The sequence below is a fragment of the Archocentrus centrarchus genome, chromosome 1 (assembly GCF_007364275.1).
Source record: "Archocentrus centrarchus isolate MPI-CPG fArcCen1 chromosome 1, fArcCen1, whole genome shotgun sequence".
NCBI classification, from domain to species: domain Eukaryota; kingdom Metazoa; phylum Chordata; class Actinopteri; order Cichliformes; family Cichlidae; genus Archocentrus; species Archocentrus centrarchus.
This window is the reverse complement of record NC_044346.1, coordinates 32247646-32389259: the sequence shown is the minus strand read 5'-3', so window position 1 is coordinate 32389259 and position 141614 is coordinate 32247646. Positions and strand designations below refer to the sequence as shown.

The window sequence follows — 141614 nt, the reverse complement described above, 5'->3', positions numbered from 1 at the left end:
TGACATCAATTCTGTCACATAGGATCAAATCTGTCTGCTGTAGGGTAATGCAATTTAAATATCAAAAGGTTTTTCTACTAAATATATTTACTTCTAACATTTGAAATAATAAAAAGTGGATTACCTTGAATTCCATTTTCAATTCACACATTCACAAAGGTGAATTTCTTTCTTTGAAGTATTTCCTAAAAGGATGCTCACTGAACAAATTACGGTGAACAAATTACAGAAGGGTCTTCAATAGATTAATATATAAATTGATTATCTTTGACACTGAGTAGACCGCAGTGGTAGAGAGAGTGGTGTCCAGAGCGTGGGAGAAAGATCTGAACATTGTCCTTGCCCTGAAAAGCAAGGAAGCCACGCTTCTTTTATTCCTCCTCTCATCCTTGTTTTGCACTTTATCTCTTTTCATTTGCTTCGCTCTCCGTCTTATTTTCAATAGAGCACTTGGGGCCAAAGAGATGTCAGTGCTGTGGATACTAACACATGCATGCACACAAGGACACACCTGGGCATGAGAGCGCCAGCTGAAAGGAGACAAGTTCATCTAAAGGGCCTGGCTAACAGTAACACAGGAGGGGACAAGTCCCTTTGTGCCCCAGGTCTGCTGAGAAGCTTCTTACCACTCACTCTTCCTGAAGACAGACTCCCAAGGTGCAATTTGACAAGATGGTTTTTGTACACTCATTATTTGTGACCCCTTTTTTGTCTTTCATTTTCTTGTTTTACGGCTTTGTTTGTTTGTTTCTTTCAGCCCGGGGTAGAGTAGCCTTGGGTCTTTTGACGACAGCTGTGCTACCAAGCGCCACATAGAAACAACACAAGTTCAACACAATGACTGACAAGCGCTTTGTAGGAAAGGAGGCCCACAATGAATGTGTCCTTACTAAAGACTACCGGTTGGCCCAATAAAGAACAGAATATTAGAGGCAGCTTGGTTCAATTGTGTCAACTGCACTGGTGTAACCAATGTGAAAGAGTCTGGACAACTGCAAAGTCCATCAAGCAGGATGGCAAACTAAAAGTGTGAAGAGTTACCTAAAGACTGAGAAATGTGTACGTCTGATAGAGAGAGTAAAATATAATAAATGAAGAGAAAAAATTACAATATCAAAGAATCTAATAACATCCATGAGCATACACAAAATCTGTATCATTCTCTGTGGCACTCATAAACTCCCCCTTGGATCTTTACATTACTCAGAGACAAGTTTTTTTAAAAAAGAAAAGCTTCCAAAACATTCAAACATAGTTCATAAAGTTCATGCACCAAACTGTAAATACTCCAGGCAGAAGGAAGTATGTATAGGTTGGAGTGAGGTCAAGGTCTGCCAGGTCAAGCATGTGACTATGGCCCTGCAGTCCCTCTGCCCTCCCCCCATCCTACTCTCTTTAACCCCTGGGCCTCAGGAATGAACCAGGAGTGAACCAGGAGTGGCAAGGCAATTCTAAGAAACTTCCAGAAACTTCCAAAGCCCTTCACCCCCTCCACCTCGACGGTCTTAGCCTGTATCACCTCTGCAGCAGCTGGAGTGCCTCAGAGAGCTCTGCTGGCCCCTAAAGGGAGGGTTAGTTCCACAGTATATACACCTTTAACAATTCAAACACACTGAAGGATCCATAGTCTATACGCTGCAATGGGTAAACGATAATAAGAAAGTAAAGGAAAGTAAACATATCTAAATCACAAGAAGAACTATATGTCATGGTACAGAGGCTGGTTCCATTATTCTGAATTGGTTTAGAGTTTTGAAATTCATATGTGTTACAGTTCATGTTTATGATTTCTTTATCTATCCAGTATGATGTGAGTCTCGGTGTTGTAACTCACATCAAGTGTTCTGGTTTGTTTCTACTTTACAGTTATTCTAGTGTTGTGTTGAGTTTCAATTTTTGAATTGTGTTTCAGTTCATAGTTCTTTGTAGATGTTTTAGATCCACTGGTTGTTATTCATACCCACTGTGGATCGTATCTCTGTGTGTAGTATTTTGTCTTTTGAGTCCTTCCTGTTTTGTTTAGAAGTTTAGTTTTCATTTGTGTCTTGTGTTGCTTTAATTTCTGGTGCTGTCTTCCACTGATTTCCTGATTGTTCTCACCTGTGTTAACTGTGTTTAACTGTGTCTTATTTCACACCTGTCATCCTGTTGTCTAATCAGTCCTCTGTGTATATATAGTCCAGTCTTCCCTGTGTCCTTTCTCAAGACATTTGTTATGCTCCCCTGTTTTGATGCACATCCACACCTTAACACTATACATGTAAATAAGTTGGCATTTGCTAGGATTTTAGGAATCCTCAATTCCAACCTTGTTGTGAAAGAGTCATGTCAATATTAGAGGCCCGAGAGTTGTGTACCATGTTGGATCTGCTACAGGCACTGGTCGCAAGGTCAAAATGTGTGTTCCCCAACTGGTTGGCGAGTGGTTATCTGTATCTGTTAGAAGGGAAATGATCTCTCTTTCCAGTTTGGGCTGCACTTTTTTTAATTTCACTATTATAATGCAGCCTACAGGTGAACTGCAAGCAACCAAAGCAATCACAAGGAGGTTTTTGCCAACTGATCAGGGAATAGATTCAACTCATTGTCATTGTGTGCACAAGGCACACAATGAAATGTTCGTTCCAGATCACTCATCCAGAGATGAACATCTGCAGTCATGCACCGTTAGGCAATGTGGTTTAAGTGTCTTGCCCAAGGACACAACGCAGCGCAGGGACAGGGGCTTGAACCTGCAACCTTCCGGCTGCAAGATGAGCACCTATCCGCCGCGCCACTGCCACTACACATTCTTCCCGAGTGACCAGTGGCTGCCAGGGGGTCACTGACTGGTCTCTTGGTCTGTGTGACTGGGGCTTAAGCACTCAATTGTCCAGCAACTGCTGTGAATCTTCAGCAACTACTTACCAACCGGTCAGGGCATACGCAACTGGCGGTTAACAGATAGTCGTGAACCAGTCTCTAGCCCTGTGTGACTGAAGCTTTATTCACTTTACCCTACATTGTCATCATTATTGTCACACGTCCAAAATCTCAGACAAATTAACATCATGTGGTTAGCGATCGCATCATTGCAAAACTTTAATATGCCGGTTTACACAAAGCACATACTTCTTCATTTATTGACGCTGCCCTTTGTTAGTGGGTGGAAGCAATGAGATGTTGATCAGTGTAAATGTAATACCTGGTAGTATCAAGCTACTAAGGTTACAGGTTCATCTTCTTTCACAACCTTAACTTACACCCTTTGAAAAATCACTTATTCACCAAAAATGTGTGATTTTTGCAATTATATTGCGATAATAAATTCTGTCCCCTTTGCAGATTCCAAACTGCCAGGAATACTATTTTATTTTGTTGCATAAAAGCTTCTGTACAGCCAGATGACTAACCTTATATTTCCTCTAACTGCGGACTCTCAACCCTGAGATTTGGATTTCTAGGTCTTGTTTAAGATTGCTTCTTAGTTGTTGTGTTTTTTCTGTTTTGTGCTTTGGTTAGAATCATTGGGTTTGTTGGGTTCCTTATTTCAGTTTTTTTTGTTTTGTTTTGCCTTCTCAATGTTACCCATTATTGTAAAGTCTCAGTCTGTGATGTTCCCCTATTTAGTTATTTCCTGTTTTATTTTTGGTAGCCCTTGTCCTGTGTGTTTAGTGTTTAGTTTTACTTTCCCCAGTCTTGTTTCCTCAGCGAGTTTCAGCTGTGTTCCCGGGTGTGTCTTAGCTCCCTTATTACCTGGAGTGTATTTATTGTCTCAGTCTCCCTCTGTTCTTTGTTGCTTCCTCCATCATGTTCGTGTATTTCTGCGCTCAGTGTTTTCTAGTTTTCTTTTTCACTGCCCTGCAACTGTGTTTATTTTGTATTCTTGCAATAACAGCATTAAAGCTGCTTTTTTGAGTTCATTCCTGTCTCCTGAGTCCTGCATTTGGGTCCACACTCTGCCTGCCATACAGCCGTGCATGACATCCATATTCAAACAGAGCTGATATTTAAAAGGGCTGATAATTAAAATACAATGTAAAGATTATCTTGGTGTTTTCAGGAATAGGTAGAGTAATGCAGAGAGAGAAAAAAAAAATCACATTTTAGTTAAATACAATTCAGAATGCATAACTCAGATGATCCCTGTGATGAGTGACATAGTTTAGCAGCTATGAATTATGTATTTGTGGAGTTACTGTCCAGCTTTAACTGGCGCTGAAATATGGTGACATGATGAGGCCAGAGGGATGAACTTTGATTCTTTATTCACGCGACAGTAAACACGCGCTCTGCTGTATCCAGTTGCACACACAGCATACAGCCCACACACGCAGACAAACATGCAGGTGAAGTGAAAAGCACACAATTCAAGAGGGTATGGATAATTTGACCTTGTTCTACTGGCCATATAAATTCTGCCAGTAGCGTGGAAAACACACATGTATCTACACACAGATGTGATAAGCATGCACTAACCCAGGCATATGTATCATGCGCACCACCCATATACGTACATAGATGTAACTGAGCGTGGCACTCACAAACACACATGTAAACAGAAAGAGGTGTTTAACAGTGTCACTCTAAGCTCCATGCACAGAGATTCAAGGTTAGATCAGTCAGTATCTCGAATCTACTGCCCCTTCCTGCTCCATTTACCTCACCCTCTCCTCCATTCCAGTCACAGATGCTTTGGAATGAGACAACCCTGTAGTGTGCCAAAGGAAACCCATTCATGGATAGACCAACCACATACTGATACCATACAGTGCAGCTTTCATTGAAATAGTAATGACTCTTACATATGTATTTGTGTGTTCACTGTAAAGCAGTACAGACATTTATGGCACTGGGATATGAGTAACATGCAGTAAATATTTTAGGAATGCCAATATCTATCCTAAGACCCATATTTGATTTTGCACCATGAAACCAAAAGGGGCCACCCAATTATGGCCAGCGCTATATTCAACAAATTCTTTCCCCCCCTCACCCCTGTCCTTCTTTTTCACTGTGAGGTCAAAGTTTTCACCTTATCTGGAAGCCATCAGCAGTACCAGTCCCACCTCTGTGAGTCATTTAGTTGAAAATGTTGCACGTCGTTAAAATCCTTCTCTCTGGGTCTGAGAAGTAGGAAAAAGAAAGAAAAAAAAAAATTACACACGAGACATTTAAAGCAATACTTCACAAACGAGGTAATCCAGGTCTGTGCCAAGATTTTCCCTGCCAGTTACGGCACATATTGTCTAGCAGGCAGACTACAACTCAGATGTTGTGAAGGAGAAGGAGGAGGAGAAGGAGGGGGTTGATTCTGCTGTGATCCAGTTTACTATTTTGGCTGGGGCTTTCTTCTCGCTGTGTGGTCATGGGGAGATCGGCGGAGCCAGCAGGCACTGAGGACACTGGCTGGCCGCAGCCCGACACAGAGGCCACATGGTCATAGCAAGAAGGAGACAGAGGGAAGAGAGGGAGAGGTGCATGGAGAAAGGCGAGCGGAGCTATGGGGTGAGGAATGTGGGTTAGGTTATTCTGGTTTTTTCTTTTATGTTCTCACATTTGCTCATTCTCATCTCTTGTTCCTCTCCCATGCCATTCTCAAACACTTCCTCTTCAGTCTTGCACTTCAACTTTAGCCATCTCGGCCTAACTAAACTTCAACTTTATCCCTCCATCCATCCGTCTGTCCCTCTTTTCTCCCTTCCCCCCTTGCTCTCTATCTCTCTCTCTCCTCAGACAGACACAGCTACCCTCCTGGACGTTTCCTTTCTGCCGGCCTGCCCCAACAAAGGTGCTCAGTCATGTGAAACCTAATCTCCAGCCCTCCAAAACCTGACCCTTGACCCCTTCAGTCTTCACACAGCCAGTGGGGGAGGGGAGCCGAGGCAGGAAAGGGAGGCTTTTGGGAAAAGGTCACATTCCCAAAGACACTTTTGTGTACGCACGTGTGTGTCTCTGTGTGTCTGTGAGCGTGCAAGCACCCAATCCATTATGTGGTTTGTGTTCCTGAGTAAGCATGTGTGTTTGATTCTCTGTCTGCATACAAACATGCATGTGGGTAAATTTTCCTTTATACCCCTCTGTACTTAACTGCCTTTTAAATTTCCGTGTGTTCTATACATGTCTGTTGTATAGTAGATATAAGCATCTGCGTGCATAGTCACACTGTACATACATATGTGCATGTTTATGAGAAATCACTTTCAGCCCTGAAGCATTGCTGCCCATAGACAAAACACAGACTTTGTTTTCCAGCCAGGCCAGACCTGCAAGTCTTGTCTGGGCAGAGCTCTCTCCTTCAACCCTATAATGGCAATCCTCAGATCTTTGTGTATGTGTGAGTGTGTCTATGAAACACTGGGTATATGTGTGAGGCACTGGGTGTCAGCTGTCCTGGGTGATTAGTGCTTTTATATTGTTCCAAGGAGTCCGGACGAGGCCCCCTCTTCACTGCACCCCAGCACAGCTGCAGTCTGCTTCGCCATCTCTGCTCTTCAGCCTTCTCCTGTGCACCGACACTCGTGAGTTAGGCTCAACCCCCCCCCCCCCCAAAAAAAAAAGAAATAGCCTGAATCAGAGGCAGGAACTGGAACAACAGACACAGACAAAAATAAAGGATGACATAATGCAAATAATATATAGAATTAATTAAAGGAGGGTTAGGCAAAATAAAGAAGCATAATCCAGTTGATAGTTGACACAAAAAGGAAACAGAAGCAATAAAAGAAAAAAAATGGAGAGAGGCAGAAGAACGCAGAGAGCAGTGGGCAGGGAGAAGCAGCATATTGGGAGGATTACAGAGTCGATTCAGTGTGCCTGCTATTTGCTTGACAAGCTCTCCACAGCTATGCTGGGAGGCCTTTTTCAGCATTAAACACGTGTGAATGAGAAAGATTAATTATAGGAAAAGTAAACGAGGGAGGTAGTGATCTTTATCTTCACAGCAGTGTCTGTGGAGTGTTTTAATTAGTATAATAAACAAATATAGTTTTGCCTTCCAACCAAGAACCTTTGTATCCTTCTAAGATTAGTATATCACCTCTTTTTATTTTCTCCTACATTATTTTGCAAACAAAAAAAAAAAACACATTTCATGAACTAAACTAGTGTAAGAAGACTATACGGATGATTTTCAACACGACAAATGTAAATTTTAAGAGTTAAGGACATATGTCTCTGTAAGGAGGAGGAGGAAAGCAGGGGACTGTAGGCAAGAGTGTGCTATGGGAAAAGTATGTCTGCTATGCATGGGTTTATTGGTGGCAGGATTTGTGGACCAGAGCATTGTTGTACTCCTGACATTGAACTTGGGTGATCTTAGACTAGTGGGTGGGAGTAACCCCCCCCCCCCCCCCCCCCCCCCCCCCCCCCCCCGCTAAAGATTAGAAGTGTATGTATGTGCAAGAACACACACAGGGTTCCTCTCTCCCAACACCCACCCAACCAGCCTCACTTCCTTGCGACTCTGCTTTATCTCAACTGTCAACACCTGGCCTAAGCAGGAACCTCTCTCTATCTGTGAACTTTAATCTGGCCCTGCTAGGCAAACAGCACCAGGCTCGGACAAGAAAAGCGATTAGTCTGTCACATTGCCCTCCAGTGCTTCAGCGGGGTTAGGAGGAAACAGAGAAGGGAGTGGTCTGAAGAAAAAAAAGAAGATTTGGACATAGGCACATGTATAAAGAAAGATAAAGGATGATAAAAGTGAAGACCAGAGGCAGGCTAGGGGAAAAGTGTGGTGGGGAAACTTGGGGTGGGGGGGTGAATAGAAGTTTGCAGGAGATATAACACAGATCTTTAGCTGACCTGACAAGGCCACTGCCCACAGATATGATGGTGAACCTCCACCCTGATGTCTTGTGATCCAAGCTGAGCCATGCAATCATATCTGGGAACCATGGAATATATTAAAATGTTTATGTACTATTAATAGTCTTATACAGTATTGCAATTTCTCAGAGAGTGACCATACATATACCATGTTAAATAGTAAATAAAAGCACCAAATTCAAATATGTATGTAATACTTTTTATTATTTTTCAAGACAAAATGGCTGAGTGAAGAGAATAATGCAGACAACGGCTGAAAATATAGTGGCATCTCCATAACTGAAAAAAAAACCCAACAAATTCTGTAAGTCAAGCAAGAACTTGTAAATGTTGGTCAATGACCTTTGGTCATCATAAAAATTAAGCCATCACAATTCATCAGGAGAGAGAAAACTGAACTGATTTGTTTTGCAGTGACTGCTCTGAATGGAACATGCGTGTGTGTAGCCATAATAAATAATGTCAACCAATGCCAAAGGTCAACTTCAAGTTCAGGTCAGAACAAACAGCTTGAGAGTAAATACACAGGGTGAAATCAGACTGAAAACCTAAATGTACCTCAGTATCGGATAACATGTACCAAACTTTTCTTATGATTTCAGTTATTTATAATATGCCTTGCATATGAGATGTACCATATTTAAATTATAAAGCACCGTGGTTCTTTTGGCAATGAAAAAAATGTAGCAAAAAGAAAAAAAAAATCTTTCAGATTTATGTTGAATTGATTGCATATGACAAAATGTCTTTTCAAAAACAAACAAACAAACAAACAAAAAAAAACAAAACAGCTGGAATGTTTTTAGGTGGTACATGATCAAAGACAGTAAAAACTTTTCTACCAAGAAAACCCAACAATAGCTTGTATTACTGCATATAAAATGGCAGGAGAGAAAAATATATAAAACAAACTAAAAAGATATGTACAACCACCTGTTTTTACCTCAATGTGGTCACTCCAGCGGGACTGCCTGAAAAGGCCATCATATGACCTCTCACCCTTGGGGAACACCACATTTTATTTTTCAAAAACATACTTATTTTCAAGCATACAAATTATTCACACTATATTATCCTGCCAAATTAAGAAAATATACGGTGGCAGCTTGTTGGGATTTTTTTTTTTCACTACAGAAAAAGGGTACATTGAAACCTTTAAAGAGTACAGGCAAAACAGTTAAAAATACAGGCTCCAACATAAATACTATAAGTGCCTACACTAAGTGAACATTAATTTCAAATACCATTCTAAATACAGGAAAAAAGACCATAAATGTGTTTTGAACATAGGAGCTTACATGAGTGTGCAATTTCCTATGTATTTTAAGTTCTCTCTATATATTTATATATCATAAATCTTTCCCCAATGCAAATTTTTGTTCAACCTGAAGACTTGTGTATAGTAAAGGCAAAAACATGAGAGACATTACAGTTCATTACATAGTGATCAAGTCCTGGATGTCACCAGGACAGAAAAGAGAAACAATAAACAATTAAAAAAAAAATGAAAACAAAATTTAAATAATGTTCTCCCCAAAAGATATGGATGTGTTACTTTAAAAAAAAAATCAACAACACATTTTACTTATCTGTGTAAATCAAATTTGTAGATTTTTTTATTTTCTGTACTGAGCAGTATATTTCTATAGTTTGATGTATGAAGCAGGATATTTCTATGGCAGTTCCTGCATTAATACCTCCAAGAACCAAACTGATGTTTAGTTCCCAGAAGAAGACATGGCTGGCAACAATTTCTAGTTCAACTTTTTTTTTTTTTTTTTTTAATGCAAAGCAATGACACCACACTAATCTGTCAGCATAAGAGCTAGTTTTCCCTTGAGTGTCTGACTGTAAACTGGGAAAATTGAACAGTGCACGTAGGTAGTTCCAGATCTGAAATCCGGTACTCATTTTATACTCAACCGACTGTACCTCCGATTAGAGAGACAGATACAGAATCCAAGGCAGAGTGACAAGTGCTATATCATCAACAATGGCAGGGAGTGAAGACTAAAAAATATGGCTACTATGTTTAGGTCTAGACAAACTAAAAGAAAGCAAATTGTAAAAACATAAAACCTTATCTGCAAGGGACAGTTTGCTGATTTTTTTTTTTTTTCATATTCTTGTCCTTTAATTTAGATTCACATTTTGGATTTCAGTGTGAATTGTTAAAAACTGGTTTCAGATTGCTAAATAGTTTCTAAGATCTAATGTGAGAAATAACACTACAGGGACATAAACATTTGAATTGTAGAGACACCTGGTAAACCCACTCCCCACTCACTACCCTGAACATCATCCACCCTTATGCTCTTACACCCACCCAAACCTCACCCAAAAATCTGTCTGGCTTACAACAACTAAATCCCATACTGGGGTCTTCGAGTGGCTGTTGGCTATACTGCCCACCTGGCTGACACTGAAGAAATGTTACTCTGTGCTACTTACAAAAAAACCACTTGCAAACATTTAATTATCAAAGAAAAGAAACACTCGGGAAAATTAAGAGCTTTATGTTGGTTAAATGACTCGTCAGAGTACCCTCTGAATATGGTACACATGAACCAAAAAAAACATACTCACCTGGGCCAAAACTCTACACCAAACTCCTACTTCTTTTAGCATGTAACATGCCCGTAAACAGAATTGTAATCTTGCAACAAAAAAAGAAAAAGAAAAAAATCTACAGGAGGCAAGCAGATAAATGATTTATCAGAAATACACATAATCCTTTTTTTTGTTTTGTTTTGTTTTGTTTTTGTTGTTTTTTTGTTTCAGCTGGTTCTCTATGCTCCGCTAAATCAAAAAACACAAGGGTCGTACAGGTGCTTGATGCAAGGACCTGCTTATTTCACATGTGCACAAAACGTTGTGTAATCTTTTATAGCTGAAACTCCGAGCTTATAGCAAAAAGGAGGATTAACTAATGCAGGTAAAATATCCAAGGCACTCTTTGTTGTCATTTCACACCATATTGTTAATTTCATTGCTGTTTGTAAAAGAAATACTAAATGGCGCTAGTGCCCAGCATTTCATAGGCAGCCCAATTTATATATATATATATATATATATATATATATATATATATATATATATATATATATATATATATATATATATATATATATATATATATATAAATGTTGCATGGAAAATCTTTCACAAAGATCATTTTTTAAGTGTGACCCTGCTTGTCTTGATGTTTTGAGTATATGACACTGCCCACTATGTTTGAACTCAAAACTGTACATGATATGTAAAACAGTATGTACTGTATGCAGCATGGGTTTTCATAACTCATTTTTTATGTTGAAGAAATCAAAAGTATCAACAGCAACACATGTACAACCAAACCCACCAGCTGCGGACAATTTTCTCTCTAGGTAGCCAAAACACACAGAGCATGCTGTCCAGTTACAAAAAATACAAAACGTGTAAATTATTGCACAATAGAAAGGCTCAAAAAGTTTTAAGTGTGATGCAATAGTATTGCCCCAGTAATGGATCATGCATCTAGCTTCTTCCAGTCGGGATGAGAACAGGGCTGTACTGTGTACTGGTGTCTAACCCTGTTGTCCTTTCCCCTCACTTATCGGCTAGTTAGCCAGGGTTGCTTTTTAGCCAGGGGAGCTGAGAGAGAGCAACCAGCATGCTGCTCTTTACCTACTCAGTCTTAATGTCATTAGCCAGAGGGCGGTCGCTGTGCCACTTTTTCATGTGTTTCTCCAGAGTGCTGTATACACTGAAAGGCATGTGGCAGATTTCACATTTGTACACGTCCTTGCCCATCTGTCCATGGGTCTTCATGTGACGGGTGAGCTTTGAGCTCTGTGCACACGCATAGCTGCACAGCTCGCATTTGTAGGGCCGCTCTCCAGTGTGACTGCGTCGGTGCACTGTCAAGTTGCTGCAGTTCTTAAATACCTTGCCGCAAAATTCACAGGTGTCACTGCGGCGACCATCCTTTGAGCTCGGCCTGCCATTGCCGCTGCCACCGTGGGGAGTGCTGGCCCCACTGCCGGTGCCGCTCCGTACTGACGCGGCGCGTTCCCCATCCAGTTCACCGGGTGGAGTAGAGAAGCGCAAGCTGCCATTTTCTGAAGAGTGCTCAGATGAAGACGCAAAGGGTGATTGTCTGGAGTCCCCACCTGTGAAGCTAATGAAAGGGTCCTTGAGCTGCCGGGAGGCAGCGTAGCCAGCTAGCCATTGAGAGTAGACGTTCTCTGTGTTTGGGATTGTGGGTGTGGGGGGATCAAGGTCTTTCTCTACCTTGATGCGCTTGGACAGGGGACTGAGGGAACCAGGACTGACCCCTCCACCCAATAGCTTCCTGGACAGGCTGTCATTAGATAGAGGTCTCAAGCCATTGATGGTAGTACTGGTTCCATCATCTGCCCGGTCTGACTCCATGACTGAGGAGTCTTCATCATCAGGCTCCCTGGATAAGCTCCGGCGGTGTGGGTGTAGGGCCTCACTGTTCTGGTGGTGTCGGGCCCCTTCTAGCCTCAAGCTAAAACGATAGTCATTTCTTCCCTCTTCTTCTTCTCCAGGCTTTCTCTCAATTTCCTCCTCCTCCCCCTCCTCCTCTTCTTCTTCCTCCTCATCTTCCTCTTCTTCTTCCTCTTCCTCATCATCCTCATCTTCCTCCTCCTCCTCTCCATTTTCAGGCATAAGACCATTGTTCTCACTTTTGAACTTTGCCACCACTGACTTGAGTGCATCTGTGGCACTGCCCATCAGGTCACTCGTGCCAGGTTCAGGGGAGCTAGCAGTCGAAAGGCCATCATCTGACTTGGCATTAAGTACTGAAGACTTGGTCTGACAGTGAGTCTTCATGTGACGTTTTAGTTTGCTAGCCTGTGTGCAGGCATGGTTACAGAGGTGACACTTAAATGGCTTTTCCCCTGTGTGGCTACGCCGGTGAACGATAAGGTTGCTCTGGAACTTGAAGGTCTTCCCACAGAACTCACAAGATTTTGCCTTGAGAGGGGTGCTCGATTGGACTGCATTTGATACAGGATTAGGGGTGGAACGTGAGCCAGAAGGTGACTGAGAGGTGGAGAGGGGAGGTGTAGCTGAAAATGGGGGCTTAGAACCTGGCTGGAATGGCTGTAGCAGCCGTTGCATAGGGTTGGGTCTATTAGGGGAAAGAGGCGGCGAACCTCCAGTGGCATTGCCAGCCAGCTCACGTAGACGTCTAGAGAAGTCCATGCTCTGAGGGGCTTCTAATGGCACAGAGTTCAGCCTCATCACCCTATCAAAAGCACTGGGATGGTGTGTTGCCAAGGCTAAGTCATCAGGGCTGAGGTGATGCCGAGGTGGTGGGCTAAATAGCGGTGGTGTTCGGGGATAGCGGCCCTCACGAGGTGTAGACGCTGAATCCCGACCAGACCCAGAACCCGGCATTCTTAGGAGGCTGTAAGGACTGCCATCAGCCAAGTGGACAGCATGAAGAGGGGGCTGGGAGGAGTTACAGTCACCCCCCATTCCAGGAGCTGCAGCCACACGAGGGGTGAGGGGGCTGCCAGGCTCACTCTCCAGGTAAATGCGGAAGCCATGGGTGTTCTGGGCATGCTGGAGCAGGAACCAGGCACTGGTGAAAGGCTGTTTGCATGTGGTGCAGGTGTAACTGCTGGGCTCATCTTTATCTGAGAAAAAGGAACACACAGAGAGAAAATAAATATAAGTTCAAATTATGAAAGGTTGAGGTACATTTTTTAACCTCATAATTACATAATTGCAATTTTTTTTTTTAAAGTTTGACACTTAAATGATGAAAGTAAGGTTTTAAAATAGGTAACAAAATGTTGAATATAATCATCAAAAACCAGGAGAATGTAGTAGAATTTGGCAACAGCCTACATCATTTTTGAAGTATCCTCTGATATGTAACACATCTGTGATTACTTCTGACCAGATCTATTATAATTAGAAAGAGGTATTAAATAAAATTTAAAATTTAAAGAAATGAAATTTTGCAGTGGCACTGCAAAAGCACATGAAAATATCCTTAGTAAAATGGTTATTGCACAATATGACAGCTATAAAACGCAAAACTAAATGTGAATTTTGATTAAACACCGAAGATAAAACACAATTATAAGAGATAAGCCGTAAATACACAAATTACACAGTCAAGAAGGCATAGGAATATTTCAAACAATAATTGACTTTCAATAGCACTTGCACACTGACCTGAGATTTGCCTGACAATGCACGCCTAATCTCGTTAAAAACACTCATCGCCCCTCCAAAGCCTTGTTTACAGAATTAGCAGGGCTAAAGTGGGACATGTATCTGATGCTGCATATTAACACTGAATACAAATAAGAGGTCACATGTTAATAAATTGTACCAGCGTTTATCACAAAAAAACACATTCACAGCAAAAAAGAAGCGAAGAGGAAAATTGGTTATGTGTGTTTGTGTGTGGGTTGGGAGGCGCCTATGAAAATGCATTTCATGCATTACTTTTCTATTTCTGATATTTCATGCTTTATGGATTTATTTAAATCCTCTCAGGTGAATAGAAAAGGAGAAGAAGGAGAAAGAAGAAGTGAGAGATATGCAAAATAAGAAGCATCCGCCACTTGCAAATGTGCTGCCTCTTTCATCTTTTGGGTTTCTTATCCTTTCTTCTCCTTTTTCTTCTTTCACTCGAGGGCATTTTTCTGAAGTCATTTGCCAACACTGAACCCAAACCATGGCCATACTGTGTTAGAAGAGGGAAAACAAGGGAGCGGGAAAGAGGATGATAGGCCATGTGTGTCTGATTGAAACTATGGGTGATCCCTAAGATGGTGGACGGACAGTCTTGCATGTTTTAAGCCTTCTATTGCTGAGACAAAGGGGTGAAAGGGGGCAGAAAAATATGGTGACAGTCTAGAAAAAAAGTGGGATGTGGTGGATGAGCAACATAGGGAACAGACTGGTGGTTTTTTTGGTTTGTTTCTCTATCTTATGTGTCCAGAGTCAATGTGGCCCCCTCCGAACAATCTCACTTAAAGACCAGAACACAGCTAAAATGTGCACCCAATCAAACCTCCACACAAACCTTTTTCTCTTGACTGAAAAGAGTTGGAAGGGGGTATACTGGTAAATTATGGATCATTACAATCTGCAAAAATTACAGTTAATTGCTGCCACCTGCAAGGGGCTTTGACCCACTATGGAATTTTTCCATCATAAAAAAGCCATTTGCCCATACACATTTTTTTCTCCCTCTCTCATAAGCACAAATAAAATGTGCCCATTACATTGACTGTGCTATATGTATGTTGCCTTACGTGTGTGTGTGTTTTATAGCTTTAAGTAGAAAGCCCCGTGTCACTTGTAAAACAGTTGCAATAACCTGGCCTCTCCCATTCACTTTGCTTTGATTCAGTGTACCCGCTTCCTCATCCCTGTCTTAATGTGTGAGCACAGACTATATGTGCAGGAGGGGGGGGGAAACAGATTTTTTTTTTTTTCTGTTGTTGCGAAGGGCAAGAAAGAAGAGAGGGGCTGGCTAGAATGTCGTCCTCTTCTGCAAGACACATCCATGTTTGTAGAGGAAAGTAAGCACTAAACAATCGTGGAAGTGGAGGAAGGAGGTAGGGGGAAAGGAAGGGAGCAAAGGAGGAAGAGAATTGTGGCGTGAAGGAGACATTCCTAATGACAACCCACCATATTTCTGAAGGACACCAAGAGCCACAACACAGCACTTCAAAGCCAGTAGTCAATTCATTTTCTTATGCATCAAAACCAGCATGTCTTGTGCTATGCAATCACTAGTCCATCTATAGACATTTGACAAACTGTGTTCATGCCACAAGCAGTGATGATAATTGTTATTCCCATCCAGGCAGTGGACACATTGATGGACATCAACAAGCCAGACCAACACATGCCCAGATTTACAACAATGGCAAAGAAGATATCTAAATAAGCCCACTATTGTCCTTAATAGCTGTCCTCAAAGGGATAGAAGGACAGCTTTTCAAAAGGATAAAAGACATTCTGACGAGGCGTTTGATGGCCTTGAAGGTTTTTTTTTTTTTTTTTTCCCAGCTTGTATGGAGCAGCACAGAACTGTGCGAGGGAGGAAGGATGATCTTATAAACGAGTCTGTCCTCTAATAGAATAAAGGAGAGTTCCCCCTCACTTTCTCTGTCTGTTTCTCTTCTTCTAGTAACTTTAAGTCTGTGCTGAGTTAGGGCTGGAGAGCAGGAGAGCAATAGAGCTGGAGCTAATGCTGAATCTCCACGTCCCTTTGAAATAGGATCAGCAGAGAGGAGAAACCACACTGACAACCCCTTAGCTGCCATTTCATGGCAGGGGCTGAAAGAGGAGACTGTGAAGGAAAGAGGAGACAGGAAGAATATAGAAGAAGTGAGAAAGGGCAGGTGGTTTGGGAGCAAAGATTTAGAAGAATGACAGAGAAAAGAGAAATAGAAAGTAGAGGATGGACAGTCAAAGGAATTGAATACGGGGGTTAACAATTTTTGCAAAGCCATTTCGATGCATTGCAACACAAAGCAGTGGGAAGCTATTATAGTGATATTAATGGACATTGCACTGATATCAGGGAGAGATGATTTGATCTAGGGCTCATGCAAGGAGTACTAGGCCAACTGCTGCAAGGGTGGAAGAGAAATTATGATTACTCAAACAGCAGATAAGGTAGCCTCACAGCATACGCGCAAAGCCATCCTTGACAACCAGGCAAAGCCGTACACAGTCCATACACTGTGCATATTGCTCTATTGTTAATGGCCCAACCCCCATACCTAGTGTTGTTCACACTCTCTCAACAATTTGCACTTACACAGAGAATAGCCATACCACCCTGTTCCACTTTATCACATCAACCACAAACAAATAAATAAACAGATGCCAAGACAACCCATTGACCAAGTGCTGGAAAGTTATAGATGCACTGACAAAAAAAAAAAACGTCAGCAGCTTTCTCTTCCTAACTTACCACCCACAGACGCACTGTTTACAACTTTTTAGTCATACTATAAAAAGTTAGACTTAGCATGGCCTCCATTTTTTTTTTTTTTTTTTGTCCTTGACCGATGGTGGGCTAAGGCTGTCCTGGTGTGACCACGCAGCTTTCACTGATATTGGTCATTTAGCTAATGGAGGAATGAGCTAAAAGGATTAGCTCGCTTGCCTTACAAAGGAAGAAGCCACAGAGACAGAAGACATGGGGGACACAGTATGTCACTGCCATTTCCCAAAGTTATCAGTTGCTATGACTCGAGAGAGCACTCACACACACCTGGAAAGTGATTATGCTAATAGAAGGTCTTTGCCAATTTTCATAAGTGTTTATAGATGTTGGAGTGAGTGCCTTGGGAAGATGGAGGGTTGTCAATACAGTGCCTCTTAAAAGTGCCTCAGCCGTAACTCCTGTTAATGTGATTACTACTCTGTTTATGTCATTAGGGTACTTGCAGTCAGGGACTGGACAGGGGTGAAGGGTGAAGCAGGAGAGGAGAAGTTGAGAAAAAAGATGGGGGAGTGGCAGAAACTCACAATAGAGGCCTTCTTTAGTGTACTGCTTTTTCTACATTCGTTCTCTTGCACACAACAGTTAACTGGAGAATTATACATTTTCAGCAGCAGCTTCAAAGACTAAGAGAAGGATTTTTCATGTGTCTCATACATGTTATTTATTTTTTTTTTTTTTATGAAACCTGATAGAGCAAACGAGCTGGCCTTGACCTTCTTTCTTACTTGCATGTATCAATCTGTTTGTCTGTACTTCTCTGCCACAGTCACATACACCCAGCTCTTTGTCCGGGCCAGGCTCGTTGTGATGTGCTAAGCCACTGGCCATAGACAAAAGGCTTGTTTGACAAACACTTGTTCGTGAGACAAAGCTGAATGCAGGAAATGCAGTTTACTAAACAGAAAACCAGCCAACACTGGCTGGTGTTAGAGTCACACATTACACAGTTGGGAGAAGCTGATCACTAGACACTACATAAAGCACAAATGGTGAGAAAGTGAAAAGGAAACATAGAAAGAGGCAGTGAGGGGGGAAAAAAAATAATGGAGAGCAAAAACAGCAAAGGATGGGGAAAGACAGAGGTAGACTAGGAGAAGAAAAGCAGCTGGCATGAGCAAGACAGGGGAGGGAGAGCAGATCTCCAGATAAAGATGCATGGTGGTCTTTGAAGGGCTGTGCCAGTATAAAGTAAGCCGCTGGCTGTAGCTTTGTTCCCAATCAGACTTTTACACTTCTTACCTTTCCTTTCTCCTCATGAAAAGTGATAAGCGCAACAGTAGGAGTTTTTTCTGAGCCACTAAGAAACCATTATGGACAGATGGCACCCACACAGGGGTCAATGAATGCATGGACCATACACAGTAGACAAATGTGTGTGTGTGTGTGTGTGTGTGCTCTCATATAATTTTGTTTCTCATTTTGCATGCAAGTACCTTTTTTAATCAGCATGCACACTCATTGTTGGGGAGAATTACCACATGGCTGTTTCCCTGTTGTATCCATGCATTCGTGTCTGTGTATTTGTATTCAACACATTTTTGCCAGAATAATTTTTAAAATTAGCATCACCCTACACTGTTTCCCTGCATAACCTTAGTCCTTTTGATCTTTTCTCGGTTGAACTGTGTTTGAACTGATCATCCATCTACCCGTCCATCCATCTCTCTCTCCATCTATCATTCTCTCCATCCATTCATCCACTCCATCTAAGCGCAGCTGGACAGCTTCGTGCTTGGGTGCGGCTTGGGTCCGGCAGACCTTATAATAGGCAGGGCAAGCCGTGTCTCTGATGCAGATCATTATTTGCTCTCTGCTTACCAGTGACAGTGGGAGGCCACGCACTATTGTTTCTCATCCTAGCTCTAATAGTACAGTGAAAAGACCTCTGGGCTTCTAAGCTTAACCAGTCTAATTAAATGGACCATCGCTTATGTAAGCATCCACAGAGATTATTTATTGAGTTGGGATCTGTTTCACAGGATCAAACCACCGTCAACAAAAGCCAATGCTCAGTGGAGAAGGTATTAAATAGAGGACGTGAATCAAAGAAACTGCAAACTGCCAAGTGTCAGTTTAAGCACACATATCCAGGTACATAAGAAGACTTAATCAAGCAGGAGTATTTTTGGACTCGGGCAATATCCCAGATGGGTGAGAAGTCTCTGAGCACTTCAGAGGGGAAACGTAAAAAGTGTTCTGTCAAAGAAAAGATATGTCTCAATAAACGGCAGCTTAGGGGGAGGAGAGCAGAATAAAATAGGCTAATGAAGACCATAACACAATATATTAGAAGCCAGTGGAATACAAAAGATTACAATAAAATTCATGAACATTTTTTGGGTTATACAACCTTCAACATCAGATGAGTGCATCTGTGTCTTTTCTTACAAGCATCATCTGTGTTTCAAGTGCAATGACAAGATAGCCTTCGTATAACATGAGGCCAGCAGCCTGGGCTTTACTATCTCTGCATAGCTCAGCTTATGACAGGCTGCTATCCCTGCAGAAAGGATGGAGGGGGACCATGGAGGTCGACTAGCTGCACATTTCTGCATAAATCTCTAGATAGATAGCATCAGGAGAAGAGAAACAGGGGAAGGAGGCAGGCAAGCAGCAAAGGATGATAAGGCCCCCGGGGCAGGGCATTCGACACTGTCAAAACTGTTTCGTCTCCGGCTATTGGATGAGTGGAGCGCGTTATGAGCCTGCATACCATTTGCCAGGACGAGATTCGGCTTCACCGGAGCATACAGGGCCCTGTATCTGACCCCCACCCCCACCCCCAACAGACACACACACATATCTCCTCACTTGTCTGTGAAGACATGTAGAGAGATGGACAAAACATCACAAACACCACATGGAAGGACTGTGGAGATCTGATGTATGCATACAGAAGTCACGTTACAGAAGAGCAAGTGCAGACTTGAAAAATATTCTTATTTTATGCTTCCTTTCTTCTACTTTAAATTCACATATATCACAAAGAACAAGTCTGTTCTGCTTGTGTCTTTATGTACTTCATTTATTCCACAAATAATATTTTATTTGCTCTCTGAAAGGAGCACAGTCTAAGCTAGGCTGCAACACCCTTGTGCAATTTATGAACTAGCAATTTCTTGCTTAAAGACAGTTAAGCAGTCCCTATCTCTTCTTGTACGCTTGCATGATACAGATATTAGCATCATCTAAAGCTTAAAAAACAAGATGCTCTCACACCATAAGCATAAAAAAAAGACATTCTATCAATATAATGTTGGCACTTATGGTATTTTGTCCTCCATCTATTCCCGTAGTACTGTAATAAGGACCAGGTTAAGTGAAATGTGTGGCATAAGGGTTAAAAAAAGGCAGCATGAGGCAAAATCGGCATTCAGTACAGTGCGCACTCTACATGGACTTGCACAAACAGCCAAACATAAATAATAAATTAAAAGTTGGGGTAAAACACAAAGCAGATGAAAAATGAAAATGAAGTTGGCCTAAAAGTGAAGACAGAGAGAGAAAGTGAGCGCAGGACCAAAAAAAGAAAGGTTTAAGAAGAAAAGCAGGTAAAGGGGTTTAAAGACTTTGTCTAGTCTACAGGCACAGACCTGTAGTCGGGGTATCTCTGGACATCCAAACAGATAGATACAACTTCACACACTGCAACACACATACACACACAGTGTGTCTGTCTGGACTGAGTAAACACTTAAGCCTGTCTGAGGTTAGAGTCATTCCCTTTTTGTCCCTCATGCAGCCTGCATGCTCTTTCATTTTTCCTCCTTCCATCACGCTATTTTCTTAACACGCTCTGATGACAGCACTGAAAGAGGTCAAAGCAGGTCTTTCTTTCACAATCTCACACACACACACACACACACACACACTAACCCACCCTTAGCTTCTTCCTTACCCCTTTCGATACTTCTCTTGGCTATTACTTTTGTAAGATGCATGCAAATATTTTCTCTAAATCCTCCTTTTCTTAAGCTCAAAGGGACTCTTCACTTATAAACACCTGTGTCACGGGTTTTTTGGCACTCAGTTACTGTTACTTCCAGAGAAAATGAGACACAAATGAGACAAATAAAGACACTCGCACTCACACTTATCTGTTTGTGGATATCACTGAAGGAGATATTTGTTTGAGGACCTTTGAGGTGGTTTCAAGCATCAGATACACTTAGATCAATGGTATTATATATACCAATGCTACATATTCTTTGCCTCATGCTAAAGTGGGCAGCTCACAAAGTTTACCTAATGTTGACCTGAGTTGTTTGTTCATAAACATGCTCACAGTAGCCCCAGAAGCTCTCAGGCATGGGCTATCATTTAGATATCAGTGAACAAAGGCTGTTTTAAACATGCAGTTATTTTTCACCCTGTCCTACCACCTCAGGGTGAGAGGACCAGGGCATGTGAGCTTGGGCCAAGCATAGCAGCTCGTTATGCATAGGAGCCTCAAGGCATTGTGGAGGGACATGGCACTTTAAAACAAGAGGGCCAGTGTGTTGGAGTGTCCCGTGGCCTGGAGCTGTGGAGGCTGAGGGTTTAACACGCGTCCCATCTGGTGTGTGTGACTGTGCACACGGTGGTCGAGTGGTTAAGGAAGCATCAATAGCCAGACTCTTTAGATCGAGGGGTGTCTCGGGGTCAGATCTAGCTCACAAATCCATTTTCCTTAGAAAAAGCAACAGTGGAAGTTAGAGAGCGATTTGATCTTTTTTTTTTTTTTTTTTTTATCTTGGCACAAAACATCTTTATTTTACCAAGAAGAGTACACTGGAATTGAAGCTTAGGACATGAAGTTCTCTGATCCTGTAATAAGGACACAGCCCCTAACAGTGAGACCTCAGTGCCCCAACCAACCACCATCCATTCTTCCAAGCCTCCATTCCCCATTACATTATTAATTCATCAAGGAGAAAACTGTGTTGGGCCATTGCTCAGCCCAGGCGCTTTCCAAATCTTGATTAAAATTGCAAAATGGCCTCCTGTTCAGCCCTAATTCAGCCCCTTCCGACAGAAGCAGGGAGAGACATAGCAGAGCAAAGAAGTGGTCAGATATCCAAAGTGACCTACATATATTTCTTTTTGAACTGCTCAGCTGGATGCTAGAACTTTACAGGACTACTGTCTTTGTAGTCATTACATCTTTATTTGTGCCCAGTTACCATGTTATTACCAAGCTGTAACAAAGTGCTACTGCGGTTTGATGCCAAAAAGGATCATAGCTTTTGTCACATGTCATTTTTGGGCTAATGCCTTAAAAGGAGTTGACAAATCAATGAGTTGAAGTTTGATTGCACATTATGTTGCAGATTTTTATTTTTTTTTTCTCTGTGACACAAGACTCTACTGTACTTGCAAGAGGAAAGACTTTAGGGTTAGTGAAGGCTGAAGGCATTCAGTTCATATACGTATGTAAAGTTTACTATCAATAACAGCCTGTAAGATGGATGGGCCACATGCTTGGCGAGAACAGGCCACGCTTCACGCAATTCTTCATCTCTGAGTCTTGCTTTACCAGATTCCTGCCTACTAATTGAAGACATGTGGTCTGATCAGCCACTATAGCGAAGATTGGAAGATAATGGCCCAAACAGTAGAGAATGGGACCTAGTATAGATCAGAAAGCCAACACCCACAATCAATATTTCTATTATCCAGCAGAAGGCAAAATCTGCATCTATATCAGTGATACCTTTAATTTTGTTGCAGTGTGTGTGCTGGTGAAAGAATGTTTAACACAGGTACCTGTTTTTTGTTTTGTTTTGTTTTGGTTTGGTTTTTTTTCAGCTCTTTTCAGTTACGTGCATACTCACACCATAATATGGATCTTTCTGCATATTCTCCCCGGAGGTGTGTCAGATCCTCGCTTAGGTCTAAGCTGTAGTGAGCGTGATATTAATTAAGGTAGCCAACCTGTAGGTTCCTTTGTGCCCAGCTGTAAAGCATAAATCAGGCTTTTAACAAGGCTAGGGCCCTAAGATCTCAAACCGTGCTGGAATGTTACCTGTACAGCCATGCCAAAAATCTGTCTGGGTCTAGGGCTCCTATAGATTGCTATGTTTATAAGGGGGGGCTATAGCAACCTACCCTGGGGATGGAAAGAGAGCGGGCAAAGCAGAGGAGAAAAAAAAAAAAAGGAGGGTAGCTAAAGAAGGGCAAGAACTATTCCTATTGGGTCACTGGGTTTAAGTTGGTGGGCAAGCGTGCATGCATATGTGCGATATGATGCTGATGTACAAAACATTAATTCACTATTTTTGTAAATGTTGCATAAAACCAAAAGGTAACTGAGGTAAAATAATAGAAGCCAGACCGAGATTATAAGAAAGAGGATGGCAGTAATAAATCAGCAAACGTGCAACCATCTTTCCCTTCAGACACAGCAAAAGATGTGTTACAAAAGTGCCAGAATGAGCTTTTAGACCTCAAAAACAGTTGATGAGCAGGACATGTGAAGAAACCCCATGTCCTTTTAGTGACAGAGGGATTTATTTACAGACAGCTGCAGAACAGGACACATGCATGTATAGACGGACTGGCTGGCAGGCTGGTTAAGTCCACCTCCAAGTCATTATTTCTGCACAGAAAGGGTCAGTGAGCTGAGATATTCCTCAACAGGCAGTGGCAAGACATATTCACACACACACACTTAAAGGAAATAGACAGCATAATGCAAATATACACATCTAGGCTCATTTAAACACATTACACAGTGTGTATACTTGCTGTATACACACTGTGTAGAAGCAATGCAATAAACTGTACTTTTAGTTTATTTTCAAATGTATTAAATGGTACAACAGCACCTTGCAGTGCAATGCCTGCAGTGGAAGAATTGCTTATAAATGACATATAAATTAGTGAATGTGGAAATGAAGAAATTTAAATTTGTGGCTGATCAGGGGATGGGCAGAACTAGTTCCTCAGGCTGCACTCTGCAGCACCACCTGAGATTTGTGGGCCAGATATTTGTGCCATTGCTCCTCTGTAGACTATGAAACTTAATTTAGAGAAGTTACTACTTGAGTAGCATCACCACGCAGCTAAAATTTTACTATGCTGATGCAAACTTCAACTCCAACTCATTTTTTAAAAGGTCTTCCTTCTACAGCTTCCTTCTTCTTCTTCTACACCTTTTTTTTCTCATGCCACTCATGCAATCATAGCCCCAGCATGAATGTAACTCCACTCCCTTCAAACATGAACTCAGATTCTCAAGATCTGCCCTGCCACTTTGAGAGATCGTGACAACCCCTGACTGACAGAAGGGTCAGAAGGTCATTGACCCCAGCAGACTGACTGTGTTGCATTCTGAGAAATAAACTTTGTTTGAAGAAGGTTAACCTGCATAGATCCTATATGCTTATTCCATATATGTCCAGCTGATATGGTGTAGCCCCACAGAAAGGAGGCCAAAGTGCCTGAGAATGCTTCGCAGATGACCCAACAGCTATCTCATGTACCTTTGACACTGCTGTACAGATATATAGACATAAAAAGATATGTTTGCTCATAAAACACATGCCCTTTATTGCTCTCCCCTACTTTCATCACCTCTACAATACATGGAGGGGTAGCTGATGAAAAGAGGAATTAAGGGTAATGAAAGAACAAGGATATTATCTGGAGAGGAAGGGGTGTAGCTGAAGGGTGTCAGGAATGGCATAAAAAGCTGCGAAGAAGAGAAAAATGGAAAAACAAAAGAGTGGTGGACAGCTTTACACGGCAGCACCCCATTCTAGATTACATTAGTGGCAGCTGCTTCCTTTGTGTGGTTTTATGGCCTGGCCCCAAGAAAAAGCTGCTAAAATTTCATTTAATCTGCAGCACAAACTCAAGTGTCTGTCAGCCACTCAAACAAGGGGTCCTAAAAGCACCACGCTCTCATATAACTCCAGCAAAATAACGCTAATAATATCTCTCTCCGTAGCCATACAGGCAGACATTTTGTGTAACCAAAGAGGGCTTGCGTGTGCTGCCGGTGCATGGGAAACTGGCCCACTCTTTCAGTCCAGGGGCAGGCCTTTAATGGTGGGTGAGGGAGCCAGCCAACATCCTCCTTCGCCCCCCCCTTTATCTTCACCTCCTGTTCATCCTTCCAAAGTCATTAGCTTATGTTAATCACTTAAACTACCAAGAGTGACCCCCAATTTCATTTATACTTAACAGCTTTCATACTCAACAGCAGATGATGACACAGCTGCTACAACTGATTCAGTAAGGTAAAATAACTGTATAGCCAAGGCTATATTTTGTGTTTATTTATATTTACTTCTCTACATATAGTTTGCGATAATAAGAATCTAAAAATCTTTTTTTTTTGCTTGTTTTTTAACTTAGCAAAGATACCTAATATTTTTTTTCAATAGCTGCATGATGTAAGAAGTACAGCTGTGAAATAACTGTTGCCAAAAGTTGTCCAAAGTCTAAAATGATCAGAACCACACGTAAATGACTTATGAAGAATAAACTAATAAAAAAAAAAGAACAAAATATGAAATGCCAGCATTATCTATATTTCAGTTATCTCAATATCCTGTTCCAAAAGATCCAGAAACCAAATATTTTATTAGCTTTGTTTGCCAGATGCGAGTCTGGAGCTTTGACGGCATGCTAACTGACAGACTGCAGCAGCACAGGCAGCGGTTAGGGGCAGCTTCCTTCCTGAGCTTTGGGATCACAAAGCGACATGTCCACATGTACTGTATATATTGGCATGTGACACCACTGCTTTAGTTTAACGCAAAAAAAAAAGAGAGCAAATGACGAGGAGGTGCTTCTGGGATAAAAAAAAAAAGATGGTTGAAGAGAACTAGAGAGATTGGAGAGAAAATGTAACGGAGAGGATAAAAGAAAATATGAAAGCACCAAGCAGAGACAGAAAAAGACTGAGTGAGTTATAACAGCCCGTCTGGTCAAGATCTCCTCTCCATCTGTTTAAATGAGGTGGATCACAGTCTCACTTGCACATTGCTCATCCACTTAGGTTTGGCTTAGGCTTAAGAGACTGGCACCACTGTGTGATGATAATAACAATAAAGTATGGCCTCCACATAAATGGAATCACTGTAGTTGTCAACCTTTCTCCTTGTTTTACTGAACAGGCAGGTGTGTGGGTTTTTTTTTCATCATCATCTGATGCACTTCTTAGAATTACTGTAATGCCTAGCATGCTTTTTGCTCTTGGTTAAGTTTGACTGAGTTAGTGGCAACTTTTCAAAGTAAGAATTTTTTTGAGTGTGTGGATCCTTTAAGTTTTGCAATATGGTGTTAGTGCTACTTCTAGTTATACTATACGAATTAGTAACTCTGTGGGTATCAAAGCAAATGGTATCAAATAACTTTATACTTTGGTACTTTGGTAAATTTCTGTGAAATGTACTTTTTTCCTTCCTTGCCCAGATTTGAGGAAATGATCGATATTTTTCTCATAAATGTGCAGTAAACATGGCAGGTTAGCTTTCTTTAGCATCAAAGGCTAGAAAGAAAGAAAACAGTAAGTAAAAGTAAAATAATTCACCTACTAACACCAGTAAAGGCTACCGATTTATGGTTTTTATCTTGGTCAATTTAAAAAATTTTTATTGCAAAATTTTATGTGTAATTATTTAACTGTCAAGTGCAATCACCAGTAATAGCAGGACTTTCATCATCTTTAAACTGAACCAAGGTGATTACAGTTGCATTTATCTTCTCATCTGAGATTCTGCAAAAAAGGCTCTAAAATATATTTCCTAAAATATTCAACTATTCCTTTAATCCCATGCTTCCTCTACCGAGACTGGTCAGTCAATCAAAGTGACATTAAGCAGCAAGTTGTGTGCTCAAGACTGTTTGCTGAATTTAACATTATTTGCTTAGCCAAGACTAAAAAAACACTTTGAAACCAATGAGAGCAATTTAATACATACACTGACTTTAAAAATATGCTAATGGACATTCAACCTTCCTTTTTCAATTTAAAACAGTATTTACCAAAAGAAAAAAAGAGAGAGAAAAAAAAGAATAAAAGCAAAAGCTACACAAACACAAATGAGTGATAATGAAGACATAGCAAGCTGTAGGAGGGGAGGCGGAAGAGATGGGCAAGGGCAAATTAACCTTTTTAATTGGAGAGTGGTAGCCCTCTTTGGACCCTGCAGTTGGATCCAGAGTGCTGACAGATGATGAGAGGGAAATGGCAGGCCTATTACAGGCAATCTGGCCCTGCAACTTGGCAGACCAATGCAGTACCAGAGCCTGGGGAGAACAGGGCATGTCCAGCATAGAAAGCACTGCCAGACCGCTCACCAGCAGAGAAGGACTTGTCTCAATAAAGTTATAAATAGGGAATGGTTATCTTGGCACTTTGAACTGCGGGGCAAAAGGTTGTCATAAGGGAATCTAGTTTCCTTTCTGATAACAAAATGCTACCTGGTCAAGAAAGAGGAGAAGGGCTTTGCTTTAATGAAAGAGAGAGAGAACCAGTCTGACAGGTCTGAGAGAAGAGAAGGGCCAGAGACAGAGGTGTGTGTGTGTGTGTGTGTGTGTGTGTGTGTGTGTGTGTGTGTTTTGCGGGGGGGGGGGGGGGGGGGGGGGGGGGGCACACTAAAAAATTCACACACCATATAAGTTCACCTGACTTTGTGCTCATGCACACACATTTTCAAACCCACTCCTTCTGTCCTGTGTTCACATAGGAGGCAGATGCAAGAGAAAAACATCAGAGAGGATAACTTCCTGACTGTCTGTGTGTCTGGATGTGAGAGCCATGTTTATGTCTGGGGATACAAGGAAAACAAACATCAAGGTCAGATAAACTGGAGTCTGTTCAAGCAATAGATAGCCCCTTCTTAACAGGGCTGAAGGCCTGTTTTAACATACACTCCCAGGGGGACACCAGGATTTAGACAGAACCCTTAGTCAGGATTTAATTTTAAATATCTGGACCCTTGCACCATTAGTTATTTAGCAAGCTGAATACTTTTTACTTGACATATGACAGACACTTGTAGGTTGATAGCATGATGCCAAAGTGCTCCAAATCTCATCTGAAATAAGAGCTTCTTTCCATGTACAGTACCAGTCATAAGTTTGGACACACTCCCGGTAAGTACCGACTGGTACTGGATAGCATGCATGAAAATGTCATGTTGTTCTCTACACAACATGTCTCTACACACACTGTCTCGCTGTCCAGCAGACGGTCAAAATAAACATAATCCTGACGCCTAGTCTTTAATGCTGACCCCATTAGCGAGATGCCAGTGGACATCTCTAGGTCATCACCATTAAGAATGATCAATCTTTGTCTCTGTACTTCCATCCCTTCCTTTTGTCACTTTGTCAATCCATCCCTCAGTCCATGTTATCTGTTTTTTCTCTCTTTTTTTGTCCATCTATCTTGAGTTATGTATGTTAATGCATTTAGAAAAAGACACAACATGGCATGCCATGCATAGCCATCCAAAGGACGCATTAAAGTCCACAGTCTCACAGTCTCTGCATGTCTGTATGTATGCTTACCCAAGTTATGCCCATCTCTCAGCATCTGCTTGCATTTCATGCACACAAGGACTCACTTACAAATTTCTCCATCACTGTCTTTGTGTATGTCTGTGCCCATAAAGACACACACACACACACACACACACACACACACACACACACACACACACACACACGCACACACACACACACACACACACACACACACACCAGACACATGGCCGAAGAGAGCAGACTACCATCTGGGAGTAGTGGCCGGCTTTGTCTGAGAGGGTGAAAGCGCCAACAAGACTCTCCTTTAACATGCACACACACACACGCGTGCACACACACACACACACACACGCACATAAACCAAACACGCAACCCTTGCAACAGCCCCCATTACCCTCCCCATCCAACTGCTCTAAGTGTGAGAGCTCTTCTCATACAATCTGCACATATACATATGCAAATTTGCAGGGGGCATTATAAAAACAGCCATCATCTCTCTCTCTCTCTCTCTCTCTCACACACACACACACACACACACACCACACACACACACACACACACACACACACACACACACACACACACACAAAAGCAAGATATTTTTTGGCCTCTGCACCAAAGTAGCCACACAAGATTTTTGGAGAAAAAAAAAACATATTTCTAAGAAATAGAGCAATAGCTTGAAGGCTCAAAGTAAATGGGGAAACTAAAAAGAAGAACCTTATTTATAAATAACAAACTAATGTGGGCATGTGTGAAATACATGCAAATAGGATTGCACACATTTACATGTAGACAATTAAATACATACACATGCAGACATGCAAACATACATTATCCACATCTTTCCTCCAGCGTGCATGTGATGGATACATATAATCGCATCTGTCTAATTGTCCTTATAGTAAAACATCACACTTGTCTATTTTTAGAACCTAGCCCTGGTTCAGTACAAATGTGAAGCTGTTTATAAAATCATCATGCATTTATATTCATAAACTGTTTCCAAACTTCAAAAAAAAAAAAACTAATCAAATAAATTACAGAAATTAAGATGTTTGATACAAGACGAATCAAGTTCTGTTTTGCTGCTGTTGAGCTTTAAAGATTTTTTCTGGTGTCCATTTGTCATAATCAAATAGGATCAGGCGCTGAGCGAGAACAGAGGAAGAGAGCGAAAGAAAGTCAGGTATCAGGGAAAAAAAAAAAAAAAGAAGCAGACACCTGCAAGGCTAGCTGAAAAGGTGACACCTAATCCACTCCTTTTCTTACATAAACATCCCCATGTCTTTACAACCAACCTTTCACACAAGTATCACACCTTTTAAAAATTTCTCACCTCAGCAGTACACGCTTCTGCTTGAGTCATAACCCCACTTTTCACTTATAATTATGAGCATGTGCCCGGCCAAAAAAATGTCAACATCTTGTCAATCAAGGAAGCAATTTTATTAAAAACATAAATGCTGTTTTCTAAAAGAAAGGAGGCAGATAAAGTGACAAACTCTTGGTCCCTGGAATTTCTTAGATGTTCCCGATGTGACAGAGCCTTCTGATCTGCCACGTCGAGGGAGGGTTTTTGTGTGAGCTGAGAACATTTGAAGTAGAATAGCGAACAGCTTGCTCTCAAAACTCAAGGGACACATCCGAGTCATAATTAGGAGAGAAGTTGTGTCCATATTTTTTACCGCTCACAGACACAAACACATTCAGCAACGCCGACACATACAGTACATGAAATATGGCTGCAACTGACACAGGCAGTTTTTCGCCCACACGGCACAACAGTCCATTATGTGCATTTTCCACATCAAATTCTTTCCCCCAGTTTTCACCAATCTCGTGTTTGCTGTAATGTTTTCAGTACACAATAGCAGCAGTGGTGTTAAGCTAATGTTGCCCCATCAAGAGGAGAGCACCAACAACAACCAAACACTTTTCTCTCCTCTTCCCACCCTGTTTACGACCGGATCCATTCGTGTCTCACTTTGTTCCCACGCTCCCTCACTTCTTTTTTCTCTCCTCTGCATTGTCCTGTGCCCTCAGGTTAGAGGTTCTCTCTGTTTCTTCCACTAAAACCTGGAAAACAGAGGAGGAGGATGAGAATAGAGAGAAGAGGAGGGCTGAGCAACAAGGCCTGTTCGTCTGCCTTCTTCGGCCTGGCTGACTAACCGGTCTGAACTGGTTCTGACATAGGTGAACTAGAGAAGTGTCCTGTTTCGCCTCTGGACAAAAAGAACCATGGTGGCATTCCATGGACAGTCAGCAGGTACCAGGAAAGTATACATCTGCCTATGTGTGTGTGAATATTTGTGTGTGTGTGTGTGTGTGTGTGTGTGTGTGTGTGTGTGTGTGTGTGTGTGTGGGTGTGTGTGCGCACGCCTGTCTCCCAAGACCTTTGAGGCCTGGATCATTGCCAAGTTCATCTGTTAATGGACAGCTACTAGGAGAAAGACCCCCCCCCCCCGACCCCTCCCCCCCGCCTCCCTCCTCTCTGTCTCTCCAGCAGCCGTGCCTGCTCACGACACCCCCCACCCCCACCCCCTTAACCACCCCAACCCCCATCCAGGCCTGTTCAGATACTGGCCAGCCCGCAATCTCCCTCTTCCTCCACTCCCCTTCTTCGTTCCCCTGAAAGCTATATCATTCTCTTTCTCCCTCTCCTCCTCACTGCCCCCCAATACTATGTGTGTCTCCTATTCAAGATAAACAGAGAGCTTCAAGTTCAGGGGACACCCTGGGACCCTTTAACAAAGCCATCTATCATGCTGTCTGCCTGAGCCTCCTTTGGACATACTGGGCTTTGCTGCTGCTCCTGCTGCTGCTATGTCTCTCTCTCAGTCTGTGCATGTGCACGAGAGTGTGAAAGCCCATACGCTGGATATAGACCATACAGGCAGCCTGTTAACTCTAACTAGCAACTTGCGCTAGCTGATCCAGATCTGGATAATTTGTGTAATGTGTTTCTGGCCCCTCCACAATCACAGCAAAGACAAACTGACAGCCCGCTCACCCACCCATCCAAAATTAGACAAACTCCCAATAAAAGGCATGCCACAGAGTGCACACATGTAAGCCACTTTCTCAGCACACCTTGGAGATAGACATTGCTGACCTCTCTCTGATTCCCCTCAAGTCAAACTGTGGGACGATTAACCAAACTGTCAACAGCTTAATAGTCTGGGAATAAGAGACTGACAGTAGGCCTCGAAGCTCTGTGTAAACACTATGGAGATTATGAATGGTACATGAGAGAGGGAGAAGGGAGAGCGAAGAAGAATCATAACCGAATGGGAGAATCCCTGTTCACACAAGCAATATTTTATGGATCAAAATATCTGGGTGGTCTGTCATACATAAAAATGCAGTAATATGACTTTTCCATTTTGAAATTGTATTCCGTGGATTATTTTTTTGGGTTGCAACAATTTTGGAACAGCAGCAAGGAGGTAAGTTATGTCAAATAAGAAGATAAGGTCATAATTGGTTTAATTAACTTTTTTCCTTTTTTTGACTTTATGTTTAGTAAATCCACCCGTACTGGGCTACAAAGAAGGTTTATAATTTTTAGAGTATGCCACATAAAGTGTTCAGCCGCTACAGTGCTGATGAGGAATGTGTTAGGAATATTTTTTCAACTTAGGATGCATATATTTATTTTTTATTTTATTTTATTCTTACTATCAAGCTACCGTGACCAGAGCTGGCTAATTAACTCTTGCCACAATTTCACTCCAGACATTCACATCCTGGTCACAGAAACACTCCTGCCTCTCTTACTCCCTCTCTTACACCTCTTTTTGTTTTTTTTCCTCATTTATTTTTCCAACAAACAGCCACAGCAGAGGCCCCAAAAGCCCAGCAGCTGCTGTCCTCTTCAGCCTTCAAGAGAGGTGGACTGGCCTGCAGGTTTTAGAGCGCTAAATTATCCATTAGATGTTATCAAGTTGTAGCAGGCTGATGCCATTCTGCTAGGAACCATCAATCTTTCATGAGTCCCAGACACAACGTGCATTGGGATGCACTACCAGAATCTCTTCACTCCCAATACAGCACCCTCCCTATCCAACTCTGCAAACTGCACGCAAACGTGGATACGTACACATAGTAAAGTTGACATCCACACACACAGTCAACAAATACACATGCTGACATAAATGCAGTCAGGTACACACTCTTGCAGAAACAAGCTGGACAGAGCTTGCTTAGGGAACATTCAGTTCTTACGTATTTTTTGCCCCCTTCTAGCTCACCCCACTTTTCCCCCCGAAACAACAATTTGAGCCAAGCCTCAAAATTTACGCTGCCTAAACTGTGTTTCACCACCCCTCACACTAGGTTCCGTTGCACACTCTTCCTTTATTTTCTCATCTCTCTTTCTCTCCCCTCCCTCTTCTTCTTGCTGTGGCCTGGCAAGCAGGCAGGGCAGACATGTTCAGAATGTGCTCCAGTAATGGGCTAATCAAAAATGCAAAACAATTGGCAATTACCGTGCAGGGCCCTAATGGTCATTAGAATTTACAACAAGGTAATGAACTGAGAGTCAGCTCAGTCCATGCATATTCATAAAGCAATCAGGCCTTTGAAGATTAAAGAAGCGCTTCAAATTTAAATGAGGGCGCCAGCATGTTATCAGTGAGATTCAGCCTGCAAAAGTAAAGGGTGCCTGGGACAGGAGTGTGCATTTATGAGTGTGTGTACATGTATGTGTCTGCGCGGAATGATGGCTGGGGGTCAGTTTGGTGTGGGGGTTGGAGTGGAGGTGGAAGTATGTGTGTGCACGCATGCATCTGTGCATAAGTGATCAGCTTGTGTGCATCACTCTCATTTGTGTGCAAGCTTGTGCTTGTATGCTTGTGTGCAAAGCAAACTACAGCACACCTATACCAGCTTATAGCCTAAATTTAAATCTAATGACTAAATCAAGATGCTGTAAAAAATGAATGAATCTTCTGAATGTTTCAAAGATTTGAATCTAAGATTAAATGTACAGTTAATTTGAGCTATTAGGAGGCAATGAGTTTTTGAGCAACCCCCAAGGAATAAAGCAAGAATAAAGGTGGTGAGTTTTCACAAGTGCAGCATCAGACAGAGGGGCCCTCTGTCCTTTATCTTGTGGTTGAGATAAGGTGGGTGAAACAGAGTTATCCACGACCACCAGCCCATATTCAAATGTACAGACAGATGCGCACACGCCCACAGACACACAATTCTGACAGGTCAGTACTGTCACTGAAACCTGTAGTGGGCCAGACAGTAGAGGAAGAAACACTAGATAGTGACCAGGATCAATGGGATCAGACTAACACAGTGTCCTTCTCCCATGGCCTCAGTATTATCACCTTGAGTTGGAGAAAGACAAAGCAACCATCCAGCAGCACCACAGCCTTAAATACTACAGTCACAATAGGAATATCAAAGGTTGAGATGACATTCTGAATAGTGATACAAGTTGTGATAGTGTGTTACAAACTCTTAGAGATACAAAATAACAAAATCTAGTTCAGTTTCAGTTCAAGACTTACAGGATTATGAAAAAGGGGGATTTTTTTTTTTTTTTTTTGAAGAAAGCATTAAAGGGAAAATTACCTTGTCAAATCTACTCCCATTCTCACCTCAAACTAACCTGCCTACTTCCTAAAATACTACTTCTCTTCTCTGTGATCTGATCTGCCACTTCCTGAGTAACAGCTGTATCAAAGACACTTTTTCTTTTCTGTTTCTGTTCTGTCTAAAAATAAAGTCATTAACCTGCAGGTGGTGATGCCGGCAGCTGGCATGACAGGCCCTGATGCTGTCAGATGACCTCTGACCCTGTGATGTGACTCTCTGCCACAGAATTGACAGGGCAGCAGCAGGACATGCTTATTTCCGAGGATACTTTTTTATCCAGCATGATGTGGCTGTGGACAAACAAGAATGTTTCTGTTGTATAGCTTTGTTTGACAGTGGGTAAAGAGGATGGATGGAGGCAGTGTATGTGTGAGTGTTTATGTCTGTCTCACTCTGCAGCCAAATCTGTGAGAGTGAGAATGAGCTCTAGAGTGGATGTTGGAAGGCTTTAAGAGGTGCAGACACACTAATGTAGCCAAAACTTTCAGTTTCCAGTCCCCCAAGACAAACTACTGGAGCAATGTGTGGAGAGAGGCTATGATTGAGAGAGGGAGAGAAAGAGATAGGGACAGAGAGGAAAGGGTAAGCAGAAGAGAGTGGGAGGGACAGAGGGGAGGGGGCTAAAATAAGGATCATATGTTTCTGACAGTTCTCATCAGCTCACGACACATCATGGGGCCTCTGCCATAACGCATTTATTACAGACAAAACACAGGTTCACAGGAGGGGGTTTACACTATATGTGTGCACTGTAGCGTATGTGTGCATCTTTAAAGGAGGCGTGTGCATTGTTGTGTTCATAGAACAGGTGTGTGTACATCTGTGGGTGTGTGCACGCATTTGCGGGAGCTCAGTTTTGTATGTGTGTGTCTGCCTGTGTGTGTCTGTCTTTGTGTCTGTGTGTGCATGTGCATATTTCAACTAGCCTCCACCTGAATGGCCTGAGGCTGTGATGCCGGAGTTGTTAGAAGACAAACAGTGACACAGGAAGCCCAAGTCAGGAGCCCCTGAGGACAGCACGCGTGCGCGCGCACACACACACACACACACACACAAACGCACGCACACACACACACACACTCACTGTACTGCATGCCTACCCTAAACTTCACACACTTCCACTGTCAGTCATAGCCACCACCTCACCATACGTTTTACCTCCTAAACCCACAAAACAGGCACACCTCCTCCAACTCCCGCTTAGACACACACATTTAGGCCCAGCCTGTCCCTCAGGCCCACTGCTGTGTGCCAAGTCTGGCCTGGCATAGTCCTCAGAGGGGTGTCCTCAGGCAAGGCTTGCCAAGTCAAAGACTCTTTCATGTTCAGCCTGCACGCCCAGGGTAGTAAAGCTTTAACAAACAGCAAGACACACACACACTTTTACACACACACGCGGAAACCTATAAACATTTTAAGTGGTCAAAATCACACTTAGACACACATAAATGAACACATTTACACATACATTAGTTTAACAGCATCCGCACTCAAGATGTAAACATTCACTAGACCCCCAGTCCTTGAATACAGCCAGAACCCCTAACATTTAAACCAACAACAAAGGCTGACGAATTTCCACTGACAACATTTGTGGGTGTTCAGAGCTTGGCTTCAGCATACAAAAATGTCCTCCATGAAAAATTCATCCTAAAAACCATTCCTGTTCACCTTCATTAAAACTTAGTGGAACTCACTGCCAAAAATAGGACTGATTTTATCACAGCCCAAAGCGACTGTAAGATCAAATTAGAGTCGCTTTTTTACAGACAATGGGGTCCTTATGTTAAAATATTAGCTGGTGTCCAATCACTGCAGCACTGCACATCTGCGCCTTTTCAGTATCAATTAAAGTGATCACCCAAACAAAGGCACCGGATGCAAACTTGCACAGTGACCCATATGTTTGCTGACTCACATACACACTGGACACAGGAAAAGATTTTGCTACCAAGGAGCCTCTCACCCACCACCACCACCACTAATGCACACTCTCCACACACTGCCCTGCCCAGCCCCCCCCAAGTTTTGCTTGACAGACACCCAGTGTGTGTATATGTATGTGCTTGGGGAAGGAGGGGATATTGGAGAAAGGTGGCACAATGCCAATATGGAGCCTGCTAAATACCTTTGTCTCCACAACACACAGGGAGAAACAGGACAGACAAGCCGCTGCAAGAAAACAGCCACAGAAAGGTGTTGCAAGAAATGCTTCTCTGTTGTTTGAATGTTTTCTTCCTCATAGAAGAAAAGGGTGAAAGGTGGCTGCCATAATTGACTCAGTATCGATTCAGAGTCCAGGTTACAATGGAGGCAGGGCGCTGGAAAGAAGCTGAAGTGTGAGATGGTGGTCGATTTCCACGGTTGCAGTGGCCTCATTAAAACACGTGACTACACTGGTGAGAATTCAAAAGGGTGCTAATGCTGGGATGGATAAATAGAGGGCAGAACAATGTAGTAATAATGCCTCAAAAAAAAAATGTGTTACCAAATTCATGCAATCTAGTGAAGACAAAGAATTTGGAAAAATACTATTTATTCTAAATAGGTCAAGAAGAAGACAATATACAATGTGATTGTGTAGCTAATGTAGGAGGACCAGACAGTAATTTATTTATTGTGCTATTAACAATTGCATTTAGACCACAAAATAATCAGTGTAAATAAAAACTTTGAATCCACTTTACCGGTTTGCCTCTTTAAGTCTAATTTTATGCTGTGAAATAAAAGTAGCTTTACACACTGTAATCACATTTGCTTGAGAAGCCATCATCTGCTCTTTTCTGGGCCATCCATGGTCTGTAGACAAGCTACGATGTCTGTATGCATATCTTTAATTGTTTATCATGCAAATGACGGCACGCAGGCTGCTCTGCCCTCGCCTAACAGCTCAGAGCTCCAGACTGCAGACCCTAACCCCAGCTGCAGTCATAAGACTCCCAGACGGCCTCAGCTGTCCTGTAGACAGAGGCTGAGGGGCACAGCTTCATCTCGAGCTCTGGGTCTATTACGTACTGCCCCTCACTCCTCAGCCCTCACCCTTCCCATTTCCCCCACCTACAAGTTCAACCATCCGGAGTGTCAGCTCCCTTTAGTCTAGCAGCTTCTTTCGTTAACCTAGCTAGAGCCCTTGCCTTCACAAACTGTTGTCCATATGGAAATCCACCTGTGTCAAATGATATTTCAGGAACGGGGTGGAAATTGGAAGAGTCACTTTCATATGAATGATGCAGAGGAGCAGGATGCAGTGAAATCTTTAAGGGTGTAATTTATAATACACTCCCCTGGAATGGACTGGACTTGAGGCGTGTGTAGGAACAGTATATATTGAGATGCCTCAGCTCAGTGTCAGCCTCTAACTGAGCAGGGTAAGAAAACATGGCAGCTAGCATATGGAATAAGGGGTGGCGCGCTGGCACTGCCAGTCTGGATCCATCAATCTTGAACGAAGAAAAAAAAAAAGAGGTGGGAGGAGGCTGTCTTATATGACTAATATGATGTCCTGCACACAGTCGGCAATTTCTGTTCAGCCCCAATAAGTCTTTTGCAGGTTTAAACTTTTTTATCTGTGATGTTGACCTCAGATATTACAACAAGCTAATAACGAAATCAGGTGAGGTGTCACAACGTGATGCAATCTTGCACCACATGCAGCCAATTTAATCTATTCATTAGTAACACACGGCAATCCTGAGTGTTAAACAATAACCAAAGAAATGAATCCTATAAATAAAGTTCTTCACACAGTGTTAGTGACCTTATGATATCATATGAACTCCACTGCACGATGATCCAAGTGAGCAAAAAAAAAAAAAACATGTTCAGACTGCTGACAAGGCCAAGAGGCATGTCAGAAGAATGTGTGTTTTTTTTAAGCATGTGCACATCCATCCTAGTATGTGTGCAAGATTTTCAGGAAACCGCACACTAACGAACAGTGGTTATTCTATATGGCAGAGGGCTAAATAATTGACAACAAATAACAGTAGCCCTTTACAATGCCATCTGCAAAGCTGAAGCACTGACTGATACAGCACAGTGGTGCTCATTATTGAAAACTACCCTCTATGCATTCAGCCTGAATTGGCTTCAAATTCAATCACAACTGCCCAGGCAATCAGCACAGTCTGGCACATGCTATCGGATCTGTTAAAGGAAATGAATAAACATCAAAATGGGCTGGTCAAAATCAAACTCCACTCTATAAAACCAGTCATAAGGGACCTATGCTTGTTTGCACAGCAACTCATGTTTTCACAACAGCCTCATTTAGCCCCCATGGACAACCAACAAACCAACTAGCTGCCTTAAGAAGTCCTTAATTACTCAAATCAAGAAAAACACTGACAATTAGTGGCTGTAGTGTTCCTCAAATAAACAGTTCTTCCTTGACAGATCAGCATAATTACATTCTTTTCTATCTCTTTAATTTTAGAATCACAGTGAGCTTCAGCAGGCGCATATTTGAGGGTACAAGAGATATGGCAGTGTAATAAGCCAGGCTGGGATCGAGATACATCTCTCGCGACCACATGAGAGAGAATGTGAAGTCCACAGGATCTGAGCACATCTGTGATGCAGCAACAAACCAAAAGAAATTGATCTCTTCTTTCTCGCTGGCGCTCTCTCATAATCTGTTTCTTTGTCTATCTCTGTGTGTCTTTTTCACTGTCTGCAAATGTTTCCTTTTATCAAAATCCTTTTCAGGATTATTAATCTTTATGTGTATTCGTGACTCTACTGAGGGAAATTCACAACTCCTAAATGTAGCAGCAGATATTTCACAGTCAGGTTATGCTGATTGGACACATCCCGACTACTGGAAGTGAAATCTCAGAGAGCATTTGTTCTCCTCTGTGGTAAACTGTGTATGAACCTTAGAAAGTGTGACCCTCACCACACACCCTAGAATTTAAAGACTTAATTCACGCTTGAGTGCAAATTTCTCCTGTTCATCTGTTTACTCTTGCATGGCAGCCATGTTAAGCTTTCAGTGTGTTTACCTGTGATATTCTCCTGCTTAGGGATTATTCCTTGCAACGGCGCAGATAAACAATCCTCATCCTGTGGCGACACCTGAACAGCCACCTCGACAGGTTGACGCACCTTCCTTGGGTGCTGATGTTGGGTCCGCGAGTGCGATGAGGATGTGGAAAGAGGAGAAGCGAGCGGGGAGGATGGTGGCCTGTCCAGAGGTTTCTCCACACAGAGGCTACCGTGGCACTGCCTCCGTTTATGTTCAATGAAAAGCAGGATGTCAGCCAGGGGGAAGCGAGAGTGGCACTGGCCGCAGGTCAGCAGGTCCTGGTCCCCTTTTAGGGGCTCACCCTGAGCCACTCTCAGGCTGGGGGAGTCCTGAGAGTCTTCTTCTGGTAAAACACCTGACAGCGGCTCAGCTGGATGAGGAAAAGAAGAGAGAGGCTTGTGACATACAGTGAAGCGAGGATCAATATTCGTGTGAAGGTGTAAACAGCTGTGTCGGGACAGTCAATGGAAATGGAGTCTTACACTCTTATTATATATTCTTTTAAAGGAATAAGGCTGGGTAATAAATGTGCAAACCAGATTTTTAGAAAAGAAGAGAGAAAGGAAGAAAGAGCACACCGACTGCTTCGATAAGGACTGACATGTTCAGCTTGCAGGCAGCAGTCAAACGATTAAGTTGCTTGACCCTCTTTATTGTGCTGCCAATCTCGCTTTTTTAATGAACCTAACACCTCTGAGAATCAAAAAATAGATTCTAATTTGAGTTCAAGATGATTGGACCCCATTTCGTTAAAAGTGCTGGGATCTCGTGAACCAAGGTTAGACATTTGAGGGGTTGGATGTGGAGTAGGTCCCTGAAGTACCGACAGAGAGAGAGAGAGAGAAAGAGAAAGAGAAAAGGAGAGAGAGAGAGAGAGAGAGAGAGAGGGAGCATTTTAAAAGAAGTCATCTAGCCATATGGTAAACGACACTGAGCGCCCCGACTGGGATATTGAGATAAGATGTGATGAATTCTTGCCGCCGGTTCAAACTTTAATTCTGTATCAGGTCAGATGAGAAGGTGGTGAGGGACTATGCAAGATAGGCCCTGTTACTTATATGTTCAGCTGCATTAAAGATGAGGGAATTCATCCCTATTTTACTGGACCTTATCTTAACCAGCTTATGCTGCGGACACAGGCGAGGTGTATGAGGTTGGGTTAGGTGGAAAGATTTTCTTCAAATCAAATAATTTCATTCTGATGTCAAGCAAGAGTGACGTGAATAACTTTGAAAACTAAAATATAATCTTTCTTACTGATATGTCATCATGCTACAATTTTAAGTAGTTTAGGCCAGTGTTTCCCACTGGGTTACAGCAGCAGGTCTCTGCCACTATGAGAGAAATCATTAGGTCTTTTCACTTTTTAGTGTATTATGACTCTGTAATACCAGCAGAGCATTCATTTCATTCCACAGTCACACCCTGAAAATCGCCAAAAGGATTATTTTCATTTTAATTTAAATCCAAAAATTAAAAGAAAGTAAATATGCAACTATTCTTTTGCAACATGGCAGCTGACAGTTAGCCCTAAAACAAGACTTTCAGTGTTTTTGTGCAGTCTTGTTTATTTTGTAATAATGTGTGTGTGTGTGTGTGGGGGGGGGGGGGGGGGGGGGGGGGGATTATATTACAAAGTAAATGAAACTGATCTGGGTCACAACCAAAACTAGAATTTACACTGGTTTTCTTTTTCTTTCTTTTTTTTTAAAAAAGCAAATGTGGATTTTTGGAATCTTTCTTCATAATTTAGTCTGCAGCTATTTCTGAATCATCTTTTAATACGAGGAATCGTTGACTTTTATTAGAAAAAAATATAAGTAAATCAAAGGAACATGAACTAAATAATAACTTATTGCTGCTGAACCGATCCTGTGCATGAGTTTGGTCAAGCAGGACAGGGATAAAGTGGATCAAGTTCAAGTTCATGAGTGGCCTGTAGGACTACAATCAAATTGCGCCCCCCACTGGCAACCCTTCTGACAACTATCCGACAAATGATAGAAGAAATGTTGTGAGAGCATGATTGGTTTCAACCGCAACGGGAACAGCATGCAGAAATATATTTAGTACAAGAATAAAGACAAAAGAAACACACAGCCTCTTAATTCCCACCTTTAACTTACACTTGAACAGCCTGTCTACATCTGGAGACGTCTCCGCGTTAACTGACGCGCGAAAAGAGTGGATTGATTAGGCATTACATTGATAAAGCTCTTATCCAACGAATGGAGCGAAATAATTCTCCGGCAAACAAAAAAAATGTCTCGGCAGTGCGAAGAACGTGTCATTCAATCAAAATCAATGTCCTGCAGTTTTACATACACGCGCGTAAAACGACTGTCCTGCTTTTCTCTCCCGTGCTCCTAAAACAGGATCGCGCACGGAGGTTTATGCGTATCTGTGCAACATACATGCGTTAATGACACTGCCACAAACAAATGAATATACCGCGTTTAAACGCCAGTGGAGTGAAATTTGTTGCAAATAAACTGTACTCCTTGTAGGTAACGCACACGAGGTCTCTGCGCTTCGGACAAGTGTGAATGTAAACACCACTTCCCTGTGTCCAAACCAACTCGGACCTCTGTAAATACATTTTTACAATGAAAAAGGACCTAGGCTGTAGTATTGGAATGGTTTCAAAAGCTACACATGGAAACTTAAGTGAATGGCAGCAGCTGTAAGCCTGTGCTGCTTTCATATAGGCAAAGGTCTCTGGCCATAAAGCTCGTGCATGCCCTTTAATGGCGAAAGAAACCTTGAAGGCTGTGTTATACAACACGTTAACCGACACAAGTTGAGGTTGCCCTGTCACGCTGTCCAAAAACTTCCTACAGCAGACCTCATAATGATTTTAAAGATAACCTGTAGTCTTGGATATGTTTGCGTTTTGTAATTTCACTCAGGACAGCGGTGGGTACGGACGTGAACGTATCCTACTTATTAAAAGAAAGTTGCCATGTACAAAAAAAGGTGGGTCACCGAGAGGGAAAGCCAGTGAAATTAAGTCAAAATGCAATATATCTCCACTTACGCGAAAACTCCCGTTTGCTCAAGTGCTGGGGTTTGCCCTGCTTGCGGCGAGACATGTTGGTTTAGTGACGGATTTTCAGCTGAGTTCACATTGGGAAATCCGTTCCTACAAGGTAAACTCCAAATGAAATATCTTCATTGATGCGTCTGACATCCAACAAGGAAAAAAAGCAACGAGCTGCTGATCATACACGGGGTGAGGCGTAGTGCGGTGCGGGCTGTGCGGAGCTCTTCATGACTTTTTTTTTTGCAAAGAGAGAGTGATGGGGGTATGGTGAAGCCCCCTGCGCTGCAAGTTCAAGTGCGGACGTGACGTTCCTGCGAACTTGAACGTCAGGCGCTGGACGAACTGAGACATACAAAACATGGGCAGGGCGAAGCCGGCCAGTGGGAGGGGGACAGGCCATAATAAAAACCAATGGACACTCATTATGGACTACCTATAGAAGAGAGGAAAAAAAGGGAGACCCCGAAGACACCAATGGACGAAGGGGATCAAGGGGGCTGGGCTAAGAAAGAGAGTGAGACAGAGAGAGAGGGAGAGAGTGAGAGAGGAGAGAGACTGTTTTACAAAAGAAGCAGCAAAAAGCGCATGAACCAAAGAGCATATGTAGCAGGGATGTAGTCGTGGATAAACCAAGCTCTTGCACTCCCGTTTATCAGTTTTTTCAAGCTAATATGAATATGCAGTCTTTATGCAAATTTACAGCGCAGACTGGAGATCTCATTACGTTCTGACATGAAGACTGAATAAAGTGTTCTTTTTTTTTTTTAATTAAGCGTACTTAAATTAATTTAAATCGTATCCCCTGTCAGGATTAATCTGATTAATCTTTATTTGTTGTCGTTATTTTTTATTTTATTATTATTTTTTTTATTTTATTTTTTTTGCTTTCTTTTAGGAACCACTCCGGAAGTGCTGAAACACTGGGTACTCTCCCCGAGGCTTTTGGTTGACTTTTGGATAGGTTAACGAAACCTTTAGTCAAAAGAAAGTGAAATTAGATATTAATAGTCATATATAATATGCTTAATAATATATATATATATATAATTCTAAATAGTAATATATTATTTATAATGTAGCCCACTTATATTAATAATTTAGCAAATAAAATTGTTTGAAAGTGGACATGTAGAAAAAAGACGAAAGGAATAATGAGGAAAAACAAATTAGAATTAGAATGTCTGACTGAATGCTTTGATTTAATTTGATGTGATATTGGTAAATCGTGCTTAAAGCCCTCTTGTCTGGGTGAGGAACCTGAGTCTGTATTCCAAAACTGAAGGGAAACGGGGATTTAACTTGTCATCTTAATGTTTTCACCCAGATGGTCTAATTTATGTTACAGACAAGCAACATTTTCGTACAGCATTCTAAAACACTTCACACAAAAGACTAAAATAATTAACTGCATGCTTCACTGAACACTATAACACACCAATAAAACCTACTAAGTCTGAATTTAATTGTCATTTCAAGTGTTGTTTATTAGAGTATTTATACATATGGCATATTCATAAGATTGAAGCCAGTGTGGGATTTTTTTTTTTTAAATAATCACTTGCAACCAGCAATGTTATTGTTGAAACTTTGAAGGCAAAAGAACAAAAAAAAACAAAACATTTTTTGAACAGTTTTGATCACGTTGCATTTTCGTGGCATTGTTTGATTTTGTTTTCTTTCTTTAGCTACAAAATCATGCAATTAAACTGACGGATAATTTAAAATGTCATATTTGGATTAATGTGTGCAGTCAAGGGTGCTTGACTTTAAACGAAAGGCTGGTCATTTTTCAGTAATGGAACCTATAGGGGGCATATCTAACTAAAACAAATTATGTCAAGTGGATCGGAGTGGCCTAGTGGACAGATTTATATACTCCCTAACCTAGCTTCCATAAATTGTCATGCTGTTACAGAAGTGGTCAAAAGAGACTCGATTTTTTTTTTCTTGCATGGTTTCATGATAAACTAGAGTTTACCAGATCCAGATTAGGCACATAAAAGCCCTCCTCTAATTTAACACAAATAAGAGGCAATAACCAACAATCAGAAGCCATACTTTAAACAAACGGTTCACTTTTATTTTCTTGGTTGCAGGTTAACCTCAAAATCAGGCTCAACAACTGAATTTATGCCCGCATCCAAATCACAGCTCAATACTTTGGCGCCATCTAGTGGTTCAACTCGAGACTGCTTTTAAAAGCAAAATCTTAGCCAATGTATCCTAAGATAATTATACAGAGCTGCTAAACTAGTGCATAAACTAAAACTTAGTGCTAAAATACTAACATAAGTCTGCTACATAATAATGTTAAAGGCATAAATGCAAATAAAATCTAAATCTATAATTTTTGTACATTTTCTGTATTCCATTTCACACTATTGTACAATGATATTCAGCATTTTCAAGTTTACTATTATCATTTATATGAATATTGAACACAATTATTGAGTCACTGTCCAAAATCTATGATCCATCATCTACCTAATTTGGGCCACTCATGGTGAGCCGTCCACAGTATTACATAACCTCATCTTTTCCTATACGAGCGCACTGCGCCACCTTGAGGCCAAGACACGGCAGTGTTGAAGGAGCTGGGCTGGGCAACGGGATTGCAGGAGCAGCAGCATCGCTGTTCATAACCTTCTGCTCATCGGATGCTGTTTGCCCCTAGAGCACCTGGTGAGAGAATTTTTTTTTTTTGCCCTTGTTTTATTTCCCTAACAGGACTGCTCTGGTGCCTTTGGTTGCTTTCTCTGGTATAAGGATGGAGACAGTGAAATGAGCTTCGCTGTTTGTGCGACAGACCTATACGTCGCCCATAACGGTCGAGATCGTGGGACATCAGCAGGCAGCATCCTAAACATGATTTGGTTGGCTTTAAAACACGTGATAACTGATATCTGTCTAATTTAGCCCGTGTTTGGCTCAAAAGGTGCGCATAAAGGGATGTGCTGAACGTGACAGATTAATGCACGCTTCAGATGACATGTCGCTAATAAACGTTAGACTCATTATAGCCAATCTTGTATTTATACTACAATCTGTGTAATATTTGGATAACATTAGATTAATATTACTGTATGTAATTCACTGGGATATGGTATCATTCCTAAATGGCTCCACGATGAACGCTGGACTGAGACATGGCCTAACTGGGCTAATTTTCAGGCTCAGTCATTGGCTGACTGTAACCCATCAGCTGCTGCCGCTTGCAGGCTCAGTTGATGTGTGGTCATTTGCAGAGGATATTCATATCAGAGAGTGGGTGAAGCCGTGTGTGATCAAGCGTCTAAAGAGGAAATCTGGGCCACTAGGAGCCATCCTACTGCGAGATGGACCACGTAGTTCTCCGTGGGGAGACCGGAGGCTGTCAAGTCCCACTGGGATTGCGTTGACGTAGAAAAAGGAGCCTCAGATATGACAAAGTATGCGTAATTAAATCCTACTAATTCGCCTATGACTCCCTCAGAGCGTGAGTCAGCAGGCCTGCGTGCTAATGATGCAGGGAGAGGACCGGGTGTTTGTGTCAGTGAAAAGAGCTGTTGTGCTGTTTTGTGTGCATGGGAATCCTGACAACTGCATGGAAATCATATGAGAGAATCATGGGGAGGAGAGAAGTGGATTTTCTATTGCTGTCTTTATTTTCTCTGTTTCGCTGACTTCCTGCCTTTCTGTGGGTGTGTGTGCCTGTGTTCTGTGTGGCTCAGACGTTCTGGATGTGATTGAATTAACTGTCATAATACACGTACCATCATCTCTTTCTTTCTAGACATGCCACCCTCACCTCCACTCACTTTTTGCACAGTATCCGACTCTTCTTCTCCCTTTTTCAGTGGTGTGGGCTGTGAAACTGATGACAGGACAATCCTGCTGAGCAATTCACTTTGGGAGTTTAGAAGAATGCCTAAAATACTGTAAGCTGCTCCTTTGGACTTAAAGTTTTTTGTTTTGTTTTTTTTAATTCCGTACGTGGACTGATAAGCATGTCATGTCCTCGGGTGATAACCAAAATAACTACTGCACATATGATACACAAGCACACACACAAGTAATTGTGCTTGTTGTAATTATAAGAAACAGCATGCCTCACCCACTCTTGATAACAATGTAAGAGTATATTATTTCATTGATCTACATACATTTTTAATGGCCTCATTAATAGATTTATAACCATAAACTGCAGTCTGACACTGTTCTTGTTTTCAGCAGGATGCATTAAGGGTCACAAGTGAACTTGTCAGGCAGAGATGAGTCTGACTTCCTGGTTCCTGGTAAGCGGTGGGGGGACACGTCACCGTCTCCCCAGGGAGATGATCTTTGTAGGGAGGGACGACTGTGAGCTTATGCTGCAGGTACAGTACTGTAACTCCACCATACACGATCTGAGCTGTCATCCTTCCTCTGGCTGGATTACTATCTGATGCACTGAGATTAGTGAGGATTACAGTGATTGACTGGATTTTGTATGGTTTAGTCCCGTAGCGTGGACAAACAGCACGCTGTCATCAACTATGAGCCGAGTACAGACGAACATAAAGTTAAGGACCTGGGCAGCTTAAATGGGGTGAGTGCATTTTTTATGTCTATATATCTTGAAGGGGCCCCCTGGCTGTTTTCTTATTAAACTCTATATCAAACATTTCCCAGAATGCATACGTATTCTGGGAAATGTTTGATATGTGACTAAAGATTTGGTACAAAATTTGGCACTTGCTTTGCAGCACTCTGCGTTATAGACACACAGCATCATTTTGTTGCACAAGCACTACTAAGATTTCAGGAGATTGAACTTAAAATAGTAGATGATCTCGGTTTTGAACAAAGTCTTTCCTAACCACACTGTTTTTATATTTGTTCACAGACATTTATCAACGATGTCAGAATACAGGAGCAAATCTATGTCACACTGAAAATTGATGACAAATTGAGGTTTGGATATGATATCCTTTGAATATGTTCCTGTGTTATCCTTCAAACCCAGTGACGCACAGCACGAGGTCAGTGAACATGGGCAGCACTGTAACTTTATCTGTTCTTGAATAGCCTGTGCATGCTCATTGCACTCTGCCTACTGCATAATAGATAAGGCTATCAGTGCAGGATTCTCATCGCTGCGAAGGGCTCGTCATCTTTTACCTTAACTTGTCTCACATACCAACCTGTTCACTGTTGTTCGAGGAGAGCTGCATATTCCTGAGGAGGCCCTAAAGGTTAGATGGCATGCTGTGCAATGAAAAAATATTTGCTAAGGTTCACATGTTTGCAGACAGTGTAAATAGTTTTGTTTAAAACAGGACAGGCAGAAACATCTTGTACTTTTTTCATCAGTTAGCAGAAATATCTTAGCGAATAAATCAAAGAGTTTTGCTGAACTGAGCAAAATGACTTTTTGAGATTGATGAATCTGCTGTTTCATCACCGAAAACTGCCCAGGTAGCTGCAAAAAAGTACAGATTTCAAGAAAGTACAGAATGTATGTGTAATTCTATGATATCACTGAGATTAAAAACAAAGAAAAAGTATACACTTTTTTTGATGCTCTGAAACAGAATCTACACCAACTATATGCATTCATTACTTTGATGGTATTGTGTAATCTGTGTCTTTCTTAACTCCTCTTGCTGCTATTATCTCATGTGTCAGCATGAGAAGTTTAGCAGCCAACTTCAGCTGAACCAGAAGAAACTTCCAGAGGCAGAATCATCCAAATCGCAGGTGAAACAATCTGAGGCAGCAGCAGCGCAGGTGTGTGAGGGAGCCGCCGCCAAGCCGAGTGAGGCCAGCAGGTCAGAGGAGAAGACAGCAGGTAATTGGACAGTTGACTGACAAGCATTCCTGGCCAGTTGAGGCCTGTTCCCTCTTTATTTCATGGCAAATTAAACCAATAAAACACAGTTAATTCCAAATGCTGAACTTGCATTTGGTAGCCACTGACTGGATTGCTCAATATGAGGTCCAAAACGATATAGATGTAAAATCTTTAGGAATGTCCAAATCAACAATCTGGTACATTCCTAAAACAAAGGAATGCAGCAGTCCGCTCAGCAACACCAAAAGGCCCGAAAGACCACAAAAAAACAGCTAAAGTTGATGATCACAGAATTCTTTCCATGTTTGAGAAAAATTCCTTCACCTCTAGCCAAGTCAAGAGTACTCTCGTGGAGGTAGGCGTGTCATTGTCAAAACCATCAAGAGACACCTTAATGAATGTAAATGCAGAGGGCTTTTACCACAAGGTGCAAACTGGCTAACTCAAGAACAGTGCACTGTTTGATTTAAAATCCATTGTGGGTGGCAAAATGACAAAAATTGCGCTAATACCGAAATCCTTAAGGGTGGCAAATGACAGGCAGTAACACTTGGGGTGTTGCATTTAACTGACCTTTAACTCAAGCCCAAAAAGTGGCCCTAAGCTGTGATAAATGAAGGTGCACATTCCTATATTTGTACTGGTTTTGCCAGGGGATGTCACAGTGTTGCACAGGGGTACCCCCCTGTATGGTCAGCCCGCCTGGTGGGGAGATGGAGACACTGAAGACCAGCATCCAGGAAAGCCTGAGGACAAGAATTTAGACCGGAAGCGAGAAAAAACTGAATCAGGTAGCAACCAATATTGCTCATTATCAGTTTTTGTTTGTTTTACTTTTTATATTATATATTTTGTAAACTTTGTGGTGCCAAATAGCTATCTTTGTATTAATTGTGACAGACACTAAGAAAAGTGCAGAGATCCCAAAGTGTACTCTGCAAACAGCCTCCAATCAGGAGCCTAGCTACTTTGAGATTCCAACAAAAGATGATCCCTCAGCAAGTAAAGTGAGTGGTGAAGCCATCTCACGAGAACAAGAGGCTGTTGCTTCTGCTGCTGCAGAGCCTGTCCATGGCCATGCCTCCTTCACCATTGAATTTGACCCAGGGGCTTCGGGTAAAGTAACTGTCAAAGATCGAGTTCCAAAGGTAGGACCAGAGACCAGGCCACGCCCTAAAAGGGCTGTCGGGGAGGAGCTGAGTCCTCTTCAGACAGCCATGGTTGCAGCAGAAGTCAAAGTTGCTGACTGGCTGGCCCAGAATGAGCTGCCATTGGCTCTGAAAGAGACTGTTGCAGAGGATGATGGGGAAAGTGTGAAGAGCGATGTGCCTGTACACCTGCGTAGTCTCAAAGGTGTGTGTATATGATATATAGTTTGGTACAGTATACAGTTACATGCAATATTTAGTTTATTACTGTTATATTACGTTTTGATCTGTTACATCTTTCTCCTCGCCACAAATTCCAGGCAGTAAACATGAGGATGGCACTCAGAGTGATTCAGAGAATGCACTAGGCGAACAGCGCAGGGCTGCAGCACTAGAAGAGCGTTCATGGGGACTTTGGGGTAGCGCAGGGATGAAGATCAGAGAGGGCCGTGCAAACGTGCCAGAGGGTCTCTTTGCAGAGGAAGACAGTCCTGCACGTCGTCGCAAACCTTCAATTTCCAAAGTAACAGAGAGGCGACGCGGCTCAGCACCCCATCAGCAAAGTGGGCGTGAGGAGTGCTATCATCATGGAGATGATTATAGTGATAGAGGGACTTATACCATTGAGCTGGAGAATGGAGATCATGAAGAAGAAGAGGCTAGGAAGCTGATTGACAAGGTAAAGAAGGGGAAATCATACCTCTTTTTTTATAGTATATCATTAATCTTCTGATCATATTATGTTTTCTTACTTGCGCGTTATGTGTTAGGTGTTTGGTGTAGATCAGGACTCTGGGTGTGTGTCCAGGATGGGGAGTGTTGACCAAAGAGAGAAACTCACCTCCCAGAGGTCTGGCACTGGAGACAGAGGAAAACCTGGACGCATAGAGACAGAGGTGCGAGAACCACTCTTCTAAATTATAGTCAGTGAGCTGTCCAGTAAACAACTAAAACTAAAAAGAACTAAATGACATGTTTTTGTTTTATTTCCACATTGACTTGTTCAGGTCTTGTCTGAGGAATTGATGGTGGGTGGTCCTCGCTGGGTGTCGCAGTGGGCTACTCTAGCTGCCAGCCACATTAGGACTGACCCTGAAGGGTCAGGAGGCGAAAGCCACGTCATGGTCACAGAGGACAGAGGTATTTGGTTTAGATTTACTCACTCTCAAAGAAGGATTCCTTCAACCATAAAATGTTATGGACATTAGAGCTGTTAAAAAAAATGTGGCACACAGTGTTATGAGAATGTGTTTCTTTTTTTAAAGATTCAGGTACACACTGGCTATTTCAGCTTTTTGTTCATACAAAATTTTACTGTGTAACCTTTTGCTGAACAAAGTCCACTGTGGCCATAAGAGACGGTCACAATTGTGGATAAATGGTAAAACAAATTGTAAAAGTAGCATAATAGAGAAGTCTCACAACCTATTCTGTATTCAATTACACAGTTACACAGCAGTATTATGCTTCTTTTTTTCTGTAATAAATACCGTATACTATTTCAAAGGTGGATGCTTATATTTACAATTCAAAGAGTTATCCACAGGAGGTACAAGCTCACGTTTCAGACTGCTCTAAACATTCTGTTTCAGTTTTTAGCTCATCCGGTCCAAGAACCAATGAGCTCACGCCGTGGTGAGGCGTCCGTCGTTCATTTGTGCGTCAGTCTGTCCACAATTCACAAGAATGCTACTCCTCCGAGAGTATTATAGTCAGACTTTAGTGAAACTTGCACATCATGATTATCTGATGTGTCTCCACCCAAACTGTGACCAAGGTCACTTTAGTCATTTTACAGGCACTTTTCATGTGTTCACATATTTCCACATTTCACGTGTTTGCTTTTAGCCATGGTTGCTACTGACCACGTAGTCATAATGATCCTGAACTCAGACACTTTCGTTTGGTGGTTAACGATTAATTTGTCCTTGGTATGACTGTTTGCAAGTCTACGTGACTTCTTAATGGATTTTAATTCTCAGTAGTTTTTGCCATACAGCCAACCAATGACAAGAAAACTTATCACTTTTTTTCTGTACTTTCTACTCTTGGGTCTGTGGACAACAAATAGAGTGGCCATCTTGGGCACATGCCTCTGGCTCTGACTCAGCAACTCCAAAGTCCTGCAGTTTAAACCTATTTGCATGGGACAGAAACTCAGAAGAAAGTTTGTGGTCTTCTTAAAGGGAAGGGAGCTAAAACAGCATGAGTCAGAAAAAGGATGAACTGCTGGGCTTCACTAAGGCCCAGCATAAGATAAATAAGGATTATTTTGAACTGTGAATCATGCAAAGCTACTCTAGTAGAGTCTGAGAATTGAAAATTATAGAGCTGTAAATGAGCAGAATAGGCCTCCTTTGGTTTAGCTAACAGAGCTATCAAGCTGCTGATCATATTATGCTCAGTAGTGGAGCAACAAACCCCACAAGCAACTTTTCCTATCTGAGAGATTTATTTCTATTTATTTCACTAATATAGTAACATGCTGTGGTATTAAAGTTTAAGACAACAAATGTTGGCTATTAGCAAAATAGAGTCATGTGACCACAGTGGCACCTGAAGCATAGGCTTCACATTAAAACATTAAAATAGTTCAAAATTTTACATGTGTAACACAAAACTGTTTTATAAACAAAGTACATCCTTTTTGGCAGCCACCATCTGCTAGACAAGTTTTTTGATCTGTTAGTTTTTTTTCTCTCACACTATCTGAATTTTATTTATTAGTGTTTTGTTGCCTCAAGCTTCAAAAGTTATTGAACAAATTTATCATATCAACCACCATGTGTATTACACATTTTAATAAAATATATTCTCTCTTTTCAGCTGATATAAGTGAATCCAGCCACTCAACCTCCTTTGCCTCCACTGGGTACACGGAGCGCAAGAGGAGAACCCTACCCCAACTTCCTGGCGAGGATCTCAGCCTAGGAAGAAGGACCCCAGGCTCAGGCCTCCGTACAGATATGGGGGAAAAACAGGACACAGAGCTACAGGAGAAAGAAAACCAGGAGGAAAAGCTGAGCAGGGGAAAGACTCGACCTGGTCAGTGCACAGGAGGTGTGGGCAATCACAGTGGCAGCCCAAGTCGCTCCTCACCAGCCAAGTCGCAGGATAGTGGTGGTGGGAGATCGAGTCAGTCGGGTGTGTTGACAAAGCTCCCCCCTCGTCCACTGACCAGCGGGGAGAAGAGAATGGAGGAGGTACGGAGGAGGAAAAAGGAAGAGGAGAAAGCCAAGGAAAGTAGTGGGAAACCACTGTTGAGGCAGGAGAGCTTTACTGTGGAGAAACCAAGCTCCAATGTCCCAATAGAGCTCATACCACGTATTGATGCGCTCACAGGTAGAACTCAAGCTAGAGAGACTGGCATGGACAGCATCACACTGCAGAAAGATTCAGAGGCTGTGGCAGCCTTTCTAGAAACCACTGTATCAGACCAAGGTGATCCCCCAAGTCAGTCCATTGAAGGCTCCATGTCACCAGAGTCAGATGTTGACACGACAAGCACAGTAAGCCAGGCTGAGGGAGCAAGGAAAGTAGTCCAGAAACGCAGAACCCTAGCAGGACAGCAGAAAGAGAGAACTGTAGTGTGCTCATCTGCCAAGGGTCCCACTGGTGGCAGGGAGACCCAGGACAAGAGGGTCAAGAATAGAACATCTGGTCCTTCACAGACCAACCGTCCCTGGACTTCCCTGGATCTCACTGATGATGATGTCAACTCCAACTCCCTCCTATCAGACTCACAGCCCACCTCCACGAAAGACTCCAAAAGCTCACATGCTAGAGCCCAGGCAGGGAGCACAACTGTAGGGACCAGCACCAAGTCTAGCCGGGCTAAGGTCACTCAGGCTCCTGCCTCCTCTGCCACCAGTAAAGCCACCAGTGTTCCCAAGCCCAGGCCCACCAGGGCATCCTTGTTGCGGCGAGCCCGTTTGGGGGATTCCTCAGACACTGAGCCTGCTGATCTAGACCGGATGTCTGTGGCCTCCGAGGCCTCCACTGCTAGCTCCACATCCAAGACAGGCATGGCAAAAAGGGGTATGTCCAGGATAGAGGCTCTGGCACAGCCAAGGAGGCCAAGGGTGGGCTCCCCGTCTGCCCAGAGTGACTCAGAGGCCACTGTAACAAGAAGTAGAGGTCTTGGAACCCGCAGTGCTGCAGGTGATTATGGCATCAGGCAAGGATTGAGAGGGTGCAATGTGACTTCAGTGTCTGGACCCAGAGCCAGAGCTAACAGTGCCTCCAAGCTGCCTGACAAGAGTAAAGGAACCTCATCACATGCCACACCTGCATGTAAGTGTGTAAGACTGTCACATTCTGGTCTTTTCATGTTCCCATTGATGCTTTCACTGCCAAAAAATTGTACAGTTACCTGTGATTATCTAATTAAAGAACCAGCCCTTTGTTAAAATTGAACACTTAATTCATAAGAAATCATCTGGCATTTTAAGCTTCATCTAAGCTTCAATACCATTCTTTCCACAGCTGGGACTCGGTGGCGCCGTGTACCCGTGGAGTATGCGTCCACCTCAGAGGATGAGTATGGTTCAAATCGTCACATATCCAAGCAGGGTCACACACGGCTATTCCCGTCTACTCGAGTAGCCCAGCTTGGAGGTTCAGCTCCAGCAACCCCTAATCCTGCAGGCCTGACTGCCCTGAAGCAGCACTCTAGGGAGCAGGATGAATATATGAGAGACTGGACGGCACACAGCGAGGAAATAGCCAGGTACGTAGGTGACAAGTATTCCAGTGCATTTTGAGAGCATGAATGAGTCAGATAGCGCTATTCAAACACACTTCTCCTTCTTTAGGGTACATGCCTGTTATTGCTTCTTTTTCTTCGGTTCGGGGTTGCAGTTCTTTTTATTGATTTTTTTTTTTTAAGCTGTTATTTAAATTTTGTTAAATAAGTATCACCAAATAATAAAAAGAACTAATATTATACTGGCGTTTGTCCAACAGGATTAGCCAAGATCTAGCAAAAGACCTGGCCATGCTGGCCAGAGAGATTCATGATGTGGCAGGGGAGATTGACTCAGTCAGCCCTGCAGCCACTGATCCTGGAGCTCTGGTATAGTTGTTGAATTTTAAACTAATTATAGCATACAAACAATTTATTAATTTAATGACACCCATATTAACCCTGTTCTTAATAAAATAGAGATTATTAAGAAGTCAGATTACATAACATGGACAGAAAGAAGGATCTGATGAAATAACATCTATTTTCTATGCATTTTATTTCTGTTTCAGTTGGAGGAGCGAGTGTTTGATGACAGTTTGGACCTGGGTGGCCCCTCCACAGAGCACAGTAGCATTCTGGGAACCAATGGGCAGTCTGTGGAGCTTCGACCTCGTGGATCTGGTGGACAGAGTTCCCGGTCCATCCGCCGACAGACATGGAATAGAGATGATGTGAGTCCTTGCTTCAATTTTAAATATAACTTACTCCTTATTATATGGCCTTTTATGTACCATACTGCTATTGCAGAGTTTGGATTTGATATGATTTTCTCTATTTTAAATATGGGTTAGGGTGAAACTCTATAAACCAGCATACACAACAAGTTTAGACTTATACTGAAAAGTCTGAAAATGTATAGCAAAGCTTTCATCTCAGACTGTGCCACTATTTGTCACTAGAGGGCGCTCCATACATTTCATTCATCCCTTAACAGACAAACCTAAACCTAAAGCCATGGAACAAGCTAATAAATTATATCTGCATCATGAATGGTCTAAATGTAGCAATAGTACAGGTTGTTAGCATCGTACCATGTAAATGAACCCCTTGAAGTGGTGTTATTTTTATCTTTCAGGCGGTCCTAGACAGTTTACTGCTAGCTTCTGTGACTCAGCTGTCAACCAGGATACGCAAATCTGTTGACAGAACAACCTGCAAAATAAGGTGAGCATTGTAGTATTACACTAAACCACACATTTGTTCACGTGTTATTGTAGTTATTTATTTGATCTACCCATTAAAGAGGTACTGCATGATACAAAGATTGTCTCTGTGTATTCAGATTCTTGTCAGTTTTTTGTTGTAAATAGGACACCTGGCACTATTTGAATGGCACATCACACAGGTTTATTCTGCTACCCAGATGCATATTTTTCTCATTAGAATGACAATTCAAAGGTCTTTTTAACTCCTACAATTTGCAGATGGCATCTGAATGAAATCTCTTAAGCAGCAATTTATGCTTTTAACGAAACTTATATTGAGCATGTTTTATGTATTTCACTTTTATCTTATTTTTGTAACAACCTGGCCTCCAGGATCCTCTTCAAGGATAAAGAACGAAAATGGGAAGAGATTGAGACCAAACTGCAAGCAGAGCATGACTCCTTACTGCTCAAGAGCTCAAACAAGGTGATGAATCTGCTGAGGTCTTGTGAGGCAGACAAGACTGTGATATTTATAACCAAACAGGCAGGACTGTTCTAGAAATGAAAATATTAGTCTAGCATTTGTTCTCTCATTCAGTCCAGTGCTGGTCCACACTGATATACACTGTATTGTCAAAAGCATTCACTCACCCATCCAAATCATTGAATTCAGGTGTTCCAATCACTTCCATGGACACAGGTGTATAAAACCAAGCACCCAGGCATGCAGACTGCTTCTACAAACATTAGTGAAAGAATGGGTCGCTCTCAGGACCTCAGTGAATTCCAGCGTGGTACTGTAATAGGATGCCACCTGTGCAACAAGTCCAGTCATGGAATTTCCTCAGTACTAAATATTCCACTGTCGACTGTTAGTGGCATTATAACAAAGTGGAAGTGAATAGGAATGACAGCAACTCAGCCAAGTAGTGGTAGGCCATACAAAATGACTGGGGTCAGTGGACGTTGAGGCACATAGTGTGCAGAGGTCACCAGCTTTCAGCAGAGCCATAGAGAGCTTCTTGGAATGGTTTTTCATGGTCGAGCAGCTGCATCCAAGCCTTACATCACCAAGTGCAATCCAAAGCGTCAGATGTAGTGGTGTAAATCACGCTGCCGCTGGATTCTAGAGCAGTGGAGACGTGTTCTCTGGAGTGATGAATCACACTTCTCTGTCTGGCAATCTGATGGAAGAGTCTGGGTTTGGTGGTTCCCAGGAGAACGGTACTTGTCTGACTGCATTGTGCCAATTGTGCCAAGTGTAACGTTTGGTGGAGGGGGATTATGGTGAGGGCTTGTTTTTCAGGAGTTGAGCTCGGCCCCGTTTCATGCTTCCAACTTTGTGGGAACAGTTTGGGGATGGCCCCTTCCTGTTCCAATATGACTGCGCACGAGTGCACAAAGCAGGTCCATAAAGAAGTGGATGAGTGTGTTTGGTGTGGAAGAACTTGACTGGCCTGCACAGAGTCCTAACCTCAACCTGAGAGAACACCTTTAGGATGAATTAGACGTCAGTGTCTGACCTCACAAATGCACTTCTGGAAGAATGGTAAAAAATTCCCATAAACACTCCTAAACCTTGTGGAAAAGCCTTCCCAGAAAAATTGAAGCTGTTACAGCTGCAAAGGGTGGGCTGATATCATATTAAACACTATGGATTAAGAAGGAAACGTTACTCAAGTTTGTATGGGTGCGAAGACAGACGAGCGAATACTTTTGGCAATATAGTGTATTTTAAATGAACGGATTGCAATGGAGGAAAAAAAAAACTGCCAGTTTGTAATAAGTTTGTGATCTGAATCATCTTGATTTTATATGGACAGTAATGTACTGAACATTTTGACTCAATAGATCGCTGACTGCAAACTCTTGTTAAACACATTTACGTAGGCATAAATTTTGCAAGTTCAATGTGATTGTTAACTGTGAAGGTACTTGGTACCGTCATAAAACAGTGGATTTTTATCCAATCATCACAGTATTTACTTTTAGCCATTATTTTTGGCACAGTTTAATTCAACCAAATTTCAAATTGAAAGACAATGTACTATGTCCACAGTAATGAAGTATTTTCCATAAATATACATTTATATTATTAATCATTTAGCCTTTTGTTGGATTGAATTAATTCAATGGTGTATCAAATCCAGTCCTTCCCTACCATTTTCTGATTACTTACTCCAAGCAATCATAGTGAGTGCTCACTTGGAGAATCAAATCAAAGATGCCTCAGTTCTGCATATGCCCTTTAGATTAATGTGCAAATGCTAATTTTAGTATGTAGCCACCAAATGTGGTTATTTTATTTAAAAAAAAATACTTATAAGCTCACCTCCACGTACCTCTGCCTCTCTTCGGGGCAGGATCATAAATTCTGGCTTGATATTCTGGCCTCGTGTGAACCCCAGAAAAGACATGTGTGTATCCAGGACACGAGTTGCAGGGCTCGTAAAGCATTACTGAATGTAAAGGGCTCAGCTCCAAACTTTTTCCTGAAGCAGTGAAAAGATTAATTGACTTGATTTTTTTTTTGGTGTAGGTGCATTCACTTAATCAGTTTGCTTTCTTAACAGGAAGTTTCAACCATCATTCAAGATCTGAAGAGGGTTGAAAGACAACTGATAGGTATGGTTCTTCCTATGCTTCTCTTTAGCTTTCAGAACAACAGCTTTAAAAAAGATCATCCAAGCATGAAATATTGTATTGCTGCCTGTATTCTGTAGTGTTACGGCAGTTTAGTAACACTATGGGAAGAGTTATGTTATATTAAGCAGGACTGTTTTTGTCTGCTCCAAACTGACAGTGATTGACATGATGGTAGACCCAGATGGTACTCTGGATGCTCTGTCCAGTCTGGGCTTGACCAGTCCTCTGGCTGACCAGAAGATCAGCTTGGGGGCTCAGCAGAGGGCATCACTGTTACAAACTGAAGCAGCAGCTTCTTCAAATGCACTCTCCGCCTCCAGGCCTGAAGTACTGTCCACTGAACCCACTGGGACCTCAGACCATGCAGAGGTGTCAGAAGGAGATCCAGGGCTACCGCAGAGCTCTAATTCCTACAACTGACACTCAACAGGGGAATAATTCATAATGCATTCTATATATTGGACATATCCTAAACCCTCAAAACAGACCCTGGTGTGAGTTTTTTTTTTTGAGATAAGATGAGGAGCCGGAGTGATGCCTTTTATATGGAAAAGTCTATCTGTTCTGTCAGGCAAGCTAAATTATGCTAGGACTCTAAAAGTCCAATGCTGTCAGAGGGAAGCTCTTGAGATGACAGCTCTATTATATGAAAACATTACACTACTAATTGCTAGGCTAACAAAAAAGCTTTGACATATACAGTAACCCATCTGTGTTTCTGTGTTGCAGCTCATTCTCATTATCCATCATCCTTTAAAACACTTGAAAAAAAAAATGACAGATGTGACGTTAAAGCTAAACTTACCAAATTCTCTTTTAATTATTTGACTGTTTTTGGCTTTAAATCAGCAAAAAAAGGACTAACCTTTACCTTGCATTCTTTGCAAGTGACACAAAAACCTGTCGAACCCAAACTGGAAAGGTGCAATAGTGTCAAAAAAAGGAGCCGAATTTAAAAGTGTTCTTCTATCCTGCCATAGAATTATTTATCAAATTATATATTTTTGTCCTGTTTGCAAAAGCAATGCCGAAGGTAGCCTCAGTAATGATTTTCCACCAGAAATGGCCTCAGTGCCTATTTGCTGGGAAAAGAACTGGGTGTGTGTATGATGTACCTGTGTCTTATTATACAGTAGTTAAGTTTAAAACTTACATCCATGCCTATTTTCCTGTGCTGATGAAAGATAGACCCAGTGTGTTAATGGAATCTATGAAATCAAATGTAGCTCCCAAAGTAAGATTTTTCCTCTTCCTAAATGTATTTTGTCACAAGTGCCCTGGATCAAACAATCATCACAGTCTGAGATAATAGCGAGTGCAATGTATGTGAAATGGTGAGGAGGTAAAATTTGTTTGTTTTCACATTTCTAAGCTGATATATGTTGCTATTATTCTCTGAGGGACCAGGATATAATGCACCCTAATGCCACTCCTTTATCATGTTTATGTTTTCGACCAAAAGCATGGTTTCGAGCCAGCTGTCTATAGACAAACGGTTTTATCAAACTACTTTCTGATTGCAAACTAAATGTGTTTGAACCAGCATAGACAGGGACTACCTCCAGGTCCTGCTTTGTGTTGCTGAACGATCCACCGTGTAATGACTGGGTAGGTTTTTCCGATGTCTTGCCTCATACCAATGTTTACATATGAATGTATCCTGATCAGAACTGTTGAATAAGGTTTTAGCCAAAAACAACTTTAATAAAGATGAATAATTGCATCTTCAATTTTGTTTGAGCATTTGAAGAATTTTCGTTTGGATGTTTTGTATGATTCTTTTTTCTTTGTATTGATGTTAGGTTTCAATGTCAACCTTGCAATATATGTGTTTTACTCATTTCCAATAAAATGCATGATAATCATGAGCTTTTAATCTTTTTTTTTTTTTTTTTACATTAATTCAAACTTTATTGCACATTTTTGATATAGCGGACAGTTTCCACTTTATGATAGTTCATACTTGTTTTTGTCAGCTTTTCTTGTACATCACAGATTCAACAGTTGTTACAGATATAACTCAATGTTGTGTATAAGGCTCTTAAAAGTGGCTGGGTGGTGAGCCAACACAAAATAGCATGGATTCAGTGACTGGGCCTAACTTCAGACTCTATCGGGTAAACTAGGGAGGATAAAAAAATGACTAAATGTTACGTAAGTTGGGTGCTGACAACCAAAGGTTTCTGCAGGGGCCTGGGTTTAAGTCCAGCCCCAGATCATTTCTTGCATGTTATTTATTGTGTCATTCTCCACTGCTTACTCACTAGCTCTGAGCTGGAATAGGCTCCAGGACATATCACAACCCTCAAATGGGTAAGTGGAAGAAAATGGGTGGAGGACAAAAAGGTGGTTGAGTTTAAATCCAGTATTTCTGCAGTATTTCTATGTTTGACATTGTATTAAAAAAAAAATTCAAAACTTGATTAATAATTGTTGGCTCAGCTTTGAGTTCAAAACTTATTTGTCTAACTTAAGTAATACTAATTACTTAATTACATTTAAGTTCCCATTTCTTGCCCTTCATCACCTCACAATCTCTTCTGTGCTCCCATCCTTCCACCACAACCTGCCCAATCTCCCACCCCGTCTGGCTTCACTCTCACTCACTGTAGAGGAAAGTACACACGACAAATTAGGTTTTAGAGGCCTCACTGCTGGAGTTGCTGCACTACTAATTGTATGTCTCTAGATATTCTGCTCCACTTCCTTAATCCTTTAAAGCTGTGTCAGGGTTTTTCTCCCTTGCGAACAACTTTCACCGCAACTGCTGGTGCACATCAGGGCTTCTGCAGGTGTTCCCCTACTGTAAGTGCTAACAGTGTGGCTAAATTGTTCCCTCTTACTTTCATTAAGTTCAGGTTCCCTGTGGGCTTTAACACCCTCACACTGCATTTATTGCATATAAATAACATATTCATAACACTAGCTTTTTTCTTTTTAGCTCTGAGGTGTCTGTCTGGCACTTCTTAAAATTAAAAGTTATTTTTAAACATATAAAACCTTGAAATTATTTATTAGGTCATGCAAAACTTACATGCTATGCACTATAGACTAGTTTCATTTCAAGTGCCACTGACAATAGCAATCCCATTGCCTCGGCATGAGTAAGATGTAGGATGTTACACTGTGCCTGTTTAGGCTGCTTGAGTCATTTACATATTCTGCAGTTCCACACTGATGAACAATCATCAATGTGGAACTGCACTGAGAGGAGAACAACAGGAGAAGAGGGGGAAAAAAAGGCTTTGTCAGCAAAGTGGATGTTCGATCAACAGCAGGGTGGTAGCGAATGCAGAAATGGTGCTCAAAGAGAGAATTTAGACAGGTTAAATGTAATTATTACTGATTAACACATTGCATTTTATATGTTTAAACTGGGAAAAATGTGGATACAGTTTTATGGAGGATAAGCACACAACTCCTTGTCTCTGAGAAAATAGCCCTTATCTCTGTTGCTCTATGCTCAATTAACACTTTCCTGATGAGTCTCAGTCACTGGACTTGTCCATTATGATCCTCATTAGTTTTCACAAGAATGATGTTCTAGGATTGGCCTGCCTTCTGATTTACAAGACACCAACATTGGTGGCCAAAATGCTACCAATGTCAGTGGCCAATGTTAAGGCTGCAAAAACATCTGGCTCACATCAAGATAGCCACCTCCTAAAGTCTTTTGTTACTTGAGGTTGCAGGGCAAACCATGCTATCTGATTAGATTCATTTAATCTGTGTAACACCATACTGGACTTGAATCTGCTGGTATGTGGTATTCACACCTTCCAAATTTACTGGGCTCTGGGATCAAACATACTCAAGTAATATATACCTACAGACAAATCAGAATCAGAATCAGAATCAGAAGGTTTTATTGCCATATGGGTGAACAGGTTCACAGCATTAGGAAATTGCTGCGGTACTTCGTGCTTACATAAAAAACAACTATAAGACAATGTTACAAACATACAAATTACAAATATACAGAGATATTAGAACTATAACTATAACACAATATTACAAAATATACAGTGCAGAGAATAATTAAAAAATAAAAGAATGTAAACTATAGTCCAGTAATATGTACATCAGTGCAAACGGACAGGTGCATAAACATAGGGTTCATCAGCGTTTGTGGAGGGTAGTGGTAACAGTCTTAGGGTTATTGTTCATGAGTCCAACAGCAGAGGGGAAGAAACTGTTCTTATGGCGGGAGGTTCTGGTCCGTATGGACCGTAGCCTCCTGCCTGAGGGGAGAGGGTCAAAAAGTCTGTGCCCAGGGTGAGAGTGGTCGGCTGTGATCCGACCTGCACGCCCCAGTGTCCTGGAGGTGTACAGGTCCTGGAGAGATGGGAGGTTACAGCCAATCACCTTCTCAGCAGAGTGCACAATGCGCTGCAGTCTCTGTTTGTCCCTAGTGGTGGCTCCAGCGTACCACACAGTGATGGAGGAGGTGAGGATGGACTCAATGATGGCAGTATAGAACTGCACCATGGTCCTTACTGGCAAGTTGAATTTCTTCAACTGCCGCAGGAAGTACATCCTCTGCTGGGCCTGTTTGCCATGCTAGTTTCAACCTGGCTGATATTATAATCATCATGTCAGTGTTAAAAATCATCTAACTAACTTTCAGTTTAAAGAAAAAACATTAAACTTATTTCCCAACTTATTTTTTAAAAACAATTGGAGCTATCAATTTGAAATAACCTATACGGTAATGAATTTAAAAGATTACTGTGGTACTACGAACACAGTAGGCACAGGGTTACTTGTGTTGTGAAGTAGGTCAAGGCCAAGTCAGTTTTTCTTTTTACACCAGCAACCTTTTTGTATTCACAACGTAAACTGCAGTGGCAATAAAAATCTTTGTGTGTGTATGTGTGCTCCCCTGGCATATGTTCCTGCGCAAAAGGTTTCTTAAGGTGAGGTTAGGATGCCTTAGGACATTCTGTCTCTGCCAGTATCAGTATCCGTATGTGAGGTGCAAATGGCAGAAATTAGATTTCATACAAATGTGTGTATGTGAAAGAGTGTGTACGGGTCTTCATGTATCACAGTCAACTCACACTTCTCAATCAGATTAGTCTCCTTCACTTGCTTTCTGTCTTGTCCAGTACAGCCATGCAGCTGCTCTTATTGCACCTCCGCCCTGTTCATAAGCCGACAGAAGCCTATGTCTGCCCCTCCCATCATGCCTAGGAGACTGTACTACAACCGTACACAGACACACAAAGACACACCCTCCCCAGTTGGTGGGGAGAATGAGGAGACATTGGTGCTCGGGCTATAAACAGTCAGGGAACAAACTGTAGCTCAGACACCACAGAGAGCAAAATTGGCTGATTCAGCTTCTGAAAGATAGATTGAAAAAAAGGGGGGAAGACAGGAGTGACAGCATCTCTGTGTGTACTTAACTGTAAGTCTCTGTGTGTGTGCTTATGTGTGTGAGTGTGCATGTACTTCAGAGCATCCCTGCACCCCAGCAGACAGCAGCAGCAGCGGGTCATCAATGGAACTGTCAGATGATCCAAGGTCAAGGGAGCAGGACGAGGCTCCCCCAGTACTACTGCCCTGTGTGCCCCAACTGAAAAGCAGCAGCTACAGCGCTGTCCAGCAGCAGGGCTACTCTGCATCCATCTTCCTGCGACGCAAAGAAAAGCTGGAACAGGTGAGCAAGAATCTCTCAAACATCGGTGAAGGGGGTGAAGTTGAATCTTGGTAATTTATTAAAAAAACTAAATTGTATTTGTAAACATTCAGCAAATGAAATGGGAAACTAACAACAATGATTAGGATACTAGGATTTTGTATTCTGGAAATCTAGGACCATGCATTCACATGAATATAGTAATTCTGTAGAACCAGCTAGAAGAAAAAAAGACTTCAGCAACTGTCAAACATGCAATGAGGCACTGTGTGTTCAGAGGACATTTCACTCCATCCTGTGGAAATCCACTCACTTTGCAATCCTGTGGTGCATCTACTTCAACACTGGAGCATGCAGCTGAGGTCTGTTGCCTCCAATGAAAATTAATTACCATTTTCATTACTGCTACAAACCAGTCAAAGGCACATAAACTCAAAAAGGACAAATGTACAGGATACTTCTGTGTTACCTACCAGTGGAATCACTTTATTTAAAGATAAAAAACAACAACATTGGCTGTGGAATCATATTTTTTTGCTTTAACTAAATCAGGATAGGGTGGCACAGTACAGTGGTTAGCACTGTCACGTCACAGCAAGAAGGTTGCTGGTTTGAACCTTCCAGCCAACAGGGGCCTTTCTGTGTGAAGTGAGCATCTACTCCCTTTGCCTTCATGGATTATCTGTGGTACTAAATGATGATGAGCCTGATGTCATTAGTTTTGGAATCATACTGACAAATATAAACACTGTGAACATATGATGTTGGGCTGTCAGAAACTGTGACAGGCATTTCCACATTTAGCTGCAGCTGTAAAGCAGAGATTTAGAGTCTTTCAGGTTCTTTGGACATTCTGCGCATTTATTTTTGTTATCAATAGATCAGTAACCCATGTACTGCCTGCAACAAACGAGATTCAAGCTTCAGTTCACACTGATGAAATCATGTGATGAAAGATGAGGTTCAAATGAGGAATTAACCCAAAAAAATGAAAATGCAAGTTATGCACTGGCCACAATACACCTGTGTGGATCATAAGACTGAGTTTTAAGAATAGAATTTTTTTTTCTTCTTCTTCTTCTTCTTCTAGCTCCCTTTAGGAGTCACCACAGCAGGTCATCTGCCTCCATCTCATCCTATCCCACCAACCTCCTACATGTCCTACTTCACCTTCCACAAACTTCCTCTGTGGTCTTCCTCTTTTCCCCTGCCTGATAGTTTCATATCAACATCCTTTGCCCAATATATTAACTATCCCTCTCTTGCACATGTCCAAACCATCTCAGCTTTGCCTCTCTTATTTTCTCTCCAAACTGCTGAACCTGAGCTGACATACTGATTTCTAATTCTGTCCATCCTGGTCATTGCCTACAAAAATCTTAACAGCTTCAACTCAACTGCCAGCTTGGTGGCTAGGATTAAGAATTATCCTTTCCATTTGCCAGGACCTTTCAATCTAATACGTATCTCTGACCATTTTATGTGGTAGCATTTTTCACAGAATTCTAGGCAATAAGCAAAGGAAAACCTCTCTAGTGATTCTGGCTCATTTTAAAGCCTTGCACCATTAATCACTGTACAAAACCTGCTCCAATTGTGGATGCAAGAATTTAAATTCTAAACTTTCAGACATGATTTAGATCCAATTAGGCCAAATAGATCTTCAGCAGCCAGTTAATATACTTAAAACACTGTGCAGGATTGTTGAAGGTGTGCATTTTCTGAGTGTTTTATTATCATTCAAGGAAATATGCTTAATGTACTTTCCCTTATTTGTTTAAATTGTTTATAAGCAGCAGAATTGTATAAACACATTTTTCTGTACATCTCAAGTCCCTATTGCTGCAAACTGGCCATAACAGCATAACTACATAGTGAAATACTGTCACTGAAATAGAAAACAATTACATCAAAGAGAAATATCAAGGAAAAGTAGGCAATCCAATTTTTATTCTCATAGTAAAGAAGTTAAAAGATATACTCTGCGAGGTTCTTAAATCATCATAATTTGTCATACCTAGTACTATTCCACATTAAGCACTGAGTGGCTCTTAAATATGAAGACTATTAATTTGTGTTGGAGGACTGTGCTGTACATTATGAAAATTATGTCCTGTATAGGGAATCAGGAAAGGAAGAAGTGTAAAGTTTGCTGTGACCTCAGAGGCCTCCTGCAGACAGCATTTCTTCAAAAGAGATTAACTGAAGCATATTAACTAATTAACTCCTAATAAACAGACGGGTACACATTCAGTACATTAATAATCAAAGTTGCATTACTGCATTGCCTTCATTTTGTTAATTGTTTATGCCAACAGTTTGCTGGAATGACTGCTAAGTTAATCTAGTAAACCCGGTGCTCTACTGTGGACAGACAATTATTGATAGTGCGAGACAACCTAACAGGATCATTTTTCATTTCTGGATCCCTATCTGCACACCATCCACAGTCCCTTTGGCATGTGGCCCAGCTGTCTCCCGTGGCGCTGTGCCCAGTCAGTTTTCACTCAGCACATCACCCTGACTATGATGTTAGAAAATGCCATGTCCTATTCACTGATGGAAAACCTGCTGTTGAGCTTTTGGTGTGAAGGTGAAACACCTATGCACTGAAGTGTTCTTCACAGGCACTCACTGGGGTGTGTTGTGATGGTAGTGAAGGTCACCTTAATTAATGTGACGCTTGTAAAAGGTGGCAAAATGTCATATTCAGTAATTATAAATGTAAACCTCAAAGGACAGTACAGGCTGCCTGTTAAAAAGGCGTAAAATATTTTTAAATTGTGTGTAAAAAGCAAATGCTGTAAATACATAGTGAAATATAATCACTGAAATGTTGTTGAAATGTGTAATCCCAATATATAGAGGGCGAAAGCATAAGAAGAAAATCAAGATCCAGTTCCTGATTTGTAATATAGAAGCAATAAAGCTAGTTGAACCATTTATACCCCAAGTTTCTTTCACCATTATCATTTTTCATACACAAACATACATTAAGCCTTTACTGCTGTAGAATCATTATACACTGCTCAAAAAATTAAATGATAATAATTCTTTGAAAACACATCAGCTCTCAATGGGGAAAAATCATGCTGGATATCTATACTGATATGGACTGGGTGATGTGTTAGGAATGAAAGGATGGCACATTGTTTGATGGAAATGAAAATGATCAATCTACAGAGGGCTGAATTCAAAGACACCCTTAAAATCAAAGTGAAAAAAAAAGGCTAGTCCATTTTTCTGAAATTTCATTGCAGCAAATCAAAATGGTACTCAGATGTTTCTAAGGCCCCCACGTGCTTGTAATCATGCCTGATAATGTCGGGGCATGCTCCTAATGAGTTGACGGATGTCCTCCCAGATCTGGATGAGGTCATCACTGAGCCCCTGGACAGTCTGGGGTGCAACCTGGTGGCATCAGAGGGATCCAAACATAATGTCCCAGAGGTGCTCTATTGGTTTTAGGTCAAGTGAGTGTGGGGCCAGTCAATGGTATCAATTCCTTCATCCTCCAGGAACTGCCTGCATATTCTTGCCACATGAAGCCAGGCACTGTCATGCACCAGGAGGAACCCAGGATCCACTGCACCAGCAAAGGGTCTGACAATGGGTCTAAGGATTTCTTCCCAGTACCTAATAGCAGTCAGGGCGCAGTTGCCTAGCCTGTAGAGGTCCGTGCATACCTGCATGGATATGCCTTTCCAGACCATCACTGACCCACCACCAAAGCAGTCATGCTGAATGATATTACAGGCACCATAACATTTTCCACCGCTCCTCCAGATCACATGTGCTCAGGGTGAACCTGTGAAAAGCAGCTGAAACTGATTAACAACTCCCTCTGCTACTTAACCGACCAGATCAATATCCCAGAAATGTAACTGATTTGATGCTTCAATCTTATTACAAAGTGTCCCTTTTTTTGAGCAGTGTATTTTGATTTTGTGTGTTTAGTCTGAGAGTGTGTTGCAGTGTGCCTCTTAAAGATGAAAACTAGTACTCACTTTCTGTTGGAGAACAGTGCTGTTCATTATCTAATAGTGATGTCCTGTACAGGGGGGGTCAAACGTGGATAAACTGTAAAGGCTGCTGTGACCAATGAACCCCTCTACATAAAGAACTGCTCTAAAAGGGTTCATATCACAGTGGTATAGATGCAGGGAATCTTCTAAAGCTGTTCAAGAAACAAGAAAAAAAAATTACTGGTAGGTATTTCATGCATTAGTATTCAAAGCTGCAGCACTGAAATAACTGTGCTGTTGGTAAATTGTTTATGTCAACAGTTTTCTGTCATGACTGCCAGTGAGTCTCTGTTGTTGAGCTATAAATTGTCCTTTGTGGTTCTGTCTGAGCTCGTGATGGTCAGGAACACTGTAAAAATCCACTTTGGTATGTCACTTTGTTTCTTTCCTGGTTTGAAAGTATGTTTGTTTGACCCCACATGTGCAGCTTTAGGAACGTTCACCTCTCCCGGGAAGTGACTCAAATACTTTTGTTGACCTCATCTCTCTCTTTTTTTTCTCTCTGTCTCTCTCACAAAGGCAGTGTGACGTGCAGAGGGCACCTATCCTAGACAGACACAGCAGTTTTTCCTGTTAAGCTTTTGCTCCAGTAGTACAAGATCTGGGCTCCATAGGTCTTTTTAGTCAAAGTTCACACACACACACACACACGTTTTTGGGGATTAATACGTTTGAAACTTTGAAGAAAGAGTTTATTGATTAGTATTTAAGAAAGACAAATTAAAATACTGCCTTGTTCTCAGGACCTTTTAAAATGTGTAATTTAATGCAGCAGCTGAATGCATCAAAGGGTTTGTTCCATGAGGCTGTAGGAATAGCTGCTGACAATTTTCTACAGCCCAATAAGAAAGAGAGTCTGAAGTCTCTAAATTGCTTGTTTTGAAGGGTTTGTTTTTGATAAACAGTCCACAAAGCTTTAAAATGCTGCCAATGTCTGGATTTCTTGCTGCGTGCAACCTACAGAATTTGTTGATAAATGCTACCTAAGGAAATATTGTATCTTACTGTATCAGTAGTGCAATTGATTGACCTGTCTCACCCAGTCATTCTTATTCATTTGCTCACAGCCATGCACAGATGCCTGTCTTTCAGCCTCAGTGCCCAAGACAGGCAGTGTGGCAAAGAGCCCTCCAGCCCACATCTTCTCTACGGCTTCGCTAAATGCTAATGTTTTTGTGCCAAGAATGTAACTAACCTACATCCATAACTACTGAGCTGAGACAACTGCATCTGCTCATTAGCACAGCTGAGATACAGCTGAGGCTGATGGAAATGTTGTGAGTTTTGCATGTACTTGGTCATCAATTAACCAATATCTTAATTAAAATTTATACCTGATGATGGCGCTGCATGAAATATTCAGCCAGTCACTGAAGTTATTACAGTTCATCCTGAAGGAAACATACAGTAGCCACCTCTCCAAAATTTCAAGGATTTTTTTTCTGATTAAACTGTTGGTATGTTAAACTTAAAACTACAAATATAAAAAAAAACATCTTTAAAGTTTACTTTAATACAGTAGTGCATCCTGCTGTTTCTCATATTAGCTCTCATCCCCATATATTGTTGAGCTCATGAACAGCAGCAGCTTACCTGCAGTTGGCAGCATATGTTGTTTTTGCCATTAGCCATATATTCATCTGTGAGGGACGAGTTGGGGGACAAATAAAAAGAAGGGAAAAAACAGTTTCCATCTTTCCCACTGAAGCCCTTCTGTGCAATAATAAGAGGAAAGCTTTAAGCTATGTTGGAACTGAAACAGTGATTTACAGTGATTTAAACAAAGTGAGGATTAAAGCAGACAGTTACACCACCTTCCATTTATATCAGTTATTAATGGGAGCTGTAGGCCTTTTGTAAATAGCTCTAGATTTTTTGACTGTGTGTGTGTGTGTGTGTGTGTGTGTGTGTGTGTGTGTGTGTGTGTGTAGATTGCAGGCATGTCTGACCTACTGAGTTCAGAGTGATTTGGGGAGTTTTGCTGCAGCTGTCAGCACGTTTACTAATGGCACGTTTCAGCATCGCACCCTCTAAGCAAAGACCAACTGCTTTCTGCCAGATGAGTTTTGTTCACTTGGCAGATAAAAGACGGAAATACAGATAGAAATGGATGGAGAGAGAGAGAGAGAGAGCGTAGGGTGTGTGTGTGTCGGGAGGGAGGGGGGGGCTCAAAGCTACTGTACGGCTCTTTATTGGCCATTTTGAACAAGAGGGGGTTGGTCTTTCCTCTTCTCTCTCACCACTTCCACTGTGAAGCAGGGAGTGAGCAGCACACACAGTTCACACACAAGCACACACATACACACATACACACACACAATCAGATGCTAGAAGAACCATGTTAGGACACGTAACAGACCAGAAGCTGATGCTCACACACACATTCTTTCAGAACAGTGAGGAACCTGCAAGATGAAGACAAGAACCAAGAGTGGAGACATTAGATCTGGACAGGCTGAGGGTTGGGTGGGACAGACAGGCAAAGACGTGTGACTGAGCTGCTGTTTCCCACCTTGTAGTTTGAGGGAATGCTGCTCTCATGGCAGGACCAACCACAGAGGAGCCCATAAAGGTGATGTTTTCAGCTCTTTCTGTATTTAACAATTAACATTAGTCTTTCTTTGTCTATGTGTGGATTGTAATGCATGTTGATTTTAGGCTTTTTTCTATAGGGTCCTTTACATTACTGTTTCAGGAGCTGACTGATTTAACTGAATCATTAAATTAATTTCATTTATCTCTTTAAACTGACTTTAAACTAAAAGCTCATATGTCTGTAAGAATTTTAAGGCTTTCTTTAAAATGTTTTTAATTATACAAGTTTATTTTTTCATATAAATAAATCTATAATTTAGTCCTTAAATGATGGAAAACAGTGAATAAAATGTCCATCCAAGTTTCTCAGAGCCCGGAGGTCTTGTTCTCTGCGAAATCCATTGCAGTGGCTACAAAAGACATTTGATTTAAAATCATTTTAATAAGAGAATATTAATGTTTAAGAGCTGGAAATTTAGGTTGTTTTTTTTTTTAATTTATTAACATGTTAGATTTTCAGCATTATAAAGATTGCTGTAAATGTTGTAACAAAAATTATAAAAAGTAAGAAAATAGCTTAATAAATTACTGAAACTAATTTCCAAAACCCAATGAAATTTCTCCCAGTTGCGTGTTTTCAGAAGCTGTAACCAGTAACCAAATATTTGCTTGATGAATAATAATTTTATCAATTATCAGAATTCTTGGCTTTTATGTGTAGAGATTCACTTCTTGTCATGTTAGGTTATTTTTTTCATGTGTGTACTAAATGTGCTGTTGTCCTTTTACAGTGAAGGAAATATTGTATCATAGAGCATCAGCGGCTCCTGTAAGTGACTGTCTCACGCTATCAGTCCTGTTCATTTTCTCTGCAGCCATGTGCAAATCCACAAGTTAACCATGGTCCTCGGTTATGCTAAATGTAACGAAGAGCTCAGTGATCTCAGAGGACAACAGAGGAGTGTAAGGTGCATTTCGCTAGCACCTGTCTTTCAGCCTCATTGCCTGAGGCAGTGAGCGAGGAAGAGTCGACAAACATCCTGCTTTTCATGTTTTTGTTGTTTGTTTTTTTCCATGTTTTGGTGCTGAATTGTGTTTTTACTTTTTTTTAAAAAATAATCACGTCACAAATGTTTTAGTTATTTTTCTAAGGAAAAAAAAAAATTGCCTGCTTATGCTACCAAACTTATCAGTGGACTGCAATTCATTTGACTGTTAGAATGCAACAAAAGAGAATATGTAATGTGATGTTGACAGCTCACAAGCTAACAAAGCCAAACAGGGCAGAGAATGAGATGGTGAAAATGTGCAGTCGTAAGCGAAACAGAAATGCTTAAGTGCACTTTTAAAACTGTGAAAATCAAGACTCCTCAGGCTGGATCAAGGCTCCAGTATTACTACCTCTGGTCACACTTAAGGACTGTCACTCTACTGACATTATATTACAACCCCTATAGACATATACTGCGCACTTGCACACAGATATTGCCTGCAATATTGCTTAACATAAATGTAACATTGGCTGCCACCCGGCACAGAGCTCATGAAACCCCTTTTCAGATGGGAGTTACATGGACAGCAAAGTAGGAGGTATGGAAGAAGCAAAAACTTGCACTTTCCAATATACCTAGTCAGGCTTTGGTGTGTATCAATTTGTCGTCAGCTGGAGTATGTTCCACTTCACTTGTCCTGCTCTGTGGAATAAAGTGGGATTGTTGAAGCTGGGGGATTTTTTTGCTTCACAGCGTTCAAGTCTGAAGCAGACTGGGTGACAAAGCAAGGGTTTAGGCTGTCAAACAAAGACCTAGTTGTTGTATTAATTATAAATCCTCACATTGCATTAGTGTTGATTATTATTAATGATAATGTTAATGATAGTGTCAATTAATGATTAATTTCTCTTAACTGCTTTGCCTTAACTGCAATGCACAAATGGAAAAAACAAACAAGCAAACAGAAAAGTTGCAGCAACTTTGTTCAAAAAAAACTCCCAAAATAAAATTTCATGTCTGACATTTGTTAGTGTGGTGTGTTTTTCTAACTCGCCTTCCAGACGCAGCAGAAGTGCATTGCCATCGTTGCCCTTGTTTGCTGCCTTGCTGTGCTGGCAGCGCTGATCTTCTCATCAGTGGACATTTGGGGTGACGATGAAGATGGAATTACAGAGGAAAACTGCAGCAAAAACTGCCGGTATGGTATTTTGCAAGATTAAAGGAAATTATAGGGGTTGCATTCAGTCATAGCTCCATTCTCTAGAAACTCACCATTATCTGCTACATAGTCTTAATCAAGACTTACTCACACTATTTCATTAATTAATTTGGGTAGAGATTTCTGGTGCGATCTTGTTCCTTGCTGTTTATTGTTAAAGTTTAGAGCCATGATGGGATCCATACAAAAAATAATACTCTACTGATTACACAAGAGTTTACATGCAGGGCCCATATATTTTCCCTGTGTAAAGGCTTTCCTTGTGTTCCTCTTTAAAGCTCAAGACATTGACATAATGTTTCTTTCAGCATCATACTTGTGGAGAACATTCCAGACGACCTGTCCTTCCCCATGGATGGCAGACCCCACCTACCTCTCTCTGCTGGTTTTCACACACTGTTGGACCAGGCAAAGCACTCAGTTGAGGTGGTGTCATCTGTCTGGGACTTAAACTCCTGGGACCTAGAGACAATCCCAAACAGTACCAAACAGGTACAAAATCATGTCAGATGGGCTCGCAGAACAATGAACCAATTGCATTTCCCATGTGTTCTGTAAGAGCAAATGCAATTATTTTATCTAGTAAATCTGTACATTGCCTTTTAATTAGGTTAGTCCTGCTATGAAGTGAGAATTGCCCTTTTAAGAGAAATGCAGAACCATTGCTCAGATGCGGCGCTACAGTAATACAGAACATCATTTTCTTCCTCAGGGTCAGCTTTTGTTCCAGAGACTGCTCAGGCTAAAATCTCGTGGGGTTAAGCTGAAGATTGCCAACAGTCTGACAAACTCAGCTGAACTGAAGACCTTGGCAGCACACAGTGAGTGACTGTCACATTGTTATTTCACAAAGACAATTTGTTGTGTCACTGTGGCAAACAGCAACGGAGATTTATATTTCTAAAAACAAATCACCTACCAACACCATAGAGTTTATAACAAGATTCTCAGCATCCGGGACAGGTTGGGATTTTTTGAGCATCCTGTTTTAGGACAGCAGCACCACACTGTAGGTATTGCATGAAACTTCAATGACTTGCCTCGAGGAAAACAGATGCATTTACAGCATGCAGCACCACCCAGGAGCTCCACCACCATATGCATCTGCCATACTTCACAATCGAGGTAAAAAAAAAAAAAAAAAAACTTGAATGGATGTGAAAATGTACAGTCAGGTTTCCTCAAAGTCAAAGACGTTGCCTTTCAGACTGCCAGCCTGAGCTACCCCCCCCACGTCTGTCAGACAGTACAAGGCCAGCTGTCGGATTTACACAATTTTCTCCATCTCACTCTTTTAAATTTTTTGTTCTCTCCCTTTTCTGTCTGTTTCTGTCCCTCACACTGTCCAGATGCAGAGGTTCGTTTTGTTAACATGACAGCTTTTACCAGAGGAGGACTGCATTCCTCATTCTGGATAGTAGATCGGAAGCACATTTACATCGGGAGCGCTGATATGGACTGGAGGTCACTCTCCAAGGTAACAGCAAACATCAACGTGAATGTGCAGAGGGAAAAAAAAGGGACTGAGGATGAATACGCTTCACTGGTCTGTTGTGGTCAGGTTGACTGCAGCTTTTGGTATTTTTTAAATAAAAGCATACAATATAAATTCATTAAATTAATGTCTTTGCATTAAAAATGGAAAAGTAACACATAGTGTAGATTAGCCACACTTTACTCTTGCACTTCTTTATGCAGATATTTCAGCACTCCCAACAGAAATCAGGAATGATTTAAGGTTGCTGTCTGTAATGGTTAGAAAGACAAGTAGCATTTCACTTTTCATTTAGCATGTAATTCATAATAGTGCAGGAACCAGAAAACATTAGCATACCGTAACCTAAAGTGATTACCTGGCACTTTGGATGTTTCAGCAGTGGCTAAAGGTATAAGGTATACTGAATGAGCGTAAGCAAACCAAGGAACCAGAAGGAATGAAGGAAGGGTCCACATACATGGATGTGTGTAGAATGTGTGTTGCAAGCTGGACAAGTCTGTCTGAAATTTACCCTTCGTGATAAAATGAAACCTCTATCTTCTTGTTTCTGGGGCGCACATTAAAATAGAAAAAAATAAACAAACACAAAACAAAACAAAGTTTCTGCCATCTAGTTAATGACCGGGCAAGAATATATTTAGAACAACTGTCTCTTCTTCTCCTTTCATTTTGTTGTTTTTTAATGCACATTAGCATCTCTGTGGACTGCAGTGTCAGTCTGCTTGACTGCCAATTGGTGAATTACTTTGATTAGACTGGAATAATAGTTTATTTCCTTATAGATGAATTTCTATGAAATTTGTTGTATATCCATACTGACATCCAGGATTCAAATTTTACATTTGTCTAAATACCTTTAAAATTTGTAATATTGTCTATTAGTACATTTTGCTCTTCATTCTTATCTTATTTAATCTGAAAATTAATATAAGATCATTTATTCTCACAGATTTGTAGTATTCTTACCCCGAAGTCAGCCCCTTTCACTTCTTTTATGTCTTCTATAAATTGCACAGGGCACACTCAATGCTTTAACTTTTCTGCTGCATCACCTCTTCCTACTTCTTTCTCACATACCACAGAGGAAAGAACTGGGGGTGGTGATGTATAACTGCAGCTGTCTGGCTCTGGACCTCCACCGAGTCTTTTCATTTTACTGGCAGCTCTACAAAAGGGACTACATCCCCTCCATCTGGTCAAAGAGAGTAAATGCTCTGTACGGGATGAACGATGCCCTGGAGCTACAACTTAACTCTGCGCCTGCCACTGCTTACGTGTCTGTGAGTAACAGTTTTGTTATGTTACAGTATTTAGTGCACGCATAAATCTACGCAAAATCCCCAAAATAACTGCACCAAAAAGTACAAAATATATGTCTAATAAATTTTTGAGTGGCTCATATTCCTCTTGAGGCACCAATTCCCTGCCTCTGGTCTTGTAACGAATGCCTATATAAGATTTTCATTACATACTAATAACAGGCACAGACAGCAAATGATCAGTCATCTTAATAACACACTGAATACCATCTTGAGCCTGAATATCTTAGTATGTTAGGCTAATTTGATAGTAATGAATCTTTTTGGTCTCTAAGCGACAAGACACTTATATACATTTAGGACATTTATCATCTTACAGGAAACTGAAGGAGCCGCACTGTCGAAGCCTGCTGGCAACTCTAACTTGATCTTTTGCCCCCTTATTCCAGTAATGATAAATGGATGTGAAAATGTGCTTTGTTGTTTTCTTGCCTTTTGTTTGTTGAAATGTTACACTGAAGCATATATACTCATTTTTCAGTGTTGCTGAATTGAAACAAACACACATTTGACCTGTCAGTTTTTTTTGTGATCTTTGCCTAATTTGGGGAGCAAACTTGCCTTTCCTTTCTGTAGACCTCTCCCGAACTCTTCTGCGCCAAAGATCGCACCAGAGATGTAGATGCCATCTACGAAGTCATACAGAGTGCAAAGACGTTTATCTTCATATCAGTGACAGACTACCTCCCTCTGGTGAAAAGGACTTTCAGAGGAACCTCAGTCACAAGGTGTGTGTGTGTGTGTGTGTGTGTGTGTGTGTGTGTGTGTGTGTGTGTGTGTGTGTGTGTGTGTGTGTGTGTGTGTGTGTGTGTGTGTGTGCCTTGACATTCAAATCCTTGTTTTTATTGCTGTATTTATGAGGTGAGCTTTCACGTGTATACTGCATCTGTGCATCTGTAACAGAGGGCAAAATCCATGATAAATTGTCCAAGAAATGAAAAAATATAATATCTCCTGATTATAGTCATTTGAAATTGTGGATATCTATGTGCATCTGTGTCTTTAGACTAAAAAGCATTATCCATAATAATAACACTAGCTGGATTCTTAGGTATTGGTCATCTATTGATGAGGTGATCAGAGAAGCTGTGGTAGTAAGAGGAGTCAAAGTTCGTCTGCTCATTAGCTTCTGGAAGAGAACTCATCCCCTCACCTTTAATTTTGTGACCTCGCTCAAGTCACTCTGCATTCAGCTTTACAATTGTTCCCTGGAAGTGGTAAGTGAATAACTTACACCTGTAGTTTAGTAACCACAGTGAACTCAGTGGACATATATATTTTTTAATCATACTGCACTTATTTTTATTGTTTTTATTGTACTTCTTTATACATGCATTTATTAAATCTTTTTTTTTCACAGAGGTTTTTTATTCACAAGGAGCAAAAGGATGACATTCAGCTTGGACTCAACCACAACAAGTACATGGTGACTGACAATGCTGTCTACATTGGTAAGCAATACATAACAGTGCATTTGACTTTTTATTGCAGCACAGGTTTTCAAAGTATCTTTACATGTCTTGTTTTTATTCTGACAACAAAAGCATACATACACTCACCAGCCACTTCATTAGGCACACCTTGCTGGTACTGGTTGGACTTTCTTTTGCCTTCGGAACTGTTTTAAATCTTTGTAGCACCGATTCAACAAGGTGCTAGAAACTTTCCTCAAAGTCCATATTGGCACGATAGCATCACACAGTTGCTGAAGATTTGTCAGATGCACATCCATGATGTGAATCTCCCGTTCCTGCACATCTGAAAGGTGCTGTACTGGATTGAGATCTTTTGACAGTAGAGGCCACTTGAGTACAGTGAACTCATTGTCATGTTCAAAAAACCAGTTTGAGATTATCTGAGTTGAGTGTTTGGAAAAGGGAAACCATAGTCAGCATAATGAGAAATGTATTTATAGTCATTTGCTTGCCAAGAGTTACATAATAAGATTGTTACCACTTTCCTTTTTGTTGTTAGTTATAGCCAGGAGGCATTTAGCTTAGCATAGCTTGGCACGAAGATTGAAAGGGGGCAACTAGCCTGCCGGTCCAAAGGGAAATAAAAGCTCATGTTACCGTGTTTGTTTACTCAGTACAAAAATAAAACAGTGGGAAAACAATAGGCCACAGTTTTATTGGCTTTGATTCACTGGGATCAGTGAATCATAATATCATCATAAACTTGCAGCGGCATGAACACCAAAGAAAAATGTCTGTGACAGATGTATTGATAGACAGGACAAGTGCAATATGGGAGAGAAATAAAGAGTTTGTGTTGCGTTCTTTCAGTCACAACCACAAACGGTCTCATACACGGCCGGGTCATCCCTTGCTGGCCAGCTTGCAGGTCAGAGTTATGGGAAGTCAAGTCATCACAGACATGTTTGTGAGCAAGTCACTGTTCATGTCCAAGAAACAGTCCAGGAGAGAACTTTTCTTTTAACCAAGATTGCTAAATTAAACAAGCAGTGCTATATTTAATTCATCCAAAGACACACAAGAACCAAGCGGTATAAACACTTGCACACACATATGAAGATTCAAGATACACCAATGGATCTAAAGCTTTAATAACTGTTACAGGAACTATCTGACATTGCTTTCTTTGTTGCCCACAGGGAACCATGACTGGGTTGGCAGTGATTTTGTCTTTAATGCAGGAGTTGGATTAGTGGTCAAAATGACAGATAGCACTGAAGACAGAGAAATGACAATCCTGGAGCAAGTCAAAGCTGTTTTTGAAAGGGACTGGAGGTCAAGCTACGCCAAGAGCCTGCATGGAAGCAAAGATCAACAGGGAAAATATGGAAACCTGCAAGAGGGAAGCAAAATATATGGAAGCTGAGGATAAACATGAATGGAACGACACTGTATATTTATAAGAATAAAATGTCTTTCCCCAGTATGTCTTAAAGCCTTATAAGCCTGAATATGCTAGAATTTACAAATATGTACACAAATAAGAATGTAGACCTACTCTATATGACTTGCCAAAGTATTGCTTTGACTCGGTTGCAATGTACCATAATAATGTCTGTTTAACTGCTGACTGTTATATAAGCATGTAGTACTGCATGCATACCAAAAGCAATATTCCAGTACAAACTATATACTATGACAAGCAATATGACAAAAACAATATTCTCTGTATGTAAAATTTGTATGCACCTAATCCCATCAAACCCCCCAAAACAGTTTGCATTGATGGACATTTTTTGTTGATAGTTCTACACTGTATTATTAAGCTTTTTTATGCTACAGTTTATTGGCTGCAACTGTAAACAGGTAAATTCCAAGAATGAAACGTAACGGCTTAAGCAGGAGTTTTATTCTATCATGTCACGAAAATTTTCTGTCTTTATAAGACAGCTTTTTCCTTGTTGGCATTGTGTTTATTTCAGTTTGTTGGTAAATACAGAGCAGCCAAAATGTTTAGTTGTACAAATTTGTATTGCTGACAAAAGAAAGCCGCAACAGCTACAATAGTAAAACATTTAAAGGCATGTGTTGCCTTATCCTTAATTTGCTCTTTTCTTTTTATCTGAGCCACCAATAAGATGCAAGTTAATTGCTCAAAAGCCTGCAGACAAAAATATGTTTACTGTAAATGAAGACAGAAGTCTTGAATCACAGCACTGGTTCAAATTGTATGAATTAAATAAAAGACTTCTGTCATGGCCGGGGAGGAAACGGACGAGGAAGGACAAACATGCAGGACTCCGGAGATGGGCATAACTTAAAGGCATTTATTAAAGTAGGGAAAAACAATACAAAAACCGTTCAGAAGGGAGACGAAGGGGAACCACAGGGAGCACAGGAACACACGGGCACACAACATCAACGACGCGACAAGAAACAAATGGAAACTGAAGGCTTAAATACACACTGGGTAATCAGGGCAAGAGGAAACAGCAGGGAACAACAGGTGAGACAAATGAAACTAATTACACAGGGGAAGCAAAGCTGAACACAAAGCACAGGAAAACCAGACTGTCAAAATAAACAGGAAGTGACAAACCAAGGAACATACTGACTAAACACGGGGAACAGGCACAGACTCAGGACAGAGACGCAGACATATCACAACACTAGGAAACACAAGACAAACATACTGGGAGGAGAAGCTCAGGAAATAAACTAAACACAAAACGCTGGGCAAACGGCCCAGGACGTGACAGTACCCCCCCCTTAAAGGCCGGCTCCCGACGGCCAAAACCAGAAAACAAAACCAGACAAGGGCGGGAGGCGGGGGACCAGGAGGGAGGGCCCGAAACAAAAACAAAGACAGGGAGCAAAACAGAAATCACAGGGCGTGAACAAAACAAATCAAACCCGTACAGGAAGAAAACAAAAACACAGGACCAGAACAAAAGGCGACGGCACAAGGCCGGAGACAGTCCAACAGGGGGCATCAAAATGAGGCAGAGCAGAGGCAACACAGTCCAAACAAGAACAAAACACGGGGACGAGAAGCAAAAAAAACAACCGGATGAAACAAAAAGCGACGGCACAAGGCCGGAGAGCTCCAATGTCCAAAACAGGGGGTCGAAACAAGGAACAGTCCAGGAGCTATGACAAAACAAAAAACAGCAGGGGAAAAAACAGTCCACAGTTCAGGGGAGTCAGTGGGAAATCCAAAAACAAAAAACACACAGTTCCGGAGGCCGCAGAGGCCAAGGGGCCACAAAGCAAAATCCCAACGAGGGAGGCCGACCGCGCTCCCAGCGGCGGCGGCGACGAGGACGAGAAGGAATCACTGGAGGCCGACCGCGCTCCCAGCGGCGGCGGCGACGAGGACGAGAAGGAATCACTGGAGGCCGACCGCGCTCCCAGCGGCGGCGGCGACGACGAGGGGGAGTCACTGGAGGCCGACCGCGCTCCCAGCGGCGGCGGCGACGACGAGGAGGAGTCACTGGAGGCCGACCGCGCTCCCAGCGGCGGCGGCGACGGGGAGCAGGCACCGGAGGCTGACCGTGCTTCCAGCGGCGGCGGCGGAGACGCGGAGAAGACACTGGAGGCCGACCGCGCGGCATGCGGCGGCGACGAGGAGGGGTCACTGGAGGCCGACCGCGCTCCCAGCGGTGGCGGCGACGAGGAGGGGTCACTGGAGGCCGACCGCGGGGCATGCGGCGGCGGAGAAGGGCGACCCCGGGCTCTGGTGGGGAACCCTCGGGTGACGTGGAGCGCTCGGACTGAGCAGAGACCCCCACCGGCTCGGACTGAGCGGGACCCCCTGGCTCGGAGCGCTCGGACTGAGCGGAGACCCCCATCGGCTCGGACTGAGCGGGACCCTGGGGCGCGGAGCGCTCGGACTGAGCGGAGACCCCCATCGGCTCGGACTGAGCGGGACCGTCTGGCGCGGAGTGCTCGGACTGAGCGGAGACCCCCATCGGCTCGGACTGAGCGGGACCCTCTGGCGCGGAGCGCTCGGACTGAGCGGAGACCCCCATCGGCTCGGACTGAGCGGGACCCTCTGGCGCGGAGCGCTCGGACTGAGCGGAGACCCCCATCGGCTCGGACTGAGCGGGACCCTCTGGCGCGGAGCGCTCGGACTGAGCGGGACCCTCTGGCGCGGAGCGCTCGGACTGAGCGGGACCCCCTGGCTCGGACTGAGCGGAGACCCCCATCGGCTCGGACTGAGCGGGACCCTCTGGCGCGGAGCGCTCGGACTGAGCGGAGACCCCCATCGGCTCGGACTGAGCGGGGCCCTCTGGCGCGGAGCGCTCGGACTGAGCGGAGACCCCCATCGGCTCGGAATGAGCGGAGACCCCCATCGGCTTGGAGTGAGCTGAGCCCATGGGCTGAACGGGGCCTACATAGTGAGGCACCGGATGCGTAGGCTGGGACCGCGGAACAGGGCACACTGCTGCTTTATTGAGCAGCAGGGGCTGCTCGAGGAATAGCCGAGGTGCAGGGGACTGCGTGGAAGCAGGCCGGGAGACGACTGGCTGCGTGGAAGCAGGCCGGGAGACGACTGGCTGCGTGGAAGCAGGCCGGGAGACGACTGGCTGCGTGGAAGCAGGCCGGGAGACGACTGGCTGCGTGGAAGCAGGCCGGGAGACGACTGGCTGCGTGGAAGCAGGCCGGGAGACGACTGGCTGCGTGGAAGCAGGCCGGGAGACGACTGGCTGCGTGGAAGCAGGCCGGGAGACGACTGGCTGCGTGGAAGCAGGCCGGGAGCCAGAGAGAGCGGGCTGCGAGCGAGAGAGATCTGGCTGCGTGGAAACAGACCGAGAGCTAGGGAGATCTGGCTGCGTGGAAACAGACCGAGAGCTAGCTGACACTGGGGCCTGAGAGGGAGCTGACACTACTGGAGCTACAGAAGGAGCAGGAGCTGAGGGAACTGGGACCAAAACCGAAGGAACTAAGACAGGGGCTGAGGGAACTGACTGAGAGGGCACTGAAACAGCTGACACTGGGGACCGAGGAAGAGTTACTGGAGCTGACTGAAGGCGAGGGAGAGCGACTGGAGCTAGAGCTGACTGAGACCCTGCTGCTGCAGCTAACACAGAAAACCGATGCGAAGGCTTGGACCTGGCTGCCCCCACCCGCGGAACAGGTACGGGTGCAGAGGTCAGCCCGTCCGTGGCTGCCCCCACCCGCGGAACAGGTACGGGTGCAGAGGTCAGCCCGTCCGTGGCTGCCCCCACCCGCGGAACAGGTACGGGTGCAGAGGTCAGCCCGTCCGTGGCTGCCCCCACCCGCGGAACAGGTACGGGTGCAGGGGAAGCTGGAGCTAAGGGAGCTGGAGCAGGGTGAGCAGAGGGAGCTGGAGCTAACTGAGGGGTCTGGGACTGCGACTGAGGGGGAGCTGGAGCTACAGCTGACTGGGAACACTGCGACTGAGGGGGAGCTGGAGCTACAGCTGACTGGGAACACTGCGACTGAGGGGGAGCTGGAGCTACAGCTGACTGGGAACACTGCGACTGAGGGGGAGCTGGAGCTACAGCTGACTGGGAACACTGCGACTGAGGGGGAGCTGGAGCTACAGCTGACTGGGAACACTGGGAAGAAGCTAAGGGAACTGACAGGAGTGGCTGAGAGGCTGCAGCAGTGGTCTGTGGTGCTGGCTGTAGGTGAAGGGTGGTGATTACAAAGTCTTTCACTAACCCGTGCAAGGAGTCCAACAGCCAAGGGAAACTGGCAATCAGGTCTTGAAGCCTGGTGGTGATGGCTTCCTGTTCCTCCTTACACGGGTCAGATAACAAGTCCAAGCATAATCGGTCCACTCTTCGGATCAGAATTTTCCTGCTCTCCTCTGAGAGGGAGGAAGCAGCAGAGTACATGACGGGCTGAAGTTGCTCTTTCTGCTGCTGAGAGCCAAACTTCCACCCCACGGAAGCAGGCTGAAGACTCGCCTGTGCAGACGGCTGGGATAGCCGTGGCGTTATACCACGCGGCGCCGGAAAAAACTCCTCCCGCAGCTGCCGGGAAACCCTCCTCCTCCCTTGCTGCTCCGTCTGTGAGAGGGAAGAGGGGCGAGCGAACGGAGAGGCAGGTGAGGGAGCGGCCGGCGCCAAAAACAGTCCGCCCATGCGGCAGACCTGCGGTTTAGGCAGGGGCGGTTTAGGCAGGGGCGGTGAGCGGCGTCGCCGGGGACCATTCAAAAAAGCTGGTCCCCCCAGCGCCAGGCGAGTGCCGTTGTAGCGGCCGGAGCTTGCAGGGTCTTTACTATGGTCGCGTCGTTCTGTCATGGCCGGGGAGGAAACGGACGAGGAAGGACAAACATGCAGGACTCCGGAGATGGGCATAACTTAAAGGCATTTATTAAAGTAGGGAAAAATAATACAAAAACCGTTCAGAAGGGAGACGAAGGGGAACCACAGGGAGCACAGGAACACACGGGCACACAACATCAACGACGCGACAAGGAACAAATGGAAACTGAAGGCTTAAATACACACTGGGTAATCAGGGCAAGAGGAAACAGCAGGGAACAACAGGTGAGACAAATGAAACTAATTACACAGGGGAAGCAAAGCTGAACACAAAGCACAGGAAAACCAGACTGTCAAAATAAACAGGAAGTGACAAACCAAGGAACATACTGACTAAACACGGGGAACAGGCACAGACTCAGGACAGAGACGCAGACATATCACAACACTAGGAAACACAAGACAAACATACTGGGAGGAGAAGCTCAGGAAATAAACTAAACACAAAACGCTGGGCAAACGGCCCAGGACGTGACAACTTCAGAGTTTAATTCAATTCAATTCAAGAGAAAACCCAACAATCAACATCATGACACACACACACACACACACACACACACACACACACACACACACACACACACACACACACTCACTGCTGTCACTGATCTGGAATCAGTATTTAGAGCGTCACACTAAGCTGTGGCCAAAGCTTAGGGAACACACACATATGCACACACAAATGCTGTGTGTAGGCAGTGTAGATGATTGTGATCATGGCTGTTTAAAGAGGCCTGCCATTTGGTTTCAGCTGTGATAATGACTTATGCTTATTCTAATGAGGTGTGACTGTTTTTATTGATGATTTATTTCCTGTTTGGTGAAAGGGCGCGCGGCAATCATGACATTTTTCAGCTAAAATTAAACGGCGCTGCCTTCACTGTTAAAAACTGTTTGTTAAACTATGATCAGATGCAGGATTGGAACAGTCCTCCAGAGCCGTCATTCACAGAGTCACACTAACACATTCACCCTGCTGTAACCAGGTCTCTGTAAGGCAGAATAAATGACCCTACCATTAATTCAACTGAATGTTTGCAATAAAATGCTGTACCAGATCATACAGTAATTACAGTCCTCAGTGGTAAACGGGCTCCTTCTTATATAGCGCTTTTCTAGCTGAGCACTCAAAGTGCTTTATACACCATGTTTTGCATTCACCCATTCATACAAGCACTTCCTTCTCCAGCTCAGTGCTTCCTGTCTTACATCCACACACATTCATACTCCGACTGCTGCATCAGAGCAACTTGGGCCTCAGGATCTTGCCCAAGGATAATTTGGCATGCAGACTGAAGCATCCAGGAATCAAACCACCAACCTTAAGATTAGTAGATGACCTGCTCTCCCACCTGAGACACAGCCACCCCAACTTTTTTAGAGTTTAGGAGTTTCATTATTTTTAGTTTCCTCCTGTGCTTACTGCATATCATTAGTTGTATTTAAAGCAAACATGTCATCCATCTGTCCGTTTGCTTCGACTTTCTTCCAGGGTCGTAGGGCGGCTGGAGCCTATCCCAGCTGCCAGGGCGAGAGGGGGGGTGCACCTTGGACAGGTCACCAGTGTGTGACAGGGCTGAGAGAGCCCTGGTCCACGTGAAGCATTCACACTCACATTCACACCTACGACCAACTTAGAATCATCATTAACCTGACCCCACTAATGTTTTGGTATATTGGCTTTCTGGGTCAAAGGTAACCACAAGTTTTATGCAACTGTCATATTTGTGTGGTAAACATTTAGGCTAATCTTGCACAGAGACTGTAAGCAAAAAGAAATAAGTGAACATCCACAAACAGAAGTAATTTTAGATGGCATATGATTGCCTTTTTTATTATTTTCAAATTTAGAGTATCCAATTAAATCAAATACAAAAAAAAAAGGAGGGAGAGAGAAGAAAAAAAAAAAGAAACCCCCAACAATCCCCTGTGAGCAAGCACTCGGCGACGGTGGGGAGGAAAAACTCCCTTTAAGCAGGAAGAACCAGGCTCAGGGAGGGGCAGCCATCTGCCGAGGCTGGTTGGGGGGGGGTGAAAGGAAAATAATAAGGAGGGAGAGAGAAGAAAGGGATAGAGAGGATGGCTGGAGGAAAGAAAGGCACAGAGGAAAGGTCAAGGTGCAGGAGATGATGGAAGGTGGTGGCAGACGAGGCGAGCTGTGTTTCAACTGGAGAAGCAGCAGAGGTTCTTGAAGCGCTTTTTCTTTTTGAGGCAGCGCTCGTGCAGCTCTTTGTGCTGCAGGATGATGGTGTGCAGATCACCGAGAATTTCTGCATTCTCAGCTTCAAGTGTTGCACACTTTATCTCGAGTTCTTTAACTTGGTCATGCTTTTCTGCATGCCTTTCTTCTAGATGCTTATATTTCTGCTGCTGTACTTCTTGTGCTTCCTGCAGGTCCTCACATTGACTCTGCACTTGTTGAAGCCTGCACTGGATGTCTCTGTGCAGTTTCTGTTGTTCTTGCTTCTCCTCGTGCAGTTCCATTATTGTGTATTGAGCATGTTTGTACAGCTCTTCCATTTCAGTATTTTTGCTCACCACAGCTTCCATCCTGCTCTGCAGCTCTGCACACATTTTCTCCAGATCATCCTTGTGTTGCTCCAGTGTTTTGCATTTCTCCTCTAGTTCTCCGTTCCTCTTTTTAGATTCTTGGAGAACTTCTTGCAGCTTTCTCTGCGATTTGCCCAGTTGGTCGTTCTCCTTTAGCAACTCTATGTTTTTTCCCTCCATTTCATGGAGTTTGCACTGGATCTTTTTGTTCCTTTCTTCCATCTTCTGGAGCATTTCCCTGGGCTTTGCTTCCTTTTCTTTGAGGACATCTGCATTGCTTTGCTGGGCTTTGTGAAGCAATCCTTGCAATTTTTTGTTTTGTTTCTGCATGTCCTCAAATTTGGCCTGCATCACCCTGTGCTTCTTTTCAGTGTCTTCCAGTTTGGATTTGACCTCTGTGTGCTTCATCTTCAGTTCTTTCTTCTCTTTAAGAATTGTCACTTTTTTTTCCAATGCTTGATCAAGCATTTCCTGCAAGCTTTGGTTTATTTCCTTCATTTCTTGCAGCTTTGTTTCCAGCTTTGTGCATTTTGCATGCTGATGTTCCTGCTGGATGAGCACGTGTGTGTTTCTTGTGACACCTTCATTAAGCTTTTCTCGCAAGCCATCATTTTCTCTCTTCATGTCTTGGAGCTTGGATTGCAGCTCTGCACGTACTGCATCCTGCTCCTCCTTCTCTTTCACCATGTCTCTATTACTTTCCATAGCTTCATTCAACTTTCCTTGCAAGTTTTCCTGATTTTCCTCCATGTCTTTGAGCTTGGATTGCAGCTCTGCACGTACTGCATCCTGCTCCTCCTTCTCTTTCACCATGTCTCTATTACTTTCCATAGCTTCATTCAACTTTCCTTGCAAGTTTTCCTGATTTTCCTCCATGTCTTGGAGCTTGGATTGCAGCTCTTGGAGTTTTCTCTCCGCCACTCGGAGTTTGCTGCACACATCATCTACATGAAGTTTGTCCTCCTGCACACAGTGATCCGATCCACTTCTGTGGGATTTCGGCTGATCATCACCGTCGAAGGAGTCGGCATCAGTGTCAACTGAATTATTTTGCCGAAAACCCCAGGAATGGGTGTCAATTTCAGGATCAAGGGGGATTTCAGTCAGGTCACCCCATTCAAGGGGGACTTCTGACTTATCATCCCAGTCAAACAGGTCGCTTTCTCCTGAGTGTTGAGACATCGTGTTGATTGATTGACTGCTACAAATTGAAAACTTTCCAAATGCTCCGTGCTGAAGTTTCAACTGCTGCAAACACGACTGCTGCAAACACAACTGCTGTGAACAAACTGAATTCTACTCTTAAAGGCAAACCATCAAAGACACACAAATAGAATTTGATGTCATAATGTAATGCAACAAATCTAAAGTCAACATTCCATATGCAAATTAGGTTGTGACATGACTTTAAAGATGTCATGTGACACAAGAAGATGGCCTTGTAAGGAACTGCAGCCAAATTTATATGAGGTAAGGCATTTTTTAAATGCATTGTTTTACTTTACTTTGAACTGTTATGCTGTTCTATTTATTAATTTAACTTTTGGCTTAAAATGACTGAAAAGTAGAAATAAGATATACTTATAAATATTTACATTTATATAAATGAAATATAAATATAAATAATTCCACTCAGTGACTGAACATTATGGCAGACCTGCGTTCATTCAAACTTTCATTATATATTTCTTAAAGCAGAACAAGCAGGTGGATTGCTGCTTTGCAGCTCAGCCTCCTGATTCCATCCTCACAGAAAGGTTGATGATGCAGGAGGCGAGCAAACTCCGCTGGAAACACAAAATGAAACAAAAGGAGGCAAAAAGAAATGAACAAATGTCAGGAAACAGGTTTAGAAAAAACCTTTCCACATCATCTCGAGTCCGTATCATTTCCACGGTCACAGACTTCATATGACAGACGCTTTATAAGAAACGAGCTGAACGTCCCATTAACTCCCGCCATGGTAACCTAGCAACAGCTTGCTGGATGGACTGATGATGGGAAAGAAGTGTGGATGGATTTGAAACTCTGGAGCCTGTTGGAGTGTTACAGAAGCTCACACACACTGAAGTTTACAACAGTTTGATGACAGCTGCGTTATCTCGAGTTCAGAAAGACATTGGAGCCGTTCAGATGGAGGATTCAGGAGTGGAGCCAATGATTTGACCTCAGCTTCATTAACAAAGCACAACAGGAGCACACACACCACACACACTCGTTCCTCTTCTAAAGCTGCAGGAAAAACAGTGTTGGCAAAGCCATCAAATGCTCTCTCTTTCTAACATAATTATACCTGCGTAACAAGCCAGTGGGAAATATTTGTTTTGTAGCTTTTTGTATCAAGTTTCTGCTGCAGGTTAAACATCAATTAAAGAATGAGTGGACATGTGTAGGCTACTGTGTCACGGTGTCCTGTTATTCCACCCACTGAGCACTGATTTGACATCATTGTCATTATAGCAGCTTCCTGTGTGTGTGTGTGTGTGTGTGTGTGTGTGTGTGTGTGTGTGTGTGTGTGTGTGTGTGTGTGTGTGTGTGTGTGTGTGTGTGTGTGTGTGTGTGTGTGTGTTTGTGTCATCATCATTTACAATCATTTACTTGCTGCTGGAGAGGATCTGCAAGGAAGAGTGGCAGAGGATCCCCAAATCCAGGTGTGGAAAACTTGTGATATTTCAGTTTTTCTTTCTTTTAGTAAAGTCTGAATACTTTCCGTACCCACTGTACTCAGAAATGCTGTGCACGATACTGAAACATCAAGCAGATGTTTGAGGCTGAGCAAAGAGAGAGCAGCCCTGGTGGTTCTCTGTGTTCTTGCAGCAGCAGCTGTGATTCTGATTGATCGTCTCTCTGAGTTTGTGGCTTTGTTGGAGCAACAATGCTGTGAGCGTAATCAGTATCACGCCTACCATCGAGCATATGGTTGATGTTACAGGATCTGCACGCACAGAAAAACTACGGCAGGAATAAATGAACAAACACAGAGATGCTTCATTTCATTTGGTTGGTTTATTGGTTAAAACGTTTGATCACTGACAGGAAGTAAAACTGGAATGATTTTCCACCTACTTCACAGTACTGTTGCTTAAGAAAAATCTTTTTTTCTGTATATCCATCACGTGTAAATCATCTAGTTCTTTTTTCAGTTTTACGAGATCAGATTTAATATTGTCATTCAAAGTCACAGAATGATGATGTTGCAAATCTAACAATTTGTCTTCCAGATATTTAATTTTTTTTTTGATTTTCTTTTTTTACGTAGGAGGAAATACTAATTATTTTCCCTCTAACCACCACCTTCAAAGCATCCCATAATATTGCTGTTGACACCTCCACATTATCATTTGGCTCCAAATAAGTTTTTATTTCTTTTTTTAAACTTTCTTTAATATTTGGGTAATTCAAAAATACTTATATTCAACCTCCAAAGGGTGGAGCTATTTTTCCCTTTTCTGACAAAGATCAGCATATACTGGATAATGATCAGAAATGGTACATGGGCCTATTTCACAACTTTTAAGCATACGTAAATCGTTCTTGAACATCAGGATATAGTCTAGCCTAGAATATACCTTATGTGAATGTGAGAAATGAGTATATTTTCTATTAGTGGGACGGTAGTCTCTCCATACATCAACTAATCCTATATCACCTATAAGATGTACCATCCTTTTCCCAATATTTCACACATCACCTTTCCCCTTGGAGGAGTCTAATTTAGTGTTTAATATAATATTGAAGTCACCTCCACATATAAAAATCCCCCGTCTTCTAATTGTAGCTATTTCTAAGATCTGTTTGTACAGGGACCAGTCACTGCCAGGGGAAATATACACATTCAAGAGGGTGATCATGATACAATTAATCTTTATCATTAATCGTTATCATTATGTATCTACCCTCCTTATCTTTATATTCTGATACATGTTCATAGTTAAGAGTTCCAGGTAGCAAAATCACCACCGCCCTTCACCTTCCAGAACTGTGGGAAGAATAAAAAATGTTTAAAACCCATCTTGTTTAATTTAACATGTTCATCATCACCTAAATGTGTTTCTTGCAGTAAGACAATTTGGGCTCCATCTATTTTAAATTTAGATAAAGTTTTCCACCTTTTTACCGGGCTGTGCAGACCATTGATAATGTTCAACACCAATTTTATTAGCCTGCTACTCATCTAAATTATAGTCCTTAATTATTACAGATAATGAGCTCCCTGCTCACCTTTATAAACAATAAATTTAAAACGTATGAAAAAAAACAAACAAAACTCAAACTGAACTCCTGACTTCCAAGGAACGAGTCCCAACAATGGACCCTGCTTCGCCTCCAAAGGCAACTTCCTCATCAGTTAATAGGGGATCCCCTTAATGGCTAAGGCCTCACTGTGGAAGATACTCACAAGAAACCTTGCTTATTTACTTATTATGCCCCATAAACAAAATGCATCTTTTAATTAGCATTAATAAAATGTGTAAACCTCAATTTCCTAAGGCCGGAGGAGATGTCCTCTTGAAGGCGCTGAGTTTTTCGTTGTAACCGGCTGCACCAATCTCCTTCTTAGTCGCTGCACTGCTCCCCAATCCTCTCTCCACCCTGCTCCAAGTCAGCTGCTTCTGTTGTTCCAGAACCATTTCTGGTGATTTAATGACCTTCACAGCATAAATTATTCTTCTGGACATATCTTCAGTGGCTTCCGCCACTGTGTTGTAAATCTTCGTTTCATCAGCATACTTTACTCCAAGCCGAGCTGGAAAAAGGGTCTGAAAACTAAAAGGGATCTGCTGTTCTTTACGTTTTTCAGGATGAAAGGAGGATAATCGTGATCCAAACTCACTTGATTTCCGTTACAAGTAAATCCTTTTTCCCGCCATGCCTTGCGAAGCAGGAGTTCTTTGGTTTTAAAGCTGAGAAATTTCACAATAATAGAGCGCGGTGGAGCGTCACTTGGAGGCTGCGGGCCTAGAGAGCGATGAGCCAGTTCAATACGTATGTCAAACTCATCCTGGGGAAACTCCAAACCTTCACGGTGCAGTTTCTCAACTAAGTCAATCATTGTTGGAGAGCCCCGTTCCGCTGTCTCGGTTACACCATAAATGAGTATGTTCTCTCTTCTCGTACGGCTCTCTAGATCCATAAGTTTATCTTCCAATTTTATCTGTAACTTTATTATTTCAGACACTGCGTCTTCGGTATTCTGAATCCTCTCCTCCGCTTTTTCCAGTCTGACCCTCAGCCTCGTCCAATTTGGCATTCACCTTTAAAATTTCCTCTTTAATTTCCCTCAGCTGCACATTGTTTTCCTGGTGAAAGCCTCTTATTTCCTGTAGTACCATTTCCAGTTCAGCCGTACTTTCAAAGTTAGATGCTTAGCTCAAATCTCAAAATGCAACAATAGTACTTCAGTACGCAGATTCGTATTGAGTTTCAATTAGTATTACCAGCTGACATGTTAGCGGTGTTTTCCCAACTTCAAATTATGCTTACCCCATTCCTTTTCCCCAATCCTTATTCACTTCTTCAAGCAGTTTTACGTTGTGTTAATGGGCCTAAATTTCCTATTTCTTTGATTTCCTCCGGAGCTCGTTCAAAGTGTAGCCATCCTGATGATGCTCAAACCGGAAGTCTCATTTCCAGAATCAAAGTTTCCATTTTTTACTGGACAACCTTTTTCTGTCTTTCATCTTTTTGTTTGACTTTTTGGAGCAGAAATCAGCTGGACACCACGAACGGGACAAACAGTGAAAATCCTGCTGGACAAAGCTGTGTGAGGGTGGTGGTAAAAGGTGGTGCTCATGACCTGAAGCTTCCATCCTGCAAAAAGGCTCAAAGTATTTGTGAGAAACCAGCAGTAACTGGACACAGGAAGGAAACAGTAAGTGGACTGATGTCATATTTATGAAGCTAATGTCTCAAACAATTAGATACTGTTATAAATTTGAATAACATTTTTAAATTCTTTTTGGGATTCATTTTTAATAATACTGTTGTGCAATGATGACTTCTGAGAAATGAACCGTTTTCAGCTTTAATTTGTCCTGTTTTTTCTTTTAGAAATATACAAACATCAGAGAGCAGGAGGCTTTCCCTCCTGCTCTCTGACAGAGACGGTCGCATTCTATCTCTCTCTCCCTGCCCTCCCTATCTCTCCTGCTTGCTGCTTGCTGTGAGAGCGTCTCTTACACACTGTCCGAATAAGATTGAGAGCAACATGGATCTGGCAAACTGGGCCCTAAACACTATTGATCGAAGTTTCTCCACTATGAGATTGGGGAAAGGGGAGCCTGTGTGTTCGAGTGGAACAGACCCAGTTGAATATGTCATCGATTCATGGAGTTCGTGGAGACCTGTGTGCCTCTCAGCTCTGGAGATCAAGGACGTTGAAGACGTCTACATATTCGGCTATTTGGTAGCGGTATCTCTTCTGTTTGGGCTCGGAGGATACCTGATTTACCGGGAAATTAAGAAAATCTGGGCAGCAGTTCGACATCAGCCGAGGCTGCAGACCCAGGTGGATGGGCTGTGCTGAGCCGTACAGACTCAGACTCAAAGCCTGTTGGACCTGAGCCGTAAAGCGGACGGGTAGTCCAGCTTAGAACGTGCTCGCAGGCGAGAGGGGTTCGATCTGGAGATAAGGTTCGGTTCGGCACCGAGGACGGTAACAAATGAATTTGGAATATTGGATTACCGAATGGGTTCCCCAGTGAGACTGTTGGAAAAAAAATGCAGCCTGTTCCAAAACAACATCTGCATTATCAGGAATTCGGCTCCCTAGCCGGCCTTGGGCTGGTAATCATATCTCTCCAGGACAATGTGTGATGGTAGCTCTTCCCCTCAGCCCTCTCTGTGATTTGTGAAGCTGGATCTGGTGTGCCACGGCCACTGATGAACTTCCATCACTATCAGCGAACTGTTTTGACTAGGAGCTGGCATCTGGCTCCACAATGCCCTGATCCTCTCGTCTCCGTCTGCATCCCCTCCTGCCCCCCTCCTTCCCCACCATATTGCTATCCTGGCTTTAAGTGTGCAAATATGCTTTGCTAAGGTGTTTTTTTTGGACTCTGGTATGGTGTGCATCTTGAGCACCGTACCAGATGACTTTTTTTACCCCATGATGTGTGTTTGTTTCCTTTTTCTGGGGACTGATTGTGCTGGCGGTGCCAGCGAAAACGGCAGTGGCTGCGGACACCCATCCCCCCTATGTTAGTCTTGTCTGTTCTCCTCTGGATGGTTGTTCCAAACTAAATTTCATTATATATTATGATGGAATGTCGTTATATAATTTGATGTATAATGATTAATTTCGTGGTATGTACGATGACAATAAAGTTCTATTCTATTCTATTTCCCTGGAATAGTTTTGCAGCATCTTACAGGCTTCAACTAAAAGTAAATTCAAGCTGATTTAAGCATGATAAACTGTCCACAGTGCCACATAAAAAGTCAGCACATTAATGTGATGTTACTTCAACAGGAAGGTGAAAATGAGGGAGCGTCACACTTTAACACAGCTTTAATGCTGAAACTATTATGTCTAAAAATACAAAGGACAAAATCTAAGGTCATACATAAATCCAAAACGTGACACACTTGGAAAGTTAAGAAAAGCCACACAGCAGGCAGGGACCACAGACAATAACGTGACAGAAGAAAACTGAGGGCTTAAAGACACACAAGGTAATCAGGGAAAGTGGTGACAGCTGGGAACAACAGGTGAACCAAATGAAAGGAATAGCACAAAGGAAGCACAGTCAAACACAAAGCACAGGGAACACAGGACTTTCAAAATAAAACAGGAAGTGACCAACCATGACGCACACGCAGACTTGACAGAACACGAGGAATAACACACAAAAGACAAAGGCCAAAGACAAAGAGACACCAGACACCTGAACACAGAGACGAAGGAAGGACAACACAGAGAGCAAGGATTCAATATAAATACCAGAAACTAATGAGACCTATATCCTAAAATAAACTAAGAACCAAAACCATATGAACACTAAAACACAGGAATCCCAAATGAAAACAGAACCTAAAGAAACATAAGACAAAATGCTGGGTGAGTTTACATTTTCAGTCCAAACACACGCACGTAGATTAACTGTTGATTCTGTGTCCATTTTCTTCTGCTTATCTGGGGCTGGATTTTGGGGGCAGCAGCCTAAGCAGAGAAGCCCAGACCTCCCTCTCCCCAGCTACCTCCTCCACCATGGAGTTCCCAGGCCATCTGAGAGATATAATCTCTCCAGTGTGTCCTGGATCTGCCCTGGTGCCTCCGACAGCTTCGCTTTTACACTCAGCTCCCTCTTCACCACGCTGGAGGCCATTTTGCATGGATTTGGAATGATCACTCACAGCTGTGGTTATTGATTTTTTAGATGTAATTAGTTCATATAAAATTGACATAAAAACATGTATGAAGTAAATATGTTGTAAATATGTTTCCTTTATTACTGGAACGTTTTGCAAAGAGAAGAAGTCAGTGTTAATAAGAAATGAGGAAGTGATTTTGAAGAACTGTTTCCTCACTTAATATATTATTATTATGTTTGTGAGTCCATGTCTGTGCATTTTCTTTGCACATCTACTTCACACACATTGCTGGTATATTGATGAGGAGGAAGTGCAGTGTCTATTTTCAGCTTGTTTCTGCCGTTCTCGGCTCTCGAGTCTTTTTTTGTAGTCTGTGAGTTAGAAAATCAGTAAATCGTTCCATCTAATGAAAGTCAGACTGTGAGGTGTAAGTTATCTACATCTGTAAATATAATTGTGCTCTCCCTCTTTAAACAACAATAAAACCTTTAATTTACCAGTGAGACCAGTGAGACTCTCCAAGACAATGTGTGATGGTCGCTCTTCCCCTCTGCCCCCTCTGTGATTTGTGTAAGCTGGATCTGGTGTACCACGGCCACTGATGAACTTCCATCACTATCAGCAAACTGTTTTGTCTCGGAGCTGGCATCTGGCTCCACAATGCCCCCACCCTCTCGTCTCCGTCTGCATCCCCTCCTGACCCTCCCTCACCCACCATATTGCTATCCTGGCGTTAAATATGCAAATATGCTTTGCTAAGGTGGTTTTTTTGGACTTTTTTTTTTTAACCTAACTACCCCATGATGTGTGTTTGTTCTCCTTTTCCGGGGACTGTTTGTAGCGGCGGCGCCAGTAACGGCTGCGGACACCCATCCCCCCTATGTTAGTCTTGTCTGTTCTTCTCTGGATGGTTGTTCCGAACGTAATTTTGTTATATTATGATGGAATGTCGTTATATAATTTGTTGTATAATGATTAATTTCGTTGTATGTATAATGATGATAAAGTTCTATTCTATTCTATTCTATTCTGGACACACATACACACACACACACGCACATATACACACACACACACACACCATCAGCCTAGGCCTGTTGCAGCATAACGAACAGATGGTTCAGGGTCACCTGATCCAGTCCTAACTATACATTTGTTCAAAAAGTAAAGTTTGAAGTCTAATCTTAAACGCACAGAGGGTGTCTGTCTCCAAAATTCAATTCAATTTTATTTATATAGCGCCAAATCATAACAAACAGTCGCCTCAAGGCGCTTTATATTGTAATGTAAAGACCATACAATATTTACAGAAAAAAAAACAATAATCAAAACAACCCCCTATGAGCAAGTACTTGATGACAGTGGGAAGAGAAAAAAACCTCCGGCAGAACCAGACTCAGGGAGGGGCAGGTATTTGTCACAACCGGTTGGGGCTGAGGGGAGAGAGACAGGACAAAAGACACACTGTGGGTAAGAGCCAGAGATGAATAATAACATGATTAAATGCAGAGTGGGGTATAAGCAGAGTAGAAAGAGGTGAATGAATAGAACACAGTGCATCATAAGAAACCCCCAGCCAGTGGCAGCTCCAGAAATATTTTTCTGCAGGTGCTAAGGGGGGGCTAAGCATTTTAGTGAGGGTTCTATGAAGGATCATTTGTTCTTTCAGTTCTCAACACACACAGACACAAGCTATTTTCTTGGGGGTGCTACGGGGGTGCTTTTCCAGGGGGAGCACCTCCACTGCCCCCAGCAGCCTAGGTCTATAGCAGAATAACTAAGGGAAGGTTCAAGGTCACCTGATCCAGCTCTAACTATAAGCTTTAGCAAAAAGGAAAGTTTTAAGCTTAATTTTAAAAATAGAGGGTTTCTTTCTCCTGAATCCAAATTGGGAGCTGGTTCTACGGAAGAGGGGCCTGAAAGCTGAAGGCTCTGCCTCCCATTCTACTCTTAAGTTTCCTAGGAACCACAAGTAAGCCAGCAGTCTGAGAGTGAAGTGCTCTATTGGGGTGATAAGGTACTGGGAGGTCTTTAAGATAAGATGTTCTCTTATCTTAAAGTCTCTGATTTTTGGATCCCACTGTATGTACCATTAAGATGTGTGCAGGCAGATTTAATAAAATCAGTGTGTGCAATGTAATTGTCTTAAATGGCACCCATCGCATTTAAAAATTTCGACTACAAAAGTACTGGCAAAAAAATCAAATGCGAAAAATAAATGGCTTACACTCTTAATAGACTAAAACATTAATGATGATTTGATGTTTATTTGAAAACTCAATTTATTTGAAACTCCATCTATGCTCTGAGAACAAGTCAGGCTGTGTGAAAGAGCGAGAAAATCATGTATGGAACATTTTTGGCCATTCGGGAGGAGACAGACCAGCAAACTGGCAAGCAAAAGATGAGCTTAAAGTATGACTCACACATTATAGACAGAGAGAAGTATAGTATTCTAGCCAGCATATTAAAGGCCAAGAACGTATTTGCTGTAATCATTTCTCCTGTTCATTCTGGTCATTTAAAGATCCTTTTCCGAAGCAACAATCTCAAAATGCACCTGCAGCACTGTGAGTGATCGGGGACAAAATGCACAGCTCTTTCTGTATAACAACGTGTGACACTGTTTATTTGAAGTAAATAAGGAGTATCAGATAGAGTTAATACATTTCTGTAACTCTCCGTAGCATTAATGTAGGGTTGTACACAATTATGTTTTTATCTGTTTGTTTTACATTACTAAAACAAACATCTGTGGCAGATTTGTTTTTACGCTTTAACACGAGGTGGTGCTGTTGCACCATCAGCTTTTGGGTGCCGAAGTTTCGCACTAGGATTTTGGTTTGGGTTTGAAGTATTCAGAGGTTTCTTTCTGGATGAGTAAAGCGACCTTTTAAATTCTGATTAACGTTTTTAGCGATTGCCAAGCTCTCTGAGCTGGTTTGTCTTTCCGTGTAAAATCACTGGTTTACTGCATAGTGCTGAGCTGGGATTTAACAGCGCCTCAGTGATTCTTGAAGAAGCAAACGCTAAGTGGCAACGCTGATGTGGATGTATCAGCAGCAGCAGCCTTACTTCTTACAGCTGCCCGGTGGAAAAGAGGCTGCTGCTGCTGCTGCTGCTGTGAGGGAGGGGCGGGAGCGCCATTACCATGGTAACAAATTAAAGGCGAAGCTATTTCTGCGTCTCTGCTGCAGTAACTTCAAAACATGAACCCAAAGGCAAAGAATATTTCCTTTTTTTAATTTCTAGAGTTGGTTATGTTAAGGAAGTAAGATTTCTATTTAGCTAAGCTGTCACTTTTCAAAACTTCTTCAGTCCTTTAAACATCCCAAATACGGCAGTGCCAACTGTCTCTGTGCAACTAGCAGAGAGGCTGGGAGCAGGAGCAGGAGGAGGAGGAGGAGGGTTTGGGGTATTGACGGCAGATGCCTTTGCAGCAGAGGACCGGAGAGGATGGGTGCGTGTGTATGTGTGGTGTTCCGGGACAAAATCCGCATATGTTTGAACGCTCACTTTGCGATTTTTAAACTGCGAGATCTCAGGAGTTTGTGAGAGAAACCAAGGCAATCCAAGGAGGAAATTCTTCTGGAGGAAATGCAGTACTGGATCACTTCTGTTAAAAGATGTATTTCCTACGTTGATATCGGTGTTATCTATATTAAATCAGCTTGGATGTTCTTTTGAGATCAATCAATCAAAACCTTGGTAACGATGGAGAGTGGAGTTTTTCTGCCCTGCTTGGATCAGTTCATGCTGAGTCCACTTGTCACTTGGGTAAGTGATGTAAAAGGCTCTTATTTCTTCCCAGATACTGTGATATCGACCTCAGATCCTATACTCTCTTTGCTATTTAGGTAAGGACGTTCGTGCCAAATGATGGGGGCATGCACTTGGATTTTTCTGAACTGCTGGATGGAGTCTTTCTAAACGACATAATGACTCAAATGTAAGTCACTTCATGCCAGTTTGGCTCTTACAGCCTATAGTTAATTTATCACGTGTCCAATCTAGGTCAAGTGTCAAGATAGATTCTGATTTTTTTGTCTGATGTACGATGACCAAGGTTGATAAAGAAGCTGTTTTTTGAACAGTAGGTGTCTTCTTGCTTCATGCTGTAGCAGCCACTGATAATGTATGAAGCATCTGCTAAAATTCTTATCCAGGCACCAACAGTACCAGCTTTGTTACTCTGCAGTAATAAAGGAGACCTTTGTAGTCTGCAGCAGACTTCCTCATTACTGACAGGTTAGGGTGTCTGATATAAATGTTAGAATTAACATAAAAGTTAACCATAGATGTACAGTTGAAGACAGACCAGACTGAAGGCAAGAGAGCTACCAAAACATGAGGGACATCATTGATACTGGAAAGATGCTACTTAAGAGATTATAATTGGTTTGCCTTATGTTCTGAGGGAATTACCCTCATCCTCAACAAATACTACCTAGTGGTGCCAGTGTGTTAAGCCTTCGTATGCAGGTTGAAATGACATTTCAGACATTGACAGCAGACTCCTGACTAATTTTGAAGATCTGCAAAGGAAGAGAGAAAAAAAAAGATGACTCAGTACACTTGTGGAAAATGCTCTCTTGCCATTGCAAATCTATAGTATCCATTCATCCCACTTATCTCCCCAGGGTCACAATAACCAGCTCTAAATGAAAAAAAAATTGCACTGAAGGGAGGGGAAGAGGCGGGATAATCTCCTGGATTGGGAAGACCCTCTCGGATTAGGGCCTGGTGTTTAGTGCCACTGGGACACAGATGGGAGGGAGAAAGAGTACATAAACAGGACAAAGTAGAACAGACAGCATCATCACAGACAGGACTAGATTCCATAAAAGTTTCCTTCCTGCCACAGTCAAACTGATGGCAACTCAGAGTAAAGGAATATTTATTTATTTATGGGAATTAAAGTCTCTTGAATCTTGAAACATCCCACAAAGGGAGAATGAGCAGTTCAGCATTATATTTGTGTTTCTTTCATTGATTATGTCGCACTCTTTTTGCTCTTTACCTTCTTTTGATCAGTGTATATAAATCAATTTCTTTCTCAGTATCTTCGCCACGTTGTCTGTGTCCTGTTTTACGCAACAAGGTGAAGTCTTTGAAATCTGAACTCTGTAACAGCACTGAGGTCCATGATGACATTTTGGCAGTTCAATCACTGACCACAGTAGGCTCTAGCCCTACAGCCCTAGAAGCCCACTACAGTATTTCTTTACGATGGAAAGTCACGAAAACTCCAGTTTGTTGGCTGAAAGGAATGATGTCACACAGCCTATGAGTTGGCAATGAATAGAGACCTCACACATGTTCCCAAGTCAAGACTTTTACCAGTTGCAGCTTCCTCATACCCGTTTCTATTAACAATAGTTTGTTTACTTGTTGGCTGGTTTGAAAATAGCAGTAACGACAAGTAAAACACCTTTATACTACATTTGCAGAAATCCTTCAGCTGCATCTCAGGGTGCAAACAAAGTGAGCAAGGATCCAAGTCAGAGGATTCAGAACCTGAACTTTCTTGTTCAGCAAATCAAGACATTTTATCTGGTGAGTTTTGGTTGTTCCTTACCCAGTTTCTCAACCATTTGTTATATAAATCAATGATACAGGCTGCAAAGCTTTCAATCTCCCTCAACATCAGATTATGATATATTCAGGGTTTCACTTTAACTTCAACATACTGGTCGATTTAGTAGCACTTGTACCCCAGCAGATCAACTAGTTCTTCTTAAGATGCATGGCCTAAATTTCAGTCTTGTGAACATCTGTAATCGGCACAAAAACGGCATTAAGAGCCCGAGTAAACCTACAGTCAGAGCCACAGACAGACAGAGCTTTGGAATCACATATAAAGTTGCAAGATTCATGGGCAGAGAGCAGTGATGCAGAAATCTTGGATTTTCTGTCTGTGTCAGAGTAATTAAGTACGATTCAATCTAAGCTTTCAGATCAGTCAGGATCAGCAGACAATCTATTTCACTGAGAACAGGACAATGAAGGAATAGTTGTTTTATTATTAGTAGTAATAGTAGTAGTATTTTGTTACCACAGATTATTTGAAACCACAATAGCAGCACACCTACCCTGTGTTTCTACTGTAGTTGCTTTTGGAATACATACAGTTGCTAGTTATGTTAGTATTTGGATATTTGTACAATTTGTGTAATTTTGTGTCTTCACACCAACACAGTGGATTTTAAATCATTCAGCATTCAATGAAGTGCAGACTTTCAGCTTTAATTCAAGTACTTTTACAAAAGCACTGCATTAACTGTTTAGGACTTGCACCCATTTTTATACAAATTTCAGAGGCTCAAAAGTACCTGAACAATTGACTGACAAGCTTAATAATGAGGTCCAAAGAGATGTCGGTGCAAGTGAAGGAGATCATCATTAGCCTGAAAAGCCAGAATAAACCTATCAGAGATTTTTTTTAACTTTAGCAGTGGCCAAATTATTCTTAAAAAGAAAGGTAAATTCTGGAGCTGCAAAACTGATTGAACAGTGCAAATGAATAATGATGCAAAGCATACTAAAAAGCAAACCAAGAGCTTCTCGGGGCAAAGAAATGGGATATTTTTCATTGGCCACCTGATCTCAGCTCAATAGAACATGCTTTTCAGTTACTGAGGAGATTACTTAAGGCACAGAGGCCCAAAAACAACTGCAGCGACTGAAGGCAGGCAGCAGTAAAGGCCTGGTAGAGCACCTGAAGGGAGGAAACACAGGGGTTCTAGACTTGAAACAGACACTGACTGTAAAGGATTTTTTTATCCAAGTATTAAAAATAATCCTTAGATTTAAAATTATGTCAGTTTGTCCACTTACTTTGGAGACTTTGAAAATGGGGAACTATGTATAAAAATGGCTGTAATTCAGTTAATGCTGAACTTTTGTTAAAATCTTTGAGTTAAACCTGAAACTCTGCACTATGCTTCTGTACAAAATTACACAAATTGTGTCATTTTTCAAAGACTCACGGACGCAACTGTACACATTTTAAGTTGTTTGTCACCAGTCAATGGAAACAGATGCAATCAGTTTGTTCCATTCTCGTCTTTGAGACAAACTGCAGCTTGCCATGCTTATATCTGTATTAAAATTATTATTAATAAGGTACTATACATCTAGGGCACCTTGTGAAGTGCTGCAGTCTATTTTTGTTTATTTTATTCTCTGAGGTCAGTTAAAGGACATGACCGCTCCACTGGTTTAACTAAGTGGAACTTTTAGCTAAATGCTAATGCTCTAATGGCGCTAAAATTTACATTAAAGAGATGCAGTTCAATATGATAGAGATGCATATGAAAATATGAAAGAGTCAATCAGCAAAATATGTAACTATACGTGCAAGCTAGGCTGTTCTGCATCAAAAACTAAATGATTCCAGTCAAGTCTAGCTTTCCTTACATATGGGAATCAGGAATTACTTAATGTTTACTGTTCATTAGCCAAAAACAATTCACTACACACACACACACACACACGCACACACACCAGGACCATGTATGCAAGCTGCTTATGGGCTGAAACAAGGCTGCACCAAACAGTCTTGTAGAATTTCACTACAGCACCGGGGAAACCAGCTCTGTCATCTACCCATTCAGACCGCTCACCCATTTGTTGGCAGTGTTTCTATACATGTATTTAAGCAGGTCCTATGTGCTGTACATACATACATCTCTATCTATTCAAGCCCTTTGGCTAGACTACAAGAAGTGTTTCACTTTAGCCAAATGTGGGTTTTTTTCTAACAATCTCTCTTGGTCCTTTCTGTCTCTTTTTTGTAGGATAATCTGAGACAATTAATCATGACTCCTTTGCCAAATGTGCTGCTGCTTGGCAGGACTCCTTATAGTGGTATGCTCTTTAAAACAATTTCTCAATATGCACTGCTTTATCTCCATTGTAGAACAAGTGATCTTTGTTTCTGAATAGTTAGCATTGAAAATCTTTGAGTGTTTTTCTTCTTAAAATGGAGCCGACTCTTCTCAGCTCTTTCTGATATCATTTTAATTCAGTTGCACACCGCTCTCAGTCTGATAACCGCTCTAACTTCTGATGGCAGTGCTTTGGCAAGTGATGACCCAAATTCACCAACCAGCGCTCTGTTCAGTTTAAATCCATGCCAGCAGTCCTATTTCGATCCAGTGAGTTTATTTTCAGATAATTCAATTTCTTCACTCCCATAGAGCAAAGTCTGGATGAAATGAAGAAACTCTTGCTATTACTGTTGGGATGTGCAGTCCAGGTAAATACTGACTGATTAACATTTAAGAACTGTGTCTGTGGTAGGTTTCTGTGTCAGTCAGCTTTTTTGTGCATTTTTGCAGTGTGAGAAGAAAGAAGAGTACATTGAGAGAATCCAGACGCTTGACTTTGAAACAAAAGCTGCGATAGCTGTGCATATTCAGGAGGTATTTGAGTTTATATCACATGTGCTTTGAATGCTACAGCATTTTTGTACAGGTAATCATTTTGTTTTTGTGTAGTTGTTTGTGTAGTTGCTGTGTATTGTATTTTCTTTCCCCCAAAATACTCTGATATTCCCCTTCCTTATTTAACAGTGGACTCACAGTCAGGAAAATGTGCTGGATCTGCAGTGGTTGGATTCTAGTGAGGTGAACCCTGATGAGATGGAGGCAGTAATAAGAAATATGGCCACACACCTCCGACACCTGCTGGATCAGAGGGATGCCCATCTGGAGGTACTTATATTTCATATTTATGTACTGTATTAGCTGCATATTTTTTATGGGAACAAAGTGTGCCTAATAAGGCATGGATATTCTTTTATCAAGACGTTTTTACATGTTAGACTGACACAGACTGGACACATGTTGTATCTCTTATGTTCAGCCTGTGGTATCAATCCCGCTTCCTATCTACAGACCATAGCAGAGCTAATACAGGAGAAGGAAGGTGTGGTTAGCGTGCTCAATAGCCCATCCAGCCCACAATCTGCCAGCTACTCTCCTAGCATGCAGCAGCACCAGGTGGGGACCCAACAACACCTGGCGGTGGAACTGGCTGACTCCAAGGCAAAGATCAGACGACTTAGACAGGAGCTGTAAGTGCGTGATAGGTGGAGAAAAAGAATTGTTTTGTTTATTTGCTGACTAAAATTAGCTTTAAAAGTTAAGATCTATTTGAGAGCAGAACATTTTCACATTTTATTTTGTGTGATGATTTGAGCTCGCTACTTTATGTGTTAGATCAATCAAAAAATTAAGTTAAATTAAACATCAAGTAATTTAAAGAAGGTTCTCTGTTAAATCTCCATTTTTGTGCCACTTTTATGGCTGTTGGTAAAATTTGAGATTCTATGAAATTCCCAAAAGATTTAAACTTGTGATATAAGCAGCAAATTCAGCCTAGATTTTGTGATCCATCTTTCCTCCATGAATTTGCATTTCACCAAAATGTTTGCAGAGTAAAGTGCTCACCTTACTCCCACAGTAAAGGATTATTGGGTTTAGCATTGTAGATTTCTTCCTAAGGGTGGTGATTGGTAAATGGGTTTCCTTTTCGCTGTGTAACTGCCAGCAGTGAGTAAATGGGAGGCAGAGAGAATGAGTGAGCGCAGGATAAGAGATGCCCTGCAGAGTTTGGCCCACATTACTGCCTGCTTGGCAGGTTCAGTGGCTATGCACTACCACTGACCCATATTTGCTCTGCATATCAGTAGATACTGCACACACGAACACACATGCTAAAGCTGATCCAATCAAGATCCCAGTTCCATTATTGCGGTCCATCCCATCAGGTTCACATACTGTTGCTCTGAGCAAACACAATGTCACATAAAGCCATTGGACATGCTCTGATTTTCTGATTGGCCATAGACTATTCATTTATTTATAGTAAGTACTTGAGTAAGCACTTTGTCTATAATAACACATTTTTTTTTCGTAAGCACATGGGAAGGAAAAAAAGTAGATTAACTAGTTTTGTGTTTGAAACTTCTGGTCATAATTATTTGTGTTTATTTGTGCACTTTTTTTTTTTTTTGCAACAGCAATAAAAAGGGCCTAGTTATTATTTAAATTTCATGTTTAAAATGTAGTGCATGCTAAGTTACCAACTTGATTGTCTCTCTGACCTCCTCCCAGAGAGGAGAAGAGTGAACAGATGCTGGACAGCAGACATGAGTTGGAGAACATGGAGTCTGAGCTGAAGAGGATCCAGCAGGAGGTCTGCACAATTCAAAGAACACAAAAGAGAAAAAAAAAATCACAGCTCCTTATAATGGTGACAATCAGTAACCTCCTGACCTCTCTGCAGCTTATGCAGATTAATGACCACCATACTTTTCTGCAGATCCGTGCTTAACATCTACAAATTTAAACCGCTGAACACTGACTCAGATACAACTTAAGCCCCCGTGGGTTTGTCTGATCAGGAAACCTCAACTTGTGTTTGTTTAAGCCTTGTAGCTGAGATGGCTGCACTAGTTAGCATGGTTCATATGTTTCTCACAACTAAATGTTTACTGAAAATAAAAGCAGTATTTCTTTTCTTTTGGCCATTTATGTCCAGTGGAATGGAAAAGGTCATTATATCACTTTAAATTTGATACACGCCATGGCTTCCCCAGCTAAGGTTATAATGTGACAACAGATTAGATCATCACATATCATACCATACCAAAAAACACACAAATCTAACATTTATGTTTCTAGCTACCTGACTACAGTAAGCCAGTATTCTCTCTCTTGCTCCATTTATGCTTCCTATGGTTTATTGCAGCTTTGCAATAAATGAAATAATGAAAATAACTTATATTTGAGGATAGATGTTTGATGAACTTCGGATTTTATGGTGTAAGTCTCATAAATTATGCTTTTTTCTTAACCTTTACCAGAATTCCCTGCTGCTTGTGGATGCACGCGCAGCCCGCACCTACCGCGATGAACTGGATGCCCTGAGAGAGAGAGCCATCAAGGCGGACAAACTGGAGAGTGAAGTGGGACGCTACAGGGAGCAACTGCACAAGATGGAGTTCTACAAAGCCAAAGTGGAGGTTGAGGCAGTATAAATACATGTAGAAAGTACACAAAATGTATAATTAAATATTGAAGTGAGATATTAAAATGAAGAGAAATATGACAGTTAGGTGGGAAAAAGTGTGCTTCGGTGATTTGAGTCTATAAGGTGGATTCAATTTTTTTGTTGTTGTTTCAGGAGTTAAAGGAGGATAACAGGGTACTCCAGGAGACCAAAGAAGTTTTGGAGGATCAGTTGGAAGGCTGGAGGGCACGCTCAGATAAAATCCACCAGCTGGAGAAGCACAATCTTCTGCTGAAGGCCCAGGTCCACGACATGGAACAGGTCAGGCATCTCCACAGAGGTTACCAAAAATATGATTTAAAATATGCTTGGGAGAGGGAAGCCTGGGCTTCTCTGCTTAGGCTCCTGCCCCCACGACCCAGCCCCGGACAAGCGGAAGAGAATGGATGGATGGATGGAAAATATCTGGAGTTTAACACTTGATTCCAAAGGCTTTTAGATTTAATGTTCCTCTAGTTCTTATAGCAGCTGGACAGATTGTGTTCTCATAACACTTCTTATACTTTGGGTTTTCACTTCAGGAGCGGGAGGCAGATCGGAGGCGCATCGAGGAATTGCAAACAGAGAACTTGGCTTTGTGTTTGGCACAGAGGAGGAGTATGGAGGAATCCCAACACCTGGGCTGGGAGTTAGAGCAACTCTCCAAGACCACAGAAAACTCCCAGGGTAAGAGCAGATGTAATGAGAGTCTAGGTTAATGTATGTTCCAGTGAGAGTAGATAAGGAGATAGCAATATAAATTATATAAATAAGTGCATGCATTATTGGATCCACCTAGGCTCATAATTGTAAATTGCAGCATTAAAACATGTAAAAGTGACCAGAAAATCACATTCCTGCAAAAATGAACTACTTTTATTTGTTTATTTCCTGAAAGTTAACTGCGTATGTGTTTGTCAAAAGGCCAACAGACCCTGAGTGAGGAAGTCAGTGAGAGGGCCTGCAGTCGGATGCTGAAACTGGAGAAAGAGAACAAACATCTCCTGAAGACAATTGAGGAGCTCAGAGCTTCCATTAATAACATCACACAAACCAAACATAGCCACCAGGTGGTGTGTAGCAACAACAACTGTACCTCATCAACAGACGAGTCCTCAGTGTTGCAAACTTCCTGCTCAAATGTGAAAAATCACACTAATGGAGTCTCCCTCAGTATTGTAACAGAGTATATGTTAAATGGAGATTTAAACTGCCATCAGGAGCTAGACACAGAGGAACTGGAGCGAGTCCAAAGTGTGAACCTCCTCACAGATAATCCAGACCTTCATATTCAAGAAAAAGGGCAGCTAGAGGATGGAGACAGTGGAGACCATTTCAAAAAAAGGATGTCTGATTTGGAAGTCTTAGAAAACAATCACAATAGGCGCCATTGTTTTGTTAGATCACGTGATCACTCCCCTGGCTCAAAGAACAGCAGTCCCTGCCATGAAAGCATCTTCACAGGTCTGCCAACACGCTCGTCCTATGCCAGCAAGCACACACAGCGGCTAGAGGCCAAGTGCAGGGCCCTGGACACAGTAAATCAGCATCTACAGACTTCTCTTGACAACACTGGTAGGTTCTGTAGAAAAGAAATAATATTTATGTACTTATATTGCAAAATATCTCCAGATTAGTTTGTTTCTTTGCTCCTCCTCCGTCTTCAAGACCGAAAGGTTCAGCGTCTAGAAGCAGAAGTTGAGGAGCTGGAAGCAGAAAACCAGAGTCTGCAGGCCTCCTTAGAAGAACTTCGCATCTCTGTAAGACGCCTGGAGCAGTTAGAAACAGAGAAGCAGACCCTGGAGCATGAAACAACTGCCCTGGAGAGAGACAAGAGGCAGCTAGAGAAAGAGAATCGACGACTCCGGCAACAAGTAGGTAGCCTTTTTTCGTAGATAAGAGGTGTCAGTTTTCTAGCATTGGATAATGTTTCGAATAAAATATCTACTGTTCTATCTTCCTCTTTTTCAGGCTGAAATCCAAGAAGCCAAATTAGACAGCAGTAATGTTTGTATGGCTAGCTTGGAAAGGGAGATGCGTTTTCTCGTAAAGGAGGTGGAGGGATTAAGGGAAACTGCTGAGAGGGTAAAAGGCCTGGAGAGAGACAACAGAGAACTGACCAAGCAGGCTGCTATCGACCAGAGAACCCTGGCAACCCTCAGAGAAGTGAGGCTGGATGCATAACCTGACCTACAGTGCTTAACAGATTTATTAGAGCACAACCCAACATAAGGTTTATGCCACAGCTGCCCCACATTAATAGCATTGGTAATTACCAAAATCATTTTTTTATGTTTCTGTAATGGTTAATCCACCAGTATGTCCGAGCACTTTAATCCAAATTATATTTTTAATGCTAAAATATAATTATTGTTCATATCCATGAATTTTCAACATTACTCTTTTACAAAAAAACAGAAAAAAAATAGTAAAACACATTTTTATTTTTTGATTAAGATGCCAAATAATATTGATTAAGATTAAGATGCCAAATTACAGTTATTTACTTGCATTCCTGAATAGAAAATTTTGTTTTAGCATTTGAATATCATGCTTAATTCGTTTTTCTGACATCTGACTTTCTGTGCCAACTTAAACTGGAATTTAGTTAGTTACCTAATAGCAATATAATTTTTTGTTTTAAACATGTTTTTGGCAGATTTCTGAAATAATTGCGTTTACTTGTTTTTATACAAGTGCTCTAATAAATTTGTTAAGCACTGTGTCTGGTATTCAGTGGCAGCGTGCATGTCTACAACTACTTCAGAAATGCTGCTATTATGGAAACCTGTTTGGTGTAATTGAAATGTATCGTCCATCTTTAGGAGCTAGTTAGTGAGAAGCTGAGGAACCAGCAGAGAGACAATGACCTAGAGAAGCTTTCCCATGAGCTGGAGATGAAGGTCCTGAACCAAGAGAGTACACAGCAGGTTGAACAAGAGACACCAGATAACAGGTATATACATACTATATGGTGTTTTCTCTTCCCATCTTGTAACCATTTAAAAGGATGTTATAAATCATGCAGAGTTTTATAATGCAAAATAATTTCTTTTTGCAGCAGGTTCAAAATGCTTGAGTCTGAGCTAGAGACTTCTCTGAAAAAGTCTCTGCAGATAAAAGACGACAAGTTGGCTTCATTGGAGGCCCGTCTGCAAGAATCCTCCTCTCTGAATCTGCAGCTGCGCCAGGAACTAAAGAGTGTAAGGAATAAAGTTAAGCTTTCCAGACCTGTTAGCATCTCTAGATCCAAGTGTATGACTCCCTTCCATCACACAGGTGAAGCTCAGCTATGAAGCCTTGCAACAGAGGCAGGAGGAGGAAAGGACAACATCAGGCTCCCCCCCTCCAAGAGAAACGGGCAAAGCCATGAGCGAATGGCTACGTGAAAGCCAGGAGGCTACCAAAGAACTGCTGAAGCTGAAAGACCGCCTCATTGAAGTGGAGAGAAATGTAAATGACACATTTCTGTAGACATAAAGAATGGCCTCTGCAATATTAAATTATATCAGGGATTCCTGTACACAGAAGAATTTCCTTCTGCGACAGACCAAATTTGATAGCAGATTGTCCTAAACCTAACACCACGCTACTGATTATCATTACATCTTTCTCCTCGCTTATGCAGAATGCAACACTGGAGGCAGAACGCCAGGCTTTACAAGCCCAACTAAAGCACCTGGAAAGTCAGTCTGACAGCCAGCAAGCTCAGATCCTTGCCCTGCAGAGGCAGGCTGCCTCACTGCAGGAGAACAACACAGCATTGCAGACACACAATGCTACCCTGCAGGTGTCATTACAATACATACTAGTCTCTGTAACAGAATTCACATAAAAGCTCCTGTAATATCCTCTGGTAAGCTTCTACTCTTGTCAGCGGCGTACTCAAACTATTTATGTTACCTTAACTGCTTGGCCTTTTTCTCCAGGTGGAAAAGTCCACACTGAATTCACAGAGTGCCTCCCTTATGGCCCAAAACACTCAGCTGCAGCAGCAGCAGTCTAAGACAGAAAGTGAACGGGACAGTGCTATACACGAACGTGAAGAGTTGCGTGGTGCTCAAGAGCAGCTGTTACGAGATCATGAGCGCTTGGCAGTTCTGCATGAGAGACAAGCCATGGAGTATGAGGCCCTGATGGGCAAACATGGCTGTCTGAAAAATGCTCACCGCACACTGGAACTGGAGCACCGCACCCTTCAAGACAGGTAGGTCACAAGGAAGCTGGGAATGAGAATGAGAACATTTTGTAAATCCAGTGATCTAGGTCTATTTAAACCATTCAGATTTTCAAATCCAAATCCAAACATGAACTTTATGTTTGGGTTTGTCTTTGTACTGGGGAAAAATTTAGATACAACAGCCTGTTGCAGCAGCGTACCAAATTAGAGGACCTGGAGAAAGCCCTGAAGGAGGAGCAGATGAGGATGGCTCTAGAGAAAGAACAGCACCGGACAACCGCTGCTGAGTGCTGCAGGCTCCGCGATGAGAAGGATTGGTGAGATAGCACACACACACACACACAAGAGCACACGTGTGTGTGTATATGTGTGTGTGTATATATATATATATATATATATATATATATATATATATATATATATGAATGTGGGCAAGGTAATACTTCTAATGGTGCATTTTTTTTTTTAGGCTGAACCAGACATACCGTCAGCTTCTTAACGATAACGAGGTGCTGACATCGGATCACAAGCAGCTCAAGAGCCAGCTGAATGAGGCCAAGCTGGAGCACACCTGGCTGGAGGCAGACTTCTCGAAGCTCAAAAAGGACTATCAGCAGCTGGACATCACTTGCACAAAACTCACAAATCAGTGTGAGGTATGGACATTCTTTTAAATGAGCAGGTATTAGCACTTAAAAAAAAAAAAAAAAAAAAAACCTTACCTTATTAACCTCATCACCTTTTGAGCAATCTGCTAGCTGCATAAAAAACATCAGTCCAAACATTTTATTAAATGCTTAACCAATTCAGCGTTCCCAGGGGGCTGGAGCCTATCCCAGCTGCCATTGGGAATGAAGTGAGGAACACCCTGGGCAGGTCGCCAGTTGCCACATAGACTCAATTAACTGAAATTATGTATTCTGTTACAACTTGTTATTTTCATAATTGCATATCAGTTTGTGCTTTTGATAGATGTTTACTTGTATGCATTCATGTTCATATGATGCTTAGTTGCTGAGCCAATTGAAGGGCAACCTCGAAGAAGAGAATCGCCACCTGCTCAACCAGATTGAGACCTTGATGCTGCAGAACCGGACCTTGTTGGAGCAAACTATGGAAAGCAAAGATCTCTTTCATGTCGAAGAACGACAGTATATGTAAGTGCATGGGGCTAAAATCATGATTAGATAACAGTAAATCTACTGCGATCTAATCTGCATGTTACAGTATTTTGTTAATGAGCTAAAAAATGTTTGGTACCTGCAGACAACTCAGCATGTTCCTAATCGGGATATCAAAAAATGCCACTGCAGTGATACCAAAATTATATTCATGATCAATCTATCTTCTTTTCAGTGACAAGCTTAACGATTTAAGGAGGCAGAAGGAGAAGCTGGAGGAAAAGATAATGGACCAGTACAAGTTTTATGAGCCCTCGCCTCCTCGCAGGTAAGAGAACACCTTTAGTTTTTGTTTCCACATTTTAAGTGACAATGATGAAACAAGTGTGATGGCATTTTAAATACATTTCAGTTCATATATACAGTTATTTGATCAATTAAGGCATTTTCACAGCATGGAACAACATTTGTTTGTATGTAGTCGAATGTAGACAAAACTTTATGACATTTATTAGTGGCATGTAAATGTGTCTGGAGTGAATAAAGTAGAGTGGAATAGAAATGTTCAGTGCATCACATGAAGTCCTCCAGCAGCCTGAGCTTATAGCAGCATAACTATGTTAAAGACAGGAACCTTATACCTGAAGGCCATGCCTCCCATTCTACTTTTGGGAACCATTGGAGTACACCTACACTCCGAGAGCAAAGTACTCTATTGGGATAGTTTGATACTAAGAGGTCTTTAAGATATTCCTGAATGTACTTAAGGTATTGATTCTTTAATCTGATCATGAGAATTTCAAGCTCACTTTGATGGGTACGTGATTGGTGATGCCTGACCACCTGATGACCAGTACATTTACTGTGCAGATCAGCCTCTGTGTTATATCCGTAGAGTATTTAATTTATCTTAAATAGCTGCTCTTCCACAGACGTGGGAACTGGATTACTCTGAAGCTGAAGAAGCTGATAAAATCCAACAGCCGTGAGCATGGGCCTGAACGCCCACCCACACCCACACACGCAGGCGTTGCTGAGCCTCAACTCTCCTGTCACGACAACAGTTCTTTCATCAGCTCAGATGGCTCTGGAGGCTCAGCCTCCACATCAGCATGTGATGCCGTCTCACCCCAACGTAACAGCAGTGAGTATTTCCTTCTCAAATTTAACAGATCGTCATCAGAGCCAGAACAAATCATGCAGGAGTGTTCAGCTAAGGTCCGATTCACAGGCACTGTACAGAGAGGCACGGGTGAAGTGACGAACGGATTAGTTTCATGTACATGTGAAGCTACATTTGATGGAGGCTCATCTTCCCAGAATTTGACCAAAAAAAAGCCCTTTTCTGCTTCAAGATTTTTGGCAGGTGCCAAAACACAAATAAATAAATGTATTTTGAAGTAAACCTGTTTCCATGCCAATTATATAAATATTAAGAAAATAAGTTCATCACTACTTGAATGCGCGTGGCTGCAGGAACAAAAAGAAAAAAGCATATTCTTAATTGTGTTGTTAACTATACAGTGTGTGTGAAGACTCTGTTTTTCAAGTAATTCAGAAGCAGACGTCACAGAAGCAATGTTAAAACTCAGAGTATGTTGTGTGGTGCGTGTGTCATGCCCACAGTGTCATTCTTCACGATGTATGAAGTATGTAAAGTTTCTTGAGCAATCCTCAGTATGTCTCCCCTTTGTCTTTCTCTTGTCTTTATGTATTTATTCACTCCTCCCATCACCCTTGGCTCTCTTTTCCCCTTGTCTTTTCCTGCCCTTCCTACTTTTCCCCTCTCTTTTTTCCCCTACTCTCTGCTGACATACATACCCTCCCTCCTATCTCTTCTCTGTGTCTCCCATGTGGTCACACTTAAAAAGCCACTCTGAAAATGTTTCCCCGTATGAGGAACCGGCTGAAGGACAGAGACAAAGTCAAGTCCCTCTTTCGGCGTTCCATATGTAAGAAAGACTGTGGTCCACTGTCTGGCCTTATCTTGCCCTTTTTACTCTTTTACTTCAATAATTCTAGCTGCTGTGTGCTTTATACTGTTGTACCCATGCCATAATGCTAACATAACACTAGCTCATATGTGAGAGAATTTTTCCCAAGTTCTAAAATCACTGGGTAATGTGTTCCCAGTGTAGACATTAATGACAACCTCATTTCACCAACCTAATTTAAAGTTATTTGTTATGATATTGCATATTCCTGCAGATTCAGGCTCCTGCAGACCTTATTTGCTATCAGAGTGGCTATATTTGGAACAGTGTGGGGTATTTTATTAGAACCACAGAGGTCAAAGAAATGCTGCATTGCAGGAACACGCTGTTGTGGCACTAGCTTTGTCCTGCCAGGCTATAGTGAGGGCAACACAGATTCAGACTATAATGTAATAATTTCATGCTGTACATCTGTTTATATATTGACCACTACTGAAAAAAAAAGACCCTCATAATCTTCACAACCATTTCATTTCTCTACCCATGTACCTCATCCACATCCCACTTCTTCCATTCATTTGTCCATTAATGTAGCCCTGAGCAGCTTAGTCTATCCCTCGCCCCCATTAGAGGTAAAGTGCTGTCCTGACAGCTCAGTACAGCTGGAAGAGCCAGAAGCTGATGTGGAGGAAAGCAGGAAAGACCCACTGACCTCATCGCTTACCATCTCCATCTCGTCCACCCTCCCCCTACCTCATACCACCACTCTGCCATCTGGCCATCTGAACAGTATCACCACTGACATTGTTCCAGATGTTTCTAAGCTGTGGGTGACAGGTAGCTGCATGTATCAACCAGTGTTTTATTTTTTGTTTGTTTGTTTGTTTGTTTTTGTTCATTTTAACTGATTACAAAGTAGAATAAAGTGTAGAATAATAAAATAACAGCATTTCATGCATTTTTCTTGCTTAAGCGTAGAAAAGTGTCATTCACACAATAATTGTTTTATTTTTTGCCCAACAGATAAAGATTCAAATGATAGCAATTTGCCATCTGGACTTGAGGACAATGATGAGCTGCAAAATCATGGTAAAACCTTTGGGATACTCATTTAGAGGACTCAGCAAACGTGCAGGAATTAGACTAAATCCATCAAATCGCAATCATGACCTTGTTTCATATTAATCTCTATGCTGGTCTCCAGTGCCAACTGTTAACTTTGCTGCTCCCTATTGGCCATTTAGAATATTAAGTTGATAGAACAGAGAGATGTTTTCATGATCGAAGATTTTATTTTATTTTTATATGAACTGCAGCTCTAAAAGAAAAAAAAACATCCTAATCTCTTTTCAGGGCTGAATTGCACCAAGAGCAGAGCCCAGAGTGAGAGCAGTGTTGAGTTTAACCTGAGCCTGGAGAACGAGCCATGGTCAAATGGAAGCAGCCCTGTCCAGCAGCTTCCATCACGCCGTTCCTCCTCCTCCTCCTACCAAGCACCCAGTGATACCTCAACCCCCCAACACACAAAGCAGCAGCACAAAGAGAAAACCTTTACTGTAGCCACTGCTAACAGTCAGATTTTAGATATCCAATGTGAACCAAAACAGAGAGACCCAGTGCTGTCTCAAGATTTCTGGCTTAGAAGAGGCACAAAAAGCATTCGAAGAGGGCCAAGGGGGAAGGCGATAAGACGCGCATCAGATTCAGGAGGTACAAGCAAAACCAATCCAGGACTCAATGGGATGAATCCAAAATTGAGCACAAGCAAAGCTGAAACTACCCGAGCTTCTGCTTGTTCACCAATCACAGTGTTGTATGTTCAGGGTAAGTCATCCTCAATGTCTGGCTGCCTCAACTGCTTCTCTTCCCCTCTGGGAAAAGAGGGGATGCGACTGAAAGGGCCTTGGTCTCCCAAAGGTCTCCCTCGTGCAAGCAGTGTCATTTCTACAGCAGAGGGCTCATCCCGACGATCCAGTGTCAACAGTGACTATAAGGTGATAGTCAAGACTGACCTGCTCCCTGTTCAGGTTTCAGAGTATTCAGAGTGTAACATTCAGGAGGGAGCAGCGAGTCAGAATCAACAACCAGAGACAGCCATTAACAACAGTGAGTCTGAGCCCATTCCTCCTGTCAAACCTCCAAGAGACCCGGCAGCTGTTGCTCCCACAGATTGCCCCAAATCCTCTGTGCAGGAGTCACTTTTTGACACCTCATTCACCTTTAAATCTGTCTTTTCTAATACAATCTTCAGTGATTCTGTGGTCACCACTGCAACTAGTCTAGATGGGTTTGACAATAATCAAACCATCCTCTGTCCAAATCCACCTCTGGATCAAACCTGTTCACTTGAAATCTCAAAATCTGTTGAAAACACACCACAGACAGTTCTCAACATGGCAAATGAGCAGAGTCAAAATCCAGAGCCTGCAGAAGGGCTGGAAGGAAAAGATGAGCAGCTCACAATTGCTTAAAAGCAGCCGTCACCATCACATCACTGTACAATTAGTCACTCAAATAAAGCAACTGGCTATAACTCCATTATTCATCACAGCACTCAAGTATTTTAATTAATTGTAATCAGTATGTTTGCACTGTATTCCTCTGACTATATATATTACTGAGTATATAGTTCTTTTAAAAGTGTGTTCAATAAAAAAGACATTTAGATACTTTTAGTTCAAATTTTTTTCACACTGATTTAGTAAGCCAATAGCTCAAAAGATATACAGTATTATTTCCATCTTGGTTCTTTTTTTTTTTTTTTTTTTTTAATTCACTGATGTTTAATTCACTGGTGTAGACATAAATCTCCTCTTTAACCTCTAAATAACTACATTGGTGTATGTCATTCAAACCGTAGCCATAGTTACAATCCTGTGTGAAGTATATTTGTGTTTACCAAAAATATTTTGTTCGTTTTTTGTTTTTTTGTTTTTGTTTGTTTTTTTTTTATTCTATTTACGTTCTGTCCGCATGAATTATAACTTATTGTGCGTTGCTTTTGGAGTCTCTTTGATTTTGTATTTCAGTCTGAGATGGGATGTGTTGTTCATATGTAAGAAATGTCTGTATCTTCTACCGTGTAAATGTTATTTTCCCTTGAATAAAGAAACCTGCGCAAAATGTGTACGTTGTTTGCTCGTGATTCTTTTATAACCTGCGCCCGTCCCGCGTTCTTATTGGATGTGAGATCAGTCACGTGAGGAAATGCGGAAATGGACCATTTTAGGTCGAAAAACAAAACGTTCGGGGGCGTCGTGTTGAGTGACTCAGTCTGGTGTAACGTTTCGCAGACCTGCTGGAGTGGTTTCATAAACTACGTCGTATAGCTCGACTGTTATACCCGGGGTTTGGCACGATGATGAGCGCCGCCGCCGCGGAGAGGAACAAGGAGCCCATCCTGGCGGTGCTCCGTGATAGTGTGCACACCGGGAGACCCCTGCAGGCTCTGGAGATCTCCTCCGGTACTGGGCAGCATGTCACACACTTTGCTCGGGCCCTGCCGAATATAACCTGGCAGCCCTCCGAGTATGATCGCCAGTCTATAGTCAGGTAAACAAGATATGTGTGTGTGCGTATAAACTCAGACTCATACAGTTAATATGTTCTAATGCAAGACATTGCATTCCGTTATAGATAATCACAGCAGTTTTTATATGATGGGCAAAGTTTTATACTTTGTATTACTAATAACACTGTACCTGCTACAATTGCAGGGCATCATGTTGTCAGATTCTTTTTTTTTTTTTTTTTTTGGGGAGGTTGCCTGTAATGTCTTTTGTTTCCATTAGTATAGAAGCATATAGAGCCCACTACCGGCTGAACAATGTGAAGCCTGCCATTCACCTGGATGCTTCTCTGCCCTTTCAATACTGGGGAGGTATTCAGCCAGAGAGCCTCGACCTGCTGCTCAACATCAACATGATCCACATTTCTCCTTTCGCTTGTACAGAGGTAGGACTGCTGATTCAGTGGTTCTCTCAAATTGTGCAGCACTGAGCCACTGCCACAGGGCACGTAGGACCAAGGAAAAAATATGGAGTGATATAATTAATGAAAAGAAAATGACCAAGAGTTTGATAATGCTGTCCTGCTAACCCATTTTCCATTTATAGTCAACCTTTATTATTTCTTACGATTGATTAAAAATTGGGTGTTGTGGGGTGTGACTTTTTTTTCAGCCTCTGAAGTGGGGCATGCCAGAAAAAACTGGATTACCACCAGGAAAGGTGCAGGACTGTTCCCAGGCTCAGAGCCTCCCAAAAGCTTGTGCAATTGTATTTGTATGTTTTTGACTGGTAATGATATATTCACTGCTAAAGTACAGACTATTGCCTCTGGTTTTGTAAGTAGGTAAAATGTTATAGCACCTTTTAAGATAAATATTGCAAAGTGCTTCACAACAAAAATGCTATAACATTAAAAAAAACGGTTACCCAAAAGTAAAGCTAAAAAGATGAGTTTATAGCTGCTTTTAAAAGAGATCGCTGAGTCCACAGATCTCAGGCTTGGAGGGAGAGAGTTCTAGAGTCTGGGGGCCACTGTTACAAAAGCTCTGACTCCTTTAGTTGTCAGTCTTGTCTGATGGACAGCCAGCAGGCCCTGATCACATGACCTCAGGGACCTGCTGGGGACATATGGATGTATGGATTTATGATCTAATCATAAGGACTCACAAAAGGACCGTAAGATAAAATGTGGTTTGAGTCATTTATTTATTATTATTATTATTAGTAGTAGTAGTAGTAGTAGTAGTAGTAGTAGTAGTAGTAGTAGTAGTAGTTTTTTGTGCTTTTCAAATGCAAATATATAAACAAATTTCTACTAAATAAACTCAGTTTATTATTATTTCTGATTACCAACAGTGGGCTTGGAGTACATCTTTGTCCAGCCCTAAACCTATTCTACTGCTCTTAGTTTTAAATTTCTAAAAGGGGAAGCCTAAACTGCTAAGATGTGCAAGACATTTTTAATATTTGCTTAAATCTTTGTAACATTTGCTGAAGAGAGACCCCTGTGGCCACAAGTGGCAGTTGCAGGTTAAAGATGCGTGGTAATACATAGTGTAATAGTAGCCTAAATATAGCAAGTTCTCAATCTGACACATACCAGCTGCACAGCATCTTAAGTTAACTATGAAGTAAGGTTCAGTTATGATTAAGGTTTTTGGTGAGTTTTATGATTTGATTTTTTTAAATAAATAAATATTTCATTTCTATCAAAATCCACCTACTTTGTCTCGAATTTACTGATTGGCCCTGGTATTTAAGGTACCATAAGTGCAAATAATACAGTGTATACTGTCTGAAGTACGTTTACACTACAACTCCACAGATAATAATTTAAGCATGCATCTTCACAATATTGACCTTAGTTATTTCAATCTAAAGCAGAAACCAAGAACCAGACCCCCTGCCTGTGATGTGATGATGTGCATTAAGATGTTGTCTTCTTTTAGGGTTTATTCAGAGGGGCTGGAGTAGTGCTGAAACCGCAAGGCCTTCTACTGACTTATGGGGTAAATGGCAAAACATTTATTGTCACCAATGCACTATATACATCACAAGCCATTATCAAATCTAAACTTTGATGTGTAACAGTAAAGACTACATAACGTGTTTCATTGCTTCTCTCAGCCATATGCAGTAAATGGTCAGATCACCCCTCAAAGCAATGTGGACTTTGACTACAGCCTACGGCAGAGGTAATGTGCTCTGTATTTTATGACCCTTTTAGAGCTTTGTGTAAGTCAATCATGTTATGAGGAGGCTTCAGTGCCGGATTGCACATGTGAATCAATGTGATGGCCTGTGGTTTATTTTAGCCTCTTTTGAACATTAAATCTGAGCAGTGATATTACAGGTAAACAGGAGTAAATGCTCAGAGTTCATGCATCATTTTCAAGTCTATCACTCTTGCTTAAATAAACTGTTTTCATCACAGCATCCATTTTGCATGCTGTGCATCTTTGCACCCCAAAAGGCGCACACAGGTGCATGGATGTGGCCTGCCCAGCCCTCTCACTGGCAACATATAACCTCAGATAAGTCGCCTTAATGTACAGTCAAAGGAAAGCTGGAGGAGAGAGGAAGAGATTTAAAAAAAAAAAAAATGCAGCTAAATGCTGAAAAGTGTTCGTCGATGACACGACCACTGATAAAAGTAGCAGATGAATTCTGAAGTGTACAATGCTCTTCAAGAGTCAGCCAAGTGCCACAAAACAAATTGGACAGCGCTTCACAGTCCAAATGGTTAATGACTCAAAGCATACTGCAAAAACAACCCAAGAATTTCTCGAGGCAAAGAAATTAGATAATCTTCAATGGCCTAGTCATTCACCTGATCTCCACCTAACTGCGCATGCTTTTCAGTTACTGAGGGCAAAACTGAGTGCAGAGAGACCCACAGTCAGGCAGCAGCTGAAGGTGGCTGCAGTAAAAGCCTGGCAAAGCATCTCAAGGGAGGAAACACAGCATTTGATCATGTCCATGGGTTCTAGACTTCAGGCAGTCACTGATGCAAAGGATTTTCATCAAGTATCAAAAACAATACTTTAAAAAAAAAAAAAAATTAGCTTGTCCAATGACTTTGAGTTTCTGAAAATGGGGGACTATGTATAAAAATGGCTATAACTCCTAAATAGTTAATGCAAAACTTTTGTTAAACCCTCTAAATTATAGATAAAAGTCTGCACTTAATCAAATCTTGACTCTCTGATTTAAAGTGCACAGTGGTGGTGGTGCACAGACGTGTTGTCATCGTCCAAATACCTGTGAACCTATCTGTACCTGCTAGCATTGAAGATAACTGTGATATTTAAAAATCAAATGTTTAATGTCATGTTAATAACACAAATAACTGTTCTTTTTGTACAGCTTTTGTAGAGATACAGAATCTGTCCACCTTCCTACACTCTTATTTTCAATGTAATTCAGTTGCCAGAAAGAGACAAAACACGCTGCTGACAGCACTGTTATTCTTTTTTAAATTTTGCATAGCAGAGAACCAGTAACACTATGCAACAGAAAAAATTGTTTCTTGGTAGTAAGGGGGTATATCGAGATGGCTTATGACTCAAAGGTAGAGAAAATATATATTATTCTTTTTAAACTCTGTTTTTGTGACCAATCATTAACTTGTAATTAATTTACAATTAAATGAAAAGAATAATATAAAGTTCCACCTTTGATGCAAGAAGTAATCAGGATATAACACAGGAACAAAAACTGGGTTACACAGGGTAATGTTCAAATAACTCATGGATTTAGCAGCCTGTTGGTTTGTGTGAACAGAATGTCCTGATGTGTGAAGCCAAAACCACAAAACACATGCAAAGAAAAAAAAAATTCCATAATAAAGTAAGCAAAGGTGACCAGGGGATTTCAAATATTATTGTTTAATATTGCAGAAACCCAGAATGGGGCCTCAGGGATATCTCGCTCCTCAATTCTCTGGCACAAAGCAATGGTTTGTACCTGGAGAGAATGGTAAGTAATCAGCCCATGTAAGCATCCAGCATAACCTTTAACTCAGCATGTAAACTATGAGGACAGTTTTGTAGGATACTGGTTTACTGATGCTACTTTTTCTTTCCCAGGTGGACATGCCAGCAAACAACAAATGTCTCCTTTTCAGGAAGGAGAGTTTGGTGTGACGTATCCTGATGCAGGAGGGTCAAAATGCCTTAATTTGGAGTTGAGATACATTGACAAATTTTCAAGAGCTGTAAACGGATCATGTTTTCTCCACATTCTAATACACGCTGACATTAGATTAACTAAGTTGATCTAAGCTGTTATGCTCTAACCTATAATAAACTATATTCTTATGTATTGCACATGAGTTAAATTAATAAATCTCACAAACATGTTGCCTTTGTACAATATATTCTTTAAGACAATGAAGTTTTCTTTCTTTTTTTTTTAAGTGTGAAACTGACTTAGTAGAAGTGCTTTGAAGAAGGAAATAATTAAAGAGAGCATATACTGTACATTGCATAAAACAAAAAAAAATATTTATGAAACAGATGGTGAAACTAACGTGAAGAGCAGAAAATAATGAACTACAGTAAATATAATGCAGGTGTCTATTTGTTTAGCATTACAAGCTAGAGATTTTTGCAACATGATCAACATGTGTCGCTGCTATTCTCACTACTTTCACAATGCAGAGTTCACAAAAAATATTAAACTTATTTGAAAACTGCATTTTTGCACTAGTATTAATAGGATGGGAATCAACACACCTGGAATGTTATTATACCTGTGTTGGAATAAAAAAGATCTCATACCTACATTAGCATGCAGTATTTAACTTGTTCTATTCTGTTTTGATAAATAGTTATTAAATATCAGCTTTTCTGTTGCAATTCTGATGTTTGTCTTCATTATGAAAACACAGATGTGACTACAACCCTTCTGTGGCAAAACAAGTCTAAGTGATGCTTTCATAAGGCGTCGCAGGTCTTTTTATCCAGAGCATCACGCAGCTTTTTGAGTCTGCGTTCATTTATGGCTCTGACATAGCTGTCTGAGTGGATGATGGCAATGCCATCCTGCACCACACCCATCACCAGCAAAGGGTTTTCCTCCATAGTGATGTTGGGGCAGGGACAGCTCCAGTCTATCTTGGCAATAGTCACCTCCAAGTGTTTGGTATTGAAGAAAGTTAAGCCCATCTTTTCATCTCTCAAGACTTCTTCCAAGCTAAAGCGGGCTAACCCAGAGTCCAGATCCTCAACTAACTCTGTCAGCCGGCCCACAATAGCAAAGTCACTGCGGCACAAGCTGGGCACCATTTTCCCCTTCACTCGACAGGTCTTGCAAGGTTTCCTTTTGGGCTGTGGGCAGTTGGCCTCACAGTCCTTTTTGGTGTGGAAGTTGTTGGCATTTCCATGGCAGCCACCATAGGCAAAGGCTTGGCACTGTTTCATTAAGGAATTCCAGGACCAACGCGCCTCCCAAGCTTTGCAGGGACCTTGAACAGCAGGCAGAGAGCAGATCCCCATGTCCTCTCTCTGGCAAGAGGCCTTGCACTCTTCGTAAGTCTCGAATCGGTTGCGGCTGTCATCGCATCCACCACTGCTAAAGGTCACGCAGGAGCCCAACTTGCTGTCATAATACCAGTCAACATGACGCTCTCTACTGCAAACTCTCAGGTCGACTTCTGCCAGGCAGTCTGCTGGTGAGAATGGCCGTCCCATGGGCATCTCGGGATCTTCAGAGAAGTCGTCATCTGACCGACGAATTACAGACAGAGGATAGTCTGCACGAAGAACTCCCGCAGAATTCCGTGCAATACAGGTGTAGATGCCGGTATCCCACACCTGGGCATTGTAAATCACTAGCTGTCCAATGTTAGTGATCACCACATTTCCATACATCTGATCAGGCCTCATGACCAGGCGTTCACGCCGGTCACTTTGCTTTTCCCATGTTACATCAGGTCTGGGGACTCCAATAACGTCGCAGTGGAAGTTGACTGTGCCTCCAACATAGATGGATTGGTGGTGAGGGTTGGAGTACAGTGTGGGAGGCATAGGGTCCTCCTGGGAGGATGTTGGGGTGGGGTGAACTGTAGTGTCTTGAGGCAGCGGACTGGTGGGGGGGCCAGCAAGATAGAATCGGCAGGGGACCACAGTTAGTGTCACCCCCCGGATGCAGGCTTCTGCGTCCATGTAGCAGCGGTTGAAATAGGTGAGGCCATCTGATGCACAGGTGAAGTTGGGCTCCTTCTCACACCGGTCCTGGCACTTACAGATGGGCTGTCCATCCCAGATGTCACAGGTTGCTCCCTGCTGGCTGCAGATAAAGCCCTCACAGGTAGCTGTGGAAGCAGAGGCAGCATCACCCTTCCCTGCACCCTGTTCATGTGGCTGAGCAGGGGTGCCATCAGAGAACCGAGCAGCAACACAGCTGTTGAAGCCACACACATTTGTGCAGCACTTCTCAAAGTCAGCACAGTCCTGAATATAAAATATATAAAACAATAAGATGTTTAACGTTTAGATGAGCAAATCATAAGATGCTTTGATTAACATACGTTTGGCTGTTCTTTAATATTCATATGTATGGTAACATAATCGAACTCACCTCATCGATGTTGCATTCCCTCTCACACGTGCTTTGTGCATCAACCCAAAGATTGGAGTTCAGCTTGTTAGGACAAAACCCTTCGTGTTCAGCTTTGGTTCCTGCCACACTTGCACACAAAGAGACCTCGAGTAAATCGCAAACCAATAGAATCAACAAATGTGCACGTGTCCATCGTAGTTTATTTGCGCCTGTTGCACTATGGCAATTTGCACCCTTTGTATGTCTATCCGCCAGGAATTGTAGAGAGAAATTATGCATATTTGATCGTTTGTATGAGCAGACCACCCAGTAATTCCATTCCAGCTTTGGGTCTTCTCAACAAGAATACGGTTATTGTCGATTTTCAAATGTGTCCGCCCTTTTTATGCATAAACGTGAGCTGAGTCAGTTTGCTTTGCGCAAAGAGAAAAAAGTTGTATTCCCAGTGATCAAGACGAATTCCCGTGCGATGGGCATTAAATTAACCAAACATATCCAGGTAATAAATAATGGGCTGCATAAAATGTTCGCCTTGATAATAAAAACGTGTGCAATATTGAGAAAAATCGACTTGGATTTTGTCGGGATCAGCGAGATAAGCGAACTGAACTGCACAATGAGCGGACAACGCAATATCAGCTTTTCAGAGTGAATGGAGGTGGAAAGGGCAGTCCCTCTCCGCCCCCGTGGTCGTCCTGTGTCTGAAACTTTTATGAAGCAGCACTATGCGCCAAGCAACTGGACAAACATTGTAAAAACATCAAAGAAAACGTGTATCCGTGGTTTCAAGCTGTCTCAACAAGCGTGCGCACTGAACTACACAGTCCGGTGAGAAATCCCATGTTAAATGCGTCCAGACAGAATTTACAGAGGTGGCGTTCATAAATAAGTTAATGAGCTGCTTATTTTCAGAAGAGCTGTTGGTTATTATTATTTTCATTTTTTTACCTGTTAAGATACTTTCTGATCTTTTGCGCATTACAGACTTAAGCAGATCTCCTGCACAAACGAAAAGGAGCAAATGTTAAATTAAAACAAAAAAAAAAAAAAATCGTCAATGGCGCACGGCGGAAAGCGTGAAAGCCAAACACGGGGCGTGTCGCATCATGTCTCGCAAAACATGTTGTTCACGTCCTCCTTGTCTAGACTTGGGTCACTTTACTACCATCCCTCATTCACGCAGAGCTCAGACATGCCACGGTCAGGTGGGAAGACATAAAGCGCCACATTTTCATCTGTGTGCGAATCATCTTTGTCCCGGCCCCGCTCTGGGGCGATGAAAAGCAGCTCTCCTTGCCTTTTCATTGGAAGTGACCCTGCAACCTTTGAGTGACATTTGACCGCGGCGCATTCATGCGCTCCTAGCCATGTTAGGCCGATATCCAAAACTAGCCAATACCAAGACAGCAGCTAATCAATTCACCCCCCCAACAGGATTTAATGCCCCTGATCGGACAAAGGGGACAAAAATACTCCCACAATTCCCACAATGAACTTGATAAATGTCTGAATGAGAGATTTTTCCAAACTATAGCACACAAGTAAGTGAAAATAAAATGCAATTTCTTAGTTTTACCCTTTATTTTGACTGTTTCTGATGGAGACAAAAATCTGAATTAATGCTGTATCCCAATACACAGCACTGATAGCAACAATCATTATCAAACATTTACATATAGTGCTTTAGATGTTCACCCAAGAGTTCTGTTAGTCTGTTGTTCCGGTCTCAATAAATCACAAAACAGGCGCCAGTAGAAAACATGCACCAATTTTTGTTGGCCCTCCATTAGCTGATTACATGTATTTAACCATGAAAATGCTGAAGTGGGAATTCAGCAATTGTTCTATGCATATGGAACAAAAATTAGAGTATATATCAAAATAAAAATATTTGTGTGGATTATTCAGTTAATAAAAGGAAATATCAGTAGCCGTGATTCAAATACTTTGCATCCTTTCTGAAATCTTCATCTAACCTTATATTGTTCTTGCATTATGTCCAGACTATCTGTAAACAACCACTGTAAGCCCTCCTAGTATTCGCACACATTTAAAAATGCTGGGAAACTGCAAAAGTATGAAATTACTAAAGAAGGTTCCAACCACCAATTCTTACAATCTCAAATATTACCACATGGCCATAGAAAGGTAGCTGAATACTGTTTTACATTCAGAAATACATAGCATGTATATAAAATATCCCCAAAGCAACCAAATTAAAATATTCTTCTCACCAATGCCCTTTGCAGCTATCAAATATTAAGAACCAAGACACAAACATTTAATGTTTTGAAGGTTAAACCCCAAAAATGAGCAAACAATCTGTACATGTTTTTGTACAAGGTTTTCTCATAAGCACCGAGCAATCGTTTAATAAGTTAGCATTAAAACTGATCATGCTCTGGATGGTTTACTCCAGTTAAAGCAGTGATGCAACAAAGAATACAAGCATTAGAGGTGTGAAAAGGCCAGAAGCAAGTCAACAGATGTCTGAACCAATGACTGATGGAGATGCAGGATTAATTAATTTGGGCTGAAATTTACAGGCACTCTAGGAAGTTTCGCCAACAAATCACCTTGGCTTGAATTACAGATGAAGTAATGCCTAGACTAACAATGTTGTTCAGATAATAAGTCCTAAATTTGCCTTTAGTCCTAGGCTGGTTGTTTTTAAAAGAAAAAAAAAAAAAAAAAAAAAAAAAAATATATATATATATATATATATATATATATATCTCACACAAGGTGTTCTCATGACATTCAATCTTATTTAAAAATGATCTGAGTTTTAAATAAGTACCCTATGACAACTGAAGCTGGATAAAGAATGTTAATGATAAAAACTGAAGGAGGTCTCCCCAAAACATTCATGAGAAAACAATCATAAAAAATATTCCTCCCCAAGACAATTACCACAGAACAAAACAAGAGCACGTAATATATTTACAACTTCAAGTCCAATTTTAAATACCAATAAACAATCCTTTTAAAAGACGCCCCTCTACTCATTTGTAGTGTATACTGGTGAGTTATAATCCTCAATTCACATGTGTTGGTCCCAAGGAAATCTTATTCTACTTGATCACAGTGAGCCTCAGTAGTAGAGTACAGGTAAATGAACATCCACAAGATGGCACCAGCACGCACAAAGAGAACAGAAACCAATCCAACCATCCAAGTCAGTTCCCAAAAGGTCACGGAAAGTTCACAGCTATATCCATTGCTGGCAGGCCTCCATACTTTTCTCTGGCCTCACGACCTCTTGGAGCAACAACACTTTTAACACTGGCCCGATTGAGGAACCATCAGTCTGCTCTTTCACTATGATATCTTACAGTTTCCTTTAGAGGACAATGACGAGCTCTTTGGAGGACTCTGTGGAGGCCTGAAGGACTTTGAGCGTTTCAGGCTGTTAGCTTTGCTTCCACCACCGCTACCACTTGAGGCAGCACTGTTGGCCACAGAGTAAGAGCGTCCATGCATCATGACTGCATTCATGCCATTGGCCATGGAGAAAGACTTGAGGTGGGACTTGATGGCCACAGGGAGGGGCAGTTTGTCAATGAGGTGCACCGGTGTGCAGGAGACGATCGAACGGCAGCACAGATCTTGGAGACTGAAGACTGTGGAACAAGAAAGAGAGGAATATGGATGAGACACCTGCAGTACTTAATAAATCTTTTCATTGTACCCACAAAATCTGCAAAACAAGGAGATATCCTGTGGTAGTAAGTTATTAGGTCCAAGTCCCTATGAAAAGCCCAGTTTCACCTCTGTTAGAAAATGTTGCCCACTACAGTGTATGAATTCCGGGATTCAGCACAGGATTCAGTACAAATAGAATTCCATTCACATCTGTACTAAATGGAAAATTTGTAGCTCTGCATCTTCTGAACAAAGAAAATGGAAAATTTCTGCAAATATTTGTGTAATACGTGACAAGTTTTACATAAATACTAACCTCTACTCTACATCAAGAGAATAATAAAGTTTTTTGTCATCTGTTTGCTCAGAAAAAAAAAAAAAAAAAAATTAACTGGCTCACCTCTGTTGGGCCTCCAGAATTTCTCCATCCCGTGCCTCATCAGCACAATGCGTGAAAGCTCTGTGAAGGACTCGATGACATTGAAGTTGCACAGAGGACTGACCTCGAAGAACGTCATGCTGTTCTTTTCTGCATAAGCTCGTGCCTGCTCTGTTGGAACCTGACGCTTGAACGCCAGGTGAAGCCGGTTTCCCACAAGGATCCGTGGCACACCTGGGGCATGCTGAGGGAAACAAAATAATCTTGTTGTGAAATCAAATTAACGAATTCTAATATACTTTAAAATTATATTCTGTTCGGCATGCTGCTGATAAAACTGGCCAAAAACACGGTCTGATTTTGTAAAAGAAAAAGAAAACTTAGACACAGCCATGGGCGTTAACCATTTGAATACATATTGGCAAACCAATAATTAATGGTAAGTATATTTATTTAAACATAAAAGGTGAGTTTTACAAGAGTTAGATAAAATAAACAAAAAAGCAGTCTGTTATAGTATCTATAACAAACTTTCAACACTCCATTATGGTGACCTGTAATGTGATAAATGTGGATCAACATTTATGGTGGGTGCATATTTTCTAGCTGTGGGTGCTGCACTGATAAGGTAACTGTAGCTTGCATGCTTAGATATCACTTTATCTCGAGGTTTGTTTGGTTTTTTTTAACAAACCAATAAGCCAGATGGTTTGTTACACAGTATCATGAGGTATATCAACCATCTATCTATTGCAGGGTTCTAGCCAGCGGTTGATCACCCGGCGGTGTGCCTTGCTGAGTTGCTGTCGCGCCTGGCTGAGAATTTCAGCAATTAGCCAGACTCGGTATGTTCGGTGGGTACCGAACATGCAGAGTCGCCACCAAGTTGGGGTGGCTGTGGCTCAGGAGGTACAGCAGGTCACCTACTAATCGGAAGGTTGATGGTTCGATTCCTGGCTGCATGCCAAAGTATACTTGGGCAAGATACTGAACCCCAAGTTGTTCTCCGACGCAAGCGTTGGAGTGTGAATGTGTGTGAATGGTAGACAGTAAAAGCACTTAGCTTACCTACATACAGATGAAGTGCTTGTATGAATGGGTGAATGCAAAGATGAGTGCTCAGTAAGAGTAGAAAAGAGCTATATAAGAACTAGTCCATTTACCCCTCCACACAAAAAAAATTAATAAATCCAAGTTAATTCTTTAAAATTTACCTATATACATATTAAAAACCTATATTTAATTTCCATGACTAATTCTTCATTGTCTGAGGTTCAGGTTACTAGTTGCTTGGTACTTGTGTAAAAGACAATGTTCTTGCGCCACTTACCACTAGTGAGAGAGGTCATAACAATTTACCTATATAACTAAAATTATAATATTTATTAACAGTTCTGTGGTGTAAAGACTATACCAGAAACTGAAACAATTGACAGACTTTCATACAGAGAATACCATATATCTACATGCGCTTGCAATACTTTTTTGTACACCAGAAATTGGTTGGCAGAAATTACCTCATCTATTTCTCGGATCCAACGGTCAATGCCATCAAATGACCAGCCATTTGTGATGTCATACACCAGCAAGATGCCCTGTAGAAGGAACATGTTGTTATACGTACTCAATTTCACAATAAGAAAATATATATATATTTTTTTTTATAATGGCTATTCCAATCACCTGTGCTCCTCGAGAGTAAGACCTGAAGATGGTGCAGAATCTGCCTTGTCCTGATGTATCCCTGTTGAAGATGCACATAAACACAAACTAATATAGGCCGATCATAGGTTTGTTCATTACTACAGCTGCTAATAACTTACAATGCTGTGCAAAACTCTCAAGCCACCGCTTATTTATGTTTTGTTAGAAAATAGGAAATAGATGCATTAATTTTTTTTTAATGTGCAAGCATACATGGAAATACAGAATATAAGGCAAAAAGAGAGTTTTTACAATTCAAATGAGTTTGAAAGTCAACACCTGGTATGAATACTTTTATTTTTTAAACACAGCCTGAACCAGCTTAGAGAGCTATCTTGTAATTTCTTTAATTAATCTTCATGAATAGTTCTTCAGGCTTCATAAGGACATCCCAAAGCTCTTCTTTGGATGTTGACTGCCTGTTGTTAATTTCTCTGTCAACATGATTCTACACTGCTGATGACAATTCGAACCAAAAATTTCAAATCTGGATTCATCTCTTCATAAGACCTGTTGCCACTTATCAGTTATTTTCTTGTGCCATTTGGCATACCTCAACCTTTTCTCCTTGTTTTCCAAAAGAATGTCTTCTTGACAGCCACCCTTCCACTGAGACCATTTCTGATGAGGCTTCGGTGAAGAGTAAATGAATCAATTGAAAAATCTAAATGTATCTTTCAGGTTTTGTCAGGTTTTTGCTGGATTTTTTAGATTTCTTAAGGACACTGATCACCTTTTTGGTAGGAAATGCCAGTTTATACCTGCCAAACTGTGTTATCTTTGGCATTATTTTGTAGATTCAACAAAAGAAATGGGAACAAATTCTGCCCGCTAGTAACAAAGAAGAAACTGTCAAGTTGTCTACAGTGTGGACAACACTGTAGTGTTGTCTACAGTGGAAAAGTAGCCAGTGTCCAAATAAAAATTTTGAAAGACCTTCAGAAAGCCTAAAGAACTACCAATGAAGACCACTTTAAAAAATTGCCCAGAAGTCCAGCTCCTCCCAAGCAAAATATAAATAAATTAGGGGCTGCTCAAGGATTTTGCACATTATTATTGTTAATATTATACATTTCTATTAAAATACAATAATATTAAAAAAAACAAAAAAAAAACTCACCATAGCTCTAGTTTTACTCTTCTCCCATCCAAAAGAATTGTGGTGGTCTTGTAATCAATCCCTAAGATCACACATAATCCAAACAAATCAAGTTAGCGCTGGTCATTCTATGCTTTTAAGCCACCTCTAAAGAATTAGGAAAAACAGATATGGACCTTTAGATACTTACCACTGCTGTAGGCATAGGGAGACTCCACTGATCCGTCCTGTAAACTGTCCAAGATTTCTCCCTTTCCGACATCGCTGTCTCCCACCAATAGAAATTTCAGAAGATAATCGTAGCTCTTGACAGGACTACTCTGAGTTCCCATCATCCCACGCATTGGATCCGCTTTACAGAGAGCCTTTTAAGCTCACCAGGTGTCCACTGGAGAAACCAGGCGGTCCCCGAGAGGAAAGCGTCCGCCGCTGGTTTAAGCTAACGAGTTAGCTTGAGTACTACTCACGCTTTAAGTGGACTATTATCTTTCGCTTCGCCGCTTCTGACACATGCAGCAATTTATTTATTCCACTGGATACGATGTTTTTTTGTTTTTTTGTTTTTTTTTTAAACACGATTTATTACCGGAAACCCAATGTAGATGTCGTTGATGTAACGTCAATATTCACATTAATGATCAAAACAACCTCGGGTGCTAGCTGGCTTGTTAGCTAGCCAGCTAACAAAAACGACAGTAACACATTCTGGCACACACTGGATGAAAAAAGCAAAAACGATGCTGCTTTATTCTATATATAACTGTACTCTACTAAAATCACAAAACGATTGTTTCACTTTGTTTACAAAGAAAATACCTACGAGAAATATTGAGCTTCGGAGAACAACGTACACCCAGAGGGTACGGTACTACGCTGGAACTTCCTGGTAGCGGCATCATCAGCTGCGTCACATCCTAGTACGATCTAAAGAAATAATAAAATGTTAATAATAAAAATGTTATTTTAACTCACCCCGCGACCCTGAACAGGATAAGCGGAAGAAAATGGATGGCTGGATGGATTTTAACTCACCCTATCCAAAATGCGATTTTTAATTTTTTATAAATCTGTTTGTCCTCTGAAAAATTTAAATTACATACAGACTAGAAATACATATTTATGCGCTTCGACATGAATTGTTTGATTGTTTAGATTTATACTTTTCTTATATTTTCCATTCTATAGTGCTGAATACGTGTGAATGAGGAAATGTAAAATGCCGCTCTTGTCAGGAAAGATGATTATTGCTAGCCACGTTTCATTGGTTGGTCCTGATTGGTATCTATACCAGGTGTGCAAATTCTCTCTAGATTGAAGAATACAAAAGCAGGGTGAAGCACTACTGTCAGACTGAACTTTATTAGGTGAAAGACCAGCAGTGCAAGGCAGTCACTGGAATAATCCTTTTTAAAAGATAATAATAATGGGGCTGCTGCATGCTGGGCTTTTATTTCTGCTGTTTTGGTCTGCCTGTTTTCAGTTTACAGATAAAGCTAGGTATGGTGTGTTTGGGCAAGATCCTGAATTAGGGTGGGAGAGAATGGAGACAGTGACAGATGAAGACACAACTAAAGATCCTGCACCTAAAGATAAACCCAAGAGGAGTGCATTACATGGTGAATCTTCAACACCAGAGGCAATGAAGTTACCCAAGTATCTTATTGTTCCAGCCTCCTATGACCAAAAACAGATTTTCAAGCCAGAAAGAGGAGCCAGACCCCTTCCTGAATGGGCCAGGAAAATATTACTTGGTAGCCCTCCTGTTACTCCTTCACCGGGAGGAGCAGAAACAGGCAGGCAAACATTGGTTGAAGTCTTGTGCCATGTGGGTAAAATGTATGTAAGAATCAGGAGAGAGGTCTTTAAATCTAGAGATGCGCACAAGTATTTGAAACTAGGCACTTGTCCGGTTAACCAAGAAACTGAAGCCCATTACTACTTTCTCTACTCTTTTGAAACTGGCTGTGGATTCAAGAAAGAGGTAAGTGAATGTGTCTTGATGTATTTAGTTTCTACTTTACTATGACAAACCATATTGAAATGTTTGTTCCAGAGTTATGCAGATTACTTGTCCATCAGCAATGTGCTCCGCTTCAGACCAACCACTCCAGTTTTAAGGGAAATGCCATTTGAAATCCCTCTTCAGTGTAAGTTTCCCAGGTAAGACTCTACATATTCTCTTGTGCCTAGATTATAATAGATTTGAGTGTGCATAAATTTGTGTTGCTTCCTATTAATGTGGTTGGGTTGTGTTTTTTAAACTATTGCAGGTTCTTCCACTCATACAAAGTTGGCTTCCATCCCAAACTACGAGGAGGAACGGTTTTCAGAGCGCTCAAAACAAAAAAACTTTTCACGCTCACCCTTATAGATGGTAAATACTTAAATGTAATCTCACTGCTGTCCACAAGTTGGCAATATCTAATCAAATCTGAGGAGCTTTATAGCACAAGTCGTCCCCAAAGAATTGTTTCTGCATTTACACAACAGGAAGTAGAAGGTTTTATGAAATTCAATACGGCTGGTAACACAAAACATTAGATGGGTAGATGACAAATCTTTCAGGACAAGGACACAACTTCACAAGGTGCACTTGAAATTGATTCAGACTTGGAGACAATGTTTTTAGTTCATGCAAATGTTTATTTTCATGCCATCACAAAAGCTGTTTTTGAGCACTTAAATGTGTGATTTAAAATCTAGTACTGCAGCATGCAAATGTATACTCAGGAAGTTGCAACAGCATCCATATTGCTAAAAGCTTAGACCAGGATAAAATGGTTCCACTAACATTTCTCAGGACTGTTTTGTAATGCATTCAATTAGCAGCAGCCTGTCTTATATTTGCCTGAAATTGTGTTCTCTACCTCCCCCCTACTGAAGCATCGGGGAATAATATCACTGGGACCAAAACCTATGCTTTGGGACAGCCAATGTACTTTGAGGCCAGTGTACTCTACAACACCGCAAGCTCTAGAAATAAGAGGCTCTACATCAACAAATGCTTCATGACCCCCTCCAGTGACCCTGACTCAAATCCTAAATATACAGTTGTTGACAACCAAGGGTAATTAAACATTATCAGTATTAATATTGGGTTGACTTGCTGGGTGGGGGGTAAACCTGTCTGTCCTCCAATTCCAGCTGTATGATTGATAGCAAGGTGATGCTACAGTCAAAGTTCCTTGTTGGTAGCTCGAAGATGGTTCAGAGATTGAGTGTGGGAGCTGTCATCTTCAAGGACCCTGCTTCCATGACCTCATCACAGGTAGTAGCAATAAACCGTACAGAACTAGATGCTGTCAAATGTATATCATCACTGAATGCAATGTCTCTTTAGGAACAGTACTTGCATTGCGAGATCTTTATGGGGTCACCTACACCAACTCAGCATTCAAAGGCTTGCAACTATGATCCAGCTGTCGGAAAGTGAGTTGGCTGGCTAAACTAGCTTAAATTCTACAGGGTGTCACATTTGTGCTTGATTCCATCAAATTTGTTAATCTTGCTATGTGTTTTAGTTGGAAGGAGCTGTATGGGTTTGACACTGCATGCGCTTGTTGTGAATCAGTTTGCTCATCACCACAGCAAAGAGGTAAGTTTTTTTTTTTTTTTTTTTTTTTTTTTTTTTTTAAATAAGACAATAGATTTTCACATAACTCAGCTTTTCTCAGTGTAAATTGAACGATCACACAAAGATTCATTCTGACAACCTTTCAGAATATTTAAGGAATGGTCTCACTCCTGAACAAACTGCAGTTTAGAAGCAACTGTTTCATGTTTCAACAGCTTCTAGGAAGATCATCTCAAGTCACTCTTGGATGGTTGACTTGAGCAGTGAGGATGGACTTGTGGAGTATGAGCCCAAGATGAAGTCTCTTAATGCTGGCATGTTCAGCTTGGATGATCCTGATACAGAAGAGTATAAAGACTCTGTAAACTACTGGGCCCAATAACTTGTAATGTTTAAATGATTTGAATTATTTTATTAAAAATGGCTGCTTTATTTCTTGAACTGATTGCACAATATGGCATTACTTTATAAATGGACAATTCATTTGCTGTAAACAATTTTCAAGTGAGAATTAAAACTAAAATTGTACTGTCTTCAACTTTTCAGTTTGCTCTTTCAGTACATTTGGTAACATAATCCTCTATCAGCATGTATGCATTTCTGAGCATCTCCTGAAAGTGCACTGTGGTGTTTCTGTGCATACAGTTATGTACCACAAGAGGATGGAAGAGATTCACTGGCTTTGCTCTAATTAACTCAGCAGGAAGTTCAATAACCTCAGTTAAAGGGTTGCCAACGAGGATGTGTTTCAGCTCCTTTTTCTCAAGACTTCTTTCTATAAAGGACAGCAAGTCCCGTAACCTAGAATCAACACAGTCTGGATTCCAGTGTCTTGGGTCTTTGGTCATAAGCAGATGCATTAGTGCAGTTTTGAAATGAAAATCCTTCAGAGCACTACTTCCAGTTAATGCCGTCTGCCTCTTGTGGAGAAAACGTGCAATTTCGAGTGCTTGAATGTGACATGCATTTTCAGGCAGGCGTTTAGAGAGATGGTCTAGGAGATGGTCTTCATAGCTGGTCAAGGACAGCGTCCAGAAAGTATCCAAATCACTTGAGGACCAAGGTGTAATGAAGAAATGGGCATCATTATTAAATATAACCACAGGATTCATACTGAAGCTTATCTTCTTTCCTGACTTGAATCTAATGACCAGAGCACCAGGAGCATCTATATAGTGAATGTTGAGCTCAAACTCATACTTGTGTGAAATCAGTCCCCATGCTTGTTTGATGGTGCTCTGAAACCATCTGGAGACCAGTGATTTTGACAAGAAAGGTGTGTTCTTCAAGCACAGAAGACCACGAACATCAGTAATTTCTGTTCTTCCTTTCTCATTCTCACAGTGCAGCAGGCAAACCATATCGTCACCTGCATCAGAGATCTGACAGGGGCAATTTTGGATTTTCTCCTTTTCCACCAGTTTTATTTGACCACAGACTGACATATCTGAAAAGTCACTCCCTTTGTTGTTCCAGAGCTGACTGTGAAAACTAAAGGGTTCGCGTGGGGTAAAAGGGACAATTATATCACAAGCATTCAGCATGTGAAAGTCCTCAATCACCACACTCCCATTTTTATCGCAGACGGCCTTCATGGCTTCTAGTAGGTCATTTGCAAATCCTTCCACAAACTCATTCTTCCTCCACTTCTTTTCAGATGATTCTTGAAGATATTTAGCATAAAAGTGCTGAAGAGTGCCAGTGTCTGGTAGCTGCACTTCATCAGCCGTGCACGTCACTGGGGAGGCTGCCGCTTGTGTCATTTGGGAATTTCTCTTCAAGCATTTCCAACAGAAGCGGATCATAGAAATGACAGAGAATGTGTTCCAAATGTACCAGAGGTAATCTCTTTCCCATTCTGCTACTGATTCCTCTGAGGTTTCGTTTTCTGATGTTTTGGCATGTGGAAGAGGTATCTCTTCTCCTTTGGAACTTCTTTCTTTCTCAAGTTTTTCATGCTGCCCCTGTGGTCTGCCAGGGTCTCCAAAAGAGGTGTCCGTATGGACATCTTTTCCCTTTAGCTCATGAGCATCTTGTGAAGCCTTTAAAACAGCATCAGGTTCACTGATATATGTTTGAGACAGACTTGGGTCTGATTTAGCTGTGGAATGGCCCCATGGTAATTTATGATCAGCACCATGTCCTTCAGAGTCTTGGCTGGTGACAGTTGCTTCTGACAGTTCATCTTTTTCAATGGCATTTTGATCCCATGATTTCTGTTGGTTAGGGATGTTTCTGTCATCTTCAGTCTCATTATTGTCAGTGTGTATTTTCTCACTGACAGGTGGCGTTCCCTGGTCCAGTTTCTCTTCCCCTCTCAGCAGCCTCTCTTCATGCGTTCGCATGCCCTTGTTGGCAATATCATCCCATTCCTCAACTCCAGGGTCGTCCCTCGGACACATCAGGAGACCGAGAGCCACCACAAACACACGCAGCAGAGTTTCTTGCATCATCAGTACTGTCTGTGAGTGGATTACAGCAGCGCTCAATTTTAAAAATGCATGAGTGATCAATAAAACAAAAAATACTGAATGCAAAACCTTGCAGTTATAGATTGAAATATTTTAAGACGAATGTTCCGGCTAGCAAATTTCACAGTGATTCAAGGAAACAGAATGAAGCAACTTCCTCGATCGCTTACAAGTATTCCTTTTACTCATTTCATTACATATTAAAACATAAAACTTATTGCACATAACATTAAAGGAGAAGAAGAATACGCACCGAAAAAGTGTCTGATTATCTCAATAATGCGAGGCACCAATAATGCGTGAACAGATGTAAAGGAGGAACCAAGAGATCAACCTTGCACAGCCACAAGCTCTGTGATCTCTTCCTATTTTAGATGTACGTTGCCTTCCGTGACTTATTTCCTGCACACCCTGCCCGTGTACTCTGCTGTGACATTTTCCTGTGCAACACACAGAAGAAAAGATAGCAGACTTCCTGTAACTTTAACTGCATTTTCAAAAATGTTACAATTGAGCAATTACTTTGAATCACTTGGGCAGTTTTTACCAGGAAGCAGTGTATTATGACATGAACGTATTTGGCCACATACTTTTGTTCAAACAAAAGCAATGTGTAGATAATGGTTTATATGTATGAATAGGAAAGAGTTCTCTTTCCTTTTGTCTTCTTGTGGGTTTCTAACTGGTTTGTCAGGCTCTATTTCATTTAGTGGGTCCAAGTGTTCTCAAAGAGCTACATGAATTTAATTTCAGATTTATTAAAAGTCATTTTTTAAAAGTGAAGCTGTCGACTTGATTGTTCTGGTTTTGATTATGCAAGTGAAAATAGATTAACCCTTCACCTCTTAGATAACTACATTTTCCAGCCAAAGCCGCAGATATTTGAATGGTTTGAAAGCATTTTTGCATGTCTTGGTTGTTACGACTGCACACAAACACAACTACATCCTCGAGGTTCAGGTATCTCGAATAAACGTTACCACGCACTGCCTGCATGTTAGCAAATAAATCCATTCTTACAGCCAGTGGAAATGATGTGTTCCCTGTGACAGGTGTAGTTTTGAGAAAGTGTGTGGTGAATGAAAATCGTTTCGTGACATAACACTAAACACAGGCACCTGTGAAGGGAGGGGCATGATGACAGAGGATGTGGCTGGCTTTGGACATCAGAGAGTTCGAGAAGCACCTTTCGGCCAGTCAGGGCTACGATGATGGCAAAGTACAACTGCAAAATATTTATTATGAACATTATCTTTATATGATTTTTTTTCTTTTCATCTATTCTTCAACTCTTATATAAAAAGGTAAGTGTTTGTGATGTTACTTTCTGATCAGAGCCTATGCACTTCTTTATTTCTCTCTATCAAACTGATGATACCTCAGCCCACATGAAAGCTGGTTTAGGATAAGAGCCATAGTTTACTGAGCTTATGATACCACTTTTGTGCCTTTAAAAAAAAAAAAAAATATATATATATATATATATATATATATATATATATATATATATATATATATAGATATAGATATAGATATAGATAGTGGCCTAATTAACAAATGTGTAATAAATTACAAGTGCTTTAAAAAAAAAAAACAGCTTTAACAGCTTTGAGAGTGCACGATTGTGAAATATGCCTCTGTCCACTCACCCTTTAGTGCCCTGGAAAAGGACTGCAGAGCATCTTAATCAAAAATCTGTTTATTACTAACTTGATGCTTTATTAACACACACAACTTTTGGCCTGATGGTTTATTTTCTCTTGTTAAACACCAGTTAATTAAAAACTCAGTATCCAAATAGTTGGTTCACAATCTGTCAGTCCAAATGTTGAAAATGTTTGTGAGCTCTCTAAATCATATTTTAAAAAAATCTGTAAATCATTCATTAACTAATAATTTAGATTTTAAATAGAACTTGTAACCATTTATTTGTCATAAAACCTGATTCTCTTCCTTTTGTACCTTATGTGAAACACATTAATGTACTTTTTTTTTAAACAGGTTTAAGTGCATATAAACTAACGGCCCAACACATCTCTGAAGATGGATAAGTTTCGTATGATGTTCCAGTTTCTCCAATCCAACCAGGAGTCTTTCATGAATGGGATCTGTGGTATCATGGCACTAGCTAGTGCTCAAATGTACTCAGCCTTTGAGTTCAGCTGTCCCTGTATGCCAGAATACAACTACACCTATGGGATTGGACTTCTTATTGTTCCTCCCATATGGTTCTTTTTGTTGGGCTTTGTGCTAAACAATAATGTCTCAGTGCTTGCTGAGGAGTGGAAAAGACCCACTGGGAAACGAACGAAGGATCCAACAATCCTGCGTTACATGTTTTGCTCAATCACACAGAGATCTTTGATAGCCCCTGCAGTGTGGGTGTCTGTCACTCTCATGGATGGGAAGAGCTTCATCTGTGCTTTCAGCATCGACTTGAATATTGACAGGTTTGGGAATACCAGTCTTCTTAAAGGAATGTCAGAGACGGAGAAGCTAAGACTCCTGGCGAGGATCCCTTGCAAAGACCTGTTTGAGAATCAGGAACTAAGAGTGGCAGCAACAAGATACATCAAGTGTATATCCCAGGTAGCCTGTTGTTTGTTTGCAGCATTGTGTGAGTGGGTTTCTAGGGATGACTTTCTGACAGAAACAAGAGAGATAAGCATTTTCTCTCACCACATTAGTTCATGAAAAATATTAATGGCAGCCAAGCTGTTGGCTTTATTCCACTATGGTTTTTGGTAATTGGTGATCAGGAAGGTCCGTTAGCTGACGTTGACAAAATGACTCAACTGCAAACACACAAAAATACACATAAAAAAACATGAATCAAATAGGTAAAATAATACAGTTAGCAAATACATATCTATCCCCAAAGGGCAAATCAATGTCCAAACTGGGAAACACGCACATTAGTAGTCGTGAGTGTAGTCATTTTTCTTATTGTAAGCATAACATGAATTTTATTCAGTGCGCTCAATGGGATAATTCAGAGACATTAAATGAGTCATCATTTTTGATTGACTAATTAATGAAGCTATAATGTTGGGTAAATTTGTGCATACTTAGTAGCCCATACCTATAACCTAAACTTTATGCTGGGTCAAAATTGTCATCAAATTTTTAAGTGTCTTTTTCAGATTTGTACCCATGACCACAGAAAATAATTTCCATGGCTCTGTCCCCCATTCGTTTAGCCATTTTAAAATGAATACCCAGATATCTGCCTAAAGACTTTGCTAAGATGGGAGCCAAGTGGTGAGCTTTGCTTCTTGAAGGACTTTGGTAAATGGTTAATGGTAAATGGACTAGTTCTTATATAGCGCTTTTCTACTCAGTATGAGCACTCAAAGCGCTTATACAACCATCCTTGTCGATTTACATTTGCCTATCAGTAAATAAAAAGACATTTATCAGTGTCAGTGGCCAATGTTTGTGCCGACTACATCTTCAAACACAGCAGGATGAAGAGCTGAAAGATTTCTTTATCCCAAATTTTGCAGATTTCTTTTGTTTCTCTGGCAGAAAAATATGAATAAATAACAATAAAAAAAAAACAAAACAAATAAATGTTGGTATTGGCACTGGCCACATGATTGGCAGAAACAGTTGTATCAGTCAGTAATTTCTCCCTTAAAAAAATAGGGGCTGCTGAATTCCACAATCTTGGTATTGTTCGTGCTGACTCACTGTCATGGCTGACTGGAGTGGCTGAATAGAAAAGAGGTATTGTTAATGTTATTAGCAGCACCTGTAGTTTTTCTTCATGGCAAGTCAAAATGACTGATAACAAACTGACTGCCCTTAGCTGATGATCTTTAATGTGAAAAAAAAAAAAATGGTGAGTTTGTAATTGGCTGTTTCAAGTATTGTTAGACTGAATAGATTTAGATTCAACTTTTAAGCCAACCAAGTGAATAGCTAAATAAGGATCAAAAGATTCACCATTTCTTTAAAAAGAATTGTAGAGAGCTGGCCTTAAAAAGAAAAAGCATTTACACATTCAAATTAAATTCACAGGAAAAAAATGAATAATCCAATTAATTAAAATCATCAAAAGTGTGCCATTGCGGGCCTTCATGACCTCAGTGTCTCTAAAATCCTGGCTTCAGCTCCAGCTGCCGTTTCATTGAACTATTTTAACTTCAAAACAAGGAAAACTAATTTTAGTTTCCTTGCTTTATTCCTCAAAGACTGCTCTTAACTTAAATCTCCCTGCCAGACTATAATTCACTTTACAGTTTGAGCTCACTGAGCCTTTCCTGCTGGCTTATTAGAGCAATAGATAAGCCTTGAAATTTATTATTCATGGAACTGGGACCTCTTCCAGTTCTTCCAAAAACACCCACACTGTTAGTTAGGTCTTTGATCAGCTGAAGGACAATTATGCAGACTTAAAAGTACGATGTCTCTAAAAAGTCAGTTGATATACAGATTCTGTTAATGAGCTATGACACTGTCAGGAGGCTGCCAAATATGCTTTCTTCAACAAACCGAATTTCAGTATCTGTACATACACAGACCAGAAGGAGTCAAGATTAGCAGGATGCCTATAAGCTATTTTTCTAACATCTATATTTTGTTCATACAGTTTCATTTGAGTGCTCAAAATGGTGGTCATTTTTGCTAGACTGATAAAAGCAATGTCTGCATTTCACAGGCATGTGGATGGATGCTTTTGCTCATGATGACCTTCACTGCCTTTCTGATCCGAGCTATTCGGCCATGCTTTACCCAGGCCGCCTTCCTCAAAACCAAGTACTGGTCCCATTATATCGACATTGAACGCAAGATGTTCGACGAGACCTGTAAAGAGCACGCCAAGAGCTTTGCCAAGGTTTGCATCCAGCAATACTTTGAGAACATCAGCGGACACATGCAAAGCTTCCACCACCATCACCACAATGGCGACAGCGACAGTGAAGATGAAGACAAGGGCAAAAGTGAGGAGGATAAGCTGCTGGGTATCAGGGCCCAGGATGATATGAACAAAGTTTTGTGGAACTGGCACACCTGTAAGCCTCCTCTGGCTCTGAAAAAACACCATTTAGATGATGAAATAGAGGGCGCACTGAATGGGAAAGTCAACGGAGGAATAAATGGGTTTGTAAAGGGCCACACCCATGATATGGAGAAAAAAGAGTGGGCGGTGTATTACAGTAAGGTCTGAAGATTTCAAAGAGAAACTATTTTGTTCCAGAGTATTTTTTTAATTTGCAAAAGACAAATATATTATTATATTCTGTACTGCAGTTTAATCTTGAATTTTATTTCAGTGCACACCATTTTAATACACAGAGCTGAATTTGTAGTTTGACTGATGGTAGCAGCTATGTATGATAAATTTTAAGAAAATAAAGACTGTCAACATATTTCTGGTTCACACGCAGTTCAGTTCAGTTTATACAGAACATGTCTGGTACTGGGTGTAAGCCAAAATCTGTTGTTTTCATTTCTGTGTTTTATCTGTTTGTCATGAATTATTGTTGAAAACACACTCTGTCGTCGCTTCCTGAGGGACTGAGCTTGGCAGAAGTCTGAAGACTGTAAATTCTAGGCTGCTAAGAGCTGCTTTATCAGGCTGATAGTAAAGCATTATTAGAGCACACTGGAGAGTTCTCATTGATAACAGCACTAATGAATCTCTGTATTGCACTCAAGTGCAAGGGCACCATACATATTTCTAGAGCGAAACAAGCCAGAAATTAAAACATTAGTCATAAGAGCTCCATTCACTCCATACAAGGTTTATCTTTTTAAAAAAAAAAGTTGATCTAATTAGCAATAAAGGACACATTGACACTATAAAATCCTGCTTATTTCAGTATACTCAGAGATTTTGCAGAAACACACTTGCCTTTTCTGCCACGGCCTGTAGATTGGTAATGACAGCTAACTGAGGCTGCACACTGCTGTGCGTCTGACATTACTAACTTTTATATTCTCAGAATATGACACTGCAGAGATACTGTATTTACAATAAGGCAAACCTAAGGTTTATGCAAAAACTAAAGGTTGCAGCAGTCAAAACAATTTACATGTCACAGAGAAAACAAGGTCAACATTTGCATCTCCCTTATTTGCTTGCTCAGCCCCAGTTCTGTCATTCACTCCCCGGTAAACCCTATTTTACAAGCACTGAGCAAACACTTTATTTCTGTACTGTTTGAAATAGGCTTTTTAAACTGTATTTCACAAAAATGTAATTGCAGCTGAATATGTAACCTGAATATGTAAGCTTCCCAAATACAGATGAGTGACAAAGACCAACATGAAGTCTCTCATTACTGCGTTATATTGTTTATATTGTCTTGATGGTGCTGGTAGAAATGGGTAGCTATGAAATCATAGCATGAAGTTCACATTTTCATACATATTCAGTGACCTGTCGTGCCCTATGTGGGCACCATTTCCATAGAAGAATATAAATTTCCATAATGTCAGATCTTTCTGTCAGTATAGAGTGACCCTTCTCTCTGTAGGGATAAAGAGGCCCACTCTGTGACCCCAACAGCATAACAGAGCTACTGGACTCCCTCACTGTAGGGGTGAACAGGTCAAACTTTTTTCCTTTAATTTGTCACCTGTGCGCATCTTCAGGAAGCTGTTGACACAATGGTGTTTTCTCCATTTTTCACAAGAGGGCGTCCTGTTACCAAAACCATCACCTTTCACATGCCTACACAACCCTCTAGTTACAACACACATCATGTCAGACAGTGAAACTTGCAAGCACCCAGCAAAGCATGCGGTATATTAAAGAGTGTATTTAGGGTCATGCATCTGTGCAGCCAATCCAGCTGTTCCTCAGTACTCGGGAGTAAAATCATTTGTAGAGCGGGGGGGAGGAAGGAGGAGAGGAGGGTAAATGAAAATGGCATGTATCCCATTGAACTCTGTCCCTCCCTCTTTCCCTGCCCTGGGGGATTAGAGGAACAGCACTCCCCCTGACCGCCCCACAGCTTGCCCAGTAGCCCAGCAGCTGTTCTCTCCCTCAGCGAATTGGCAGTCAGGGCTCCTAGTGTGGTGGTGGACGTGAATACAACGCCTTTGTCCAGGCTGTAATGTTTGTTTGTTTGTTTGTTTGTTTTTT

General features: G+C 41.6%; 11 protein-coding genes across 13 annotated transcripts; 6 read left to right on the top strand and 5 right to left on the bottom strand.

Annotated features, from left to right (window-relative positions):
- Nucleotides 1–10963: 10963 nt before the first annotated feature.
- Nucleotides 10964–42282, bottom strand: bcl11ab (BCL11 transcription factor A b). Its single transcript, XM_030734829.1, has 3 exons — nt 41968–42282; nt 38908–39300; nt 10964–13460 (listed from the first exon to the last, which is right to left on the bottom strand). Exons 1-3 carry the CDS (start codon nt 42020–42022, stop codon nt 11476–11478), a joined length of 2433 nt encoding a protein of 810 aa, XP_030590689.1. The 5' UTR covers nt 42023–42282; the 3' UTR covers nt 10964–11475.
- A 2270-nt stretch (nt 42283–44552) lies between these two features.
- cep170ab (centrosomal protein 170Ab) lies at nt 44553–59233 on the top strand. Its single transcript, XM_030742442.1, has 20 exons — nt 44553–44655; nt 45810–45890; nt 46183–46328; nt 46451–46540; nt 46838–46916; nt 47128–47186; nt 47620–47782; nt 48439–48576; nt 48686–49138; nt 49254–49612; nt 49704–49829; nt 49941–50073; nt 51760–53226; nt 53419–53662; nt 53899–54007; nt 54190–54351; nt 54756–54844; nt 55219–55312; nt 57402–57453; nt 57632–59233. The coding sequence occupies exons 3-20, from the start codon at nt 46224–46226 to the stop codon at nt 57892–57894; spliced, it is 4185 nt and encodes a 1394-aa protein (XP_030598302.1). The 5' UTR covers nt 44553–44655; nt 45810–45890; nt 46183–46223; the 3' UTR covers nt 57895–59233.
- Nucleotides 59234–62905: 3672 nt separating this feature from the next.
- On the top strand, nt 62906–78161 carry LOC115784324 (inactive phospholipase D5-like). The gene is given in 11 exon segments (XM_030735513.1): nt 62906–63136; nt 71729–71865; nt 72195–72378; nt 72599–72707; nt 73236–73363; nt 74467–74664; nt 75280–75431; nt 75755–75920; nt 76064–76154; nt 77318–77526; nt 77528–78161. Coding segments are annotated over 11 exon segments (1587 nt in total). The 5' UTR covers nt 62906–62977; the 3' UTR covers nt 77582–78161.
- A 6347-nt stretch (nt 78162–84508) lies between these two features.
- Nucleotides 84509–86149, bottom strand: LOC115778335 (putative leucine-rich repeat-containing protein DDB_G0290503). The gene is made up of 2 exons (XM_030726429.1): nt 85549–86149; nt 84509–85392 (listed from the first exon to the last, which is right to left on the bottom strand). Exons 1-2 carry the CDS (start codon nt 86147–86149, stop codon nt 84581–84583), a joined length of 1413 nt encoding a protein of 470 aa, XP_030582289.1. The 3' UTR covers nt 84509–84580.
- A 10298-nt stretch (nt 86150–96447) lies between these two features.
- On the top strand, nt 96448–114700 carry ccdc88aa (coiled-coil domain containing 88Aa). Of its 3 annotated transcripts, none has more exons than XM_030727725.1 (29): nt 96448–97057; nt 97138–97229; nt 98731–98836; nt 101080–101149; nt 101482–101540; nt 101623–101706; nt 101857–101997; nt 102181–102359; nt 103402–103483; nt 104154–104312; nt 104474–104620; nt 104881–105025; nt 105263–105913; nt 106007–106212; nt 106310–106504; nt 107164–107294; nt 107403–107541; nt 107618–107791; nt 107967–108128; nt 108268–108545; nt 108692–108835; nt 108988–109174; nt 109530–109675; nt 109875–109967; nt 110572–110783; nt 111511–111591; nt 112168–112410; nt 112597–112662; nt 112927–114700. In XM_030727725.1, exons 1-29 carry the CDS (start codon nt 96995–96997, stop codon nt 114042–114044), a joined length of 5553 nt encoding a protein of 1850 aa, XP_030583585.1. In that variant the 5' UTR covers nt 96448–96994; the 3' UTR covers nt 114045–114700. The 3 variants fall into 3 exon arrangements, with proteins under 3 accessions (XP_030583585.1, XP_030583576.1, XP_030583594.1); XM_030727716.1 differs by having other exon boundaries at nt 107400–107541; XM_030727734.1 differs by lacking the exons at nt 111511–111591; nt 112168–112410 and having other exon boundaries at nt 107400–107541.
- Nucleotides 114701–114788: 88 nt separating this feature from the next.
- Nucleotides 114789–119871, top strand: mettl26 (methyltransferase like 26). Its single transcript, XM_030727755.1, has 6 exons — nt 114789–115125; nt 115365–115527; nt 117032–117091; nt 117210–117277; nt 118982–119060; nt 119171–119871. The coding sequence occupies exons 1-6, from the start codon at nt 114932–114934 to the stop codon at nt 119225–119227; spliced, it is 621 nt and encodes a 206-aa protein (XP_030583615.1). The 5' UTR covers nt 114789–114931; the 3' UTR covers nt 119228–119871.
- wfikkn1 (WAP, follistatin/kazal, immunoglobulin, kunitz and netrin domain containing 1) lies at nt 119799–121925 on the bottom strand. The gene is made up of 2 exons (XM_030727745.1): nt 121665–121925; nt 119799–121537 (listed from the first exon to the last, which is right to left on the bottom strand). The coding sequence occupies exons 1-2, from the start codon at nt 121923–121925 to the stop codon at nt 120020–120022; spliced, it is 1779 nt and encodes a 592-aa protein (XP_030583605.1). The 3' UTR covers nt 119799–120019.
- Nucleotides 121926–124386: 2461 nt separating this feature from the next.
- On the bottom strand, nt 124387–129359 carry LOC115782537 (ras-related protein Rab-40C-like). Its single transcript, XM_030732750.1, has 6 exons — nt 128664–129359; nt 128495–128555; nt 127354–127414; nt 127188–127265; nt 125692–125914; nt 124387–125269 (listed from the first exon to the last, which is right to left on the bottom strand). Exons 1-6 carry the CDS (start codon nt 128815–128817, stop codon nt 124968–124970), a joined length of 879 nt encoding a protein of 292 aa, XP_030588610.1. The 5' UTR covers nt 128818–129359; the 3' UTR covers nt 124387–124967.
- A 540-nt stretch (nt 129360–129899) lies between these two features.
- zp3c (zona pellucida glycoprotein 3c) lies at nt 129900–132429 on the top strand. The gene is made up of 9 exons (XM_030726416.1): nt 129900–130298; nt 130449–130454; nt 130527–130633; nt 130744–130847; nt 131357–131540; nt 131618–131741; nt 131814–131902; nt 131995–132068; nt 132263–132429. Exons 1-9 carry the CDS (start codon nt 130014–130016, stop codon nt 132427–132429), a joined length of 1140 nt encoding a protein of 379 aa, XP_030582276.1. The 5' UTR covers nt 129900–130013.
- LOC115786839 (inositol 1,4,5-trisphosphate receptor-interacting protein) lies at nt 132139–134855 on the bottom strand. The gene is made up of 2 exons (XM_030739294.1): nt 134772–134855; nt 132139–134509 (listed from the first exon to the last, which is right to left on the bottom strand). Exon 2 carries the CDS (start codon nt 134498–134500, stop codon nt 132590–132592), a length of 1911 nt encoding a protein of 636 aa, XP_030595154.1. The 5' UTR covers nt 134501–134509; nt 134772–134855; the 3' UTR covers nt 132139–132589.
- Nucleotides 134856–135698: 843 nt separating this feature from the next.
- calhm1b (calcium homeostasis modulator 1b) lies at nt 135699–139691 on the top strand. The gene is made up of 3 exons (XM_030743746.1): nt 135699–135822; nt 136520–137107; nt 139182–139691. The coding sequence occupies exons 2-3, from the start codon at nt 136562–136564 to the stop codon at nt 139689–139691; spliced, it is 1056 nt and encodes a 351-aa protein (XP_030599606.1). The 5' UTR covers nt 135699–135822; nt 136520–136561.
- Nucleotides 139692–141614: the final 1923 nt, after the last annotated feature.

What these genes read in the sequence shown, in the direction of transcription:
- zp3c (XM_030726416.1), top strand. Translation starts at nt 130,014, where the DNA reads ATGGAGACAGTGACAGATGAAGACACAACTAAAGATCCTGCACCTAAA. An exon ending in CTTCCATGACCTCATCACAG is followed by an intron (nt 131,742 to 131,813) that starts GTAGTAGCAATA and finishes ATGTCTCTTTAG; the next exon opens with GAACAGTACTTGCATTGCGA. An exon ending in CTCATCACCACAGCAAAGAG is followed by an intron (nt 132,069 to 132,262) that starts GTAAGTTTTTTT and finishes ATGTTTCAACAG; the next exon opens with CTTCTAGGAAGATCATCTCA.
- LOC115778335 (XM_030726429.1), bottom strand. Translation starts at nt 86,149, where the DNA reads ATGTCTCAACACTCAGGAGAAAGCGACCTGTTTGACTGGGATGATAAG. An exon ending in GCGAGAAAAGCTTAATGAAG is followed by an intron (nt 85,393 to 85,548) that starts GTGTCACAAGAA and finishes CAATTCTTAAAG; the next exon opens with AGAAGAAAGAACTGAAGATG.
- bcl11ab (XM_030734829.1), bottom strand. Translation starts at nt 42,022, where the DNA reads ATGTCTCGCCGCAAGCAGGGCAAACCCCAGCACTTGAGCAAACGGGAG. An exon ending in GAGCAAACGGGAGTTTTCGC is followed by an intron (nt 39,301 to 41,967) that starts GTAAGTGGAGAT and finishes TTCCTCATCCAG; the next exon opens with CTGAGCCGCTGTCAGGTGTT. An exon ending in TAAGCAGGAGAATATCACAG is followed by an intron (nt 13,461 to 38,907) that starts GTAAACACACTG and finishes CCTTTTTCTCAG; the next exon opens with ATAAAGATGAGCCCAGCAGT.
- wfikkn1 (XM_030727745.1), bottom strand. Translation starts at nt 121,925, where the DNA reads ATGCATAATTTCTCTCTACAATTCCTGGCGGATAGACATACAAAGGGT. An exon ending in GGGAATGCAACATCGATGAG is followed by an intron (nt 121,538 to 121,664) that starts GTGAGTTCGATT and finishes TTTTATATTCAG; the next exon opens with GACTGTGCTGACTTTGAGAA.
- LOC115786839 (XM_030739294.1), bottom strand. Translation starts at nt 134,500, where the DNA reads ATGATGCAAGAAACTCTGCTGCGTGTGTTTGTGGTGGCTCTCGGTCTC.
- mettl26 (XM_030727755.1), top strand. Translation starts at nt 114,932, where the DNA reads ATGATGAGCGCCGCCGCCGCGGAGAGGAACAAGGAGCCCATCCTGGCG. An exon ending in GACTACAGCCTACGGCAGAG is followed by an intron (nt 117,278 to 118,981) that starts GTAATGTGCTCT and finishes TTAATATTGCAG; the next exon opens with AAACCCAGAATGGGGCCTCA. An exon ending in GTTTGTACCTGGAGAGAATG is followed by an intron (nt 119,061 to 119,170) that starts GTAAGTAATCAG and finishes TTTCTTTCCCAG; the next exon opens with GTGGACATGCCAGCAAACAA.
- ccdc88aa (XM_030727716.1), top strand. Translation starts at nt 96,995, where the DNA reads ATGGAGAGTGGAGTTTTTCTGCCCTGCTTGGATCAGTTCATGCTGAGT. An exon ending in ATCGACGACTCCGGCAACAA is followed by an intron (nt 106,213 to 106,309) that starts GTAGGTAGCCTT and finishes CCTCTTTTTCAG; the next exon opens with GCTGAAATCCAAGAAGCCAA. An exon ending in AACTCACAAATCAGTGTGAG is followed by an intron (nt 109,175 to 109,529) that starts GTATGGACATTC and finishes TATGATGCTTAG; the next exon opens with TTGCTGAGCCAATTGAAGGG.
- LOC115782537 (XM_030732750.1), bottom strand. Translation starts at nt 128,817, where the DNA reads ATGCGTGGGATGATGGGAACTCAGAGTAGTCCTGTCAAGAGCTACGAT. An exon ending in TCCCTATGCCTACAGCAGTG is followed by an intron (nt 128,556 to 128,663) that starts GTAAGTATCTAA and finishes GTGTGATCTTAG; the next exon opens with GGATTGATTACAAGACCACC. An exon ending in GGATCCGAGAAATAGATGAG is followed by an intron (nt 125,915 to 127,187) that starts GTAATTTCTGCC and finishes TGTTTCCCTCAG; the next exon opens with CATGCCCCAGGTGTGCCACG.
- calhm1b (XM_030743746.1), top strand. Translation starts at nt 136,562, where the DNA reads ATGGATAAGTTTCGTATGATGTTCCAGTTTCTCCAATCCAACCAGGAG. An exon ending in ACATCAAGTGTATATCCCAG is followed by an intron (nt 137,108 to 139,181) that starts GTAGCCTGTTGT and finishes TGCATTTCACAG; the next exon opens with GCATGTGGATGGATGCTTTT.
- cep170ab (XM_030742442.1), top strand. Translation starts at nt 46,224, where the DNA reads ATGAGTCTGACTTCCTGGTTCCTGGTAAGCGGTGGGGGGACACGTCAC. An exon ending in CTGGACGCATAGAGACAGAG is followed by an intron (nt 49,830 to 49,940) that starts GTGCGAGAACCA and finishes TGACTTGTTCAG; the next exon opens with GTCTTGTCTGAGGAATTGAT. An exon ending in TGCTCAAGAGCTCAAACAAG is followed by an intron (nt 55,313 to 57,401) that starts GTGATGAATCTG and finishes CTTTCTTAACAG; the next exon opens with GAAGTTTCAACCATCATTCA.